The following is a 121,896-nucleotide window of genomic DNA, read 5'->3' as shown; positions in this document are numbered from 1 at the left end:
GAGACAGGACGGACAGCTGATTGCCCTCGCAGTGGCAGACCACGTGTAACAACACCTGCACAGGATCGGTAAATCCGAACATCACACCTGACAAGTACAGGATGACAACAACTACCCGAGTTACACCAGGACCGCACAATCCCTCCATCAGTGCTCAGTGCTTAGTCTGAGGTTGGACCGAGGGTGAGAGGAAGAGGGTAAGTAATAATTTGGGGATGAGGTAGTGTGTGTTATGTACAGGTACAGTGATCAGTAAGCTGTTCAGGCAGCTGACGCTTAAAGTTAGAGAGGGAGATATGACTCCAGCTTCAGAGATTTTTGCAATTCATTCCAGTCATTGGCAACAGAGAACTGGAAGGAAAGGCAGCCAAAGTAAGTGTTGGCTTTGGGGATGACCAATGCAATATACCTGCTGGAGCGCGTGCTACAGATGGGTGTTGCTATGGTGACGAGTCGCGTTTTTGTCACACCAGGGGTGATGGTCGGATTCGCATTTATCGCCAAAGTAATGGGCGTTATACCGAGGCCTGTACTCTGGAGCGGTATTGATTTGGAGGTGGAGGGTCCGTCATCTTCTAGGGCAGTGTGTCACAGCATCATCGGACTGAGTTTGTTGTCATTGCAGGAAATCTCAACGTTGTGTGTTACAGGGAAGACATCCTCCTCCCTTATGTGGTACCCTTCCTGTAAGCTCATCCTGACATGACCCTCCAGCATGATAATGCCACCAGCCATACTGCTCGTTCTGTGTGATTTCCTGCAAGACAGGAATGTCAGTGTTCTGCCATGGCCAGCAAAGAGCCCAGATCTCAACCACATTGAGAGCGTCTGGGACCTGTTGGATTGGAGGGTGATGGCTAGGGCCATTCCCCCCGGGAACTTGCAGGTGCATTGGTGGAAGAGTGGGGTAACATCTCACAGCATGAACTGGAAAATCTGGTGCAGTCCATGGGGAGGAGATGCACTGCAGTATTTAATGCAGCTGGTGGCCACACCAGACACTGACTGTAACTTTTGATTTTGACCCCCCCCCCCCCTTTGTTCAGGGATTTATTTAGGGACACATTATTCAATTTCTGTTAGTCACATGTCTGTGGAACTTGTTCAGTTTTTGTCTCAATTGTTGAATCTTATGTTCATACAAATAGTTAAGTTTGCTGAAAATAAACACATTTGACAGTGGGGACATTTCTTTTTTTGCTACGTTTATATAATACATGCATTTACCAGATGCTTTTATACAAAGTGACTTTGTCGCACTTGCACACATTTTACATATGGGTGGTCCAGGGAATCAAACCCACTCTCCTAGCAAGTGCCATGATCTACCAACTGAGCTACAGAAGACTACAGATCAGTCTTGATATGAGTGGGTGTTAGGAGAGAATTGCAGATTTTTTTTTGAAAACTGAGTCACTTCGGTGCCCATTATAAATCACTGTTTGCTCATTCTGTGCTTCTAACATGATTAGAGTACTGCATGATTATCACATTTGGTATTGTTTGGGGTTCATTCAAGTCCAGTCAGGGAGGGACATGCAGGTGAGGCTTGTGGTCCAGACAATTCCCAGGTGTCACAGCAGCAGAAGCATCCCAGCTGGGTCAGGTTCATCACTGCCAACCAGGCAAAACACACAGACACACCCAACATGCAAAACAGAAAGATCACAGATACATTTGTAAACTTGACATTAAAGTAAGCCTACACAGGCCCCAATGAAGCTGAAAAGGTGTTGGCTAAAATGTTTTATTTCAAGCAGGCGCACACTGACAGAAAACTCCCACTCAACATGTCACCTGGAGAACAGCAGCTTCCCAAATGCATACAGTACTCATGAAGTCAAAAAGGCACTGCATTTCTTCAGAAATGCCATTATTATGATATGAATGTAAAGACGATCTGGATTTCTGGGAGGAGATCTTTGTCCTGGTCACAGAAGATGTCACTGATGGATGGTTTGCACACCATTAGGGTAAACGATCCCACCATCCTGCTTATTCTCAAATCATCAATACTTTTGAAAAAGTTATAATGAAAATAAACTTAATAATTGTATTTTTATAAATGTCATTCCTGTATTTTATATACATTCATCCAAAAGGATGCAAAACCTGTTCTGTTCCATCTGACAATATGATAACAAATGATTGCCTGTTCTCAGAGCTTGAAAAGCGTGGGCTTTCTCTGTAAAATCAACCCCGTGATCATGAACAATGCTACCTAATATAATGTTTACATACCCTACATTATTCATCTCATATGTATACGTATATACTGGACTCTATATCATCTACTGCATCCTTATGTAATACATGTGTCACTAGCCACTTTAACTATGCCACTTTGTTTACATACTCATCTCACATGTATATACTGTACTCGATACCATCTACTGTATCTTGCCTATGCTGCTCTGCACCATCACTCATTCATATCTTTATGTACATATTCTTTATCCCATTACACTGTATATAAGAAATTAGTTTTGGAATTGTTAGTTAGATTACTTGTTGGTTATTACTGCATTGTCGGAACTGGAAGCACAAGCATTTCGCTACACTCGCATTAACATCTGCTAACCATGTGTATGTGACAAATAAAATTTGATTTGATTTGACTGTATAGTAACATAGACCTAGCCATTGGCCTTGTACCCTTGTATATTGAGTGAGCTAATTAATTTGTTAGCATCACCGACGCTGCAAATCGTCATTAAGAGTTCAGTTTGTATACCTTCTGTCCTTGTTCTTCTCCATGAAAGGGGCAGAGGTGTCTGGAGAATCAATGATTTCCATTTCGGCGAATGGGTCTTCTTCTTCTTGGCAGTCCAGACCTCATTTGAAAGTCGCTAGCAAATGGTTACGCAGGTTAACACTGAATGTTGATACTTTTAAACAGAACCTATGAGGTTGAATGTCAACGGAGTCCAGCAGCCTAGAGATGTTCGTTTGTATTAATTAAAGGTTTTCACTTTTATCAGTGGATACGAAATCACTTTTAGCACCTTAAATTATATACTACATTTCATGTAACAAAGGGGTGGTGACCTTGCGAGTAGACTTATCTGGTTTAGTTGAAAATAGGTTATTCTGAGGACAAAAAAAACCCTCTGAGGGGAACAGTACCGTCAGGATTTCAGTGATGATTTAAAGTGGTGCTGAGGGACATCATATCAAAAGTAGAGTCAATTAGAGTTGCTTGTATTAGTACCCCATCTATCACAGATAGACTGGTCCTGACCTTTGCTCCGTCCGCTTCTTCGCAGCCATTTTGAAGGGCAGGTGAGGGCCCACATCAACCTTTAAGCTCTCCTGGATCACGCAGAACACAGGCTCCCCCTCCGACAGAAAGTCAGCCATCCTCCAGGCCACTTCGTAACAAAAACAACTGACAGAGACAACACATTTCAAACGCAGCAGAGAAATACACACATATACATATATACACACACACACACACACACACACACACACACACACACACACACACACACACACACACACACACACACACACACACACACACACACACACACACACACACACACTTGATCTACACCATATATACAAAAGTACTTGGACACCCCTTCAAAATGGGTGGATTCGGCCATTTCAGCCACACCTGTTGCTGACAGGTGTCTAAAATCGAACACGCAGCCATGCAATCTCCATAGACAAACATAGTAGAATGGCCTCACTGAAGAGCTCAGTGACTTTCAAAAAGGCACAGTCATAGGATGCCACCTTTCCAACAAGTCAAATCAAATTTCTGCCCTACTAGAGCTGCCCCGGTCAGCTGTAAATGCTGTTATTGTGAGGTGGAAACGTCTAGGAGCAACACCGGCTCAGCCGCAAAGTGGTAGGCCGCACAAGCTCACAGAATGGAACCCCCGAGTGATGAAGCATGTAGCGTGTAAAAATCTGTTCCCGGTTGCAACACTCACTACCGAGTTCCAAACTGCCTTTGCAAGCAACGTCATCGCAAGCACTGTTTGTCTGGAGCTTCATGAAATGGGTTTCCATTCCATCTAGAGGAAAGCCTTCCCAGCAAATTTGTTTTATTTAACTAGCCAAGTCCGTAAAGAATAAATTCTCATTTACAATGACGGCCTACACCGGCCAATTTCTTGAAATGCCATTTAATTCGAATTAAGTCTGTACAATATAAATACACAAAGTCATTACAAAAGGACTATTCATGTATAATCTTGATTTTGACATCTAAAATTGTGTACAAGTGATTTTTTCCTTCTCTCCAGCTATCTAAATGGCAGGTGAACCTACCAAAGGGCTGTGCCTCTAATGGGAGATTTCAAACTATCAAACCAGGGATATTACATCCAGAGGGACAAATGTTACTGGAGGTTCTTTGCAGGTTGGAGTGAATTTCAGTTTCACACAAAAAGGATTGTGCTTATTGGCTGAGTTAGATGTGTGTGAGACTTGTGTATGTGGTTTGTGAAGGCCTCACCTCCTCTGGGTCTGTATTCTGGACTAGCTGGTCTCTGGGGGCTTCCTGTGCTGCTGGCAGTACTCACAGGTAATAGAGTCCAGCTCACTTTCCAGGAGCTCCCATGACGAGTCCGAGCTGGATGCCCTTGTGCTCTAAAAGGAAACAAGCATTCAGCTCTAAGCCTGTCCTTTTTAGCCATGTCCGTACAGCCAGTCGCCTGTAGTGGCCTACATACCAGCAATATTGTTTTCACACCCCCCAAAACATTATACAAGAAAATATTGTATGCGTAATACAATTGGTGTATTACTGTACCGTGACAGTGTTCAGTTGAATCAGCTAAGCTATAATGTACTAAGCCATAAAGTTTTCTGAAACAATCCAACAGTGATAACAAACATTACCATGTCAAAATGTGTTGGTGACTGTTTAGTTTCTACTTGGCAAGCTGTGGGAGTTTGGAGATCCTTGCTGAGTGAGCCAACACTTCATTATCTAGGGATGGATCTGTCTCCGGGTCCTCGTTTTTAGGAAGATTCTAAAGAGAGACAACAAAGGCAGTTCATCATTTATTCAACAGAAGTGCCCACATTGCTCATCATTAATAAGTGGAAATGGAGAAACTTCAGATTTCAGGATTCTGTATCTACGGTAACGCTAACATTTCACGCTGTCTGATGTCTGTTAGACTGGTAACAATAAAAATACCCTTAGATGAAGATGTAGACTTTTCCCCTCAACACAAATCGCGCTCTTGGAGCACTTCAGGGACTTCTCAGAGACAGGAAATAGACATTTATTGGAATTGATTTGAAGTGATTTACTATATTTTTTCATAGTGAGGAAGTATTTCTAAAACATTGGTGTTTCGCCTAGCTTCCTCGGAGTCAAGACGTGTCTCCACACATTCCAAGGGAATCCCTGATTCCTCTACAGGTTTTATAGTCCCTTCTTCTGACTGAATGTTGACTGCAAAGGAAACATTTGTCAGGAGAAAGGGAAGTAGTTGGGCTAAGTAAACAACATGCTATGCTTTGAGGATCAGCATAATTCTGAAGTCTGACCTATAACAATCACCACTCATCTATCTCATAGTAATTACTTTTCTCCTCTGACCTTGGCTACTGTCCTCATGTCTCCTCTGATCCACCCAGTCGGTCTGTGTCCTGGTGCTCATTCTGGAGACGACCTCCACACATTCCCATAGCTGTGGTCCAGGCATTCAGATAAGTCAACATTATGCCACTGACATGAAAACTCATTGCAATGTATTTTTATGCCAACTCTTAAATTAACTCACAAGATTTATTTTTACTTCAATTATGTAAATGCCGTGGGCATAACATCGCAGATACAGCTCCTCTGAAGAGACTGTTCAGAAACGTCATGGTCAATCAGTTGACCTTCAGGCTGCTGCACAGATGAGTAAATAAGGTTCTGTCTACCGTGGCCTATTCCTATTGAAGATTCTGAGTTAGCTATGATACCTGCACCGAGTCAGTATAAAACTAGTTAGTCAAAACATTATTATCCCGTTTGTAGATTTCCTGCATTACTGCATTACTACACATCCTTCAAGTTGCCTGGCTGCTGTACAGCCGACCAGCGCCATTAAACGGCTGCTGTAACCTATGTTGGGTTGGTGGGTTCAAGGGTTGTTGGGACCTCAACTGAATCTTCTAGGCCTACTTGTGATTGAAGAGTGAGGTGCCTCATTTGTCATTTTCCTTAGACTGCTGACTAATTTCTTAATTTGCACAATGGGCCAACCATTAAATCTATTCAAAATGTATCTGACAAGAAACATGACCAGTCTCTTCTAATATTTTAGCATAGCTACACATGGCTACTGTATTTATTTCTAATTAGAATAAATGCTAAATGCCTTGGTTTCATAGCAACAATATGAATTCTAGAACACCACAGGCTTTGAGTTGTTTGTTGTTATAAGTCCTTAGAGGCCATGAGAGCTTTGGTCTTTTTGGGTGAGCTCTGTTTTTCCATCTGTCTCTTGAGTCTCTGCATCTGGGCAACGAGGCTGTACTGGGGCTTAATGTTGTGGGGATTGGCCGAGTGCTGGTAGGCCATGCAGGTCTGCATCCGGTCCAGCAGAGTGTAAATCTCCAGGCTTTTCATTTGGAGATGTTGTTGCAGGATGTCTGGCCCCGGCATCACTAGGCCTTCCGGATGGGTTAGCTAGGAGAGAAAAACAACAGAAAACAGTCAGAACACATGGGAGGGAGTGTGTCCATCAGATTAGCAGCTTATCAGCTATGTATGTTTCATGTGCATTACTGTAATTATCCTTGAAAATCCATCAATGTTAAATGACGGAGAAGTTCATCAATATGTGCTCCCTTGAGACAGTCCTGTGACGACTCACCTTGAGTTTGGAGCCCACGTTGAAACGTACTCTGCTTTGGTGAGAGGAGAATGTGAGGTAGATGCGTTCCTGGGACTGGATGCGGAGGCTGACGTGGCTACCCAGGACCAGACAGATGGGCTGGAAGGGAGGGGCTTGGATGTGAGGCTCAAGGTCCAGCCAGGTCCAGCGTCGTCTCAGAGCCCCGGTCTCACTGCAGCAGGAGCCTCCCAGCTGGGTCAGGTTCACCCTTCACACACACACACCCCAAAGCTTAGGTCCAGTTTCCAAACACAAGTAGGCCACAGTTACAGTATAGACATGCAGTAACAGCAGAGCACTGCCACAGTTTATCTGTGTATGTGATTTTCAGGGCAAGTATTAATGGTACACACCATATAAGTCCATTGGGGTGGTAGCACGTAGACTGGCCTCTGGTTGTAAACATGGCCTCAAAGTTTGGCTCTAAAGCCTTGTCCTCCATGATTATATAGGTGAAGTCAGCAGCCTCCACAGAGGAGATGATGATAGCAACATTCCCAGATGGATAGCTTTGTTTTCACTAAGGAACTTCTTGCTAAGCTGTTGTAAAATTGCCTGGTGCCCGAGTCTCTTAAATAAAAAGATACAACACATTACCTGTTCCGTCTGGATATAACGTGATGAAGGGTTTGCCATTTGGATAGAACCTCAGAAGCAAATGTATTCTCTAAAAAACAAACATATAGATCACTCATTAATGGTAGTCCATGGACCTGAACAGTAAGGGAATAGCACGGACCTGAACAGTAGGGGAATAGCAGGGACCTGAACAGTAAGGGAATAGCACGGACCTGAACAGTAATAGATTAGCAGGGACCTGAACAGTAATAGATTAGCAGGGACCTGAACAGTAAGGGAATAGCAGGGAACTGAACAGTAAGGGAATAGCAGGGACCTGAACAGTAAGGGAATAGCAGGGAACTGAACAGTAAGGGAATAGCAGGGACCTGAACAGTAAGGGAATAGCAGGGACCTGAACAGTAAGGGAATAGCAGGGACCTGAACAGTAAGGGAATAGCAGGGACCTGAACAGTAGGGGAATAGCAGGGACCTGAACAGTAAGGGAATAGGTGTAGAGAGCACTCAGATGAGATAAGCTGGTGCCAATGCCAGTACAGGGATGGTGTTAATACAGAAACCGACCCTCTCTCTGTGCTGCCTGTCCGTCTCCCCCTGGAGGGTGAAGATATCTGAGGAGTTCATGATGTCCATCTTAGGGAAGTGAGACTCTTCTCGGAAAGTCCAAACCTCATTGGACAGTCTGTAGGAGATGGTTTTGATCTGACCTTAAAAACACAAGAAAGAAAAAAAACAGTATTGCCATTTTTGTCTTATTAGTTAAGATCATAACAGGCGTAACTATTTAATGTATCAAGGTGTTTTAGTGAGAACATGAACATTTGACTCTTACCTGAAAAAAATCGGTTCTGATTTCCTTTCTTCAGGACCTTCTGAAGTTCCCATTCCAACAACCTTTAAGTTAAAATAGAGTTTGGCCTTCCTCAGAGTGCATCATCAGAACAGCTTGGAGTGATGGACACTACTTTGGGAGGTTAAGTGGAAATCTCTCAGAAGATCGAGAGCCCAAGACATCCTCCTCTTCTTTCCAAAACGTAAGACTTTGACAGAAATGTGTCTCTTTGACCACGTTTAGCTTTTAAGTCTAAAAAGGGCCCATAGAGCCCCACAGTGGAGGTGTCATAATACCCATAAAACCTAGCGGTCAAACAGGGAAATGGTTCCAATCATTTTAGCATTTCATTTTTAGGGGGTAAATACAGGCGAATATATTGATAAAGGTCACCTTATCCTAGAGAGATCAAAACATCAAGCCATGGTAAGCCTACACAAAACTCGACCCTTATTTTAAGTATTTTTAAAATCCCCTATTGGAGAAATTAAGGGTGCAAAAACGATTGGAACCATTTCCCTGTTTAACCGCTAGGTTTTATGGCTATTTTGACTCATACAGTGGTACTCTATTACACATGTATGTTGAGAGGTGTGAGGTACACCATGGGATTAGAGGCTAATTCTTATTTATTTACACACACATGTATATGTATGTATATACGCATACATGCATACATGCATACATGCATACATGCATACACACACACACACACACATACATACATACATACATACATACATACATACATACATACATACATACATACATACATACATACATACATACATACATACATACATACATACATACATACATACATACATACATACATACATACATACATACATACATACAGTGCCTTGCGAAAGTATTCGCCCCCCTTGAACTTTGCGACCTTTTGCCACATTTCAGGCTTCAAACATAAAGATATAAAACTGTATTTTTTTGTGAAGAATCAACAACAAGTGGGACACAATCATGAAGTGGAACGACATTTATTGGATATTTCGAACTTTTTTAACAAAAACTGAAAAATTGGGTGTGCAAAATTATTCATACTTTGTAGCGCCACCTTTTGCTGCGATTACAGCTGTAAGTCGCTTGGGGTATGTCTCTATCAGTTTTGCACATCGAGAGACTGAAATTTTTTCCCATTCCTCCTTGCAAAATAGCTCGAGCTCAGTGAGGTTGGATGGAGAGCATTTGTGAACAGCAGTTTTCAGTTCTTTCCACAGATTCTCGATTGGATTCAGGTCTGGACTTTGACAGGGCCATTCTAACACCTGGATATGTTTATTTTTGAACCATTCCATTGTAGATTTTGCTTTATGTTTTGGATCATTGTCTTGTTGGAAGACAAATCTCCGTCCCAGTCTCAGGTCTTTTGCAGACTCCATCAGGTTTTCTTCCAGAATGGTCCTGTATTTGGCTCCATCCATCTTCCCATCAATTTTAACCATCTTCCCTGTCCCTGCTGAAGAAAAGCAGGCCCAAACCATGATGCTGCCACCACCATGTTTGACAGTGGGTATGGTGTGTTCAGGGTGATGAGCTGTGTTGCTTTTACGCCAAACATAATGTTTTGCATTGTTGCCAAAAAGTTCAATTTTGGTTTCATCTGACCAGAGCACCTTCTTCCACATGTTTGGTGTGTCTCCCAGGTGGCTTGTGGCAAACTTTAAACAACACTTTTTATGGATATCTTTAAGAAATGGCTTTCTTCTTGCCACTCTTCCATAAAGGCCAGATTTGTGCAATATACGACTGATTGTTGTCCTATGGACAGAGTCTCCCACCTCAGCTGTAGATCTCTGCAGTTCATCCAGAGTGATCATGGGCCTCTTGGCTGCATCTCTGATCAGTCTTCTCCTTGTATGAGCTGAAAGTTTAGAGGGACGGCTAGGTCTTTGTAGAATTGCAGTGGTCTGATACTCCTTCCATTTCAATATTATCGCTTGCACAGTGCTCCTTGGGATGTTTAAAGCTTGGGAAGTCTTTTTGTATCCAAATCCGGCTTTAGACTTCTTCAAAACAGTATCTCGGACCTGCCTGGTGTGTTCCTTGTTCTTCATGATGCTCTCTGTGCTTTTAACGGACCTCTGAGACTATCACAGTGCAGGTGCATTTATACGGAGACTTGATTACACACAGGTGGATTGTATTTCTCATCATTAGTCATTTAGATCAACATTGGATCATTCAGAGATCCTCACTGAACTTCTGGAGAGAGTTTGCTGCACTGAAAGTAAAGGGGCTGAATAATTTTACACGCCCAATTTTTCAGTTTTTGATTTGTTAAAAAAGTTTGAATATCCAATAAATGTCGTTCCACTTCATGATTGTGTCCCACTTGTTGTTGATTCTTCACAAAAAAATACAGTTTTATATCTTTATGTTTGAAGCCTGAAATGTGGCAAAAGGTCGCAAAGTTCAAGGGGGCCGAATACTTTCGCAAGGCACTGTACATACATACATACATATACACACACATATATTTTGGGGGGGGGGTACTTTATACCCCTTTTTCTCTCCAATTACATGATGTCCAATTGTTAGTTACATTCTTGTCCCATCGCTGCAACTCCCGTATGGACTCGGGAGAGGCGAAGGTCGAGAGCCATGCTTCCTCCGAAACACGACACCGCTTCTTGACACACTGCTCGCTTAACCCGGAAGCCAGACACAGTAATGTGTTGGAGGAAACAATGTGCAGGAGACACGAGAGCGCGATGGGACAAGGACGTCCCACCCAGCCAAACCATCCCCTAACCCAGATGACGCTGGGCGCAATTGTGCGCTGCCTCATGGGTCTCCCTGTCACGGCCCGCTGCGACACAGTCCGGGATCGAACACGTATCTGTAGTGACGACTCTAGCACTGCGATGCAGTACTTTAGACCGCAGCGCCGTTCGGGAGCCCAGATTAGAGACAACTTATGTTTGATCAGAAAATGTGGTCGGGGACTCCGTATGGTGGGTGTGACGCAATTGCAGAGCCTCTGGAAGCACACAGAGTTCAAATTGAGCTCCATACCCCATTGCTATGTGCCTCCTAAATTTTGTAACAATGCAGAGGGCTCTGTATAGCTCCACATTCAAATGATTGTTTTATGGTAGGTGGGGGCGGGAGGTCCTGTATAAACACAAACTCACTTCCTTGACAACTTCCTTTACAACAGCTCGACGCTGCTCCGCAAAACTCAATAAGTATTGTATGAATGACGACTGCAGAGGGTTTCAAACAGCTGACACCAAAATGGACAGGGTATTACCTAAATTAGATCCTCTCACCTCTGCTCTGCCCGCTCCTTTGCAGCTCTCTTCTCGTGTTTGTTCATGAAGGGTGGGTGAGGGCCCACATCAATCTTCCTGTTCATCTCCATGGCAGCTAAGGCCCGCTCCTCTTCCAGGAGAAACGCTCGCATTTTCTGAGCCCGTTCACAGCAAAAGAGCTGAGTAGAAACATAACAAAAACAACTGTTCAATGGGAGTAGGAGACAACTTCATTCTAACTTAATTCTAACCCATATCTACAATCTTAGCAGCATGTGATCCACACCAGGAACGATAAAGGAACATTAGAATGCAATCATTCCAGTCCCTCTCTGAAACAGGTATTTAAAGATTGGCCCATTGTTACTTGCATTGATTTGCTTTGAATTGATGAAGAACAACTTCACTGTCAGCAGGACTCACCAATTCCAGGTCACGATTATTTTCCAATTGTTCCCGGCGTATGAATGGGTTACAGGGTTGCTGGCAGTAGTCACATAGAACAAACTCTATTTTCAGTTTGGACTGAGCTTCAGAGGATCCAGAGATGGGCAACACTGGGATCTAGAGTAAGGCAAGTTTCACCATCACTCCTCTCATGCAAAATGTTGTACTGTACCACAGTATGTATTTACAGTATGTATGTACAGTTGAAGTTGGAAGTTGAAATACACCTTAGCCAAATACAGTTAAACTCAGTTTCACAATTCACAATTCCATTTAATCCTAGTAAACGTTGCCTGTCTTAGGTCAGTTAGGATCACCACTTTATTTAAAGAATGTGAAATGTCAGAAAAAGTAGTATAATGATTTATTTCAGCTTTTATTTATTTCATCACATTCCCAGTGGGTCTGAAGTTTACATACACTCAATTAGTATTTGGTAGCGTCGTCTTTAAATTGTTGTGTGAATTTTGGCCCGTTCCTCCTGACAGAGCTGGTGTAACTGAGTCAGGTTTGTAGGCCTCCTTGCTCACACACGCTTTTTCAATTCTGCCCACAAATTTTCTATAGGATTGAGGTCAGGGCTTTGTGACGGCCACTCCAATACCTTGACTTTGTTGTCCTTAAGTCATTTTGCCACAACTTTGGGGAAGTATGCTTGGGTTCATTGTCCATTTGGAAGACCCATTTGCGACCAAGCTTTAACGTTTAACTGATATCTTGAGATGTTGCTTCAATAAAATGTTCCTGCCTCATGCCATCTATTTTGTGAAGTGCACCAGTCCCTCCTGCAACAATGCACCTCCACAACATGGTTCTGCCACCCCTGTGCTTCACGGTTGGGATGGTGTTCTTTGGCTTGCAAGCATCCCTTTTTCCTCCAAACATAACGATGGTCATTATGGCCAAACAGTTCTATTTTTGTTTCATCAGACCAGAGGACATATCTCCAAAAAGAGGCCTTTCAGGTTATGTCGATATAGGACTAATTTTACTGTGGATATAGATACCTTTGTACCTGTTTCCTCCAGCATCTCCACAAGATCCTTTGTTGTTGTTCTGGGATTAACTTGCACTTTTCGCACCAAAGTATATTAATCTCTAGGAGACAGAACATGTCTCCTTCCTGAGCGGTATGACGACTGCGAGGTCCCATGGTGTTTACACTTGCGTACTATTGTTTGTACAGATGAACGTGGTACCTTCAGCCGTTTAGAAATTGCTCCCAAGGATGAACCAGACTTGTGGAGGTCTACAATTTTTTTCTGAGGTCTTGGCTGATTTCCAAATGTTGTCAAGGAAAGAGGCACTGAGTTTGAAGGTAGGCCTTGAAATACATCCACAGGTACATCTCCAATTGACTCAAATGATGTCAATTAGCATATCAGAAGCTTCTAAAGCCATGACATCATTTTCTGGAATTTTCCAAGCTGTTTAAATGCACAGTCAACTTAGCGTATGTAAACTTCTGACCCACTGGAATTGTGATACAGTGAATTATAAGTGAAATAGTCTGTCTGTAAACAATTGTTGGAAAAATGACTTGTGTCATACACAAAGTAGATGTCCTAACCGACTTGCCAAAACTATAGTTTGTTAACAAGAGATTTATGGAGTGGTTGAAAAACAAGTTTTAATGACTCCAACCTAAGTGTATGTAAACTATGCATGCACAGTACTATATTATGCACAGTATTATATTATGCATGTACAGTACTATAGTATGCATGTACAGTACTATAGTATGTATGTATGCATGTACAGTACTATATTATGCATGTACTGTACCATAGTATGCATGTACAGTAATATAGTATGCATCTACAGTAACATAGTATGTATGTACAGTACTGTATTATGCATGTACAGTACCATAGTATGTATGTACAGTACTATATTATGCATGTATAGTACCATAGTATGTATGTACAGTACTATATTATGCACGTACAGTACTATATTATGTATGCATGTACAGTACTATAGTATGCATGTACAATACTATAGAATGTATGTACAGTACTATATTGTGTATGCATGTTCAGTACCCATCAGAAGAACTTCTACATTGTTGAATAATAGTGAAGACATCAAACTTATGAAATATCACATATGGAAACAAGTAGTAACCAAAAAAGTATTAAACAAATCAAAATATATTTTGTATTTGAGACTCTTCAAAGTAGCCACCCTTTGCCTTGATGACAGCTTTACACACTCTTGGTATTCTCTCAGCCCATCTGTAAATAGCCTATCCAACTACCTCATCCCCATATTGTTATTTTAATTTTTTGCTCCTTTGCACCCCACAGTATCTACTTGCACATCTATCACTCCAGTGTTAAATTGCTAAATTGTAAATACTTCGCCACTACAGCCTATTTATTGCCTTACCTCCCTAATCTTACCTCATTTGCACACACTGTATATAGACTTTTCTATTGTGTTATTGACTGTACGTTTGTTTATTCCTTGTGTAACTCTGTGTTGTTGTCTGTGTCGCACTGCTTTGCTTTATCTTGGCCAGGTCGCAGTTGTAAACGAGAACTTGTTCAACTGGCCTACCTGGTTAAATAAATGTGAAATAAAAAATATAAAATAATTCACCTGGAATGCTTTTCCAACAGTCTTGAAGGAGTTCCCACATATGCTGAGCACTTGTTGGCTGATTTTCCCTCACTCTGTGGTCCAACTCATCCCAAAACATCTCAATTGGGTTGAGGTTGGGTTATTGTGGAGGCCAGGTCATCTGATGCAGCACTCCATATTATTTTTATTTAACCTTAATTTAACCAGAAAGTGCTCATTGAGATTATAATCTCTTTTTCAAGAGCGCCCTGGCCAAGATAGGCAGCACCAAGTCATTACATAAAAAATTACAGACAGACAACATGAAAAACTACAAGTAATCTAGTAAAAAACATTGAATTCACAAGAGTATAAAACAGCAAATTAAAAACATTGATAGGTCAGGGAATCAGCCTCAAAATCCTTCATCAGTGATTTAAAAACACCAATCAGGACAAGTTCTTCCAGTTTAAAAGTATTTTATAAGGTGTTCCAAGACGATGACGCAGAGTACATGAAAGCCCTTTTACCAAATTCAGTTCGGACATTTGGAACAGTTAGCAGGATAAAGTCCAGCGAACGAAGAGAGTTCCCACCACATGTCTGAACAATAAAAATGCACAAATAAAAAGGTAGTAAACCCAAAATGGCTTTGTAAACCAGTGACTTTGTTTACCAGTGACTGAGCCTACGAGTGACTAGAGAAGGCCAGCCAACCCTGGTATACAACGTGCAGTGGTGCGTAAGGGTTTTGCAGTTTAAAATAAATCTCAAAGTGCCATGGTAAAGAGTGTCAATAGATCTCAAACACTGAGCGGAAGCATTCATATATAAAATATCCCCATAGTCTAGTAAAGACATGAATGTAGCTGATACTAGACTCCTCCTGGCTTCAAAAGAAAAACAGGCCTTATTCCTAAAATAAAATCCCAATTTCAGCTTCAATGTTTTTGTAAATTGTTGAATATGCAATTTAAGGGAGACTGTCATTAATTACAATTCCAATATATTTATATGAGGTTACAACCTCAATCTCCTTGCCCTGACAGGTAGTAATAGGTGAAGGTTCAGAGGTCTATTTCTTGCATTAGAAAACACCATTAGTTTAGTTTTGTCAGTATTGAGGATAAGCTTCAATTGACACAAGGTATGTTGAACAGTATAAAAAGCAGTTGGCATGTTCTGGAAAGCTTTTGTAAGAGACGAGACACAACAGTAAATAACAGTATCATCAGCATAAAAATGAAGTTGTGCATTTTGGACATTTTTGTCTAAATCATTTATATAAATAGTGAATAAGAGAGGACCAAGTACAGAGCCTTGGGGCACACCATTCAAGGCAGACAATTTAACAGACATAAGCCCATCAAATTGAGCACACTGAGTTCTATCAGACAGATAGTTAGCAAACCATGCAATTGCATGCTCCAAAAGACCTACACTCGACAATCTCTGCCTTAGTATAGCATGATCAACTGTATCAAAAGCCTTAAGAGAGATTAATAAAAAGTGAGACACAGTGCTGTTTTTTGTCAATGGCTTCAGTGATATCATTTAAAACCTTCATGGCTGCTGTAATTGTGCTATGCTTCTTACTGAAGCCCGATTGGTACATTGATAAAATAGAGTTAGTAAATAAAAACTCTTTTAGCTGTTCACTTACAAGGGTTTCAAGTATTTTCACCAGGGGTGACAGCTTTGAGATTGGACTATAATTATTTCAAAGAGTTGGATCTCCCCCTTTTAAAAGTGGTAGGACAAATGCTGATTTCCAGATTTTCAGGATTTCATTACATTCCAGGGTTAGATTGAACAGATATGTAAGTGGTTCAGCTATGAAATCAGCTGCCAGATTTAAAAATCAGGGAACAAAAACATCAGGACCTGCAGGCTTTCTCTGATCTAAGGATTTCAGGGCTTTAAGTACCACCTGCACTGAGAATGGCAAAAAGCTAAAAGTTTGACCAGCTCTCACTGGTTCATCCACACTGGGTTGTACAGAGACAGAGGACACTGAATCAAACAGACTAACAGATGATACAAAGTGCTCATTGAAAAGATTCAGTCCTTCAAAACACATGACGGTAATTCATTAACCTTACTGTTACCAGACATAGACTTAATAGCCTTCCAAAACTTTCTAGGGTCATTCAGGGTCATCAGTGGTAACAGACATAAAATATTCAGACTTGGCCTTCCTGAGAAGAAACAAACACTTGTTTCGTAACTGGCTAAAAATAAGCCAATCAGCATCAGAACATGATTTCCTTGCTTTAGCCCAGGCTAGATTACGGTCGTGAATAATACAAGACAGCTCAGAAGAAAACCATGGATTATCGCGCTCTTTAACCCTGAACCTGCGGAATGGGGCATGTTTGTTTACTATTTGGGAAAAACCATCATGAAAGAATTTCCAGGCAGTTTCCACACCAGGGATAAGCTCAATCTTGTTCCAGTCAAAATAAAACAAATCATGAAAGAAAGCCTGCTTATTAAAACATTTCAAAATTTTCTTACGAATAAAACATAACTCTCATTCTTGATCAAATAGCCCTTACATAGTTTGGAGTTGTGTTGGGTCATTGTCCTGTTGAAAAACAAATGATAGTGGGACCAAGCCCAAACCAGATGGGATGGCGTATCGCTGCAGAATGCTGTGGTAGCTATGCAGGTTAAGTATGCCTTGAACTCTAAATGAATCACAAACAGTGTCACCAGCAAAGCACCCCCACACCATCACACCTCCTCCACCATGCTTTACGGTGGGAAATACACATAGAGATCATCCATTCACCCACACAGCGTCTCACAAAGACTGGGACCAAAAATCTCCAATTTGGACCCCAGACCAAATTTTCACTGGTCTAATATCCATTGCTCTTATTTCTTGGCCCAAGCAAGTCTGGTCTTCTTATTGGTGCCCTTTAGTAGTGGTTTCTTTGCAGCAAATCAACCATGAAGGCCTGATTCACACAGTCTCCTCTGAACAGTTGATGTTGAGATGTGTCTGTTACTTGAACTCTAAAGCATTTATTTGGGCTGCAATTTCTGAGGCTGGTAACTCTAATGAACGTATCCTCTACAGCAGAGGTACCTCTGGGTTTCCCTTTCCTGTGGCTGTCCTCATGGGAGCCAGTTTCATCATAGCGCTTGATGAAACTTTCAAAGTTCGGTGTTGACTGACCTTCATGTCTTAAAGTAATGATAGACTGTTGTTTCTCTTTGCTTATTTGAGCTGTTCTTGCCATAATATGGACTTGGTCTTCTACCAAATAGGGCTATCTTCTGTATACCCCGCTACTTTGTCACAACACAACCGATTGGCTCAAATGCATTAAGAAGGAAAGAAATTCCACAAATGTACTTTTAAGAAGGCACACCTGTTAATTGAAATGCATTCCAGGTGAAAACCTCATGAAGCTGGTTGAGAGAATATTAAGAGTGTGCAAAGCTGTCATCAAGGCAAAGGGTGGCTATAAAATATATTTTGATTTAACACTTTTTTGGTTACTACATGATTCCATGTGTGTTATTTCATAGTTTTGATGTCTTCACTATTATTCTACAATGAAGAAACCACTAAAAATAAAGACAAACCCTTGAATGAGTAGGTGTTCTAAAACTTTTGACTGTTAGTGTATGCATGTGCAGTACACTATTATGAATGTAACATGAAATATGTCATCATGAAAACAAGAAGCACTGTGGGAATTAAAAAGATACAGTAAGCTCCCAAAGTGTTGGGACAGTGACACTCATTTGTTGTCGTTTTGGCTCCGTACACCAGCACTTTGGATGTACAAAAATATACAATGACTATGAGGTTAAAGTGCAGACTGTCAGCTTTAATTTTAGGTTATTTTCATTCATATCGGGGGGGAACCGTTTAGAAATTACTGCACTTTGTGTATATACAGGGGATAAAAAGTATGGAAATAAATTCACTTGTATGTGTATTAAAGTAGTAAAAAGTTAGGTATTTGGTCCCACATTCATAGCTCTTAATGTCTAAATCAAGCTTGTTGTGACTCCACAAAATTGTTGGATGCACTTGCTGTTAGTTTTGGTTGTGTTTCAGATTATTTTTGTGCGCAATATAAATGAACGGTAAATGATGTATTGTGTTATTTTTGAGAACATGGTTATCAAAACGTCACGCCAGGGTAAGCCTAGTCAAAACACAGCCCTTATCGTAAGTCAATGCATGCTAGAAATATGGGACCAAAAAAAATGTCCTTATTACTACTTTAATACAAAACGGTTCATCTGATATAGATGACAATACTCTCAAATTAAAGCTGACAGTCCTCACTTTAACTTTGTAGTCATTGTATCATTTCTCATCCAAAGTGCTTGAGGTTGCTTACCTTTTCAAAATGAACAGGCGGTTGTTTCGACTCTGGTTTGTAGGCCAACATGGAAGGTGGCCCCACATTAGGTATACCATACCACTCATTTTCCTTCTCCATATCTGTCTCTTCAATCTTCCAAAGAGGACACAAAAGATAAACCCTGTTATACCATTTCAATTCTTCAGTTTGTTGTGATCTATTTTCAGTTTGTTGGGTTTGGTAGTAAATTGGTTGATTGAATAGCCTACTGTGATTGAACTGTTTTCTATTAACTAATCATATACCATAGACTATATACATTACCTTACCTCTGAATCTGGCCCAATAACTATACTCTGGGTAACTGTCTGTGATGAGGCTTTTGGCTCAAACCTCTCCACTTTACTTTGAACTACGAGAGAGGAAATAATTGTAGGAAGGTGCTGACAGATGTTTTGAGTCGTCAGAGGGGGAGAGCAGCAAAAAAAAAAAAGGTGTGACGCATTCGAACCCAAAACCCATCGGACATTCTGACTACCTTGACAGCTGTCTGTGAGTGCCTGCTCCGCCCACTCCCAGTCTGTCTGGGTGCCGGCGCTGACTATGGTTATGGATGTGCCGTCCAGCACGTGGACCTCTATGAACTCTGCTGTGGTGGAATCGCTCCTTGGCAGCGTGCTGGACGGTGTGGGGAAAAAGAGGGCCTGTTCTTCAAGCACGTTCAGACTATGGTCAAAATAGTTTAGTTATGAAATGCAATAGTGGTTAGTAATTGTATGACAATGATGTGAATACTTATAGGCTACTGGGGTGAAGGTAACAACGCTGCTACCTCACTCTCCAAAGGCGCATGAATTGAGGAGCAAACTGAAGTGAAGAAGAAACTGAGGAACTGTCAGAGGGCAGTGGAAGTGTATAACAATTGATTCACTGCTCAAAGTAAAATGAACGCATTTCCACCCTTCATCAGGGCCAGGATTTGGCCTATTTCACTGATTTAGAAAATAAAATAGAGGATTTTATACATTACATTTTATACTATCACAACGGGAATACAACAAAAAAAATGATGAAGTACAAATTCTGACCAATATATTGTGTGTGAAACTCATTTGCCAATCAGGGGTTTGCATGCCGATTGTAACTGCTACCTGGGCCACGAAAATAATATCTAAAATCCTCCTTCATTTTATCATCAGCATATGAACTTAATGAAGGCGAATGGCTGAAGCGTGGTTGGTTTCAATCACTTGTATCCAGTTCCACTGTCCTCCAACAGGCTACCTGGGCCAAACCCTACCAGCATATTGGCTACATATCTCTCTAAAAATCTCTCATTGAACCTGAAATAATACTAAAAGTCTTACATTATATCTTTTTCATCTGTGCTCAAAGTAGTCCTGGCATGGCTCTTTGTTTTCTCACCTAGCGAAGCACAGCGAAGGAAACGTTAAGCAGGCTATCCGCTTCTAAATGTAACGGTATTCAATTACAATACAACGAGAAGGGAGTGAACATGCTATCTCATCAGTGAGCTTGTCGACTCACCCAATTCACAGACTTTCCAAATGTCATCCGACGCCATACGTGGGCAAATGTAAATGTTGTCAGACAAAACTTAAACTTAAAAATTAACCTGTCCGTCACAAGAGTTGCAACGGGGTCTTTCTGATTGTCACAGGTCAACTGGCCCACTGGGTTTTGAACGTTTTCCGCTAAGAACCGAGGGGCGGAAAGGTCAGTCGTGATGTCCAGAATCTTGAATTATTGCGCAACACCAGCATCTGTGGGCGGCACCCCACTCATACTGACATGGTTTTATGGGGTAAGTGGCACTCACACGAAAAGAAATAGCCCCTGATCAATAACAAATAATAATGAAATCATGTATAAATATTCGAGGCATCAATTGAATGACGTGTTATTGTTTTTCCTATTTCATGATGTCAATGAGATATATTCATTTTTTGATAAAATACATGGCAACAGCTTCGTGTGCATTTTATTATTACGTCATATGAAATGTAGAACTCGGTGATGCCCTTTAGATCTAAGCATAGACATCCTGTTAAATTATTAGAGGGGCTATGTCATAAACCCTAACAGTTCCAGAATGGGGTCAAAATGTTAGTAGAGGCTTACTCCCGATTTTACTTATGCAGGAAAATAAAAGTAAGGCGTGTGATATTCGGGAAATTGTGTAATAGCATTATTGTCAACCCAAAATATTGTCATATAATTATAAATTAATAAATAGTCTCTAAAATATATGTACAAAGACCATAAATGTCAAAAATGTTGTAGTGTTTGGCTGTGGATTGACTGCATTATTTGAATGGAATGTTGGCAGTTAATTTGAACAATTAATGGAATCATCCCGCTAAAACAGGCTGGCTAGCGAGATAAAAGACAGCGCAGATAAATTCTCCTAATAAATGATTTTGCACAATATTTTATCACAGCACTGGGAAACCATGGTTGGCAACTCCCTGACCATAATGGCGGACTTTTCTCCTATCATAAGAAAGTTCAGGTCCATATTATGTCTAGTATTCAAATTCTATAAGTCCCTATCCTCTCAAGATAGACACTTGTTTCAATGTCAAAGATCATAACAGGATTCACATTTGTCACAGATACAATTACTGGGTCGGTGTGTCCCTAAAAGTCTTTTAATCATTGCTGTTTTTGTATTTATACGTACAATGGTAAGACAACCATTGGATTGAGAACAGAGCTCTAACTTGTATAGTCATCTGCTGAGGACAAGACTTCAGTGAAGCCCTGTCATCCAGAATGATGCACCAAGAGCAGTAATGTGGTGACAGATATATGACTAACCATGCCAATAAAATCTCAGTCTATAAAAACCTTAATCTGCCTTAGCTAAGCCACAGACTGTATGTGTAGACTACAATTGCAACTGCATTGTGGAGGAAAAAGTTGATGCTGGATCGTTTGGCGTGTACAGTAGGTAAACTGACATTTTTCAACGTTATCTATAATTTCACAGACAATCATCAATGCTTCTTGTAATCAATAGACTTTATTCCACCTTGATTCATTTTTTGGTATCATTCCAGGCTGTAATGTGTCCAGTAATGATTTCCATTCTCATTTGCAGACTACTTCCCAGGGGTAGATTGCAGTGCCTTTTGAGGAAATCATCTTCAATGGAAATTGTAGCTCTTGTTCTCTCTCTGCTGCTTACCAATGGAATGGTTTTAATCAGTGCAGCGACCAATGATCAGAATCCACAACCAGCTCCTACTATTCAACTCTTTGCCACTGCCTCTTCAGATGCTGTAGAGCTTACAGAGGACCACAAATCGAATGGTTCTGTTCCCTTATTCAAAACAGCAGGACGAAGCCCCCGACCCCATCCCATGTGCTTAGTGTCGACTGGAATCAGAGACACTTTCAAATACATCAGTACTGTGGTGTCTACTCTTGTATTCATTGTTGGAATAGTTGGAAATTCAGTACTCTTGAGAATCATATATGAAAACAAATGTATGAGAAGTGGACCTAACATTCTCATTGCCAACCTTGCTTTGGGAGACCTGCTGCATATCGTGATAGATATTCCAGTCAATGCTTACAGGGTGAGTTGTCAGCAATGTGGGGTGCAGTGATCTGTCTATACTGATCTATCAAATCGGATTTGTATTATTGAGTTCAAATTGATTTGTAATATAATATTGACTTGTTGTTTTTGCAGCTCATGGCTGAGGACTGGCCGTTTGGTTTGGCGCTCTGTAAACTAATCCCTTTCATCCAGAAAACCTCTGTTGGAATCACAGTGTTGAGTTTATGTGCCTTGAGCATTGACAGGTGAGAGGTATGACAGGTATGACAGGTGACAGGTATGACAGGTATGACAGGTGACAGGTATGACAGATATGACAGGTGACAGGTATGACAGATATGACAGGTGACAGGTATGACAGGTGAGAGGTATGACAGATGAGAGGTATGACAGATGAGAGGTATGACAGGTGAGAGGTATGACAGGTGAGAGGTATGACAGGTGAGAGGTATGACAGGTGAGAGGTATGACAGGTGACAGGTATGACAGGTGAGAGGTATGACAGGCGAAAGGTATGACAGGTGAGAGGTATGACAGGTGACAGGTATGACAGGTGAGAGGTATGACAGGTGAGAGGATTACACCTTCAGTTAACATTTCTGTTTCAAGATAGTTGGACATGACTGTATTACTTTGAAGGCAAAACCCGAGAATAGAATACAAAAGGTTATAAGAAGAGTAACATGGTTAGAGTTGGCTGATGTCTACATTTCAACAAATATGTTTCTTTGGGCCCTGAAATTCCCTTTCATTGCAATATGATTTTTGTTTTATTGTTATGAACAAAACGCTGCTCAGCCACATAATTTCCCTGTTGATTTTCTAGGTATCGAGCTGTTGCATCCTGGAATCGAATCAAAGGCATTGGGGTTTCAACGTGGACAGTAGTGGAAATAACTGTGATATGGGTGATATCAACATTCCTGGCTGTGCCTGAAGTTGTCGGCTTTGATATGATAACGATGGAGTATAAAGGACAGCATCTGACAATATGTCTGCTTCACCCCATACAGGCCAATCAGTTCATGCAGGTAATGTCAGTCCTGACAACATGCAGTAATATGGAAAAATAAAAGGTCAATAATGTGTTTCATTTGGTTTTCTTAAGATAATAAATGAAAACGACAGATTGATGATATAATGCAGCCAGTGAGGTGTGCTTATCATCACATTCCAGTATGTATATAAAACCGGAAATCACAATACTAAAACACTAGATTTTTCCATAAGTTTTATAAATCAGCAAAACACTGGTGGCTCTTCGGTTTCTACTTCTGCGTACCGCTGGCTTGCACGGCTGTCTTCTACACCCTGATGGCCCGGAAAATGTTGAGGAAGAATGAGAATACCCTGGGGAACTACACCATACAGGTGACTACAGCTCTGGTACTAGAGAGGTATTAGATGTACAGCCTTCTACTCCAGACCAGCAGTAAAACACGCTGATTCAACTAATCATGCTCCAGCCCGAAGACAATGATATGTTGATTATTTTAAACAAATGTGTTAGTGCTGGGGTGGAATAAAAGCCTCCACATCCCAGTAGCTTTCCTGGACCGGACATGGAGGCCCGTGGTGCAGTATAGACACTGTAGTTCTAGCGCTGTAATGCCGTTATTTTTTATGCTGTCATTAAAATGTCTAAGATAAATCTCCTTATCTGTTTTCACCCAGAGACGAGAAGTGGCCAAGACGGTGTTTTGCTTAGTGCTTGTGTTTGCTCTCTGTTGGTTACCACTGTACCTGAGCAGAATCTTAAAACTCACCATTTATGATGAGGATGATTCTAAAAGGTGTCAGCTACTGAGGTAAGAAAGGATACATTAAACTGTCACTGCTGTTCTCAATTGTGGTATGTGTTACTGACCTGATCCTCTCATCCTGTTCAGTGTGTTTCTTGTCCTGGACTATATTGGCATTAATATGGCATCGCTGAACTCCTGCATCAACCCCATCGCTCTGTACATGGTCAGCAAACGATTCAAAACATGTTTCAAAGTAAGAATTAATATAATCTTCCTCATTGTTTATTATATCAGTTCTTACACACACGAGACCGAGTTAGGTAAAGGAGGAAATCTGACGATATGACACGTGCTGTATGAACTATATGTTCAAGTCATTTCTGACTCGTTGACTTTTAACAGTTAAACTTTTAAGTGGAATGACTTGAGGTGGGTAAAAAATGCAGTCCTTTGAAAACAGTAGCCAGAGCTGAACTCAACACCAGACAGGTCATAGCTGAATCAGCAACAATCATAGCTAAGGTTTAATCTAAGGGCATTCACAGTGCTGCTACTTTGCATTTTAATCTAAGAGCATTTACGGTGCTAGAATGCAACGTAAAACTTGGATATCTGAGCATATTGATAGTAATCTGACACCCCAGAACCAAAATCTCTGGCCAACTATGTTACGCTTGTCCACAACATATTCATTGATAGTTTTGTGTTTGACTGTATTTGAAAATGATGTATTGTCCTTTGGACTTCTCTAACTCATTGTCTTTTTGTCTGTCCCTTAGAAACGCCTATGTTGTTGGTGCATACCTCCTGAACTATTGATGCTTGAAGAGGTACAGTCTATCTTGAAGTCAAATAAGCAGGACCAGGCCTCTATGCACAGTGACATTAGAGCTAATAAGCCCACCTCCACTTGAGTAAGAGGACACTTGACTGTTTAAACAATATATTACTATGACATAGGCATAGATTTATTTCTTTTTTGCTCAGTTTTAGTGTGTCAATGGATGTTTCTCTGTAATAATTTCAAAGATGGCTTATTTAATGTTATGAATATTTAATTAATGGAATTTCAGTGTGAGGGTCTATACATAACCTATAGTCTTAGGCTTTTCCTCAATGTCTTTATTGGTTCTGTAGACTCAGACAATGTAATGTACCGTCATTAGTGGTATAGAGTTGCTTAGCAACAAATCCTGTGGCATTGTCTGTTGTGAGCTTGTTATCAGTAGAACATCTGCTTATGATATGACACACTCAGACAAAGAGAGTCAGACAGTTCTGACTCCGTTCCCTCGGGCCTTGACTCACTCCCATCTACGTACGTCATGTTTCACCTATATCATACACACTGTAAGTTTATGTGCCCTGGCCGGTAACATGTTTACCTGGAAAACTTTGCCTCAAGGCACTTAGTCTTGACACATATCCAGCATTACACGCTCTTACCACCTGTAAAGAGATTACCCAATTACATAGAAATACGGCTTAGTTGTTGTTGTTTTTTAAGAAGAAATTTAATGAGAATTTTGAAAAAGCTTATAACCAAATTAGTTATCCTATTCATTTTCAAAACTGTGTCAGAGAGGGCATGACAAATTATTAGGACACAAATGTATATTTCCGTCTCTCTGAGAGAAAGCCGTCCTCTCACATCTTGCACCTTTAGTTCCTAAACCTATCGCTTCGGGGACACCAGTGGATTCTGCCTTCACCATTGAACGACTGATTGATGGTGGCCTATTTGTAATGCATTGTTAGATGTGTAATGAACGGAGACACTTTATCAAAGACCTGTGAATGGAAAATAAGGAAACTGAGATGACAGAATGGGGTCAGAAGGAGGGGTGAGGGAAGAGCTGAGCACCTGATGGGTCCTGTCACAGGACAAGGCAAGCACAGATAGGAAGTATTTCTTCCATCCAATACCTTATCAATCTAGTGAACTATTTTAGGGCGGAATTACATTCCACCCCGTAACGTATAGAAGGAAGCCTTCTAGAGAGAGAAGCTGACTTTCAACCTGTTATGAAAATATCGTAATTCTTTGTCAGGGCCAGATCATTTTAATGGAATATAATGATGCTCTGTACGATAGTTTCTGTACTGTAACTCTACCTGACTGTATGTACAGTATGGGAATTATTTATAAGGATGTCAATTAATTGCATTTTCCTTTATGTTTTTGGCGATATGATGATTTAAACCCAGACATATTAAACAGCATCCATGAATCAAATAATGGATAATGCATTTGATTTATGTAAGATATTGCTAGAAGTCACTCTTATGGTCCCATACAGTTTCTTGTTTTTTTTGTTCTTTAGATCTTTAATGAATGTAAACGTCAAATACATTCCTATTTATACATTACGTGTGGTTGTAATCACCATTTTTTTCTTCTTAATGAGTGTCAGAACACAACATAGTTTCCTCTTTTGCCTCTCGACTCTGCCCATTTTCCACACATCAACCACTGACGGACTGAACTGAATCAATCTCAACGCAGGGACTTACAAAATCCCCGTTGAAATGGAAAACGGATCAATTCTCACCAAACATCAGTGTGAAACTCTTATTCATAATCTCCTAAATGATATCATCATTATGCAATTACAGGCTCATTTGAACATCCTATTCAATCTGTGCATTACATTCATGATTAGCATACTGTATGTTCCTAGTCGTGAATAAAGGGAAGAGGGGGGAAGTGTACCTTCCCAACCACACTGCTTTGATATCTGCTGTGTTAGACTCCTGCACGGCATCTTCTGTTGTCACGTTGGAGCTGCTGTAGTGCTTTGCCAGCCTGGAACACATGGTGATGCGGGTACCCAGACACCGGGGTCATGGAAAACTCCTTTAGAACAGAACCAATGCGTGTTGTTTTGATCTCGGAGACGATCTGGAAAAGCAACTGATCTGATTTGAATATCACACAAAACATCTAAAATAACCAGCTATACTTAGACATTTAAAATAACTGGCTATACTTAGACATCTAAAATAACTGGCTATACTTAGACGTCTAAAATAACTGGCTATACTTGGACATCTAAAATAACCAGCTATACTTAGACATCTAAAATAACTGGCTATACTTAGACATCTAAAATAACCAGCTATACTTAGACATCTAAAATAACCAGCTATACTTAGATATTTAAAATAACTGGCTATACTTAGACATCTAAAATACCTGGCTATACTTAGACATCTAAAATAAACAGCTATATTTAGACATTTAAAATAACTGGCTATACTTGGACATCTAAAATAAACAGCTATATTTAGACATTTAAAATAACTGGCTATACTTGGACATCTAAAATAACCAGCTATACTTAGATATTTAAAATAACTGGCTATACTTAGACATCTAAAATACCTGGCTATACTTGGACATCTAAAATAACTGGCTATACTTAGACATCTAAAATAACCAGCTATACTTAGATATTTAAAATAACTGGCTATACTTAGACATCTAAAATACCTGGCTATACTTAGACATCTAAAATAAACAGCTATATTTAGACATTTAAAATAACTGGCTATACTTGGACATCTAAAATAAACAGCTATATTTAGACATTTAAAATAACTGGCTATACTTGGACATCTAAAATAACCAGCTATACTTAGATATTTAAAATAACTGGCTATACTTAGACATCTAAAATACCTGGCTATACTTGGACATCTAAAATAACTGGCTATACTTGGACATCTAAAATAACCAGCTATACTTAGATATTTAAAATAACTGGCTATACTTAGACATCTAAAATACCTGGCTATACTTGGACATCTAAAATAACTGGCTATACTTAGACATCTAAAATAACTGGCTATACTTGGACATTTAAAATAACTGGCTATACTTAGACATTTAAAATAACTGGCTATACTTAGACATCTAAAATAACTGGCTATACTTGGACATTTAAAATAACTGGCTATACTTAGACATTTAAAATAACTGGCTATACTTGGACATTTAAAATAACTGGCTATACTTAGACATCTAAAATAACTGGCTATACTTGGACATTTAAAATAACTGGCTATACTTGGACATCTAAAATAAACAGCTATACTTAGACATTTAAAATAACTGGCTATACTTGGACATCTAAAATAAACAGCTATACTTAGACATTTAAAATAACTGGCTATACTTGGACATCTAAAATAACTGGCTATACTTAGACATTTAAAATAACTGGCTATACTTGGACATCTAAAATAACTGGCTATACTTGGACAATGCACGGTGTGAAAGGGTTTTTCTTTCTATATACGGTATGTTTTATAATCATCTAGGGGTTATTTTGAAAATAAATTGGTGAACTTTGTATTTTGTATCAGATTCCCACTTTTTTCTCATATTCTCTTGTTGTCAATTATTGTTGAACCTTGTCCTGTCACAGTAAAATGGTGTGGTCCTGTTCCCTGCAGTGTGTTGCCATGACTGGCAGATGACATTGAGACACATCATGGTCTTTCGTCCTCAGAGACGGTGACGTCAGTGTCAACTTCTGAGAGAGACAGAGAGAGCAGTTGCCTCAGACCTTCCCTAAGTAATATCTGTGCACACAAGACCCAGATATGGTTTCCCAGGGTGGCGCCGAGACTCCCCAGACTGTGGATTTAATTAACAGTGTGAAATTAATTAATCAGTTGGGTGGCAGGTAAAGGGGACATCTCCATGGAACTGCTTTCACAACCCAGACAAGCATTCTATGTGTGCTGACAGCTATTCATTTGCAGCATGTTTTATAATAGTGTTTGATTATATATAGAGATACTGTGAAACGCCGAGGAGATTAAAAGCATCAAAATAACAGCTCCCCCCCCAAAAAATCAAAGTATGAACCTGTGTTTGATCTGTTCTATAAATTAATTACAAATTTCACTTCTGTATAATAATTTGGTGCAAATTAGATGGAAATTAGATAAAATATTCATTTTGTTATCTAGGGAATCTGCCTGGAGGGCTTTTTAGTCTTCAGTCTGGCTCAAAATGCTGTCCATATGGTAATTATGTACAGTAGTGTTGCAGGAGTATTGGTCTGATGCCTACTGGCAGGCAGAGAGAAGTCTGTCTGTGACAAACTGCTGCTAGGACCTGATGTGAGTGGAAGGCGATAATGAGGCTGTTGTAAGACTTAAGTATAGCACCTGCCCCAGGGGTGGCATATCTAAGCACTCAGCCTCTCATTGTTGCACGTGCCGCACAGGATTAAAAACACATTCACTTTCTTCTTCATAAACTTTGTCAGTACTCCCAGCAACGCTTTGGACAACTTGCGCTTTCATGTTGTAAGCCTCTTGATATTTGTGTGAATGAACTTCCTTCTAGCTTCACAGTTTGACATGTGAAGTCTTGATTTGTACCTTGAGATATCTATTGCTCTGCTAAAGTGCGTTTAGAAAATGAGTACAAAACCAATGGAAAGGTTCCTGCAAGCAGATTGGGAAAGCTTGAGAAACACCATTATATCCACTGAGTGTACAAGACATTAGACTGGCATAGACTGACCATGGCAGACTGACCAGGTGAATCCAGGAGAAAGCTATGATCCGTTATTGATGTCACTTGTTAAAGTCACTTCAATTTGTGTAAATGAAGGGGATGAGACCTGGTTAAATAAGGATGTTTAAGCCCTGAGACAATTGAGACATGGATTGTGTATGTGTGCCATTCAGAGGGTGAATGGACAAGACAAAATATTTATTAAGTGTCTTTGAACAGGGTATGGTAGTAGATGCCAGGCGCACCGGTTTGTGTCAAGAACTGCAACGCTGCAGGATTTTTCACGTTCAACAGTTTCGCGTGTGTGTTTCCCATGGCCAACCACCCAAGGGACATCCAGCCAACTTGACACAACTGCGGAAAGAATTGGAGTCAACATGGGCCGGGGGTGGGGGGGGGTGTTCCTAATGTTTTTTGTACTAACAAGGTACAAGTCCAGTAGGGGGACAGGAAGCAGGAAGTCCATTAGGGGGACAGGAAGCAGGAAGTGTCCATCCTTAGGGGTGGTAAACCTTTCTCAAATCAAGTCTATACAATCCCTCTGTCACACCCTGATCTGCTTCACATTTACATTACATTTACATTTAAGTCATTTAGCAGACGCTCTTATCCAGAGCGACTTACAAATTGGTGAATTCACCTTCTGACATCCAGTGGAACAGCCACTTTACAATAGTGCATCTAAATCATTAAGGGGGGGGTGGTGAGAAGGATTACTTATCTTATCCTAGGTATTCCTTGAAGAGGTGGGGTTTCAGGTGTCTCCGGAAGGTGTCTTGTGATTGTCTCCACATCCTCCAGGTGTCGCCCATCTTCTCCATTATCCCCTGTGTATTTATACCTGTGTTCTCTGTTTTGTCTGTTGCCAGTTTGTTTTGTTTCATCAAGCCTACCAGTGGTTTTCCCTCTGTTCTTGTCTCTCTATTGTTCCTGTTCTCTAGTTTTCCCGGTTTTGACCTTTTCGGCCTGCCCTGACCCTGAGCCTCCCTGCCGTCCGGTACCGTTGCCCCACCTGTCTGGATTATTGACCCCTGCCTGTCCTTGACCTGTCTTTTGCCTGTCACTGTTGGATGACTAAACTGTGGTTAATTCAACGTTGTCTGGATCTGGGTCTTACCTCAAACGTGATACCCTCACTCTCTGTATAATAAAGAAAACACACCTCTGTCATTGTGGCTTTCTCTGTAATCCGATCTAATATGGAAACTCTCACCAGACTTAACATCTCTCTTGTTGTCCCCAACAAAAAACAATCATACAGTCCTCTATAATAGTTTGATTACACCTACACTCCACCTACACACAGGTGTAGACATTTAAGAAAAACAAGTACACTATAGATGCAACCTCATTCAATAAACAGAGAGGTTGTTTATTATCTACGCAGAGTCACTTTGCCCCTACCTACATGTACATATTACCTCAATTACCTTGACTAACCTGTACCTCCGCACATAGACTCGGTACTGATACCCCCTGTATATAGCCTCAATTATTAACTTTTTTACTTCAGATTATTTAGATTTAAATATTTTCTTAACTCTATTTCTTGAACTGCATTGTTGGTTAAAGGCTTGTAAAGTAAGCATTTTACGGCAAGGTCGACACCTGTTGTATTCGGCGCATGTGACATACAATTTGATTTGATTAGATTAGACAGAGAGAGGCTGGCACCCAGGAGCACGGCAACATTTCATTAAATTGTGTTTTTTTTTTTGTTGGATGCGAGCAGATCTTGATAAGAAATATACAGTTTGAATGGACTGGAATTAACAAGGCAAGACTTCTTGTACAGAACCAGCAGGCATTTAATTAATAGGCATTTGGGCCTTGCATGCTAAAGCAGTGAGAGGGAAGGCTGCCACTACAGCCTAATGCAGGAAAACTTCAGAGAAACCTGCAAACAGCAGGGAGAGCCAGATCACTAGGCAGAGCTGCTAGTGGTCACTCAACCGTGGGATTAAAAAGCTTTTAATCCATGTACCAAAACCAGGCTCATTCTCACCATACCAGACAAAATAAAAGTAACGTCTAGATGCTGATGTTGCCATGGCAAAAAAATTAAGTCGTGTTAGGGCTCTTTTCTGAAAATACCACTAACAATGAAAGCATTTCAGTGCTCTCTCGTGGGTAAACATAATGAGCAGATGTAAAAGGTTTTCTGTGTACTGGGTTAGGTGCAAAACGGACTGTCACTACCATTTATTCTGTTCACGTCTGGATGTAATGGCAAGCATGCAATCAAATGCAGTGAATGCCTGCCAGAGTGGCTTGCGCTACTAATGTGTTAGACGCGACCACAACCCACTGGGCACAGACGTCAGTTCAACGTCTATTTCACGTTGGTTCAACGTAATTTCATCGAAAGGTAGAAAGCCATGTCCAACAGATAAACCAAAATATATTCACTGCTAATTCCCCGAAAGTGGAGAAGATTGATAATTAAGACCACATGTATCAAATAAAATTGTTACTCGGCTAAAGTGTCTACATTATACTACATTGCGGTATATAGGTGTCTGTGAATACCTGTGAATGAAAAACAGAGACATTTTGAGTTTGCGGTCTGGTGGTTTCACGTGGCTGCAGTCAAAACCCTGTCAGCCTGTCCTTGTTTTGATGGGCGATAAACAAAGTGCAGGCTGATGCAAGAAAAGCCTGGCACCCTCCGTCCCTGGGCTGCGGTGGACTCTGTGTCTAAGGTTTCCATTAACATGGGAGGGGAGGTTTGCTGTCTGGCTGCTGGGCACAGTGGGTCAGTGTTCACAGAGGCCTGTTTGTTCCCTGGCCTGAAGGGCTCCCTGGGTAAGCATGACTCCAGAGGGGAGACAACAACCAAAAAGGCCCCACTGTCTCAAACTGGGGCTGCTGCTCCTCCAACACATTCATCTCTTTCTCCGCTACAGCAGTACATTTCTCTTCTAAGGGGGTGAAAGAAAACTAGTTTCTTAGAACGCGGCCCGAGGATACCATAACTTCTGTTGTTCTGGGCAATGGATTTCTCTCAGGATAAATGCTTTTTTTTCCTTCTTTATTTTCTTGTGGTAGTATTTCCTGTCTTCTTCTCTGGCCGTCTATGGAGTCAGAATGTTTTCCCTCGTGTCGTTTCATTAACAGTGATATATCCACACTGTGCAAGGTTGACAGTAGCGGCCTTCAGTGTACAGGATCTGCTTCTCGGGTTGGTAGGGTAGCCTAGTGGTTAGAGCGTTGGACTAGTAACCAGAAGGTTGCAAGTTCAAACCCCTGAGCTGACAAGGTATAAATCTGTTGTTCTGCCCCTGAACAGGCAGTTAACCCATTGTTCCCAGGCCATCATTGAAAATAAGAATGTGTTCTTAACTGACTTGCCTGGTTAAATAAAGGTAAAATTTTAAAAACAAATTGACCTTCAATGACGTAAGTTCCGTATAGAGTAGATCTTTTACTAAAGTTCATATCATTCTGACATCCAATAGTGTCAAAATTATCAATGTATTATTTTATGGTAACCTCATATTCATACGCACTTTTCTGGCTGTGATTTCCATGAGATGAAATAGCCCAGGCTAATCTTGCTCCTTGGTGCTGTCAGGTCAGAGATTCAATAGTGTTCTGCAATCTGCAGTACGAGTATAGCTCCATTATTGAGGAGACTTTAAAATGGGAGCTATGTGACACACGGCGGGTTGATTTAGTTTAATGACCTTGGCAGTGACAGCACAGTGATGGAAATTGGACTCCCTCTGCAAATTTACATCACTTCAGGGTACTTGGGGCCTCTCTTAGAGGTTGCACTCCAGAACACGAGCCATCAGGAGGTCCTGGATATGTCATGCATGGCACCTTCCTTTAAGTGCATCTGCAGACGTGGGAGGGGGATTAATATTGTATAGCCTACGGAGGCGCAGGGGCACTGCAGATGTGATAAGCACCTCGGCCCCCCCACCCCTGAATAAAGAAGGAAAAAAAAAACAGGAAAGACCTCTGCACCAAGACAAGCATCTCTTTGTTTTCGTATTTACACTGCTACATGCTTTCAATGGGTGCTTTACAGACAAATCTGATGGAATTTCACTTCTGTTGCAATTTGACAGGCAGCGATCGTCCCGTGTGACATCGACTCGATCTCAGTGTGTTCCTTTTCAATTATATAAGAAGGTGACATATGGGTTTTAGATAGGCTGATCTGATTTCCTTTAATTTCCAGATGGGGAAACATTTAAGATGTATTCCAATCTTGGTTGCGGCGGGGAATTATTCTGGACGTTGTGATCACGTTATGTGGTTGCTTAACCTCCCTCCATGCCTTTCTCCTGTTGTTTCTACTGAAATGTCATTTTTACTCAAATGTCCTCGTGGTTGCCCTGACACCCATTTCACATTAGTTCACATCAACGAAGATGTCAACGTGCACAAATTACATTGCCTTCAACCTGGTGCTGAATTGTGATGGGAATTGTGGTAACCATTGCTGTCACATCAGTTTTAACTGCAGGGCCCCGTACTGCTGAGGAAACAGAACAGACATTGAATGGATAGATCGACATGAAAATCACTATGTACTGTACTAAGTACCAGGGGTAACATTACATCATAACCCTATCAGTCATAGAAACTGTACATTATCTTCATTTAGAATTTATACAGATCACTGTATTCATTGCCATGCATTCCATAAAATACAGCGCTGTGCAAAAAAAAAAAAAAGTATTGGTAGGCTTTGTTTACTGAAAAGATATGTTGAAAGGGGAAGAAAGAAACAAGCTATGTTTATTGTTTTTTTTTCAAGTATTGCCTGCTGAGAAGTACAGTATTGCCCGCAGAGAAGTATTGCCGCAGAGAAGTATTGCCGCAGAGAAGTATTGCCTCAGAGAAGTATTGCCTCAGAGAAGTATTGCCTCAGAGAAGTATTGCCCGCAGAGAAGTATTGCCTGCTGAGAAGTACAGTATTGCCTGCAGAGAAGTATTGCCTGCTGAGAAGTACAGTATTGCCGCAGAGAAGTATTGCCTCAGAGAAGTATTGCCTCAGAGAAGTATTGCCTCAGAGAAGTATTGCCTGCTGAGAAGTACAATATTGCCTGCTGAGAAGTACAGTATTGCCTGCTGAGAAGTACAGTATTGCCGCAGAGAAGTATTGCCGCAGAGAAGTATTGCCTCAGAGAAGTATTGCCTCAGAGAAGTATTGCCTCAGAGAAGTATTGCGCGCAGAGAAGTATTGCCTGCTGAGAAGTACAATATTGCCTGCAGAGAAGTATTGCCTGCAGAGAAGTATTGCCTGCTGAGAAGTATTGCCTCAGAGAAGTATTGCCAGCAGAGAAGTATTGCCTGCAGAGAAGTACAGTATTGCCAGCAGAGAAGTATTGCCTGCTGAGAAGGTATACGTGCTGTATATGTTAAACATCGCCTCAAGGGTCCAGGTGGAAATTTGTCTTAACTGGTGTTTTTCTTATTAAATCATGAGCTGTAGTCCCTGTTTCATCCTAACAAACATAACTCACCTGCCTCTATCTGGTATTCGCAACCAAATACAAAGTTATACAATATATATCTGCATATAAATGACATTGTTGCTTACAGAACATGACCTTTAAGACCTTTGGTGAATTAGGCTTGAGAAAGTGGGCGCGTAGTACTGACACAACCCCTAATATGCACGCCACCCACCAGCGACAAGGCAGAATATATCGGTAAGATACCTGGCAGGCTCTGTAGTTGTAGCCCAAGGGTTCGCATATCCTCTGGCAGTGGATGTAGCTGTGTCGACACTCTGAGCAGATAATCCCCTGGTGGTCTAGCATGGGGTCAAAGGTCACGGCACCCTCCTCTCCCCCCTGATCACGCTGTGGAGTGAGAGGGGAAATTGTTTATGTTTCTGCTCAATGTTTTCACGTGAACTTGATATACAGCACCTCGTTTCTTTTCAGTTTTCCAACAATCCTCTTTTAGGCATAGCCCACAGTTTCTAACGAGTTGAATCATCGCCCACGGTTTCTAACGAGTTGAATCATAGCCCACGGTTCTAATGAGTTGAATCATAGCCCACAGTTTCTAATGAGCTGAATCATAGCCCACAGTTTCTAACGAGTTGAATCATAGCACAAGGTTTCTAACGAGTTGAATCATAGCCCACGGTTTCTAACGAGTTGAATCATAGCCCACAGTTTCTAACGAGTTGAATCATAGCCCACAGATTCTAACGAGTTGAATCATCGCCCACGGTTTCTAATGAGCTGAATCATAGCCCACGGTTTCTAATGAGTTGAATCATAGCCCACAGTTCTAATGAGTTGAATCATAGCCCAAGGTTTCTAACGAGTTGAATCATAGCCCAAGGTACTAACGAGTTGAATCATAGCCCAAGGTTTCTAATGAGCTGAATCATAGCCCAAGGTTTCTAACAAGCTGAATCATAGCCCACGGTTCTAATGAGTTGAATCATAGCCCAAGGTGTCCAACGATTTCAATCATACCCCACGGTTCTAACGAGTTGAATCATAGCCCACAGTTCTAACAAGCTGAATCATAGCCCAAGGTTTCTAACGAGTTGAATCATAGCCCACGGTTCTAATGAGTTGAATCGTAGCCCACAGTTCTAACGAGCTGAATTATAGCCCAAGGTTCTAACAAGCTGAATCATAGCCCAAGTTTCTAACAAGCTGAATCATAGCCCAAGTTTCTAACAAGCTGAATCATAGCCCAAGTTTCTAACAAGCTGAATCATAGCCCACAGTTCTAACAAGCTGAATCATAGCCCACAGTTCTAACAAGCTGAATCATAGCCCACGGTTTCTAACAAGTTGAATCATAGCCCAAGGTTCTAATGAGTTGAATCATAGCCCAAGGTTTCTAACGAGTTGAATCATAGCCCAAGATACTAACGAGTTGAATCATAGTCCAAGGTTTCTAATGAGTTGAATCATAGCCCACGGTTTCTAACAAGTTGAATCATAGCCCAAGGTTCTAATGAGTTGAATCATAGCCCAAGGTTTCTAACGAGTTGAATCATAGCCCACGGTTCTAATGAGTTGAATCATAGCCCACGGTTTCTAATGAGCTGAATCATAGCCCACGGTTCTAACAAGCTGAATCATAGCCCACGGTTCTAATGAGTTGAATCATAGCCCACAGTTCTAACGAGCTGAATCATAGCCCAGGGTTCTAACGAGCTGTATCATAGCCCAAGGTACTAACGAGTTGAATCATAGCCCAAGGTTTCTAATGAGCTGAATCATAGCCCAAGGTTTCTAACAAGCTGAATCATAGCCCACAGTTCTAACAAGCTGAATCATAGCCCACAGTTCTAACAAGCTGAATCATAGCCCACAGCCGTAACGAGTTGAATCATAGCCCACAGTTCTAACGAGTTGAATCATAGCCCACAGTTCTAATGAGTTGAATCATAGCCCACAGTTCTAACAAGCTGAATCATAGCCCACAGTTCTAACAAGCTGAACCATAGCCCATAGCTCTAACGAGCTGAATCATAGCCCACAGATCTAACGAGTTGAATCATAGCCCACAGTTCTAACAAGCTGAATCATAGCCCACAGCTCTAACAAGCTGAATCATAGCCCACAGTTCTAACAAGCTGAATCATAGCCCACAGTTCTAACAAGCTGAATCATAGCCCACAGTTCTAACGAGCTGAATCATAGCCCACAGCTCTAACGAACTGAATCATAGCCCACAGCTCTAACGAGTTGAATCATAGCCCACAGTTCTAACGAGCTGAATCATAGCCCACAGCTCTAACGAGCTGAATCATAGCCCACAGCTCTAACGAGTTGAATCATAGCCCACAGCTTTAACGAGCTGAATCATAGCCCACGGTTCTAATGTGCCTTATTCAACGTGCAGTGGCTAAGGGGGTAATGAATTTTCACTTCAGTTTGTGAAACACATGGCCATGAACATGGGGTGTCTGTTATTACCTACTGCTAGTGACTTACTGCTGTCAATCTAACACCCACACACCCAATTACAACAAATTGTGTGATCATTGAATGTGGGTTTGCACAGATCACTTACTGTAGCACACAGACATCCAAACTCACCATTCAGTGAAGTACTATGTCTTACAAAGAAAACCAAGGGGGGCTAAAATCAAATCCAATCTTGAAGAAAACAACTCCTCTTTAAAGTATACAATATTCCCACTATTACATGGTAGGGTTTTCTGGGTTGTAGGTGGAGCCGGTGGTTTATGAGCCCACAGACTCCTCCTCCCCCCCCTCCTCCTCCTCCTCCTCCTCCCCCTTCTCCTCCTCCTCTTCCTCCTCCACCTCCCCCCCTCCTCCTCCTCCTCCTCCTCCAACCCCTTCTCCTCCTCCTCCTCCTCCTCTTCACCCTCCTCCTCCCCTCCTTCTCCTCCTCCTCCTCCCCCTCCTCCCCCTCCTCCTCCCACTCCTCCTCCTCCTCCTCCCCCATCTCCTCCCCCTCCTCCTCCCCCTCCCCCTCCTTCTCCCCCTCCTCCTCACTCCCTCCTCCTCCTCCTCCCCCTCCTCCTCCGTGGAGGTGCTATTCTCTGCATGACTTACTGTGTTCTTCTCCTCAGCAGCTGCCTCAAACTCCTTCATATCAAACTGACGCTTGGCTCTCTGTGTGTCTCTCGTTCTCCTCTCTCCATCTGTTCCAGGCAGCCACAGGAGGCATGGGTATTGGGTCAACAACCACTAGAACCCACACATGTCCTCCGAGCACAATTCTACATACACTCGGTCTCGCTCAGTCGTGCTGAATAATTGAATTAATTACAATGATATCAAGGATTCCTTGCATATTTCAAGATCATTATTATTTTTTGAATGTAAGACAGTAGGGGGCTTTTGTTTCAGTCTCCAAATACCTTGAGTGTGTTCAGGGTGTCTCACTAACTTTTGAAACACACATTGGAATGGTTAAAGCATTTAAATAATGCTTACAGCTCACTGACTGGTCTGTGTTTACTATTAGGTGGATGATCAGGACAGTTCTACTGTAAATGAGGATTCCCTGTTCTACAACACTCCCGTCACATCTCTATCACATCTCATTCTATAACAACTACAGGAAACTACTTTACATTCTATCACATCTCATTCTATAACAACTACAGGAAACTAGTTTACATTCTATCACATCTCATTCTATAATAACTATAGATAACTGCCAAAATAAAGGAAACACCAACATAACGTTTCTTAATAGGGCGTTGGGCCACCAGAACAGCTTCAATGCACCCTGCCATAGATTCTACAAGTGTCTAGAACTCTATTGGAGGGATGCGACATCACTTGTTGATAAGAAATTACATAATTTGGTGTTTTGTTGATGGTGGTGTAAAACGCAGTTTCAGTCGCCGCTCCAGAATCTCTATAATCTCAGTTACATGGATATCTCCATCACAATCTATAATCTCAGTTACATGGATATCTCCATCACAATCTATAATCTCAGTTACATGGATATCTCCATCACAATCTATAATCTCAGTTACATGGATATCTCCATCACAATCTATAATCTCAGTAACATGGATATCTATATCACAATCTATAATCTCAGTTATCTGAATACCTCTGTCACAATCTATAATCTCAGTTACCTGAATGTCTATATCAAAATCTATAATCTCAGTTACCTGAACATCTATATCACAATCTTTAATCTCAGTTACATGGATATCTCCATCACAATCTATAATCTCAGTTACATGGATATCTCCATCACAATCTATAATCTCAGTTACATGGATATCTATATCACAATCTATAATCTCAGTTACATGGATATCTCCATCACAATCTATAATCTCAGTTACATGGATATCTCCATCACAATCTATAATCTCAGTTACATGGATATCTCCATCACAATCTATAATCTCAGTTACATGGATATCATCACAATCTATAATCTCAGTTACATGGATATCTATATCACAATCTATAATCTCCATCACAATCTATAATCTCAGTTACATGGATATCTCCATCACAATCTATAATCTCAGTTACATGGATATCTCCATCACAATCTATAATCTCAGTTACATGGATATCTCCATCACAATCTATAATCTCAGTTACATGGATATCTATATCACAATCTATAATCTCAGTTATATCTCCAATCTATAATCTCAGTTAATCTATATCACAATCTATAATCTCAGTTACATGGATATCTCCATCACAATCTATAATCTCAGTTACATGGATATCTCCATCACAATCTATAATCTCAGTTACATGGATATCTCCATCACAATCTATAATCTCAGTTACATCTCCATCACAATCTATAATCTCTATAATCTCAGTTACATGGATATCTCCATCACAATCTATAATCTCAGTTCACTATAATCTCAGTTACCTGGATATCTCCATCACAATCTATAATCTCAGTTACATGGATAATCTCAGTTATCATCACAATCTATAATCTCAGTTACATGGATATCTCCATCACAATCTATAATCTCAGTTACATGGATATCTCCATCACAATCTATAATCTCAGTTACATGGATATCTCCATCACAATCTATAATCTCAGTTACATGGATATCTCCATCACAATCTATAATCTCAGTTACATAATCTCAGTTACATGGATATCTCCATCACAATCTATAATCTCAGTTACATGGATATCTCCATCACAATCTATAATCTCAGTTACATGGATATCTCCATCACAATCTATAATCTCAGTTATCTGAATACCTCTGTCACAATCTATAATCTCAGTTACCGGAATGTCTATATCAAAATCTATAATCTCAGTTACCTGAACATCTATATCACAATCTTTAATCTCAGTTACATTAATATTTATATCACAATCTATAATCTCAGTTAGCTGAATATCTCTATCACAATCTATAATCTTGTTATATAACAACTATATCTCTATCACATTCAAGAACAACAAACTCCTGTTCTACAGTACATCTCCTAACTTTGTGCTGGTTCTTATTCTATCACTGAGCCATGTGAATAGCAGTAGCCATGAGAGAGGGACCTTAGGATATGTGGGTTGGAGCCAGAAGACAGGCAGGTCTCCACAGAGGTCCAGGATCTTGGTGCTGAGGAAGCTGCTGTGCTTCAGGGGCCGGTCAGCAGCTACCCAGGTCAGAGACTTCTCGTCAAACTTCACTGGCATTATTTAGTCTTCCTGACTGGGCGAAATACACCTCATCAGGCCTTTACTCCTACATTATGTCCACAGGCTCATCAATTGGCATTAAAATGTCATTCCATTTCAAAATGAATTAGTTTCTGTAAAGCCCAATCGACTACTGGATTGGATTATTGACATGTCCTTGAGTATCTAGAACATAAGGGGGGGGGGGGTCTATTCTTTTGCATAAAGTTAGTCATATGTTCAGGTATAACATTATGTGTTAGTTATGTTTCGTAAAGCTCAAGGTACCAGGTCAAGCATCAATGACTCCTTGTTGAGTGTCTTGACCTCTTGCAATGCTTTGATTTGAGATTCAATATAATGCTTCTCCCCTCCAGACAACTGAATTCCTGTAATTCCCTGAAACAGGAGTCACACACTCACAACTTTGCTACACATGCCAACTCTCAGTTGAACTACTTCAAAGAGAAAATAAGGACAACTTCACAGTATGAATGTCATGAATCTCCAACGCCTCGTCATTTCTACTCACTCCCAGTTCGGAAGCTTCCCAGATTATAATTGTAATCGATTTCCATGGACCCCTCCTCCACCTTTCCATTGACACACAATTATCTTTTATTTTTTTTACAGTCACAAGGATATTCAAAGTAATTCATAATACATACAGTAAACACATCTAACTTGCCAGCTATCAACTACACATGGTCAAAACCCCTAGTTGTAGAACCCAAACTTTTACAATTACAATAGCTGGAGATAGGGCAGGAGACTTTCTAGCTCTAATATTCACTTCAAGGTCCTGCCATGACACAATACTTCAAACTGCCTCCCTCCTTGTGTTCTCCTGTGCAGCACTTAAAAGACCGTATGATGTGTAGTCCAATCACATAGCTGATTTGAATAGAATGTCTCAGAGGGAGGGCAGCAGGGCCTTGACATGGATCTATCCTGAGATGTTTTGCCCTACAGGTAAGCCCATTATTACATAAATAAATATTCAAGTATCTCTAATGAGACAGTCACCACCACCAGGCCTGAGTTACATGCCCAAAATATTCACATCAAAGCTATGTGATTCTAATGTGAAATTCAATAGGCTGGTATAGAAATAATGTCATTATTTAACAAATGTTTAATAAGATTCCGACCAGCAAATCCAAATGTAATTTCCAATGTCCAACACACCATCCACTGCCAGGCTAAATTAGATAGTTATTTTATGATGAATGATGGACATTATGCAGAGATTTGTTAACTAATATGTCATATTTTTAGATTTTCTACTGTGCTTGACACTGAAAACGGTGCAGAGACTGCAGCACACCACTTGGTCCCAGGGTACAGGTAGACCATCGAAAATCTCCCACCTGACGTTAAGGTAGATTTACCCGTCTAGTCTGCATTTTAAATGGTAAATGACATAATAAAATGACCCATATTGAGGCACATGAAGGATAAATAAAGTTTTACATTTTTGTCACTGACTTTCCAAAGGTTAAAAGCTCCAATGGATCCGCAAAGCATCAACACTGCCCCGACGACAAGAGCCGCAACCCCAAATCTCAAGAGACGACCAACAGCAACAGGAGGCTTTGCAGCCGACGAACTGTATGTCACGCCCTGATCTGTTTCACATGTTCTTGTGATTGTCTCCACACCCTCCAGGTGTCGCTTGTTTTCCACAGTGTATTTATCCCTGTGTTTCCTGTCTCTCTGTACCAGTTCATCTTGTATGTTTAGTCAACCAGCATGCTTTTCCTGTTCTCCTTTTCTATTCTCTTTTTATAGTCTTCCTGGTTCTGACCCCTGCCTGACTCTGGACTACGTTCCTGCCTGCCTGATCATCCTGCCTGCCCTGACCTTGACTCTGCCTGCCCTGACCTTGATTCTGCCTGCCCTTCGGTACCTATAGGACAAAATCTGGTTTTGACCGTTTTGCCTGTCCACGACCATTCTCTTGCTTACCCCTTTGGATTAATAAACTTGGTAAAACTCCAACCATCTGCCTCCTGGGTCTGCATCTGGGTCCTGCCTTGTGCCTTGATACTGTATGCCTTTAGAAAGGTCAGAATGCTAAGTGAGCAGCAATGCACACAGTCAATATCAAAGCGAAGCCCCAAGAGAAAATCAAACTCAAAATAATATAGTAGACTACAGCGCTCAGGAAAATGTATTGGAATTATTACATTTAGGCTACTTACAGGTGTCACAAACTGACTCAAAGCCCGTAACAAAAAGGGAGACAACATGGAGATAAGGAATAACAAAAATATATTTCATTACTGAAGTAACCTATATACAATAAACAATGGTGTATGTAGTCAGTAGTGTAAATGAGTGGTTGCATGCATAGATGTGATAATGAGAGGTGTTGAAAGGTGCCAAAGCAAACAAACAAAACGGCCACAAAAATGCCACAACCAACATCCAACCGTGTGTCTACATGGAGAGATGGCCGCCTCGCTTCGCCTTCCTAGGAAACTCCAGGTAATCGTAGGTTATTACATACAGTCGGGAGGAACTACTGAATATAAGAGCAACGTCAAATCACCATCATTACGACCAGGAATACGACTTTCCCGAAGCGGATCCTGTGTTTTGCCCACCACCCAGGACAATGGATCGGATCCCAGCCAGCGAACCAAAACAACGTCGCCGTAAAAGGGGCAAACGAAGTGGTCTTCTGGTTAGGCTCCGGAGACGGGCACCTCACACACCGCTCCCGAGCATACTACTCGCCAATGTCCAGTCTCTTGACAACAAGGTTGATGAAATCCGAGCAAGGGTAGCATTCCAGAGAGACATAAGAGACTGTAACATTCGATGTTGACCGCATTATCTACCAAGAGAATTCTCTTCGATTATAATCACAGCCGCATATATTCCCCCCCAAGCAGACACATTGACAGCCCTGAACAAACTTTATTTGACTCTATGTAAACTGGAAACCACATATCCTGAGGCTGCATTCGTTGTAGCTGGGGATTTTGACAAGGCTAATCTGAAAACAAGACTCCCTAAATTCTATCAGCATATTGATTGTGCTAATAGGGCTGGTAAAACCCTGGATCATTGCTATTCTAACTTCCGTGACGCATATAAGGCCCTCGCCCACCCTCCTTTCGGAAAATCTGACCACGACTCCATTTTGTTGCTTCCAGCCTATAGACAGAAACTAAAACAGGAAGCTCCCGTGCTCAGGTCTGTTCAATGCTGGTCTGACCAATCTAATTCCACGCTTCAAGATTGCTTCGATCACGTGGATTGGGATATGTTCCGCATTGCGTTAAACAATAACATTGACGAATACGCTGATTCGGTGAGCGAGTTAATTCGCAAGTGCATCAGCGATGTCGTACCCACAGCAACAATTAAAACATTCCCAAACCAGAAACCGTGGATTGATGGCAGCATTCGCGAAACTGAAAGTGCGAACCATTGCTTTTGACCAGGGCAAGGTAACGGGAAACATGACCGAATACAAACAGTGTAGCTATTCCTTCCGCAAGGCAATCAAAAAGTAGTGTCACAATTCAACGGCTCGGACACAAGAGGTATGTGGCAGGGTCTACAGTCAATCACGGATTACAAAAAGAAAACCAGCCCCGTCGCGGACCAGGATGTCTTGCTCCCAGACAGAATTAACAACTTCTTTGCTCGCTTTGAGGACAATACAGTGCCACTGACACGGCCCGCTACCAAAACCTGCGGACTCTCCTTCACTGCAGCCGACGTGAGTAAAATATTAAAACGTGTTATCCCTCGCATGGCTGCAGGGCCAGACGGCATTCCCAGCCGCATCCTCAGAGCATGGGCAGACCAGCTGGCTGGTGTGTTTACGGACATATTCAATCAATCCCTATCCCAGTCTGCTGTTCCCACACCATTGTTCCTGTTCCCAAGAAAGCTAAGGTAACTGAGCTAAACAACTACCGCCCCGTAGCACTCACTTCCATCATCATGAAGTGCTTTGAGAGACTAGTCAAGGACCATATCACCTCCACCCTAACACCCTACACCCACTCCTATTTGCTTACCGCCCCAATAGGTCCACAGACGATGCAATCACAACCACACTGCACACTGCCCTAACCCATCTGGACAAGTGGAATACCTATATGAGAATGCTGTTCATTGACGACAGCTCAGCGTTTAACACCATAGTACCCTCCAAACTCGTCATCAAGCTTGAGACCCTGGGTCTTGACCCCGCCCTGTGCAACTGGGTACTGGACTTCCTGACGGGCCGCCCCCAGGTGGTGAGGGTAGGTAGCAACATCTTGACCCACTGATCTTCAACACTGGGTTCCCACAAGGGTGCGTTCTGAGCCCTTTCCTGTACTCCCTGTTTACCCACGACTGCTTGGCCACGCACGCCTCCAACTCAATCATCAAGTTTGCAGACGACACTAGAGTGGTAGGCTTGATTACCAACAATGACGAGACGGCCTACAGGGAGGAGGTGAGGGCCCTCAGAGTGTGGTGTCAGGAAAATAACCTCACACTCAACGTCAACAAAAAAGGAGATGATCGTGGACTTCAGGAAACAGCAGAGGGAGCACCCCCCTATCCACATCGACGGGACAGTAGTGGAGAGGGTTTTAAGTTCCATCACATACACATCACGGACAAACTGAATTGGTCCACACACACAGACAGCATGGTGAAGAAGCGCAACAGCGCCTCTTCAACCTCAGAAGGCTAAAGAAATTTGGCTCGTCACCAAAAGCACTCACAAACTTTTACAAATGGACAATCGAGAGCATCCTGTCGGTGTGTATCGCCGCCTGGTACGGCAACTGCTCCGCCCACAACCGTAAGGCTCTCCAGAGGGTAGTGAGGTCTGCACAATGCATCACCGGGGGCAAACTACCTGCCCTCCAGGACACCTACACGAATGTCACAGGAAGGCCATAAAGATCATCATGCCTGTTCCCCCCGCTATCATCCAGAAGGCGAGGTCAGTACAGGTGCATCAAAGCAGGGACCGAGAGACTGAAAAATAGCTTCTATCTCAAGGTCATCAGACTGTTAAACAGCCACCATTAACATTGAGTGGCTGCTGCCAACATACTGGCTCAACTCCAGCCACTATAATAATGGAAAAATTATCACTAGCCACTTTAAACAATGCCACTTTCTATAATGTTTCCGTACCCTACATTACTCATCTCATATGTATATACTGTACCCTATACCATCTACTGCATCTTGCCATCTTTATGTAATAGATGTATCACTAGCCACTTTAAACAATGCCACTTTCTATAATGTTTACGTACCCTACATTACTCATCTCATATGTATATACTGTACTCTATACCATCTACTGCATCTTGCCATCTGTATGTAATAGATGTATCACTAGCCACTTTAAACAATGACACTTTTATATGTTTACATACCCTACATTACTCATCTTATATGTATATACTGTACTCAATACCATCTGCTGCATCTTGCCTATGCCGTTCTGTACCATCACTCATTCATATATCTGTATGTACATATTCGTTATCCCTTTACACTTGTATGTATAAGGTAGTTGTGAAATTGTTAGGTTAGATTACTTGTTGGTTATTACTGCATTGTCAGAACTAGAAGCACAAGCATTTCGCTACACTCACATTAACATCTGCTAACCATGTGTATGTGACAAATAAAATGTGATTTGATTTTGATTTGCCTTTGAGACAAGGATCAACACCGTACAGCCAACGTGTAGTGTTGGTCATTTAGCTTTTCTACGTTGCAACCTCTGTCGAAATCATGCCTTATTTAATTGGGATGAAGTTAAGCAACGTAATGTAACTTTAATGTAACTTAACGTTGCTATCAGGCATTATATTGCCTGTCGTAACCTACTGCATGAGCTGATTTCTCACTCAATGAAACTAAATGAATGTATGGAAGCACACTGTAGATTTAAGCGGCCTTTTTTTACATACAGAACAATCATTTGGTTTCAAATATTTATTTGTGCGACTTAGTGACAAAATTTACTACAAACATGTTCATATGTTGATATTGATTGTTTCCCACTTGACAAAGGGTCCTTTCAGCCTAAAGGTCCAATGGCCATGCTTTTAAACAGTAAAAGTTCAAACATGCTCTTCCAAATTTATAATACAATTGTAATTTACATTGAATCATTCTGAAAAAATATATTCTTCATTTATAAAATCTTGCATATGACACATTATACAATAAACAGTATACAGTATATGGGAACAAGCACACAAAACACTTACCGTAACACTAACATTGAAACAATAGGCTATACAGTATATAAAGATGCATATTACTCATTACATTAGCTTTGATTATTGTCCATTTCATTTAAGAGTGTCCATACTCCGGGAGGGATATCTCACCAGTCTCTAGTATCCTGGCTGGTGTTGGTGGACAAACCAGAATATAATCAAATTCTTGGTGCTGGACTTTTTCATAGACGCTTTGCAGACCGTTGGTCTTGGGTAGGTGAGCCTGTTGGTAGTAGGTGTCTCTTTGCAGGGTGTTCCGTGGCAACGAGGCTGTCTTGGAGAAGGTTGAGAGGTGTGGTCCGTGGGAGAGGCTGGTGTTGGGTCTAGAGGATGAGGGGCTCCAGCATCGGTCTGAGTGGCCTAGGATTTTACACTCACTGGTGCAGGCCCAGAGACCTGTGGAAACAACACAACAACCAAAACTGTTAGCCCTTGGTGAACCGTGCTGCATATGTTGGGGTATAATAGCCTGGATTTTATGAGACACCATTATCATTTACTATCTGACCATAAAGAGCTTGAGAACATCACAGAGGGTGATGCCTTTTATGGATTTTTTTAAATAATGTGTCATTAATGTGTCTAAAATCACATGAACATCCTGTGATTGATTAGTAGTGCTTACTGTTTATCGGTGGGGAGTCTTTTTTGTGTCCATCCCCACTGATGTCAGAGTCACTGTCATTAAAGTCACTGTCTCCTTTCCCACTGTCCTTCCCACTGAACTGAGGATCTCTGGCTGAGATGGTTGTGAATGAGTTGCCCTTCCATATGGTTATGGGTCGGAGGGTTTCTTTCCTATAGCCGGGCAGTGTTGAATAACCCTGTGAAGAGGCATACACAATACTCACACATAAAAGTTTTGATGGGGAAAAATACAACAAAACAGCCAATCCATACAGTGAGTCACAACGACTTACCTCTAATTTACTCTCCATTATCCTGTTGTCAAAGTCACACTCTTGTTCTTGTCTGCCATCACCTGGGGCTGTTTTTATTGTGTTGCTGGAGGCCAACAGTGCTTTCTCAGGAAAAGGGTGTACGTCAAACGCATTGCTTTTGCGGTTGGTGATCAATGAATCAATATGGCTGCTCTCCCCCTTCTCCACATGTTGTATGTCTACTTTGTCATTGCATCCCGCCTCTCTCTTCTCCTGTTTGTGTCGACTGCAGGTGGTAGTGATCAGGACGATGCCTAGCAAGAGGAGGGAGCAGCTCCCTGCTAAGGCAATGATAATGGCAATGGACATGTCCCATTCAAAGACTTCCTCGCTGTCATTTTGGACCATAGCAGGAACACTGGGAGGGGTGCCGTCGATGAGAGTGAGGTGTATAGTGGCTGTGGAGGTCAGAGAAGGTGTTCCATTGTCGTTGACAGCCACGAGGACTCTCAGTGTTTCAGACAGGTCGTCATTCAGCTCACAACTCACACGTAACTTCCCAGTAACCTTGTTAATTGAGAAACCCAAGTGTCCCCCCTCTGTGATATTGTAAGACAGCTGCGCGTTTATGCCTTCATCTGCATCCTTGGCCTTTATCTGGGTGACAACATAACCTGCAGGTGCATGTTTGGGCAGGAAAACCTCAGCAGATCCCTTATTAAGGACGGGCTCCATGATGGACGGAGAGTTGTCATTCTGATCAACTATTTTTAGATTGACGATGGCACTGCTCTGAAGCTGGGGTGAGCCCCCATCACTTGCCTGGACGTGTACCTCCAGATGTTTCATGACTTCATAGTTGAAGCTTCTCAGTGCATATATTGAACCAGAGATTGCATTTAGAGATACAAACGTGTTGACAGGTGATCCCATTATAACACTGTCTAATAGTCTGTATGTAATTTTGCCATTAGTTCCCAAGTCTGCATCTCTGGCCTCAACAGTTGTAATATATGCCCCTGGTGCATTATTTTCTACGACAGAAACTTCATAGACATGTTTAGTAAAGTGTGGGGCGTTGTCATTCTCGTCGCTTAGCCTTATGGTGTATTGTGTGATCTTTCTCAAGGGAGGTGACCCGAAATCTTCAGCCATCACAGTTAAATTGTACTCGCTTATCCTCTCCCTGTCCAGGGCTGCTGCGGTGACAATCATGTAGCTGTCCTCATATGCCTGTTTAAGTTTGAAATGGTCGTGCCCATATAAGATGCAATGGACCTGGCTGTTAACGCCCGAGTCCCTGTCCGCGGTGCTGATCAGCGCCACTAGGCTGTCCTTGTCTGCGGTCTCGCTGATATATGCGATGCCTGTTGAGATGGAGGTCATTGGCGTGATACTTATTTCTGGGACATTGTCATTAACGTCTTTGACATGAATTATTATTTTACAGATAGCGGGGATCGGGTTGGCTCCAAGATCAGTCGCCTGCACGTCTAACTCATATGTTTTTTTGGTCTCAAAATCCACTGGGTTCTTGAGCGTTAGGCGCCCGGATTTACTGTACACTTCGAAAAGTGCTCGGATCTCCGCAGAAACCTGTTTTCCGAATCCATAGACCACCTCTCCGTTTAAACCCTCATCTGGATCAACTGCATTTAAGTCCAATAAAACGAATCCAACCGGTGCGTCCTCGGGCAAAGTGACCGAGAAATTATTCTGGTCAAAAACAGGACGGTTGTCATTGAAGTCTGTCACTGTTATTGTTATTTTCGTTGAACCCGAGTTAAATGGGTTTCCTCCGTCGGTGGCAATAAGCTCCACCGCATAAGATGACTGAATCTCCCTGTCTAACTCTTTCATTAGCACCAACTCCGCATATTTAACCCCATCTGCTCTCAAAAGCACATCAATGGAAAAATGACTGTTGACAGAAATTTGATAGCTTTGGATGTAGTTTGATCCGACGTCTGCGTCCTCGGCTGGGTCCAAAGGAATACGGAATCCCACATCAGAATTTTCAGAGATCTCCACTGTAGATTCCTTGTTTGGAAACTCCGGAGAGTTATCATTAATGTCTTTTACCTCCACCTCGACATGAATCAAATTGTACCTCTCTTTTGAAAAACTGACAACATCAAAAGTGATGAGACACTGTAAAGTGTGCCTGCAGATTCTCTCTCTGTCAATCCTCTCCCCGACAGTAAGCTCCCCGTCGCTTTCTCTCACACTGATAAAAGAATTGTTGAATTGTTTCATCATTCTAAAATTATTCTTGGAGCTAAAAGAGCGACTCAAGGACATGTCCTTGGCCAGGTTTCCGATCACTGTTCCTGGACTTCCCTCCTCGTTGGTCTGGTATTTCAGAGTATTTCCCTCAGACTCAGTCAGGGAGACAAATAACATTTCTAGTGTTATGAATCCAAAAATCCAACGATGCCAACCTGTTAAAATGCCACGCATCATTTTCAAAGCCCGGAGGTTAGTTGGTTCGTTTAACAGAGCCAAGCCGCTTCACTTTTACAGATTAGATCACCTCAAAATGGTGAAAAAGCAACAACATCAGCTTCTCTGAACTGTGCTGAAAGTCAAGCAGGCGCGCTTGTTGCCTCCCGCTTTCCTTCCACACAGCTCCACATCCTGCCGTGGCGGAAGAGTTATAACCCACAGCTTCCATGCTAATGAGACGAAGTGTGACCAATCACACCGCTTTAGAATTAAAAATAGGCAGGCAGTATGAAAGACCTCTAAGCCTGTTTTCAATGTGCATAGAGCTCAAGCAGCAAAATAAAAAGATTTGGATTGCTTGGCGTCAAGTTTTGCACTGGCTTTGTATGCACAGGCATAGCTGGGAGAAGTAGGGTGCTGGTAGAAACTGGTAAAAAAAATGTCATACATTTCCAGTCAAACGTTTGGACACACATACTCATTATAGGGTTTTCTTTCTTTTTACTATTTTCTACATTGTACTATATGGAATCATGTAGTAACCAAAAAAAGTGTTAAACAACTCAAAATATATTTTATATTTAAGATTCTTCAAAGTAGCCACCCTATGCCTGGATGACAGCTTTACACACTCTTGGCATTCTATCAACCTGCTTCATGAGGAACGTTTTTCCAACAGTCTTGAAGGCGTTCCCACATATACTGAACACTTGTTGGCAGGTTTTCCTTCACTCTGCAGTCCAACTCATCCCAAAACATCTTAATTGGGTTGAGGTCGGGTGATTGTGGAGACCAGGTCATTTGATGCAGCAGTCCATCACTCTCCTTCTTGGTCAAATAGTCGTTACACAGCCTGGAGGTGTGTTGGGTTATTGTCCTGTTGAAAAACAAATGATAGTCCCACTAAGCGCAAACCAGATGGAATGGAATATCGCTGCAGAATGCTGTGGTAGCCATGCTGGTTATGTGTGCTTTGAATTCTAAATAAATCACTGACAGTGTCACCAGCAAGGCACCCCCACACCATCACACCTCCTCCTCCATGCGTCACGGTGGAAATCACACATGCAGAGATCATTCGTTCACCTACTCTGCGTCTCACAGAGACACGACGGTTGAAACCAAAAATGTTGAATTTGGACTACAGACCAAAGGACAGATTTCCACCGGTCTAATGTCCATTGCTCGTGTTTCTTTGCCCAAGCAAGTCTCTTCATCCTATTGGTGTCCTTTTGTAGTGGTTTATTTGCAGCAATTTGACCATGAAGGCCTTATTCATACAGTGTCTGAGGCGAGAAAACGCTAATGAACTTATCATCTGCAGCAGAGGTAACTCTTTGTCTTCCTTTCCTGTGGCAGTCCTCATGAGAGCCAGTTCCATCATAGCGCCAAATGGTTTTTGCAACTGTACTTGAAGAAACGTTTCCGGATTGACTGACCTTCATGTCTTAAAGTAATGATGGACTGTCATTTCTTTTTGCTTATTGGAGCTGTTCTTTCCATAATATGTACTTGGTATTTTACCAAATAGGGCTATCTTCTGTTCCCCTACCTTGTCTACCTTGTCACAACATAACTGATTAGCTCAAACGCATTAAGAAGGAAAGAAATTCCACAAATTAACTTTAATGAAGGCACACCTGTTAATTGAAATGCATTCCAGGTGACAACCTAGTCCTGTGTGGCTCAGTCGGTAGAGCATGGCGCTTGCAACGCCAAGCGTCGTGGGTTCGATTCCCACTGGGGCCACCCATATGTAAAAGTAGTGGCCCCAGCCGACTTGTAAGTCGCTTTGGACAAAAGCGTCTGCTAAATGGGATATATAAGCTGGTTGAGAGAATGCCAAGAGTGTGCAAAGCTGTCATTAAGGCAAAGGGTGTCTACTTTGAAATAATCTAAAATGTGAAATATATTTATATACACGTTTTTGGTTACTACATGATTCCTTATGTGCTATTTCATAGATTTGATGTATTCACTATTATTCTACAATGTAGAAAATAGTAAAAAGAAAGAAAAACCCTTGAATGAGTATGTGTGTCCAAACGTTTGACTGGTACTGTATAACATTTGTTTTACCAGTTTCTACCAGCACCCTACTTCTCCCAGCTGTTTCTGTACATACAAAGCCAGTGCAACACTTGACTCCAAGCAATCCACATCTTTTTATTTTGCTGCTTGAGCTCTATGTACAGTTGAAGTCGGAAGTTTACATACACCTTAGCCAAATACATTTAAACTCAGTGTTTCACAATTTCTGACATTTAATCTTAGTAAAACATCCCTGTCTTAGGTCAGTTAGGATCATCACTTTATTTTAAGAATGTGAAATCTCAGAATAATAGTAGAGAGAATGATTTATTTCAGCTTCTATTTCTTTCATCACATTCCCAGAAGTTTACATACACTCAATTAGTATTTGGTAGCACTGCCTTTAAATTGTTTAATTTATGTCTAATATTTGGGGTAGCCTTCCACAAGCTTCCCACAACAAGTTGGGAGAATTTAGGCCCCTTCCTCCTGACAGAGCTGGTGTAACTGAGTCAGGTTTGTAGTCCTCCTTGTTTGTACACACTTTTTCAGTTCTGCCCACAAATTGTCTATAGGAATGAGGTCAGGGCTTTGTGATGGCCACTCCAATACCTTGACTTTGTTGTCCTTAAGCCATTTTGCAACAACTTTGGAAGTATGCTTGGGGTCATTGTCCATTGTCCATTTGGAAGACCCGTTTGCAACCAAGCTATAAATTACTGACTGATGTCTTGAGATGTTGCTTAAATATGATGCCATCTATTTTGTGAAGTGCACCAGTCCCTCCTGCAGCAAAGCACCCCCACACCATGATGCTACCACCCCCGGGCTTCACTGCAAGCATCCCCCTTTTTCCTCCAAATATAACAATGGTCATCATGGCCAAAAAGTACGATCTTTGTCCCCATGTGCAGTTGCAATCAGTAGTCTGGCTTTTTTTATGGCGGTTTTGGAGTATTGGCTTCTCCTTGCTGAGCGGCCTTTCAGGTTATGTCGATATGGTACTCGTTTTACTGTGGATATAGATACTTTTGTACCCGTAGTACGTTCATCTCTAGGAGAAGGAACGTGTCTCCTTCCTGAGTGGTATGTCAGCTGCGTGGTCCCATGGTGTTGATACTTGCGTACTATTGTTTGTACAGATGAATGCGGTACCTTCAAGCGTTTGGAAATTTCTCCTAAGGATGAACCAGGACTTGTGGAGGTTTACAATTTATTTTCTGAGGTCTTGGATTTATTCAGATTTTTCCATGATATCAAGCAAAGAGACACTGAGTTTGAAGGTAGGCCTTGAAATACATCCACAGGTACACCTCAAATTGACTCAAATGATGTTAATTAGCCTATCAGAAGCTTCTAAAGCCATGACATAATTTTCTGGAATTTTCCAAGCTGTTTAAAGGCACAGTCAACTTAGTGTATGTAAACTTCTGACCCACTGGAATTGTGATACACTGAATTATAAGTGAAATGATCTGTCTGTAAACAATTGCTGGAAAAATTACTTGTGTCATTAACAAAGTAAATGTCCTAACCGACTTGCCAAAACCATAGATTGTTAACAAGAAATGTGTGGAGTGGTTGAAAAACTAGTTTTAATGACTCCAACCTAAGTGTATGTAAACTTCTGACTTCAACTGTACATATACAAGTAAAACCACATTTTCCACAAAATTTGTGAACTAGGCCTTTTTTACTCCTTTATGAACAGAGAAAACTACCCCTCAGCACCCGAGAGGGTAGGCTACCGGGGAGGGTGTAGGCCTAGCGGCAGGTTGGTTACAGGGGAGTGGTGTAGGCCTATTGGAGGGTTGGTTACCGGTAGCGGTGTAGGCCTAGCGGAGGGTCATTTACCGGCAGCGGGGTAGGCCTAGCGGAGGGTCGGTTACCGGCAGCGGTGTAGGCCTAGTGGAGGGTCGGTTACCGGCAGCGGTGTAGGCCTAGTGGAGGGTCGGTTACCGGCAGTGGTGTAGGCCTAGTGGAGGGTCGGATACCGGGGAGTGGTGTAGGCCTAGTGAAGGGTCGGTTACCGGGGAGTGGTGTAGGCCTAGTGGTGGATCGGTTACCGGGGAGTGGTGTAGGCCTAGTGGAGGGTCGGTTACCGGGGAGTGGTGTAGGCCTAGTGGTGGATCGGTTACCGGGGAGTGGTGTAGGCCTAGTGGTGGATCGGTTACCGGGGAGTGGTGTAGGCCTAGCGGAGGGTCGTTTACCGGCAGCGGTGTAGGCCTAGCGGAGGGTCGGTTACCGGCAGCGGTGTAGGCCTAGCGGAGGGTCGGTTACCGGCAGCGGTGTAGGCCTAGCGGAGGGTCGGTTACCGGCAGCGGTGTAGGCCTAGTGGAGGGTCGGTTACCGGGGAGTGGTGTAGGCCTAGTGGTCGGTAAACGCAAGTAAACACAGTTCAACCACCTTTTTCAGAAAAATGAATTTAAAGTATAGGGAGCAGCATTTTCTCGACCGCGACCGGCAATCAGAGTTTAACCACCTATTTTACATCTTTGGCTACAGGTAGGCCTGTTTGAAGAGCATAGTAACACACATTGTATCCAAGTCTGGTAAATGAACCATGTGGGTTAGAGTGACCATGTCGTTTTTCCCTGGACAGTTCCAGACTCATTTCAAGTGTCCCAACTTTTCAGGCAAAACAAAAGCTCAATTTATAAGCGAGACGCATCAATTAATGTAGGCCTAATCAATATAGACCTAATTAATATAGACCTAATCAATATAGGACTAATTAATGTAGACCTAATCAATATAGGCCTAATCAATATGGGCCTAATCAATATAGGCCTAATCAATATAGGCCTAATCAATATAGACCTAATCAATATAGACCTAATCAATATAGACCTAATCAATATAGACCTAATTAATATAGACCTAATCAATGGCAATCGGCAAATGTCATTTTGCATAATTCTTGGTGTTTTGTAAACAGATGTCTATTTCCATTCGTCAAATGTAGTGAGTGTACATGAACTGTTTGAATGCTGCAATTATTTTGGAGTGGAAGAGTGTTCACAGGTAGACTACTTCTTGAAGTGATTTATTTGACAAATTGCGAGCACGTGCTCCCAGAGACTGCCCTGAATGTGACGGTGTCATTTACACTCTGATTACATGGCAACAGAAACTAAATTGTTAGCACAGGACTACGGGCCAGAGGTTGTGGGTTTTCAGACCACTGTGGACAGCAGTAGGGGTGCAAAGATTGCTTGAATATATCATTATGTTTGCAGAATCTTTTTTAATACCACACAAATTACCAAAATGACAGGCTAACAACCGACAGAGAGACAGGCCTATCTGTTCTTCATATCATATTTCTCCAATGCTAAATCAGTGTGTCTTCTCTGCAACGAAACTGTCCCTTTTTGCAAATAATTACATCTGAGACGTCATTAGGAATCTGAGCATGGTACTTTCAAAAGTTAGGTCTACTTGTCCACTACAGACACAGAAGGCCTACTGACACAGAAAAATGTGAGCTTTAACTGCTGGCTGCTCTTGGTCCGTGGCTTAACCCAACGAGAGAAGGTCAAAAGTCATAGGGACATCTACTTTAAGTGCTGCCTGACTTCCCAGGGTCCTAATTGGTGTCTAGTTGGTTGTTAGCCTGTCATTTTGGTACTTTGTGTGGTATTAAAACATATTCTGCAAACATGATGATAGATTCAAGCAATGTTTTTACTATGAAGGAAATCTTTGCACACCTGCTGTTGTTCCCAGTGTCCAACTTGCTGACTGCTCATAATTTGGAGATGATTGTTGACACATCAACCAGGATTAAGGGGCAGGGCAATCTGTGACTGTTGTTTTTTTCATAATCAGTAGCTGTACTGGGGGGAGTGGTTTCTTCTCTCCTAGGCAATCAGCAAGTTGTGGTGAAGGCAGTGGTGTGAAGTACTTACAGTGGCTTGCAAAGTTTTCATCCCCTTGGCATTGTTCCTATTTTGTTGCCTTACAACCTGGAATTAAAATATATTTTTCCTTTTGGGGGGGGGGGTGTATCATTTAATTTACACAACATTCCTACCACTTTGAAGATGCAAAATATGATTTATTGTGAAACAAACAAGAAATATTATTCACCCCCCCACCCCCACCCCACCCCCAAAGGCAATACTTTGTAGAGCCACCTTTTGCAGCAATTAAAGCTGAAAGTTGGGGTATGTCTCTATAAGCTTGGCACATCAAGCCACTGGGATTTTTGTCCATTCTTCAAGGCAGAACTGCTCCAGCTCCTTCAAGTTGGATGGATTCCGCTGGTGTACAGCAATCTTTAAGTCATACCACAGATTCTCAATTGGATTGAGGTTCTGGGCTTTGACCATTCCAAGACATTTAAATGTTTCCCCTTAAACCACTCAAGTGTTGCTTTAGCAGTATGCTTAGGGTCATTGTCCTGCTGGAAGGTGAACCTCCGTCCCAGTCTCAAATCTCTGGAGGACTGAAACAGGTTTCCCTCAAGAAATTCCCTGTATTTAGTGCCATCCATCATTCCTTCAATTCTGACCAGTTTCCCAGTCCCTGCCAATGAAAAACATCCCCACAGCATGATGCTGCTACCACCATGCTTCAATGTGGTGATGAGAGGTGTTGGGTTTGCGCCAGACAGAACATTTTTCTTGATGGCCAAAAAGCTAAATTTTAGTCTCATCTGACCAGAGTACCTACTTGCATAGGTTTGGGGAGTCTCCCACATGCCTTTTGGTGAACACCAAACATGTTTGCTTATTTTTTTCTGGCCACTCTTCAGTAAAGCCCAGCTCTGTGGGGTGTATGGCTTAAAGTGGTCCTATGGACAGATACTCCAATCTCCGCTGTAGAGCTTTGCAGCTCCTTCAGGGTTATCTTTGGTCTCTTTGTTGCCTCTCTGCGAGACTCAGTCTCATGACGCGCGCTCCTGACAGAGTTTGCTCTCATTCCAATGCTTTTCTTCAGACAATGAAATTCTCCGGTTGGAACCTTATGGATGATTTATGATAAAAACATCCTAAATATTGATTGCATACATCATTTGACTTGTTTCTACGGACTGTAACTGAACTTTTCGAGTTTTAGTCTGAAGGAAGTGCTCGCACCTCATGAAGATGGATTAATGGGCTGAACACGCTAACAACAAGTGGCTAAATGATGGGCTTTATGGAACTTTATGGAGCAAATCAGTCATTTATTGTCGAACTGGGATTCCTGAGAGTGGCTTCTGATGAAGATCATCAAAGATACGTGAATATTTATAGTGTTTTTTCTCGTTTCTGTTGACGCCAAAATGGCGGATATTCCTCTGCTTTTTCCATAAAGTTTTTTTGAAATCTGACACAGCGGTTGCATAGAGGATAAGTCTATCTTTAATTCTGTGAATAACACTTGCATCTTTTATCAATGTTTATTATGAGTGTTTCTGCAAAATCAACGGATGTTTGGAATCGAAACATTACTGCAAGTAAAGCGACAATGTAAACTGAGATTTTTGGATATAAATATGCACATTATCGAATAAAACATACATGTATTGTGAAACATGATTGTCCTATGAGTGTCATCTGATGAAGATCATCAAAGGTTAGTGATTCATTTTATCTATATTTCTGCTTTTTGTGACTCCTATCTTTGGCTGGAAAATGGCTGTGTGTGTTTTTGTGACTTGACTCTGACCTTACATAATCATAAGTTTTGCTTTCTCTGTAAAGCATTTTTTAAATCGGAAATTATGTGCAGATTAACAAGATGTTTCTCTTTCATTTTCTGTATTGGACTTGTTAATGTGTGAAAGTTACATATTTCTAAAAAATATTTTTGAATTTCACGCGCAGCCGTTTCAGAGGAATGTTGTCGAGGTGTTCCGCTAGCGGAATCCCTGCCCTAGAAAGGTTAAAGTACTACTTCAGTTATTTTTTGTCGTATCTCTACTTTACTATCTATTTTTTTGACAACTTTTACTTTAACTCCACTACATTCCTAAAGAAGAAAATGTACCTTTTACTCCATACATTTTACCTGACACCTAAATGTACTTTAAAATGCTCAGCCAGGACAGAATTATGGCACCTATCAATATAACACTTTGTCATCCCTACTGACTCTGATCTGGCGGACTCACGAAACACAAATACTGTGTTTGTAAATGATGTTTGTAAATGATGTCTGAGTGTTGGAGTGTGCCCCTGTCTGTCGGTAATTAAAAATAATAAGAAAACCATGCCATCTGGTTTGCTTAATATAAGGAATTTGATGTATAGCATTTACTTTTACTCAGGTATGACGATTGAGTACTTTTTCTACCACTGTATGTAAGTACATTTAAAACCAGATACTTTTAGAATTTTACTCAAGTAGTATTATACTGGGTAACTTTCAATTTTACTTGAGTCATTTTTACTAAAGAATGACATTTGAGTACTTTTTCCACCACTGCCGGGAGGTGTGCTCTTCACCTTTGCAAGGCAATTAGCAATCAATCTCCCCTATTTTGTCATCAGCAGCTGTAATCTGCGGTCGTGTCAGTGGGGGTCTTGTCGCAAAACTATGACTGTCGCCGAAAACAAAGACGGTTCTTTTGAGGTTTTCTGCCGAGTTGTTCAAGGAAGGAAGGAGAGGAAGATTAGACTCTGTCACTTGATTATCTTACCTAGTTTTTTTCATATGATCTCATTTTGCTCTTTGTAGCTTTGGCAACTATGTGTGTGTTTTCTACACCTGTTTGCTTCTCTCCCTGTAGGCTTTACAAACACTCCCCACCCTTGCCTGCAACCCTTCTAATTTAGTGTACCTGCACACACAACCCATGTGGACCTCCTGGTCTCTGGCATGGTTTGGATCTACAGATCTGCGGTCAAGAACTCATCTCATCTCAGCCTATGCTGCCCTTCAGTCCCTTGACTTTAAGGCTCTGTCGGAGACATGGATCAACCCAGAGAACACTGCTACTCCAGCTGCTCTCTCTTCATCTGACTGCATTTTAGCTCATAATCTGAGAGCATTTGGCCGTCTCGGGGGGGTGGCACAGGCCTACTAATTTCTCCGATGTGGAGATTGTCTCCTTTCTCCTGGTCTCACCTGTCCATCTCCTCATTTGAATTCCATGCTGTCACTGTCACTTGTCCACTCAAACTTAACATCGTTGTCACCTATTGCCCACCAGAGCGGAAATGGAGGAAAACTAAACTTCCAGAGGACCTATCATCCTTTCACTCCCTCCTCTCTACCTTCTCATCCTCTGTATCCACTGCTAAAGCCACTTTCTATCTTGAGCTAACAAAGGTCAGGCGTGGGATTTTTGCGATTTTCTTTAATAAAAAGTAGGTCTCATACCCCCTCAATTCGAGGTCTTGGCTTTAACTTAACATCCCCTTACTGACACGGAGGGAGGCTATTTAAAGAGTGCATGGGGGGGGTGGAAGAATTGATCAACAAATCTATGGATATAGCAGCCTATAGATTAATTTATTCTGTCAAACATGTAGGCCCACCTCTTTTTTTCTTAAATAGGAAGACATAGGCTCCAACACAAAGCCCTCTTGTTGTCAGTAAAGTCTAATTAAAATGAAAACGGATTAAAATGAATTATGACGAATCCAATTGACCTTCTTTCACCACAATGAGCTGTCCATTTCTGATTGACTTTGCCGCAGCTGCCGCTTTCAGGACCACAATGTAAGTTAATAAAATCTGACTTATTGTGAGGTCAATAACTCTCAAAAATACATTATGGGCAAGACAAATATTGTTTTTAATAAAAATCAATTAATTAGTAGCAAACTATCAAAGTTGTCCTCCAGTCCTCTAAGACTAGGGGTGTCACTACAGACACCCTGGTTTGAATCCAGGCTGTATCACAACCATCCATGATTGGGAGTCCCATAGGGCAGCGCACAATTGACCCAGCTTCATCCGGGTTTGGCTGGTGTAGGCCGTCATTGTAAATAATAATTTGTTTTTCACTGGCTAGTTAAGGAAAATAAAATGATCATCTTCTCAAACTGAGCTGAACAGAACATAGGCTATAGGCTAGGCTGCGCACAAGATTGTACATATTTTGTATTAGACCTAATCAAAAATTATTTTCGGAAGAAGCCTTTGACTCTCCTCCTGAACTGCCAACATACAGTAGTCCTACACAGCACAGCCACTGGTTAGGCAGCACACAATGTTTTTGATCAGCAAGAGCAGAGCAGAGCCGGCGCTCAGGGTTGGAATATCCATTGCAGTGTGTAATGCAGCCTAGTTTTATTCACACCATCCCAGCAGCCATCTTGGAAATATAACTTTGCTCTGTGCTTCTCCAAGCATGCGCTTCGTAGCTTGTAGGCTATGGATCATTTGTTGAGACCGCACTAAATAGCCAATAGTCATTCTTGATATTATGCGCCCAGCAGAGATGAGGGACACATAAATATATCATCTGGCACACATCAATATATACCCTAATAAGCAACTAAAACACAGAAATACTGACATTTCATCAATTACTAATTACATGACTAGATTAAAAAATAATAATACTAATCCCTCCCCTTGAACGAAATTAAAAAGCATGACCCTCCCCCATTTCCCTCCAGGTACCAATTCAGTACATTTCTATCCATCCCTTATAGGTCAATCAGATTATATGGGTCAGGTTGGATTAATTGATTTTAATCTGACAGTAAAAAAACAACATATAAAAACAAACATATATATGTATATATATATATATATATACACAGAATTAGGAAAAAAATCCAGAAAATCACATTGTAGGATTTTTTATGAATTTATTTGCAAATTATAGTGGAAAATAAGTATTGGTCACCTACAAACAAGCAATATTTCTGGCTCTCACAGACCTGTAACTTCGTCTTCAAGAGCCTCCTCAGTCCTCCACTCATTACCTGTATTAATGGCACCTGTTTGAACTTGTTATCAGTATAAAAGACACCTGTCCACAACCTCAAACAGTCACACGCCAAACTCCACTATGGCCAAGACCAAAGAGCTGTGAAAGGACACCAGAAACAAAATTGTAGACCTGCACCAGGCTGGGAAGACTGAATCTGCAATAGGTAAGCAGCTTGGTTTGAAGAAATCAACTGTGGGAGCAATTATTAGGAAATGGAAGACATACAAGACCACTGATAATCTCCCTCGATCTGGGGCTCCACGCAAGATCTCACCCCTTGGGGTCAAAATGATCACAAGAACGGTGAGCAAAAATCCCAGAACCACACGGGGGGACGTAGTGAATGACCTGCAGAGAGCTGGGACCAAAGTAACAAAGCCTACCATCAGTAACAAACTACGCTGCCAGGGACTCAAATCCTGTAGTGCCAGACGTGTCCCCCTGCTTAAGCCAGTACATGTCCAGGTCTGTCTGAAGTTTGCTAGAGAGCATTTGGATGATCCAGAAGAAGATTGGGAGAATGTCATATGGTCAGATGAAACCAAAATAGAACTTTTTGGTAAAAACTCAACTCGTCGTGTTTGGAGGACAAAGAATGCTGAGTTGCATCCAAAGAACACCATGCCTACTGTGAAGCATGGGAGTGGAAACATCATGCTTTGGGGCTGTTTTTCTGCGAAGGGACCAGGATGACTGATCCATGTAAAGGAAAGAATGAATGGGGCCATGCATCGTGAGATTTTGAGTGAAAACCTTCTTCCATCAGCAAGGGCATTGAAGATGAAACCTGGCTGGGTCTTTCAGCATGACATTGATCCCAAACACACTGCCTGGGCAACGAAGGAGTGGCTTCGTAAGAAGCATTTCAAGGTCCTGGAGTGGCCTAGCCAGTCTCCAGATCTCAACCCCATAGAACATTTTTGGAGGGAGTTGAAAGTCCGTGTTGCCCAGCAACAGCCCCAAAACATCACTGCTCTAGAGGAGATCTGCATGGAGGAATGGGCCAAAATACCAGCAACAGTGTGTGAAAACCTTGTCAAGACTTACAGAAAACATTTGACCTCTGTCATTGTCAAAAAAGGGTATTTAACAAAGTATTGAGATAAACTTTTGTTATTGACCAAATACTTATTTTCCACCATAATTTGCTAATAAATTCATTACAAATCCTACAATGTGATTTTCTGGATTTTATTTTCTAATTTTGTCTGTCATTTTAAACATGACAGGAATATCACAAAAATGTCAGATTTACTTTTGTTGTGGTCCCTAATATCCACGGTGCAAAAACTTTACAACATCAGGCTACGCTACACTGTAAAATACAAAATCCTGTTGTTTTTACAGTAATTTACTGGCAGCCAGTTACCTGTAGGTTACCGTAAAAAAAGTACAGTATGTTACCGTAAATTCCATTAAACCAAAGTTTCTTTGGAATTTACGGTTACATACTGGAAAGTTTCCTTGGAGTTGCTGTGGTAGTTTGTTCCACTCAACACTCAACACTCAACACTCATATAAGTCTAATATTTGAATAGGTACCTGGGGGCCTAGTCAGTATTAAGTAATAGGCTCTGTTATGTGTGTGTGTGTGTGTGTGTGTGTGTGTGTGTGTGTGTGTGTGTGTGTGTGTGTGTGTGTGTGTGTGTGTGTGTGTGTGTGTGTGTGTGTGTGTGTGTGTGTGTGTGTGTGTGTGTGTGTGTGTGTGTGTGTGTGTGTGTGTGTGTGTGTGTGTGTGTGTGTATTTCTCCGTGGGTGTTTAGATCTTTTCTAAGCGAAACAGTAACAGATTCTTGTTTTTGTGGTGAATGGAAACTTGGTGAATTCCATCCCTCTTATGACCGGAATTGTCCTGTTCACATGCAACTTTTATCTCTAGCGAATGATAAACAGAGAGAACAGGGGGTGAAAACAAAGAATGTATAAAGACTATGAGAAAAATTCAACTTTTATTCAAAATATAGTTTTTTTGTTTGTTATCATAATATTTTGTATCATCTTGGAAGCTGTGTTACTTATCCAACTTCACTTCTCAGTCAGCTTAAGATTCTAAATTTGTAACTCTCTGCCGTCCACTGCATGACGTTTACCATAAATGTACGGACCAGATTTTCTGAATTCTGATACAACGGCATGGCTCCATCAGCCCATAATAACATTTTATGCTGTGATTTATATGTACGAAAGTGTTATTTCTGTGAAAGTTTGCGGGCAAATCTTTCATGGCTTTGAATGGATGGAACAAGACAGAGAAAAGAGACCAGGCAGAAGAGGAAAATGCATGAGAACTGTTTCAGGGAAGATAGGGATTTCACATTTACCATTGGCCCACAGACACAATTCCATTTTTTAATGGGATTGTAAATGCATTGAGTTTCAGGGGATGCCTTTCCATTTTAAATTCTCTAATCACTTCGGTCCATAACATGCCTGAAGAAATTCCATGATAGTCTGCATTTTGTGGAGCGCACTTAGCTTCTCATTCTTTTAAAAAGATTAGAAATCACACGGTTTTGGAGCTCAACTGGACTGATTCAGTCTTCAATGGGAGATCACTTCTTTCTTTTAAGAATTCAGAATAAATCATTTCTTTAGACATTTTAAAGCAAGAATTTCGACACAATGACTCCTTAACCGTGTTGTATTTTGTTCAGTGCCTCTGCACCCACCATGTCAGAGCCTCATCCCATGCCCTGCCATGTGACTGCCCTGCCTCTGCACCCACCATCTCAGAGCCTCATCCCATGCCCTGCCATGTGACTGCCCTGCCTCTGCACCCACCATCTCAGAGCCTCATCCCATGCCCTGCCATGTGACTGCCCTGCCTCTGCACCCACCATCTCAGAGCCTCATCCCATGCCCTGCCATGTGACTGCCCTGCCTCTGCACCCACCATCTCAGAGCCTCATCCCATGCCCTGCCATGTGACTGCCCTGCCTCTGCACCCACCATCTCAGAGCCTCATCCCATGCCCTGCCATGTGACTGCCCTGCCTCTGCACCCACCATCTCAGAGCCTCATCCCATGCCCTGCCATGTGACTGCCCTGCCTCTGCACCCACCATCTCAGAGCCTCATCCCATGCCCTGCCATGTGACTGCCCTGCCTCTGCACCCACCATCTCAGAGCCTCATCCCATGCCCTGCCATGTGACTGCCCTGCCTCTGCACCCACCATCTCAGAGCCTCATCCCATGCCCTGCCATGTGACTGCCCTGCCTCTGCACCCACCATCTCAGAGCCTCATCCCATGCCCTGCCATGTGACTGCCCTGCCTCTGCCTTTACTAGCATAGCCATCTGGGTGCTCTGTTAGCCTTTCACTGACACCAACGATTAATCTTTCATTTTCCAGATGTTCTGTATTTGCATTGATGTAAATATATGTCAAAGCTGTCCGTGTAGCCATACTTGTTCTTCAGAATATTGCAGCAATTACTCTTATGTTGCTCTTTTGGCAACACACCTTAGATAGATGATAGCCGTCTACTTTATATTAACAACATTATAGTAATATATAATATAAAATATCCCATTTAGCTGACGCTTTTGTCCAAAGCGACTTACAAGTCAGCTGGGGCCACTACTTTTACATATGGGTGGCCCCAGCGGGAATCGAACCCACGACGCTTGGCGTTGCAAGCGCCATGCTCTACCGACTGAGCCACACAGGAGGGAAGGTAGGGAAGGTAGGGATGGATGGAATCCCCGAGCTGACAAGGTAAAAATCTTCTGCGCCTGAGCAAGGCAGTTAACCCACTGTTCCCAGGGGCGCCAAACACATGGATGTTGATTAAGGCAGCCCCCCAGCACCTCTCTGATTCCGAGACATTTCAGTTGATTACATTCAGGTGGACAACTGACTAGGTATCCCCCTTTTCCTTGGCTGAATAGCATTAGGCCGTTTCATCTCAGATGAAGTAGGGCCCATTGGGGATCTTTATGCTCTTTTTGAAACATCGTGACGATGGGGGCACTCTAGCCTTCCTCTCAGCTGTGTCCTTAGTTTTCCCCAAGTAACCATCAACATTTGTCGATCCGTCTGCATAATTGCCTTGTCATCATCATTCTGGTAGCGTTCAGATACATTTCTAAGAGGGGTTTTAACCATTGGGTTTATTGTTATGGTTTTAAACCGTGTGTACTTTTATTTATTTTTTATTTTATTTTATTTTTTACCTTTATTTAACCAGGCAAGTCAGTTAAGAACAAATACTTATTTTCAATGACGGCCCCTGAACAGTAGGTTAACTGCCTGTTCAGGGGCAGAATGACAGATTTGTACCTTGTCAGCTCGGGATTTGAACTTGCAACCTTTCAGTTACTGGTAATGTTAATTTTGTAGTGTTTTAGTTTTTCTCTCTCACTTTTTGAAGAGAGGGTTATATTCTCTACTGCAGTGGTTCCCAACCTTTTTTTGTACCGTGGCACTGCTTGATGGGATATTTAATTCCGCGGCACACCTATAATGTCCCTATTAATTTACGACGTGAGAATGACCTACGTCTCATCTGATCCATACTGCAGACCATCTATTTTCCCTCAACAATTTTTTTTTTAATAGATGAAATATGGTTTGTTTTAAATATTTTCATAGTTTTGATAGTTTCTTACTCATGATGGTTAATTTGTGTATACTCCTTTAATAGCGTCTCGGGAATCTGTGCCCCAAATGTAACAACAGCCTGAGCACACTGGACTTGAAACAACCATACAGTATGTAGCCGTTTGCCTCTTAATGTGTTATCTGACGCCCACTAATGCTCACAAATCAAAATTCCATGTACATTCCACAGATCACAGTTATAAGTGAGTGTTTAACAAAACAAATCTAGATTAGGAAAGGTTTGCAGGACACCTGAGAGTTCCACAGAACACACGGGTGTGAAGCAGGACACCTGAGAGTTCCACAGAACACACGGGTGTGAAGCAGGACACCTGAGAGTTCCTCAGAACACACGGGTGTGAAGCAGGACACCTGAGAGTTCCACAGAACACACGGGTGTGAAGCAGGACACCTGAGAGTTCCACAGAACACACGGGTGTGAAGCAGGACACCTGAGAGTTCCTCAGAACACACGGGTGTGAAGCAGGACACCTGAGAGTTCCACAGAACACACGGGTGTGAAGCAGGACACCTGAGAGTTCCACAGAACACACGGGTGTGAAGCAGGACACCTGAGAGTTCCTCAGAACACACGGGTGTGAAGCAGCACACCTGAGAGTTCCTCAGGGCACACGGGTGTGAAGCAGGACACCTGAGAGTTCCTCAGGGCACACGGGTGTGAAGCAGGACACCTGAGAGTTCCTCAGAACACACGGGTGTGAAGCAGGACACCTGAGAGTTCCACAGCTCACACGGGTGTGAAAGCACACCTGAGAGTTCCTCAGGGCACACGGGTGTGAAGCAGGACACCTGAAAAAGTTAATTCAGGGCACACAGGTGGAAAGCAGGACACCTGAGAGTTCCACAGAACACACGGGTGTCAGGACGCCTGAGAGTTCCTCAAATGTATTTTTCGGGTGTGAAGCAGGACACCTCAGAGTTAGCCATGTCAGAACACACGGGTGGTAAATTAGGACACATGAGAGTTCCACAGAACACACGGGTGTGAAGCAGCACACCTGAGAGTTCCTCAGGGCACACGGGTGTGAAGCACACTCAATCAGACACCTGGCAGCACATGAGAGTTCCACAGAAAAAATGGCACACGGGTGTGAAGCAGCACACCTCCAACAGTTCCTCAGGGCACACGGGTGTGAAGCAGGAAACACCTAAGTTCCTCAAAATGTCACACGGGTGTGAAGCAGGACACCTGAAAGGTTTTCCTCAGAACACACGGGTGTGTATGGAGGACACCTGAGAGTTCTCAGAGCCACTGCTGGTCCTCAAGCAGAGACACCTTAGAGTGCCCAGAACCCGGGTGTGAAGCAGGACACCTGATGTTCCACAGAACATGTGGTGGAACAGGACACCTGCGATTCCTGAGAACACACGGGTGTGAAGCAGGACACCTGAGATTGTTTCAGAACACATGGTGTGAAGCAGGACACCTGAGAGTTCATCAAACACACTGGTGTGAAGCAGGACACCTGTAAGTTCCTCGTAGGGCACACGGGTGTGAAGCAGGACACATGGGAGTTCCTCAGAACAAGGTGTCAAGCAGGACACCTGAGAGTTCAACAGAAACTCGGGTGTGAAGCAGGACACCTTTGAGTTCCACAGAACACACGGGTGTGAAGCAGGACACCTGAGAGTTCCTCAGAAATCGGGTGTGATGAGGACACCTTAGAGTTCCTCAGAACAATGAAGTGTGAAGCAGGACACCTGAGAGTTTTTCACACACTGGTGTGAAGCAGGACACCTGAGAGTTCTTTCAATGTTCAAGGTGTCTGTTAGAGGCGTCCCTCAGCCGAGATAAACAACGTGATTATTATAGATGAGAAACACGATACCAGAGGGAAATCCAGTGCGTTCAGGGATGGGAGCTGTGATCCAAAAACTGAAAAAATGATTATAGTACTGTTCCAGAGGTTGGAATAGTAGAATACCCTAAGGTGCTATTTAGACATTTCATTGTGCATCAAATGCGGGCCCCTTGTCCGTCACTCACTGGTCCCATGCCATGTCAGCAGACCTGGTAAATTAGTCTGCCAGCTATCTTAACCTGTACTTTTCAACTGGCATTATTAACATAACAATGGCTAACTGTGATTTTTAACACTCTCAATCAGATATCTTGCATGATGCAGAGGTTATTTTCTCCCGCCACAAAGTATTTGTGTCAAATTCCAGCAAACTTACTATAAAACTCCAGACTATTTGAACATAAAACACAATAACACTAGATGGTATATGAACATAAAACACAATAACACTAGATCTATATGAACATAAAACACAATGGCTAGATGGTATTGAACATAAAACACAATAACACTAGATGGTATATGAACATAAAACACACAACACTAGATGGTATATGAACTAAAACACAATAACACTAGATGGTATATGAACATTAAGTGGCAACATCACTGGTGTAGGGGTAAGTCTCTAATGAAAAGTATCTCCTGGACCTGGAGCACATTCTGTGCGATTAACTGTCTTTATCACTCATTAGGCTGTCTGGCTCCTTGGAGAATGTTTGCTTGTTTTTGTACTGGGTATGTTACTTTGGAGAATACAGTAGATCAGGCCTACTACTGCTTTGAGTTCAGCAAATTGATGATGGAGTTATCCAATGAGAAACATGTGGAACACTTTGCGCAGCTGGGTGGATGCAACTGTTTATTACAAAGATCAGGATGAAACTCTGGTGGTGGGCCTCTATGAGCTTTTATGGCTGTTGGAAATAGCATTTCAAAAACATGCACCACTGAGGGCAATGGCAAACCTCCTCAGAATTCGGAGGCAACAGTTGTATAGGGATGTTTTTTGACTGGCCTCTCAAAGCACTTCATGAGACAATGAGTGCTTGAATATTTAGTCTTTCAGTTCAATTTTTCCCTTTCTTGCTTGGATGATGGTGGACATCTTGAAACAGGTGTTAGGAGTGCCTGAGTAATAGAGGATTGGTAATGCCAGAGAACACAACAGCCAGCTGCTCTGCACATACTCTGAGCATAATTAGCTGAAATGTTGATTCTTCTCTTAGAGCAACATACCCATGATTTGACTAATATTGATCCACAATTATTTTTTAGGTATTTTTCCCTCTTAGTAAAGATAGGGGATCTTTCTGTTTACAGATGGGAGAAATGCTCACATCCGTGATAAACTCTTTTTTTGCCACATGGTTAAAGATGTGGCTATTTCTCTCACTTGGAGTCACTGGAAGCAACACTGTACTTTTGAGAGGCAGTATTATCAGAAGGCAGGAAGAGGTATAATTATTCAAATATGTCCCCAAAAATATTCAGTAATAGCTCATGTGGAATGAAGATGTCAACAGAGTGTTCACAATCACTGGCAGAATTGGTTAATTACACATGACACCATTTCTTCCCCAACACAAGTATACAGTCTCACACTGAGATGAACATACAGGAGATGGATATTTACATTAACAGACTCCAGAATTGGAAGATAATCTGCTCTGAAAATAAAAGCTTCACACTAACACTAGATGTAAGTTAAAGGTCAGTTTTGATTTACATTTCACTCTGTCATTGGACTTAGCTGAAAATCAAAGAAATAAAAAATGATGAAATAAAACACAATAACACTTAGATGGTATATGAACATCCAAACACAATCAACACTAGATGGAATATGAATATAAAACACAATAACACTAGATGGTATATGAACATGGGTTGGTAACACTACTGTATTGCAGTTACTGTATTAAGGAAGAGAAACGGACCTTCAGTTCTCTTGAGGTTCTTTCAACCATAAAGATAACTATAAATATAACTGTTATGTCCTACTCCAGGAGAATATAACTGTTGTTATGTCCTACTCCAGGAGAATATAACTGTTATGTCCTACTCCAGGAGAATATAGCTGGTATGTCATACTCCAGGAGAATATAACTGTTGTTATGTCCTACTCAGGAGACTGTTGAACTCCAGGAGAATATTGTTGTTTTGTACTTCAAATGTTACTTTGGAGAATACAGTCGACAGGCCTATACTGTTGTATGTCAGCAAACTTGATGATGGAGTTGGAAATGTGCGTCACCTGCAGTTATGGGTATGCAGGGAATAACATGGGGGACTGAGGATGCTCTCTTGTGGGGCCCCTGTGTTGAGGATCAGTGTGGATGACGTAATGTTGCCTATGTCTTCACACCAGGAGAATATAACTGTTGTTATGTCCTAGGACCAAGTTGAATATAATAGGGAAGAGTTTTTGACTGGCCTCTCAAAGCACTTCATAACTGACGGAATGTGTGCTACTGGTCTTTATGTCTTTCAGGAGTTAATTAGTTTCCCTTCTCAGGAGGGATGATGGTGGACATCCAGGAGAATATAGCTGTTGTTAGGTGTCCTGAGCTCCAGGAGAATATAGCTGTTGTAATGTCCAGAGAGACACATAGCCAGCTGCTCTGCACATACTCTGAACCAGAATTAGCTGAAATGTTGATAAGAACTAAAGCAACATACCCATGATTTGACTAATATGTGATCCACAATTACTTTTAGGCATTCTTCCCTCTTAGTAAAGACTCCAGGAGAAAAAATGTTACAGATGGGAGAAATATAACTGAATATGTCTTTTTTTGCCACAGGAGGTTAAAGATGTTGTATGTGTCCTTTTCTCCACTGGAAGCAACACTGTATGTTATGGCAGTAGCATCAGAAGGCAGGAAGAGGTATAATTATTCAAATATGTCCCCAAAAATATTCAGTAATAGCTCATGTGGAATGAAGATGTCAACAGAGTGTTACAATCACTGGCAGGATTGGTTAATTAACTGACACCATTTTATGTCCTACTCCAGGAGAATGTAACTGTTGTTATGTCCTACTCCAGGAGAATATAACTGTTACAGTCTCACACTGAGATGAACATACAGGAGAGGATATTTACATTAACAGACTCCAGAATTGGAAGATAATCTGCTCTGAAAATAAAAGCTTCCCCAGGCACAGATGTAAGTTAAAGGTCTAGTTTTGATTTACATTTAACTGTTGTGGACTTAGCTGAAAAGTCAGGAGAAATGTAACTGATGAAATTCCCTTAACCTTAAGTTGATTACTGTTTTGTAAATCCAATCAGTTTTCAGAATCAGTTTTCATTTAATTGACATGGAATTCCAGGGAAATAGCTGTTGATTCAATCGGTTTTAGCCCAGTGGGTTGGTAGTGCTACTGTATTGCAGTTACTGTTATGTCCTAAGGAAGAATATAACTGTTATGTCCTTCAGTTCTCTTGAGGTTCTTTCAGGACCATATAACTGTTGATAACTATAAATATAACTGTTGTTATGTCCTACTCCAGGAGAATGTAACTGTTGTTATGTCCTACTCCAGGAGAATATAACTGTTATGTCCTACTCCAGGAGAATATAGCTGGTATGTCATACTCCAGGAGAATATAACTGTTGTTATGTCCTACTCCAGGAGAATATAACTGTTGTTATGTCCTACTCCAGGAGAATGTAGCTGTTGTTATGTAAGATTCCAGGAGAATATAACTGTTATGTCCTACTCCAGGAGAATATAACTGTTATGTCCTACTCCAGGAAAATATAACTGTTGTTATGTCCTACTCCAGGAGAATATAACTGTTGTTTGTCCTACTCCAGGAGAATATAACTGTTGTTATGTCCTTCTCCAGGAGAATATAGCTGTTGTTATGTCCTACTCCAGGAGAATATAACTGTTATGTCCTACTCCAGGAGAATATAACTGTTATGTCCTACTCCAGGAGAATATAGCTGTTGTTATGTCCTACTCCAGGAGAATATAGCTGTTGTTTGTCCTACTCAGGAGAATATAACTGTTGTTTGTCCTACTCCAGGAGAATATAACTGTTGTTATGTCCTACTCCAGGAGAATATAACTGTTTATGTCCTACTCCAGGAGAATATAACTGTTGTTATGTCCTACTCCAGGAGAATATAACTGTTGTTATGTCCTACTCCAGGAGAATATAACTGTTGTTACGTCCTACTCCAGGAGAATATAACTGTTGTTATGTCCTACTCCAGGGAGAATATTGGTTACATGGGTTATTCATGTTGTCCTACATTCCTGAATAATTAGCAATGGTTAAAGGTTTGAATAAACTGTTAGAGAGCCATATATAAGAATGTTTACCAGATTATTTACCAATCTACCAGACAATAGAAATGGTATATTTCCAGTTGTGTGATACTCACAGGGGAGAAGTGGTTAAAGGCCAGTGACCAAAAGAATGCTGGTTTGAATCCCCGAGCTGACTTGGTGACAACTCTGTTAATGTGCCCTTTGAGAAAGGTACTTAATCCAAATTTCTCCTGTAAACAACTCTTGATAAATAACTCAAATGTAAACGGCTAAAACTGCAAAAAGGGTCTGTATTCAGTTATAGAAAATAAATTGTGTTGTAGCCATGGTGGACATACTTGTGACCATGGAGAACATACTTCCCAGCTAGCAATGAGGAATTGGCCCAGATGTGTTCCTAATCAGGTGGGGGGGGTGCTGGAACTGATTGAATCAGCCCGGAATCAGGTGTTGGACTTGACCCGGAATCAAAATGAATGACTGCCCAGAATCGGCCCAAGTACATCGGGCTGTTTCCGTCTACCTAAATTCAGCAGACTTTGCTGGCATCTTACCAGAAGCGGACCGATACTAATTTGAATAAAGGTATACAAAATTACCCAATTTAGTCATTTTTAATATTACTATTATACATTTTCTGCTTGCAAATTATAGCCATCCACCACAAAAAAAAAATGGTTGGAGGAAACATCGTTCACCTGTTGACTGTGTCAGCGTGCATGCGCCTGGCCCGCCACAGGAGTCGCTACAGTGCGATGGGACAAGTACATCCAGTCCGGCCAAACCCTCCCCTAACTCGGACGATGCTGGGCCAATTGTGCGTCGTCTCCCGTTCACGGCCGGCACAGGTATCGAACTAGCATCGGAGTTTGACTTGCAAAGTGTCAAAATACTAAAATACTACTTAAACAAGACTCTCAAACAATTTAATTTAAATGTTAATTGTATTTTTTGATCACAGAGACAACGACAAAATATGGAAAAATAAATAAATAATGAAATGTTAATTATGTAAAGCCCGTGTAGTCATCTGCCAGAGAGCAGCCTCAATCGGCCCGAGACCCAAGTAATACATTTGGGCCAGATAACTCTCATTGGAATTGGCCCGAGTAATACATTAATTTTTTTTTTACCTTTATTTTACTAGGCAAGTCAGTTAAGAACCCTTATACCGGCCCTTATTTTCAATAACAGCTTAGGCACAGTGGGTTAACTGCCTGTTCAGGTGCAGAACAACATATTTGGTACCTTGTCAGCTCGGGGATTTGAACTTGCAACCTTTCAGTTAATAGTCCAATGCTTTAACCACTAGGCTACACCGCCGCCAGGTAAGACTCATTGGAATCGGCCCGAGACCCGAGTAATACATTTGGGCCAGATAACTCTCATTGTAATCGGCCCGAGACCCATTACATTTGGGCCAGATAACTCCCATTGGAATCGGCCCGAGACCCGAGTAATACATTTGGGCCAGATAACTCTCATTGGAATCGGCCCGAGACCCGAGTAATACATTTGGGCCAGATAACTCCCATTGGAATCGGCCCGAGACCCGAGTAATACATTTGGGCCAGATAACTCCCATTGGAATCGGCCCGAGACCCGAGTAATACATTTGGGCCAGATAACTCTCAACGGAATCAGCCCGAGACCCGAGTAATACATTTGGGCCAGATAACTCTCAACGGAATCAGCCCGAGACCCGAGTAATACATTTGGGCCAGATAACTCTCAACGGAATCAGCCCCAGCTCAATCCCTGCATCCGAGCCATAAGTAATACTGCCTAAGGCGGCCCAGACTCGGGCCATATGCCGTCTGCCGAGTCTGCCTGACTGTATTAGACTGTATTTGGTTGTATTAGACTGCCTGTGTCCCGACTCTCAGCAGGAATCGGCCCAGTTCCACTGTGCTAGCTGAGTAATGGCCATGGAGAACATACAGGAGAACAAGTGTTTTGGTTTGGGGTCTCTACTAGTAATAGCCAGTGCATGTGAAACAGGCCTGACTACTAAGACAATTAATGGGCGTGAGACAAAGTGCTTGGAGAGCTTGTGAGCGACACATGAACTTTAGCGAAATGGGGGGGGGGGGGGGTCCATACATTTTTTCCTCTTCTTGCATTTGCCTCAGATGAATGGGCTTTTCAGACTTAAGAAAGTACATGGCTGAAATACAAAGAGAGGCTCATCTATCAGAGCTGAATAGTGAGAGAAAATGGCTGTGTGGAGGTGAGGGGGGGGGGGGGGCGGGGGGCTGTTGGTCTCTGATTAGACCCAGGGCCAGTTACGCTCAGGGTTTGCAGCGCAAACATCAATCCTCTATTCTCCCCCTCCAAAGCTTTCAAACACAGGAGACACTTTCTTCATGGCAAAGCTCAGTTTTAATAAAGATTCTCTCAGAAACAGGCAAACACATGTTATTGAACATTTAATGCAACTCGGTTGTTTTTTTTTCCTTCATGGCGGATGTGATCAGATGAAAAACAAACGTTCAACATCACCAATGTCAGTTTGACAACATTAAGGCAGGCTGCAGATCCATCGCTCAAGCATGAGCTGTCAACAGGACTGTCAGATAGTGAGTGACGATGCGGATTGGGCTGAGAGGGGGGAAAAACACATTGAAAACGGTCCTCTTTATAGAGAAAATCACTCTCAACATGGAGTGTAGAAAATAGTGATGAATTTTCAGATTAAGTTTGGGTCTGCTAAACACATAGTTGAAAAGAACGTAATCAATTAAACACTGAGAGAGAGAGACATGGAAAGCTTTTATAATGGTTTTGAAGGCACCAGGAGCTTCTTAATTCTTTATGCTGTTTTTATGTGCATCCAAAGTATAAATTGGCCTCCAGTTTTCTGTGGTGACAAGAGGTAAACACCAAATTCCAATAACTGTCAGTCGAACATTAAATCAAACTGACATCTCTCTAAAAAGCCTGGGCCATGAAAAATTAACAGGCAGATTTTGAGGAGCCTTGGAAGTGAGTTATTTTCTTCTCACCTCTATGTGAAGCTGGTGGGATTCACATGCAGTGCATTATTTTGGCTTGTATTAGACTACTGGGGTTTGGTTGTATTAGACTACTGGGTTTTGGTTTGTATTAGACTACTGGGTTTTGGTTTGTATTAGACTACTGGGTTTTGGTTTGTATTAGACTACTGGGTTTTGGTTTGTATTAGACTACTGGGTTTTGGTTTGTATTAGACTACTGGGTTTTGGTTTGTATTAGACTACTGGGTTGTGGTTGTATTAGACAACTGGGTTGTGGTTGTATTATACTACTGGGTTTTGGTATATATTAGACTACTGTGTTTTGGTTGTATTAGACTACTGGGTTTGGTTTGTATTAGACTACTGGGTTTTGGTTGTATTTGACTACTGGGTTTTGGTTTGTATTAGACTACTGGGTTTTGGTTGTATTAGACTACTGGGTTTTGGTTGTATTAGACTACTGGGGTTTGGTTTGTATTAGACTACTGGGTTGTGGTTGTATTAGACTACTGGGTTTTGGTATATATTAGACTACTGGGTTTTGGTTGTATTAGACTACTGGGTTTTGGTTGTATTAGACTACTGGGTTTTGGTTGTATTAGACTACTGGGTTTTGGGTTGTATTAGACTACTGGGTTTTGGTTGTATTAGACTACTGGGTTTGGTTTGTATTAGACTACTGGGTTTTGGTTGTATTAGACTACTGGGTTTTGGTTTGTATTAGACTACTGGGTTTTGGTTTGTATTAGACTACTGGGGTTTGGTTTGTATTAGACTACTGGGTTTTGGTTTGTATTAGACTACTGGGGTTTGGTTTGTATTATACTACTGGGTTTTGGTTGTATTATTCTACTGGGTTTTGGTTGTATTAGACTACTGGGTTTGGTTTGTATTAGACTACTGGGTTTTGGTTTGTATTAGACTACTGGGTTTGGTTTGCATTAGACTACTGGGTTTTGGTTTGTATTAGACTACTGGGTTTTGGTTGTATTATTCTACTGGGTTTTGGTTGTATTAGACTACTGGGTTTGGTTTGTATTAGACTACTGGGTTTTGGTTTGTATTAGACTACTGGGTTTTGGTTGTATTAGACTACTGGGTTTTGGTTGTATTAGACTACTGGGTTTTGGTTTGTATTACACTACTGGGTTTTGGTTGTATTAGACTACTGGGGTTTGGTTTGTATTAGACTACTGGGTTTTGGTTGTTAGACTCCTGGGTTTTGGTTGTATTAGACTACTGGGTTTTGGTTTGTATTAGACTACTGGGTTTTGGTTTGTATTAGACTACTTGGGTTTGGTTGTATTAGACTACTGGGTTTTGCTTTGTATTAGACTACTGGGTTTTGGTTTGTATTAGACTACTGGGTTTTGGTTTGTATTAGACTACTGGGTTTTGGTTTGTATTAGACTACTGGGGTTTGGTTTGTATTAGACTACTGGGTTTTGGTTGTATTAGACTACAGGGTTTTGGTTTGTATTCGACTACTGGGTTTTGGTTGTATTAGACTACTGGGTTTTGGTTTGTATTAGACTACTGGGTTTTGGGTTGTATTAGACTACTGGGTTTTGGTTGTATTAGACTACTGGGGTTTGGGTTGTATTAGACTACTGGGTTTGGTTTGTATTAGACTACTGGGTTTTGGTTTGTATTAGACTACTGGGTTTTGGTTTGTATTAGACTACTGGGTTTTGGTTGTATAAGACTACTGGGTTTTGGTTGTATTAGACTACTGGGTTTTGGTTGTATTAGACTACTGGGGTCTGGGTTGTATTAGACTACTGGGTTTTGGTTTGCATTAGACTACTGGGTTTTGGTTGTATTAGACTACTGGGTTTGGGTTGTATTAGACTACTGGGTTTTGGTTGTATTAGACTACTGGGGTTTGGGTTGCATTAGACTACTGGGTTTTGGTTTATACTGGACTACTGGGTTTTGGTTGTATTAGACTACTGGGTTTTGGTTGTACTGTGTTTTGGTTGTATTAGACAACTGGGTTTTGGTTGTATTAGACTACTGGGTTTTGGTCTATTAGACTACTGGGGTTTGGTTTGTATTAGACTACTGGGTTTTGGTTGTATTAGACTACTGGGTTTTGGTTTGTATTAGACTACTGGGTTTTGGTTTGTATTAGACTACTGGGTTTTGGTTGTATTAGACTACTGGGTTTTGGTTTGTATTAGACTACTGGGTTTTGGTTTGTATTAGACTACTGGGTTTTGGTTTGTATTAGACTACTGGGTTTTGGTTGTATTAGACTACTGGGTTTTGGTTGTATTAGACTACTGGGTTTTGGTTTGTATTAGACTACTGGGTTTTGGTTGTATTAGACTACTGGGTTTTGGTTTGTATTAGACTACTGGGTTTGGTTTGTATTAGACTACTGGGTTTTGGTTTGTATTAGACTACTGGGTTTTGGTTTGTATTAGACTACTGGGTTTTGGTTTGTATTAGACTACTGGGTTTTGGTTGTATTAGACTACTGGGTTTTGGTTGTATTATACTACTGGGGTTTGGTTTGTATTAGACTACTGGGTTTTGGTTGTATTATACTACTGGGTTTTGGTTGTATTATTCTTGGGTTTTGGTTGTATTAGACAACTGGGTTTTGGTTTGTATGAGACTACTGGGTTTTGGTTGTATTAGACTACTGGGTTTTGGTTTGTATTAGACTACTGGGTTTTGGTTGTATTAGACTACTGGGTTTTGGTTTGTATTAGACTACTGGGTTTTGGTTGTATTAGACTACTGGGTTTTGGTTTGTATTAGACTACTGGGTTTTGGTTTGTATTAGACTACTGGGTTTTGGTTTGTATTAGACTACTGGGGTTTGGTTTGTATTAGACTACTGGGTTTTGGTTTGCATTAGACTACTGGGTTTTGGTTGTATTAGACTACTGGGGTTTGGGTTGCATTAGACTACTGGGTTTTGGTTTATACTGGACTACTGGGTTTTGGTTGTATTAGACTACTGGGTTTTGGCTTGTATTAGACTACTGGGTTTTGGGTTGTATTAGACTACTGGGTTTTGGTTTGTATTAGACTACTGGGTTTTGGTTGTATTAGACTACTGGGTTTTGGTTGTATTAGACTACTGGGTTTTGGTTTTTATTAGACTACTGGGTTTTGGTTGTATTAGACTACTGGGTTTTGGTTTGTATTAGACTACTGGGTTTTGGTTGTATTAGACTACTGGGGTTTGGTTGTATTAGACTACTGGGTTTGGTTTGTATTAGACTACTGGGTTTTGGTTGTATTAGACTACTGGGTTTTGGTTGTATTAGACTACTGGGTTTTGGTTTGTATTAGACTACTGTTTTGGTTTTGGTTTTGGTTGTATTAGACTACTGGGTTTTGGTTGTATTAGACTACTGGGTTTTGGTTTGTATTAGACTACTGGGTTTTGGTTTGTATTAGACTACTGGGTTTTGGTTTGTATTAGACTACTGGGTTTTGGTTTGTATTAGACTACTGGGGTTTGGTTTGTATTAGACTACTGGTTTTTTTTTTTGTATTTGACTACTGGGTTTTGGTTTGTATTAGACTACTGGGTTTTGGTTTGTATTAGACTACTGGGGTTTGGTTTGTATTAGACTACTGGGTTTTGGTTTGTATTAGACTACTGGGGTTTGGTTTGTATTAGACTACTGGGGTTTGGTTTGTATTAGACTACTGGGGTTTGGTTTGTATTAGACTACTGGGTTTTGGTTGTATTAGACTACTGGGTTTTGGTTGTATTAGACTACTGGGTTTTGGGTTGTATTAGACTACTGGGTTTTGGGTTGTATTAGACTACTGGGTTTTGGTTGTATTAGACTACTGGGTTTTGGTTTGTATTAGACTACTGGGTTTTGGTTTGTATTAGACTACTGGGTTTTGGTTGTATTATTACTACTGGGTTTTGGTTGTATTAGACTACTGGGTTTGGTTTGTATTAGACTACTGGGTTTTGGTTGTATTAGACTACTGGGTTTTGGTTGTATTAGACTACTGGGTTTTGGTTGTATTAGACTACTGGGTTTTGGTTGTATTAGACTACTGGGTTTTGGTTTGTATTAGACTACTGGGTTTTGGTTTGTATTAGACTACTGGGGTTTGGTTTGTATTAGACTACTGGGTTTTGGTTTGTATTAGACTACTGGGTTTTGGTTTGTATTAGACTACTGGGGTTTGGTTTGTATTAGACTACTGGGTTTTGGTTGTATTAGACTACTGGGTTTTGGTTGTATTAGACTACTGGGTTTTGGTTTGTATTAGACTACTGGGTTTTGGTTGTATTAGACTACTGGGTTTTGGTTGTATTAGACTACTGGGGTTTTGGGTTTGTTTATTAGACTACTGGGTTTTGGTTTGTATTAGACTACTGGGTTTTGGTTTGTATTAGACTACTGGGTTTGGTTTGTATTAGACTACTGGGTTTTGGTTGTATTAGACTACTGGGTATTTTGGTTTTGGTTGTATTAGACTACTGGGTTTTGGTTTGTATTAGACTACTGGGTTTTGGTTTGTATTAGACTACTGGGTTTTGGTTGTATTAGACTACTGGGTTTTGGTTGTATTATTCTACCGGGGTTTGGTTTGTATTAGACTACTGGGTTTTGGTTGTATTATACTACTGGGTTTTGGGTTGTATTAGACTACTGGGTTTTGGTTGTATTAGACTACTGGGTTTTGGTTGTATTAGACTACTGGGTTTTGGTTGTATTAGACTACTGGGGTTTGGGTTGTATTAGACTACTGGGTTTTGGTTTGTATTAGACTACTGGGTTTTGGTTGTATTAGACTACTGGGGTTTGGGTTGTATTAGACTACTGGGTTTTGGTTTGTATTAGACTACTGGGGTTTGGTTTGTATTAGACTACTGGGTTTTGGTTTATTTTGGGTTTTGGTTGTATTATACTACTGGGTTTTGGTTGTATTATTCTACTGGGTTTTGGTTGTATTAGACTACTGGGTTTTGGTTTGTATTAGACTACTGGGTTTTGGTTTGTATTAGACTACTGGGTTTTGGTTTGTATTAGACTACTGGGTTTTGGTTTGTATTAGACTACTGGGTTTTGGTTTGTATTAGACTACTGGGTTTTGGTTTGTATTAGACTACTGGGTTTTGGTTGTATTAGACTACTGGGTTTTGGTTTGTATTAGACTACTGGGTTTTGGTTTGTATTAGACTACTGGGTTTTGGTTTGTATTAGACTACTGGGTTTTGGTTGTATTAGACTACTGGGGTTGTATTAGACTACTGGGTTTTGGTTTGTATTAGACTACTGGGTTTTGGTTGTATTAGACTACTGGGTTTTGGCTTGTATTTTGGGTTGTATTAGACTACTGGGGTCTGGGTTGTATTAGACTACTGGGTTTTGGTTGTATTAGACTACTGGGTTTTGGTTGTATTAGACTACTGGGTTTTGGTTGTATTAGACTACTGGGTTTTGGGTTGTATTAGACTACTGGGTTTTGGTTTGTATTAGACTACTGGGGTTTGGTTTGTATTAGACTACTGGGGTTTGGTTGTATTAGACTACTGGGTTTTGGTTTGTATTAGACTACTGGGGTTTGGTTTGCATTAGACAACTGGGTTTTGGTTTATACTGGACTACTGGGTTTTGGTTGTATTATACTACTGGGTTTTGGTTGTATTATTCTACTGGGTTTTGGTTGTATTAGACAACTGGGTTTTGGTTGTATGAGACTACTGGGTTTTGGTTGTATTAGACTACTGGGTTTTGGTTGTATTAGACTACTGGGTTTTGGTTGTATTAGACTACTGGGTTTTGGTTTGTATTAGACTACTGGGTTTTGGTTGTATTAGACTACTGGGTTTTGGTTTGTATTAGACTACTGGGTTTTGGTTTGTATTAGACTACTGGGTTTTGGTTTGTATTAGACTACTGGGGTTTGGTTTGTATTAGACTACTGGGTTTTGGTTTGTATTAGACTACTGGGTTTTGGTTTGTATTAGACTACTGGGTTTTGGTTTGTATTAGACTACTGGGTTTTGGTTTGTATTAGACTACTGGGTTTTGGTTGTATTAGACTACTGGGTTTTGGTTGTATTATACTACTGGGTTTTGGTTGTATTAGACTACTGGGTTTTGGTTTGTATTAGACTACTGGGTTTTGGTTGTATTAGACTACTGGGTTTTGGTTTGTATTAGACTACTGGGTTTTGGTTTGTATTAGACTACTGGGTTTTGGTTGTATTAGACTACTGGGTTTTGGTTTGTATTAGACTACTGGGTTTTGGTTGTATTAGACTACTGGGGTTTGGTTGTATTAGACTACTGGGGTTTGGTTTGTATTAGACTACTGGGTTTTGGTTGTATTAGACTACTGGGTTTTGGTTGTATTAGACTACTGGGTTTTGGTTTGTATTAGACTACTGGGTTTTGGTTGTATTAGACTACTGGGTTTTGGTTGTATTAGACTACTGGGTTTTGGTTTGTATTAGACTACTGGGTTTTGGTTTGTATTAGACTACTGGGTTTTGGTTTGTATTAGACTACTGGGTTTTGGTTTGTATTAGACTACTGGGTTTTGGTTTGTATTAGACTACTGGGTTTTGGTTGTATTAGACTACTGGGTTTTGGTTTGTATTAGACTACTGGGTTTTGGTTTGTATTAGACTACTGGGTTTTGGTTTGTATTAGACTACTGGGTTTTGGTTTGTATTAGACTACCGGGTTTTGGTTTGTATTAGACTACTGGGTTTTGGTTTGTATTAGACTACTGGGTTTGGTTTGTATTAGACTACTGGGTTTTGCTTTGTATTAGACTACTGGGTTTTGGTTGTATTAGACTACTGGGTTTTGGTTGTATTAGACTACTGGGTTTTGGTTTGTATTAGACTACTGGGTTTTGGGTTGTATTAGACTACTGGGTTTTGGTTGTATTTTGGGTTTTGGTTTGTATTAGACTACTGGGTTTTGGTTTGTATTAGACTACTGGGTTTTGGTTGTATTAGACTACTGGGTTTTGGTTGTATTAGACTACTGGGTTTGGTTTGTATTAGACTACTGGGTTTTGGTTGTATTAGACTACTGGGTTTTGGTTTGTATTAGACTACTGGGTTTTGGTTGTATTAGACTACTGGGTTTTGGTTTGTATTAGACTACTGGGTTTTGGTTTGTATTAGACTACTGGGGTTTGGTTTGTATTAGACTACTGGGGTTTGGTTTGTATTAGACTACTGGGTTTTGGTTTGTATTAGACTACTGGGGTTTGGTTGTATTAGACTACTGCGTTTTGGTTTGTATTAGACTACTGGGTTTTGGTTTGTATTAGACTACTGGGGTTTGGTTTGTATTAGACTACCGGGTTTTGGTTGTATTAGACTACCGGGTTTTGGTTGTATTAGACTACTGGGTTTTGGTTTGTATTAGACTACTCCGGTTTGGGTTTTGGTTTTGTTTATTAGACTACTGGGTTTTGGTTGTATTAGACTACTGGGTTTTGGTTGTATTATTCTACTGGGTTTTTTGTATTAGACTACTGGGTTTTGGTTTGTATTAGACTACTGGGTTTTGGTTGTATTAGACTACTGGGTTTTGGTTGTATTAGACTGGGTTTTGGTTGTATTACTGGGTTTTGGTTGTATTAGACTACTGGGTTTTGGTTTGTATTAGACTACTGGGTTTTGGTTGTATTAGACTACTGGGTTTTGGTTTGTATTAGACTACTGGGTTTTGGTTTGTATTAGACTACTGGGTTTTGGTTTGTATTAGACTACTGGGTTTTGGTTTGTATTAGACTACTGGGTTTTGGTTTGTATTAGACTACTGGGGTTTGGTTTGTATTAGACTACTGGGTTTTGGTTTGCATTAGACTACTGGGTTTTGGTTGTATTAGACTACTGGGTTTGGGTTGCATTAGACTACTGGGTTTTGGTTTATACTGGACTACTGGGTTTTGGTTGTATTATACTACTGGGTTTTGGTTGTATTACTACTGGGTTTTGGTTGTATTAGACTACTGGGTTTTGGTTTGTATTTGACTACTGGGTTGTGTTTGTATTAGACTACTGGGTTTTGGTTTGTATTAGACTACTGGGTTTTGGTTTGTATTAGACTACTGGGTTTTGGTTGTATTAGACTACTGGGTTTTGGGTTGTATTAGACTACTGGGTTTTGGGTATTAGACTTGGGTTTTGTTATTAGACTACTGGGTTTTGGTTGTATTAGACTACTGGGTTTTGGTTTGTATTAGACTACTGGGTTTTGGTTGTATTAGACTACTGGGTTTTGGTTTGTATTAGACTACTGGGTTTTGGTTGTATTAGACTACTGGGTTTTGGTTTGTATTAGACTACTGGGTTTTGGTTGTATTAGACTACTGGGTTTTGGTTTGTATTAGACTACTGGGTTTTGGTTTGTATTAGACTACTGGGTTTTGGTTTGTATTAGACTACTGGGTTTTGGTTGTATTAGACTACTGGGTTTTGGTTTGTATTAGACTACTGGGTTTTGGTTTGTATTAGACTACTGGGTTTTGGTTTGTATTAGACTACTGGGTTTTGGTTGTATTAGACTACTGGGTTTTGGTTTGTATTAGACTACTGGGTTTTGGTTTGTATTAGACTACTGGGGTTTGGTTGTATTAGACTACTGGGTTTTGGTTGTATTAGACTACTGGGTTTTGGTTGTATTAGACTACTGGGTTTTGGTTTGTATTAGACTACTGGGGTTTGGTTGTATTAGACTACTGGGTTTTGGTTGTATTAGACTACTGGGTTTTGGTTGTATTAGACTACTGGGTTTTGGTTTGTATTAGACTACTGGGTTTTGGTTTGTATTAGACTACTGGGTTTTGGTTTGTATTAGACTACTGGGGTTTGTTTGTATTAGACTACTGGGTTTTGGTTGTATTAGACTACTGGGTTTTGGTTTGTATTAGACTACTGGGTTTTGGTTTGTATTAGACTACTGGGTTTTGGTTTGTATTAGACTACTGGGTTTTGGTTTGTATTAGACTACTGGGTTTGGTTTGTATTAGACTACTGGGTTTTGGTTTGTATTAGACTACTGGGTTTTGGTTGTATTAGACTACTGGGTTTTGGTTGTATTAGACTACTGGGTTTTGGTTTTTTGTATTAGACTACTGGGTTTTTGGTTTGTATTAGACTACTGGGTTTTGGTTTGTATTAGACTACTGGGTTTTGGTTTGTATTAGACTACTGGGTTTTGGTTTGTATTAGACTACTGGGTTTTGGTTTGTATTAGACTACTGGGTTTTGGTTTGTATTAGACTACTGGGTTTTGGTTGTATTAGACTACTGGGTTTTGGTTTGTATTAGACTACTGGGTTTTGGTTTGTATTAGACTACTGGGGTTTGGTTTGTATTAGACTACTGGGTTTTGGTTTGTATTAGACTACCGGGTTTTGGTTTGTATTAGACTACTGGGTTTTGGCTTGTATTAGACTACTGGGGTTTGGTTTTTTGTATTAGACTACTGGGTTTTGGTTTGTATTAGACTACTGGGTTTTGGTTTGTATTTACTGGGTTTTGGTTGTATTAGACTACTGGGTTTTGGTTTGTATTAGACTACTGGGTTTTGGGTTGTATTAGACTACTGGGTTGTATTTTGGGTTTTGGGTTGTATTAGACTACTGGGTTTTGGTTGTATTAGACTACTGGGTTTTGGTTTGTATTAGACTACTGGGTTTTGGTTTGTATTAGACTACTGGGTTTTGGTTTGTATTAGACTACTGGGTTTTGGTTTGTATTAGACTACTGGGGGTTTATTAGACTTGGGTTTTGGTTGTATTAGACTACTGGGTTTTGGTTTGTATTAGACTACTGGGTTTTGGTTTGTATTAGACTACTGGGTTTTGGTTTGTATTAGACTACTGGGTTTTGGTTTGTATTAGACTACTGGGTTTTGGTTTGTATTAGACTACTGGGTTTTGGTTTGCATTAGACTACTGGGTTTTGGTTTATACTGGACTACTGGGTTTTGGTTGTATTATACTACTGGGTTTTGGTTGTATTAGACTACTGGGTTTTGGTTGTATTAGACTACTGGGTTTTGGTTTGTATTAGACTACTGGGTTTTGGTTTGTATTAGACTACTGGGTTTTGGTTTGTATTAGACTACTGGGTTTTGGTTTGTATTAGACTACTGGGTTTTGGTTTGTATTAGACTACTGGGTTTTGGTTTGTATTAGACTACTGGGTTTTGGTTGTATTAGACTACTGGGTTTTGGGGTTGGGTTTTGGTTGTATTAGACTACTGGGTTTTGGTTTGTATTAGACTACTGGGTTTTGGTTGTATTAGACTACTGGGTTTTGGTTTGTATTAGACTACTGGGTTTTGGTTTGTATTAGACTACTGGGGTTTGGTTTGTATTAGACTACTGGGGTTTGGTTGTATTAGACTACTGGGTTTTGGTTTGTATTAGACTACTGGGTTTTGTTTGTATTTTGTATTAGACTACTGGGTTTTGGTTTGTATTAGACTACTGGGTTTTGGTTTGTATTAGACTACTGGGTTTTGGTTTGTATTAGACTACTGGGTTTTGGGTTTTGGTTTTTTGTATTAGACTACTGGGTTTTGGTTTGTATTAGACTACTGGGTTTTGGTTTGTATTAGACTACTGGGTTTTGGTTTGTATTAGACTACTGGGTTTTGGTTTGTATTAGACTACTGGGTTTTGGTTTGTATTAGACTACTGGGTTTTGGTTGTATTAGACTACTGGGTTTTGGTTTGTATTAGACTACTGGGTTTTGGTTGTATTAGACTACTGGGTTTTGGTTTGTATTAGACTACTGGGTTTTGGTTGTATTAGACTAGACTACTGGGTTTTGGTTGTATTAGACTACTGGGTTTTGGTTTGTATTAGACTACTGGGTTTTGGTTTGTATTAGACTACTGGGTTTTGGTTTGTATTAGACTACTGGGTTTTGGTTTGTATTAGACTACTGGGTTTTGGTTTGTATTAGACTACTGGGTTTTGGTTTGTATTAGACTACTGGGTTTTGGTTTGTATTAGACTACTGGGTTTTGGTTGTATTAAACTACTGGGGTTTGGTTGTATTAGACTACTGGGTTTTGGTTGTATTAAACTACTGGGGTTTGGTTTGCATTAGACTACTAGGTTTTGGTTTATACTGGACTACTGGGTTTTGGTTGTATTATACTACTGGGTTTTGGTTGTATTATTCTACTGGGTTTTGGTTGTATTAGACTACTGGGTTTTGGTTGTATTAGACTACTGGGTTTTGGTTGTATTAGACTACTGGGTTTTGGTTGTATTAGACTACTGGGTTTTGTTTGTATTAGACTACTGGGTTTTGGTTGTATTAGACTACTGGGTTTTGGTTTGTATTAGACTACTGGGTTTTGGTTTGTATTAGACTACTGGGGTTTGGTTTGTATTAGACTACTGGGTTTTGGTTTGTATTAGACTACTGGGTTTTGGTTTGTATTAGACTACTGGGTTTTGGTTTGTATTAGACTACTGGGTTTTGGTTTGTATTAGACTACTGGGTTTTGGTTGTATTAGACTACTGGGTTTTGGTTGTATTAGACTACTGGGTTTTGGTTGTATTAGACTACTGGGTTTTGGTTTTGTATTAGACTACTGGGTTTTGGTTGTATTAGACTACTGGGTTTTGGTTGTATTAGACTACTGGGTTTTGGTTTGTATTAGACTACTGGGGTTTTGGTTTGTATTAGACTACTGGGGACTACTTTTGGTTGTATTAGACTACTGGGTTTTGGTTTGTATTAGACTACTGGGTTTTGGTTTGTATTAGACTACTGGGTTTTGGTTTGTATTAGACTACTGGGTTTTGGTTGTATTAGACTACTGGGTTTTGGTTTGTATTAGACTACTGGGTTTTGGTTTGTATTAGACTACTGGGTTTTGGTTTGTATTAGACTACTGGGTTTTGGTTTGTATTAGACTACTGGGTTTTGGTTTGTATTAGACTACTGGGTTTTGGTTTGTATTAGACTACTGTGTTTTGGTTGTATTAGACTAATGGGTTTTGGCTTGTATTAGACTACTGGGTTTTGGTTGTATTAGACTACTGGGTTTTGGTTGTATTAGACTACTGGGTTTTGGTTTGTATTAGACTACTGGGTTTTGGTTTGTATTAGACTACTGGGTTTTGGTTTGTATTAGACTACTGGGTTTTGGTTTGTATTAGACTACTGGGTTTTGGTTTGTATTAGACTACTGGGGTTTGGTTGTATTAGACTACTGGGTTTTGGTTTGTATTAGACTACTGGGTTTTGGTTTGTATTAGACTACTGGGTTTTGGTTTGTATTAGACTACTGGGTTTTGGTTTGTATTAGACTACTGGGTTTTGGTTGTATTAGACTACTGGGTTTTTTGGTTTTTTGTATTAGACTACTGGGTTTTGGTTGTATTAGACTACTGGGGTTTTGGTTTGTATTAGACTACTGGGTTTTGGTTTGTATTAGACTACTGGGTTTTGGTTGTATTAGACTACTACTGGGTTTTGGTTGTATTAGACTACTGGGTTTTGGTTGTATTAGACTACTGGGTTTTGGTTTGTATTAGACTACTGGGTTTTGGTTTGTATTTTGGTTTGTATTAGACTGCTGGGGTTTGGTTTGTATTAGACTACTGGGTTTTGGTTTGTATTAGACTACTGGGTTTTGGTTTGTATTAGACTACTGGGTTTTGGTTTGTATTAGACTACTGGGTTTTGGTTGTATTAGACTACTGGGTTTTGGTTTGTATTAGACTACTGGGTTTTGGTTTGTATTAGACTACTGGGGTTTGGTTTGTATTAGACTACTGGGTTTTGGTTTGTATTAGACTACTGGGTTTTGGTTTGTATTAGACTACTGGGTTTTGGTTGTATTAGACTACTGGGTTTTGGTTGTATTAGACTACTGGGTTTTGGTTTGTATTAGACTACTGGGTTTTGGTTTGTATTAGACTACTGGGTTTTGGTTTGTATTAGACTACTGGGTTTTGGTTGTATTAGACTACTGGGTTTTGGTTTGTATTAGACTACTGGGTTTTGGTTTGTATTAGACTACTGGGTTTTGGTTTGTATTAGACTACTGGGTTTTGGTTTGTATTAGACTACTGGGTTTTGGGTATTAGACTACTGGGTTTTGGTTTGTATTAGACTACTGGGTTTTGGTTTGTATTAGACTACTGGGTTTTGGTTTGTATTAGACTACTGGGTTTTGGTTTGTATTAGACTACTGGGGTTTTGGTTGTATTAGACTACTGGGTTTTGGTTTGTATTAGACTACTGGGTTTTGGTTGTATTAGACTACTGGGTTTTGGTTTGTATTAGACTACTGGGTTTTGGTTGTATTAGACTACTGGGTTTTTTGTATTAGACTACTGGGTTTTGGTTTGTATTAGACTACTGGGTTTTGGTTGTATTAGACTACTGGGTTTTGGTTGTATTAGACTTGGGGTTTGGTTTGTATTAGACTACTGGGTTTTGTTTGTATTAGACTACTGGGTTTTGGTTGTATTAGACTACTGGGTTTTGGGTTGTATTAGACTACTGGGTTTTGGTTTGTATTAGACTACTGGGTTTTGGTTTGTATTAGACTACTGGGTTTTGGTTTGTATTAGACTACTGGGTTTTGGTTTGTATTAGACTACTGGGTTTTGGTTTGTATTAGACTACTGGGTTTTGGTTTGTATTAGACTACTGGGTTTTGGTTTGTATTAGACTACTGGGTTTTGGTTGTATTAGACTACTGGGGTTTGGGTTGTATTAGACTACTGGGTTTTGGTTTGTATTAGACTACTGGGTTTTGGTTTGTATTAGACTACTGGGTTTTGGTTTGTATTAGACTACTGGGTTTTGGTTTGTATTAGACTACTGGGTTTTGGTTTGTATTAGACTACTGGGTTTTGGTTGTATTAGACTACTGGGTTTTGGTTTGTATTAGACTACTGGGTTTTGGTTTGTATTAGACTACTGGGTTTTGGTTTGTATTAGACTACTGGGTTTTGGTTGTATAAGAGTACTGGGTTTTGGTTGTATTAGACTACTGGGTTTTGGGGTTTTTGTATTAGACTACTGGGTTTTGGTTGTATTAGACTACTGGGTATTTTGGTTTGTATTAGACTACTGGGTTTTGGTTTGTATTAGACTACTGGGTTTTGGTTTGTATTGTATTAGACTACTGGGTTTTGGTTGTATTAGACTACTGGGTTTTGGTTGTATTAGACTACTGGGTTTTGGTTTGTATTAGACTACTGGGTTTTGGTTTGTATTAGACTACTGGGTTTTGGTTGTATTAGACTACTGGGTTTTGGTTGTATTAGACTACTGGGTTTTGGTTTGTATTAGACTACTGGGTTTTGGTTTGTATTAGACTACTGGGTTTTGGTTTGTATTAGACTACTGGGTTTTGGTTGTATTAGACTACTGGGGTTTGGTTGTATTAGACTACTGGGTTTTGGTTGTATTAGACTACTGGGTATTTTGGTTGTATTAGACTACTGGGTTTTGGTTGTATTAGACTACTGGGTTTTGGTTGTATTAGACTACTGGGTTTTGGTTGTATTAGACTACTGGGTTTTGGTTTGTATTAGACTACTGGTTTTGGTTTGTATTAGACTACTGGGTTTTGGTTTGTATTAGACTACTGGGTTTTGGGTTGTATTAGACTACTGGGTTTTGGTTTGTATTAGACTACTGGGTTTTGGTTGTATTAGACTACTGGGTTTTGGTTGTATTAGACTACTGGGTTTTGGTTGTATTAGACTACTGGGTTTTGGGTTTGGTTTGTATTAGACTACTGGGTTTTGGTTTGTATTAGACTACTGGGTTTTGGTTTGTATTAGACTACTGGGTTTTGGTTTGTATTAGACTACTGGGTTTTGGTTGTATTAGACTACTGGGTTTTGGTTGTATTAGACTACTGGGTTTTGGTTTGTATTAGACTACTGGGGACTACTGGGTTTGGTTGTATTAGACTACTGGGGTTTGGGGACTACTTTTGGTTTGTATTAGACTACTGGGTTTTGGTTGTATTAGACTACTGGGTTTTGGTTGTATTAGACTACTGGGTTTTGGTTGTATTAGACTACTGGGTTTTGGTTGTATTAGACTACTGGGTTTTGGTTTGTATTAGACTACTGGGTTTTGGTTTGTATTAGACTACTGGGTTTTGGTTTGTATTAGACTACTGGGTTTTGGTTTGTATTAGACTACTGGGTTTTGGTTTGTATTAGACTACTGGGTTTTGGTTTGTATTAGACTACTGGGTTTTGGTTGTATTAGACTACTGGGTTTTGGTTGTATTAGACTACTGGGGTTTGGTTTGTATTAGACTACTGGGGTTTGGTTTGTATTAGACTACTGGGGTTTTGGTTTGTATTAGACTACTGGGTTTTGGTTGTATTAGACTACTGGGTTTTGGGTTGTATTAGACTACTGGGTTTTGGGTTGTATTAGACTACTGGGTTTTGGTTTGTATTAGACTACTGGGTTTTGGGTTGTATTAGACTACTGGGTTTTGGTTTGTATTAGACTACTGGGTTTTGGTTTGTATTAGACTACTGGGGGTTTTGGTTTGTATTAGACTACTGGGTTTTGGTTTGTATTAGACTACTGGGTTTTGGTTTGTATTAGACTACTGGGTTTTGGTTTGTATTAGACTACTGGGTTTTGGTTTGTATTAGACTACTGGGTTTTGGTTGTATTAGACTACTGGGTTTTGGTTGTATTAGACTACTGGGTTTTGGTTGTATTAGACTACTGGGTTTTGGTTTGTATTAGACTACTGGGTTTTGGTTTGTATTAGACTACTGGGTTTTGGTTTGTATTAGACTACTGGGTTTGGTTTGTATTAGACTACTGGGTTTTGGGTTTTGGGGTTGTATTAGACTACTGGGTTTTGGTTGTATTAGACTACTGGGTTTTGGTTGTATTAGACTACTGGGTTTTGGTTGTATTAGACTACTGGGTTTTGGTTTGTATTAGACTACTGGGTTTTGGGTATTTTGGTTTGTATTAGACTACTGGGTTTTGGTTTGTATTAGACTACTGGGTTTTGGTTGTATTAGACTACTGGGTTTTGGTTGTATTAGACTACTGGGTTTTGGTTTGTATTAGACTACTGGGGGTTTTGGGTTTTTGTATTAGACTACTGGGTTTTGGTTTGTATTAGACTACTGGGTTTTGGTTTGTATTTTGGGTTTTGGTTGTATTAGACTACTGGGTTTTGGTTTGTATTAGACTACTGGGTTTTGGTTTGTATTAGACTACTGGGTTTTGGTTGTATTAGACTACTGGGTTTTGGTTTGTATTAGACTACTGGGTTTTGGTTTGTATTAGACTACTGGGTTTTGGTTGTATTAGACTACTGTTTTTTTTTTTTTGTATTAGACAACTGGGTTTTGGTTTGTATTAGACTACTGGGTTTTGGTTGTATTAGACTACTGGGTTTTGGTTGTATTAGACTACTGGGTTTTGGTTTGTATTAGACTACTGGGTTTTGGTTTGTATTAGACTACTGGGTTTTGGTTTGTATTAGACTACTGGGTTTTGGTTGTATTAGACTACTGGGGTTTGGTTTGTATTAGACTACTGGGTTTTGGTTGTATTAGACTACTGGGTTTTGGTTGTATTAGACTACTGGGTTTTGGGTTGTATTAGACTACTGGGTTTTGGTTTGTATTAGACTACTGGGTTTTGGTTGTATTAGACTACTGGGTTTTGGTTTGTATTAGACTACTGGGTTTTGGTTTGTATTAGACTACTGGGGTTTGGTTGTATTAGACTACTGCGTTTTGGTTTGTATTAGACTACTGCGTTTTGGTTTGTATTAGACTACTGGGTTTTGGTTGTATTAAACTACTGGGGTTTGGTTGTATTAGACTACTGGGTTTTGGTTGTATTAGACTACTGGGTTTTGGTTTGTATTAGACTACTGGGTTTTGGTTGTATTAGACTACTGGGTTTTGGTTGTATTAGACTACTGGGTTTTGGTTGTATTAGACTACTGGGTTTTGGTTTGTATTAGACTACTGGGTTTTGGTTTGTATTAGACTACTGGGTTTTGGGTTTTTTGTATTAGACTACTGGGTTTTGGTTGTATTAGACTACTGTATTAGGGTTTTGGTTGTATTAGACTACTGGGTTTTGGTTTGTATTAGACTACTGGGTTTTGGTTTGTATTAGACTACTGGGATTTGGTTGTATTCGACTACTGGGTTTTGGTTGTATTAGACTACTGGGTTTTGGTTTGTATTAGACTACTGGGTTTTGGTTGTATTAGACTACTGTTTTTTTTTTTTTGTATTAGACAACTGGGTTTTGGTTTGTATTAGACTACTGGGTTTTGGTTGTATTAGACTACTGGGTTTTGGTTGTATTAGACTACTGGGTTTTGGTTTGTATTAGACTACTGGGTTTTGGTTTGTATTAGACTACTGGGTTTTGGTTTGTATTAGACTACTGGGTTTTGGTTGTATTAGACTACTGGGTTTTGGTTGTATTAGACTACTGGGGTTTGGTTTGTATTAGACTACTGGGTTTTGGTTGTATTAGACTACTGGGTTTTGGTTGTATTAGACTACTGGGTTTTGGGTTGTATTAGACTACTGGGTTTTGGTTGTATTCGACTACTGGGTTTTGGTTTGTATTCGACTACTGGGTTTTGGTTTGTATTAGACTATTAGACTACTGGGTTTTGGTTTGTATTAGACTACTGGGTTTTGTTTGTATTAGACTACTGGGTTTTTTGTATTAGACTACTGGGTTTTGGTTTGTATTAGACTACTGGGGTTTTGGTTTGTATTAGACTACTGGGTTTTGGTTTGTATTAGACTACTAGACTACTGGGTTTGGTTTGTATTAGACTACTGGGTTTTGGTTTGTATTAGACTACTGGGTTTTGGTTTGTATTAGACTACTGGGTTTTGGGTTTTGGGTTTTGGTTGTATTAGACTACTGGGGTTTGGTTGTATTAGACTACTGGGTATTTTGGTTTGTATTAGACTACTGGGTTTTGGTTTTTGTATTAGACTACTGGGTTTTGGTTTGTATTAGACTACTGGGTTTTGGTTGTATTAGACTACTGGGTTTTGGTTGTATTAGACTACTGGGTTTTGGTTTGTATTAGACTACTGGGTTTTGGTGTATTAGACTATTAGACTACTGGGTTTTGGTTGTATTAGACTACTGGGTTTTGGTTTGTATTAGACTACTGGGTTTTGGTTTTTGTATTAGACTACTGGGTTTTGGTTGTATTAGACTACTGGGTTTTGGTTTGTATTAGACTACTGGGTTTTGGTTTGTATTAGACTCCTGGGTTTTGGTTTGTATTAGACTACTGGGTTTTGGTTTGTATTAGACTACTGGGTTTTGGTTTGTATTAGACTACTGGGTTTTGGTTTGCATTAGACTACTGGGTTTTGGTTTTTACTGGACTACTGGGTTTTGGTTGTATTAGACTACTGGGGTTTGGTTTGTATTAGACTACTGGGTTTTGGTTGTATTAGACTACTGGGTTTTGGTTGTATTATTCTACTGGGTTTTGGGTTGTATTAGACTACTGGGTTTTGGTTGTATTATTCTACCGGGGTTTGGTTTGTATTAGACTACTGGGTTTTGGTTGTATTACACTACTGGGGTTTGGTTTGTATTTGACTACTGGGTTTTGGTTTGTATTTGACTACTGGGTTTTGGTTTGTATTAGACTACTGGGTTTTGGTTTGTATTAGACTACTGGGTTTTGGTTTGTATTAGACTACTGGGTTTTGGTTTGTATTAGACTACTGGGTTTTGGTTGTATTATTCTACTGGGTTTTGGTTGTATTAGACTACTGGGTTTTGGTTTGTATTAGACTACTGGGTTTTGGTTTTTATTAGACTACTGGGTTTTGGTTTGTATTAGACTACTGGGTTTTGGTTTGTATTAGACTACTGGGTTTTGGTTTGTATTAGACTACTGGGTTTTGGTTTGTATTAGACTACTGGGTTTTGGTTTGTATTAGACTACTGGGTTTTGGTTGTATTAGACTACTGGGTTTTGGTTGTATTAGACTACTGGGTTTTGGTTGTATTAGACTACTGGGTTTTGGTTGTATTAGACTACTGGGTTTTGGTTGTATTAGACTACTGGGTTTTGGTTTGTATTAGACTACTGGGTTTTGGTTGTATTAGACTACTGTGTTTTGGTTGTATTAGACTACTGGGTTTTGGTTTGTTCCAAGAATGATTTACTTTTTTTCCGTCGTGGACTTAATCAATCCACCCTGAGATGCTGTCCTTGACGTTCACCCTCGTCTCTGGGGGAGACTACACATTGTCTATTCTGTGATCCACAAAAGAGGGTTATAGTGTTTCTGTGGGCTCAGTGTGTCACAAAAAAAGTATTGGGCTCATATAAAAAGCAGGGGTCAGAGGGAGCAGAGTAGAAAGGTGGAGAAGAGGAGAAAACGAGAAGAGAAGCAGAGATAATATCTTACAATTAAAGTCTTAAGTATCCTTGTGGTTCTGTTGTGGGTCTGTCTATACATCTACACTCTTAGAAGTAAAGGAGCCTGGGAGAACCTTTTGGTGTTCTAAACATTGTCACATACCTTTTCAGTTCAAAAAAGGCTTTCCCTCTGAAAAGGGTATTCGGGGAACCCCTGTGTAAACATTCAAACCGTAGAATGGTTTTGATAGAGGGGTTCGACTTTTAGTATTGTTTTTATAATATATTGTGGAGGTATCAGCCTATCAGATGGCTTATTGGAGGCATGGCTTATTGGAGTGAATGTCAAACCTGTTCATCATGTTAAGTTTGTGCACTACAAATACAACTATTCTTTAATATTTCTGCATATTACATATTCTAATATAATACTAAAGAATGACTGCCCCTAAAAAGCAACTTCTTGTTTTAAAAATGGCCTGTGGCTTCGATATGAACCCAAACATTTATTATAGTGTCAAAATTGACTACAAAGTGTAAATAGGAGATTTGCAAGACGTTAGGAAAAAATGGTATGTCACGGAAAAGGGTACCATAACAGTTTTCTGTTGGTTGGGTTTATTTTAATCCTACCCACGCACCCACAGCTGGCAGCACCCAATTAATCATTAATTTGTTGGTAATACTTATGGTAAATTTGGTTTGACATGTGATATCCTTACGGGGCTAGTACATGGGACAATAGGTCAATAGCTACAAATTTCAATTACTTAAAAACCTCAAACCAATATAAACGTTTTGAAAACATTTAATGAGAGAACTAAAAGATGTGCAACATGAAAATATTGTCCCATTTACATTGTGTAATTAATTGACGGTCCCTAACTATCCCCAGAGATGGGCTATCCAAAGTCAAACCAATTTTGTCATGGTTGCTCACCAGCCAGGTGAAGCTAATTGGCTAAATAACTCTTCCCACCTTGCGAAAACACACAAGAGACACCTACATCTAACTACACCCTGAAACCAACTCACGTTTGAATTAATTCAAGGACGCTTGCATTTTATAATAAACCAAATCCAAAAAGAGTCTAAATCAGGATTACATACAGTGCCTGTAGAAAGTATTCATACCCTTGACTTTTCTACACATTGTTGTGTCACAGGCTGAATTTTTTAAATGATCTACACACCATACACACAAAGTGAAAACATGTTTTTAGAAATGTTAGCAAATCTATTGAAAATTAAATACAGAAATATCTCATTTACATAAGTCTTCACAACCATGAGTCAATACTTTGTAGAGGCATCTTTGGCAGTGATTGCAGCTGTGAGTCTTTCTGGGTACGTCTCTAAGAGCTTTCCACAACTGGATTGTGCATATTTGACCTTTATGATTTTTAAAATTCTTCAAGCTCTGTCTAATTAGTTGTTGATTATTGCTGGACACCCATTTTTAGGTCTTGCCATAGATTTTCAAGTAGACCAAAACTGTACCTCGGCCATTGAGGAACATTCACTATCTTCTTGGTAAGCAAATCCAGTGTAGATTTGGCCTTGTGTTTTAGGTTATTGTCCCGCTGAAAGGTGAATTAATCTTCCAGTGTCTGGTGGAAAGCAGACTGATGCAGGTTTTCCTCCAGGATTTTGACCGTGCTAAGCTCCATTTCATTTATTTTTTATCCTGAAAAACTCCCCAGTCCTTAATGATTACATTTATACCCATAACATGATGCAGCCACCACTATGCTTGAAAATATTGGAGAGTAGTACTCAATAATGTGATGTATTGGATTTGCCCCAAACATAACACTTTGTATTCAGGACATGAAGTTCATTTCTTTGCCACATATTTAGCAGTATTATTTTAGTGCCTTGTTGCAAACAGGATGCATGTTTTGGAATATTTGTATTCTGTATAGGCTTCCTTCTTTTCACTCTGTCAATTAGGATATGCAACTGATCGGCATCAGACCGTAAGGTGCTACAAAGAGTAGTGCATACAGCCCAGTACATCACTGGGGCCAAGCTTCCTGCCATCCAGGACCTATATACCAGGTGGTGTCAGAGGAAGGTCCAAAAAATGGTCAAAGTATCCAGTCACCCAAGTCATAGACTGTTCTCTCTTCTAGCGCTTGGCAAGCGGTACCGGAGCACCAAGTCTAGGTCCAAAAGGCTCCTTAACAAGGCATTGGCATTGGAAAACCACTCTGGTCTTTGTGGTTGAATCTGCGTTTGAAATTCACTCTCCTTTAATTTTTCAAGTGTTCTCCTCCGCTGGCCAGCACCTCGACTAAATAGGTGTGCATTTCTTTCGCCTCTAAACACGTGTATTGCGAACAGAGTGAGTCCATGCAACTTATTATGTGACTTTTCTTTACTCCTGAACTTATTTAGGCTTGCCATAACAAATGAGTTGAATAGTTTTAAATTTGAATTCATTTGTAAAAAATAAACATAATTCCACTTTGACATTGTGGGGTATTGTGTGTAGGTCAGTGACCAAAAATGGAAATGTAATCCATTTTAATTTCAGGCTGTAACACAACAACATGTGGAAAAAGTCAAGGGGTGTGAACTGTATAGAAATAATGTGGTAAAGCTTTCAACTTGGGGATTTGCATAGGATCTTGATGACCTCATACACCTCTGTAAGCCTCAATGAGACTACCAAACTGTCAGTGTTCAACCTTAACATTTGATGACAATACAACAGAACACAAATTACATTTACTCGAACTGGTGGCCTAAAAATATCTATCTGAAAGACACGTCCCTACCAAGACATGCCTCCAGTCCAGGGTTCGTCCAGGAATCCTTTACTACAGTACATTGAAACTTTAAAGGTTCCTCCAAGAATCTCTCATCTAAAAAAAGGTGCAATAATGAACCATCCATTGAGTCATAATGGTTCTTTGAGGAACTCCAGGGGTACCAAGAGAATCTCCAGGGGTTCCAAGAGAATCTCCAGGGGTTCCAAGAGAATCTCCAGGGGTTCCAAGAGAATCTCCAGGGGTTCATTGAGGGTATCCAAGTTTCTTTGAGGAACTGCAGGCGTTCCTCAAGAAATCTACATGGTTCCTTGAGAATCTCCACGGTTCCTTGAGGGTCTCCAGGGTTCCTCAAGGATCTCCAAGGTTCCTTGCGTCACTACTAATTCTTAGACTGTACATGCTGGTAGAGAGGAGTGCAACCAATAGGAGAGCAGCATCAGACATCTCAAAAGAATGTTTTAGAATTGTCTGATCAACTCATCACAATATTAACACTTCAAAGTTAAAACGTTGGTGCTTCAATCATTGGTCTTTTGCTTAAACCAATGTCCATAACATAATCGTTGCCAGGGAAAAATAATGCCAGGGTATGGTGAATCTTAACATGTCATGCAGTTTTAGACATGTGAAGCAGCATAGTGCATCAACAGTGCTGGCGGCCCATGGCTCCGGGCCTTTGGCTGTCTGAAGGAGGAATTCACAGTTCAGAGAACTCTCCCGGAGATGGAGCTGGAGAAATCCTTGATGCCCCGCACAATGAGGCCATTTCAGAGTGGATCACGGCAGAGTCTTACCGGGATATGGGAGAGGGAAGGCATTATGACAGGCCGATGAAGAATTTATTTGAAATGTCTCTGGGTGTTGAGAAGATTTATGAGCTCCCTGAGAAGCTACGAGGAGAACGTGAGAGTGCAGCGCACAAAGAACAGATGACTTTCATACAATACCCTCCCCCAAATAGAACAAAGTGACTATGAAATTAAATGTATAGATAAGTTTATGTAGTGATCTATTATGCGCTAGTGGTGGGTGTCTATTACAAGGACTGTTCTACATAAATTGACTTTAAAAGGTAATCGTACTAAATCAAGTGTGTCTGATGTCTATTTTATATAACGATGCCTAATCACAGTGTTTGATCAGATTAGCAAGATTAGCAATGTCCTCAGCAGTTTGGAGTGCATGTCTGGAGATATTGAAAAAAAAAGGATGGGAGAGTGAGAAAAATGAGGAGAATGAGAGAGGGGGTGTAGGACAAAGGAGTAATGTGGCCTGACAGAAAAGCCCGTACTAAGTTTGCTGTTGACAGCCTGAACTATGGTGACACCAGCTCCCAGCGACGACAGACTGAGAGAGGAACCACAGTCTCTTTCTACAACAAAAAAAATCCCTATTTGTGGGCTCTCTAGAAACAGCTCTCAGCTAGTCTCTAAAGCTCATGAGAACAAATGAAGTAACATTGCTCTAAATTAGTAAGTGTTTGGCTTCACTGCTTTAAAATGGGCTGGAGATATGCATAATAGCTCGGGAAAAAAAGCCCTGCCTGCTTTGGGTAGACTAAATGACTCTGGATTGTAACCGTAGAAACAGAGAAAGAGTTGTAGACGTCCCAGACCTTTATTTAGTGTTGATACACGCCGTTGTCTGTACATCAGAGACGTAATCCTTCTTATGTACTGGAAGGATAACCCTTTAATAATTGAAAGGGAATGCTTGAATGTAATATGTGAACCAATCAATATCCTTCTCCCGCCTCCTCTATGTCCACCCAATTAATTATCTGATTTAGACCGGGAACAGATCCACCCTACAGGGGACCATTGCCCTGTTGGTTGAGATAAGAAGAAAAGTATCTCAAACTGACACACTCATACTGGGCAGTGGATTTGCAGAGTGCGGGTTTATATAATAAACTACATTTCGTTCAGTGCTCCAAACATAAAACAGATGTCCCACTGTTGCCCGTCTCAGTGTGTTGTTAAATATATTCACACAGCCAGGCTGACTGATAGGGAGTGCATACGCTTATAGCAGGTGCATAAACAATCCAGAGTTTATAAATGATAGATTGGGGTAGGGGGAATTGTTCGGGTTCCCCATAGCCCGAGATGAATAGAGTCAGGTCTTACACTGATAACGCTTCTCGTCTTCATATAGATATTGTTAGGACTGCATCTACGGTCAAGGACGACGCATTCAGGGACAGTCTATTCTTCAACTTGAATTAAATATTCATTGTCTTTGCGAGAAGGGTCATTTCAATTCTATTCCTCCAGGCTTTCACAGTCATCACATAACTCACAATGGAAAGGCCAGCAACAGTTCATTCATTGTTCCGCTCCTCAAGCACCAAAATGTACTCTGTCGTTGGTTGGGTTTGAAAATTAAGGTTTTCATTGACCCCTACCTTCTGCATCAGGGTATGATGTTCACAAGTGCATTTCACATCGGTATTTGACAAATAGTCAGTTCACTTTCACAAGTGCATCATTTCTTCATGCAGAATGTATTCAGTCTTTCTCTTCACTGCAGAATGTAATCACTGCAGAATGTATGGCATCACGCTCGTTCTCTTTCTGGGCTCTTCACTGCAGAATGTATGGCATCACGCTCTTTCTCTTCATTCTCTTCACTGCAGAATGTATGGCATCACGCTCGTTCTCTTCACTGCAGAATGTATGGTATCACGCTCGTTCTCTTCACTGCAGAATGTATGGCATCACGCTCTTTCTCTTCACTGCAGAATGTATGGCATCACGCTCGTTCTCTTCACTGCAGAATGTATGGTATCACGCTCGTTCTCTTCACTGCAGAATGTATGGCATCACGCTCAGAATGTTGGCATCTTTCTCTTCACTGCAGAATGTATGGCATCACGCTCTTTCTCTTCACTGCAGAATGTATGGCATCACGCTCTTTCTCTTCACTGCAGAATGTATGGCATCACGCTCGTTCTCTTCACTGCAGAATGTATGGCATCACGCTCGTTCTCTTCACTGCAGAATGTATGGCATCACGCTCTTTCTCTTCACTGCAGAATGTATGGCATCACAGAATGTATGGCATCTTTCTCTTCACTGCAGAATGTATGGCATCACGCTCGTTCTCTTCACTGCAGAATGTATGGCATCACGCTCTTTCTCTTCACTGCAGAATGTATGGCATCACGCTCGTTCTCTTCACTGCAGAATGTATGGCATCACGCTCGTTCTCTTCACTGCAGAATGTATGGCATCATCATTTCTCTTCACTGCAGAATATTTACTACCCATTGTTTCCTGTGAGAAAAGCTCTAAACAAACTCTTTTATATATAATTACATAAAACATAATCTGAATAATGGTATACTTTTGTTAGACAGTGTAGTTTGAAGTGTTGTTAGACAGTGTATTTTTGCTCCACAGTGAAGATGTAAATTAGTCCCTAGGAGAGAAGTTTGCAATTTTGTTGCAGCTTTCTAATTTCTCTTTCTAACACAGAAGCACGTTCACACAGCCATACACAGAAAAACACTCAAAACCTCTGTTTGCATAATTTGTTGACTGTCTGTTCCTATGAGACTAAGAAACGCGTGTGCGTGTGTATGTGTGTGTTTCAGATGAAGAAATTCTAATATTTTCCATGTCTGCTTTGTTTACTGTCAAAGGGCAGCCGAACTTAATAGAGTTTTTAAGTAAGGAATTAATTTCACATGGAGGTTTAATGAAATGGTTCACAACACTAACCCTGTTTCCTCAGTCACACTCTGTGTGTGTGTCTATGTTTGTGTGTGTGTGGCGTGTGTGTGTGTGTGTGTGTCTATGTTTGTGTGTGTGTGGCGTGTGTGTGTGTGTGTGTGTGTGTGTGTCTATGTTTGTGTGTGTGTGGCGTGTGTGTGTGTGTGTGTGTGTGTGTGTGTGTGTGTATGTGGGTATGTGTACGTGTGTGTGTGTGTGTGTGTGTGTGTGTGTGTGTGTGTGTGTGTGTGTGTGTGTGTGTGTGTGTGTGTGTGTGTGTGTGTGTGTGTGTGTGTGTGTGTGTGTGTGTGTGCGTGTGTGTGTGTGTGTGTGTGTGTGTGTGTGTGTGTGTGTGTGTGTGTGTGTGTGTGTGTGTGTGTGTGTGTGTGTGTGTGTGTGTGTGTGTGTGTGTGTGTGTGCGTGTGCGTGTGTGTGTGTGTGTGTGTGTCTACTCCTGGGTAGGGGTTGGTAGTTGCTGCCGTCAGTGTGGCATGACCATGATCGCTCTGACAATTGAACAGGAGAAGAAAAAAAAACACCTTCTGCCCGACTGTTTTCCTCATCCTGTTATGGAAATGAGATTTTCCATCTCACTTCATCTTCAGTGGTTAAATACCTCTCATCAGTGAGGGGGAATGTCTGTTAACAAATATCCTCCCTTGTAAGCATCCTGTTGTTTTCCGAGCTTAAGCAAATTTCAGCTTCTGCTACCTTGGAAAAACAGATTATCGGAATACAGTGCAAATTGCAATGTGCTGTGCAAGGAATGTCACTTTACCATCTGAATCAGATTTACCTAAATGTGGCTGAAAATTACTGCTTAAACCAAATGAAGCCAGACTCTTGAATTTAGCTCAACAGCAGCATGAATTATCTCCCACACTTTAATTTCTTATTGCTGTGCACAGACTTGGATTGGAACTCATTATGGCAATCTCAACTGTCAGAGAGAAAATATACAGTCTGTACAAATTCCAACCTTTTGGAGGAGTGTGACGGAGAAAATAATGTTAGTACTGTGACCAGTTTGAAAAATCCCATTTCATTAAACCTCTATGTGAAATTAATTCCATATTTTAAATATCAATTAAGTTTGGCTGTCCTTGACAGCAAACAAAGCAGACATGGAAAATAGTAACAGCAGAGGTTTTTTGAAGCAAATTTCTTAATCTGAGAGAATTAATAAGCGAGGTTCCATGAATCACTGGCTGGGCTTGTGTTCTGGAGGACTGGCTGGGTTGTGTTCTGGAGGACTGGCTGGGTTGTGTTCTGGAGGACTGGCTGGGTTGTGTTCCGGAGTACTGGTTGGGATGTGTTCTGGAGGACTGGCTGGGTTGTGTTCTGGAGGACTGGCTGGGTTGTGTTCTGGAGGACTGGCTGAGTTGTGTTCCGGAGTACTGGTTGGGATGTGTTCTGGAGGACTGGCTGGGTTGTGTTCTGGAGGACTGGCTGGGTTGTGTTCTGGAGGACTGGCTGGGTTGTGTTCTGAAGGACTGGCTGGGTTGTGTTCTGGAGGACTGGTTGGGATGTGTTCTGGAGGACTGGCTGGGTTGTGTTCTGGAGGACTGACTGGGTTGTGTTCTGGAGGACTGGCTGGGTTGTGTTCTGGAAGACTGGCTGGGTTGTGTTCTGGAGGATTGACTGGGTTGTGTTCTGGAGGACTGGCTGGGTTGTGTTCTGGAGGACTGACTGGGTTGTGTTTCTGGGTTGTGTTCTGGAAGACTGGCTGGGTTGTGTTCTGGAGGATTGACTGGGTTGTGTTCTGGAGTACTGGCTGGGTTGTGTTCTGGAGGACTGGCTGGGTTGTGTTCTGGAGGACTGGCTAGGTTGTGTTCTCTGCTTAGACTTTCTGATTAGCCTCTCTGCTTAGCCTTTCTGATTAGCCTCTCTGCTTAGCCTTTCTGATTAGCCTCTCTGCTTAGCCTCTCTGATTAACCTCTCTGATTAGACTCTCTGCATAGCCTCTCTGCTTAGCCTCTCTGCTTAGCCTCTCTGCTTACCGGCACAATGGCAGGCTAGCCAGAGACTCAGCCCCTTAATGGAGTCCGCTATCACCAAGCACACTCCAAACATTCCCCGCACCGCAGGCCTCGTTCAGATTGGAATCCCTTAACTCCTCTCTGCACGGTGTGCTCCGTAGGGAGACTGCTGATGGGAGCTGCTGATGCCCCTCAAAATATAATCTATTATTTCTGCTCTACGTAGACCAGCTCTCTCTTTTTTAATTTTCACTTCCTGTCATCCCTTCCTGTTGAACACGGAATGAGGGAGAGCTCAGTGTTTTGTTTTGAAAAAGTTTGGTTACCTTTTGAGTTTGAATCCTGCGACGCTGTTGGCATCAGTTGCTGGGTCTTCTACTCTCTGTCCAGTGATCCTGTCCACCAAGGCTGGGTCTGAGGAGCTGTTTGGCGTTGGAGCTAGCCTAGCTGCTAGCTAGCTGCCCATCAAGCTAGCAGGGTTTTTGAAAGGGCTTGAACAAAACCCGCAACGTGGTTAGCCATTGTGGCTGGGACCACGGATTGTCCCGGGCTTGTGGCTGTCTAGATCCCTGCTGTTTGTTGTAGTTGTTTTCAATCTTCCCTGTGACCTGCCCTGTCTGGAACAGCGAGGAGTAACAGCGTAACCTAGTGTTGTTACCATGACAAAGGTAACAGGAGTGTTATTGAGGACAGTGTTGTCTCTCTATCACAGGTGAATGATCTTTTAAACAAACAAAAATAGTTCTACAAGCAGTTGTTACAACAAGAGAATAGCTTCAAGTGTTTTGTCAAATTACTGGTGGAGTCAACTAATTAAAGAATGGACGACCTGACCAGAGAGGTCCAGGATCTGAAGAACAGTTTGCAGTTCTTCCCAGGGTCAGCTCGATTAGTCCAACAGGAGAACGGCAAGATGACAGCAATCTGACATTGAGAAAGGACATCAGTTCTGTATGTGAATCCATTAAAACGATGATGGAGAAATCAGATTATCTTGATGGACAATCAAGGTGGAACAACCTGGTTGTGGACGGAATTTCAGAATCTCCATGAGACCAGGACGAAGTCTGAAGACAAAGTAAGGGAAATGTTCTCAGAGAAACTGAAGATGTACCACAGGAAGATTGAGGTGGAGCGTGCCCAAAGGACTGGAAAACCCACCACCGCCCAGGTGACAGGTCCAGCCAGTTAGTGGTCAATTTCCTGAGGTTCAAGGACAAGGTAGCTGTTCTGGAAAGAGCCAAGAACTTGAGAGGAACATATATCTTCATCAACAAGGTCTATCCTAAAGCTGTGCACCACAAGAGGAAATAATCTATCTCAGCCATGGCAGCTGCCATAGAGCATGGGGACATTGCTTACATCCGCTATGACAGGTTCATTGTCCATCCTCCCTCACAAAAGCCTGGAAGGGATGAGAGAGCCAAGCCTATGGGTTCGTAGCTTCAACCCCGAGGTACACACACACACTTACACACAGCAATTCATTAATGGATTGCTGAATGTAAAAAAATAGCTCTTGCTTTGTTTGCTCTTTTCCATATCTCTGATAAGCTACACAGGAAAGGGCTGAAAATAGCCCATATTAATATATGTAGTGTCACGCCCTGGCCTTAGTTATCTTTGTTTTCTTTATTATTTTGGTTAGGTCAGGGTGTGACATGGGGGATTTATGTGTTTTGTCTGGTCTAGGGTTTTTTGTATGTTTATGGGGCTGTTTCCTTTCTAGGTAGTTTGTATGTCTATGGTTGCCTAGATTGGTTCTCAATTAGAGGCAGCTGTCTATTGGGAACCATATTTAGGCAGCCATATTCTGTGGGTACATTGTGGGTGGTTGTCTTCTGTATTTGTGTCATTGCACAAGATAGTACTGTTTCGGTTTTCACATTTGTTGTTTTGTATTTTGTAGTGTTCTCGTTTATCGTCTATATTAAACATGTTGAACACTTAACCACGCTGCATTTTGGTCCTCCTCTCCTTCACCGGAAGAAAACAGTTACAGAACCACCCACCAACCAAGGACCAAGCGGCGTGTTAACAGGCAGCAGCAGGAGAGGAAGCACTATTTAGAGACATGGACTTGGGAGGAGATCCTAGACGGGAAAGGATCCTGGGCACAGCCAGGAGAATATCGCCGCCCCAAAGAAGAGCTGGAGGCAGCAAAGGTGGAGAGGCGCTGGTATGAGGAGGCAGCACGGTGGCGCGGATGGAAGCCCGAGAGTCAGCCCCAAAAATGTATTGGGGGGGGCACACAGGGAGTGTGGCAAAGCCAGGTAGGAGACCTGCGCCAACTTCCTGTCCTTACCGGAGGACGAGAGAGAACGGTCATGCACCGTGTTATGCTGTGGAGCGCACGGTGTCCCCAGTACGGGTGCATAGCCCGGTGCGGTACATACCAGCTTCTCGTATCGGCCGGGCTAGAGTGGGCATCGAGCCAGGTACCATGAAGCCGGCTCTATGCATCTGGTCTCCAGTGTGTCTCCTTGGGCCGGCGTACATTTCACCAGCCTTACGCATGGTGTCCCCGGTTCGCCTGCACAGCCCAGTGCGGGCTATTCCACCTCGCCGCACTGGCAGGGCAACCAGGAGCATTAAACCAGGTAAGGTTGGGCAGGCTCGGTGCTCAAGGTCTCCAGTGCGCCTGCACGGTCCAGTCTATCCAGTGCTACCTCCATGCTCCAGCCCTCCGGTGGCAACCCCCCGCACCAGGTTGTCTCTCCGTGATTTTCGGTTCAGTGTTGTTAAGAAAAGGCTAAGCTTCGGATTATTTTCATTTTATTTGCAAATGCTAATGAGCCTCAGCCCTGTCCAGAGCTGCTTGAGTCTCCTGCCTGTCCAGAGCTGCTAGTCTCCCGCCTGTCCAGAGCTGCTAGTCTCCCGCCTGTCCAGAGCTGCTAGAGTCTCCCGCCTGTCCAGAGCTGCTAGAGTCTCCCGCCTGTCCAGAGCTGCTAGAGTCTCCCGCCTGTCCAGAGCTGCTAGAGTCTCCCGCCTGTCTGCAGCTCCCCTCGGTCCGGAGCTGCCCCTCGGTCCGGAGCTGCCCCTCGGTCCGGAGCTGCCCCTCGGTCCGGAGCTGCCCCTCGGTCCGGAGCTGCCCCTCTGTCTGGAACTGCCCCTCGGTCCGGAGCTGCCCCTCGGTCCGGAGGAGTTTGTTTAGTCCAGTAGGACCCTTTAGTAGGGTTGCCAATCCTAGGTCGGCGGCGAGGGTCGCCGTTCCTAGGAAGAGACTAAAGCGGACAAAGACTATGGTGGAGTGGGGTCCACGTCCCTCGCCAGAGCCGCCACCTTGGACAGACGCCCACCCAGACCCTCCCATATGGATTTAGGTGGGGGGGGGGGGTACTGTCACGCCCTGGCCTTAGTTATCTTTGTTTCTTTATTATTTTGGTTAGGTCAGGGTGTGGCATGGGGGATTTATTTGTTTTGCCTGGTCTAGGGTTTTTTGTATGTTTATGGGGCTGTTACCTTTCTAGGTAGTTTGTATGTCTATGGTTGCCTAGATTGGTTCTCAATTAGAGGCAGCTGTCTATCGTTGTCTCTGATTGGGAACCATATTTAGGCAGCCATATTCTGTGGGTACTTTGTGGGTGGTTGTCTTCTGTCTTCTGTTTCAGTTTTCACATTTGTTCTTTTGTATTTTGTAGTGTTCTCGTTTATCGTCTATATTAAACATGTTGAACACTAACCACGCTGTATTTTGGTCCTCTTCTCCTTCAACGGAAGAAAACCGTTACATGTAGCCTCAGAAATAAGGTTCAGTAAATCAATAACTTGCTAACATCAGATAATATTCATGTATTAGCCATTTCTGAGACTCACTTAGATAATTAATTTGATGATACAAGGATATAACATCCATAGAAGAGACAGGAATGCTTATGGGGGAGGGGTTGCTGTATATATTCAGAGCCATATCCCTGTAATGCTTAGAGAATATTTTATGTCAAGCGTTATTGAAGTGTTGTGGTTGCAGGTTCACCTGGCACATCTGAAGCCTTTTCTTTTGGGTTGTTGCTATAGGCTAACAAGTGGTAACAGTCAGTAACTAAATAATGTGTGTGAAATGCTTGATAGGATATGTGATGTCAACAAAGTGGTCTACTTTCTTGGGGACCTTCTTATTGACTGGTTTTTATCAAGCTGTCCGCTCAAGAGGAAGCTTCTTGTTGTAGCCAGTGCCTGTAATCTGGTTCAGGTTATTAATCAACCTACCAGGGTGTTTACAAACACTACAGGAACAGGATTATACATGTATTGATCATATTTTTGTTAATAGTGTATAGCTTGGTTCTAAAGCTGTATCTGTGCCCACTGGCTGCAGTGACCACGATACAGTGGCTATATCCAGGAAAGCCAAAGTTCAAAATGCTGGGCCTAAAATAGTGTATTAGAGATCATACACAACATTTTGTTATGACTCTTATGTGGATGATGTTAAACATATTTGTTGGTCTGATGTGATTAATAAGGAGCATCCAGACGCTGCACTTGAGGAATTTATGAAATTGCTTCAATTTTTAATAAACATGCACCTGTTAAGAAACAGACTGTTACAACTGTTGAGGCTCCATGGATTGATAAGGAATGGAAAAACTGTAAGGCTGAAAGAGGGGGGGTGGAAACGAGTGGCTAATAGGGCTGGCTGCACATCTGACTGGCTGACATTACAAATTGAGAAAGTATGTGACTAACCTCAACAAAAAAGATGAAGAAAGGGTATTATGAAGCCAATATCAATGATACAAAGAATGATGGAACTTTAAAGTACTTAAATGAAATGATAGGCAGAAAGACAAATTCAACTCCATCTTTCATTGAATCAAATGGCTTATTCATCACAAAACCATTTGATGTTGACAATTATTTTAATAATTACTTAATTGGCAAAGTGGGCAAACGTAGGCAGGAAATGCCAACAACAAACAGTGAGCCATCATACTCATGTATTAAAAAAAATGAATAATGAAAGAAAAACATAGCAAGTTAGAATTTTGTAAAGTTAGTGTGGGAGAGGTGGAAAAAGGATTGTTATCGTTCAATAATGACAAACCTCCTGGCATTGACAACTTGGATTAAATAAAATAAAATACAATTATATTGGTCACATACAAATTTAGCAGATGTTATTGTGGGTGTAGCGAAATGCTTGTGTTCCTAGCTCCAACAGTGCAATAGTATCTAAACATTCACAACAATACACACACATTTAAAAGTAAAAGAATGGAATTCAGAAAAATCTAAATATTAAGACGAGCAATGTAGGAGTGGCATTGACTGAAATGCAGTAGAATAGAATACAGTATATACATATGAAATGAGTAAAGCAGTATGTAAACACTATTGAAGTGACCAGTGATTCCATGTCTATATACACAGGGCAGCAGCCTCGCAGGTGCAGGGTTGAGTAACTGGGTGGGAGCCGGCTAGTGATGGCTATTTAACAGTCCGATGGCCTTGAAATAGATGCTGTTTTTCAGTCTCTGTCCATAATAAAGATATGCTCTGTTTTTTGTTTTGTTTTTTTGACACCACACTCCACAAAGCAAGTCCTGCAGGCTCTAGTTTTATTTTATCTTGATTGTTAGTCAGTTATATGGTCAAGTGCTGCCAAGAAATACAAGAAATCTGTAGCTGGTCCAGAACAGAGTGACACATCTTGCTCTTCAGTGTAATCAGAGGGCTAATATTATTATGCATGCCTGTCTCTCTTGGCTAAGAGTTGAGGAGAGACTGAATGCGTCACTTCTTGTTTTTATACTCCAAATTGATTGCATAGTCAACTTACACACAGCACTGACACACACACTTACCCCACCAGACATGCCACCAGGGGTCTTTTCACAGTCCCCAGGTCCAGAACACACTTACCCCAGCAGACATGCCACCAGGGGTCTTTTCACAGTCCCCAGGTCCAGAACACACTTACCCCACCAGACATGCCACCAGGGGTCTTTTCACAGTCCCCAGGTCCAGAACACACTTACCCCAGCAGACATGCCACCAGGGGTCTTTTCACAGTCCCCAGGTCCAGAACACACTTACCCCACCAGACATGCCACCAGGGGTCTTTTCACAGTGTCCAGGCCCAGAAGAAATTCAAGAAACGTCCAGTATTATACAGAGCCACGAGTGCATGGAACTCCCTTCTTATATAGTCCAAGTGAAGAGCAAACCTGATTTAACAAATTAAGCAACACCTCACGGCACAACACCTCTCCCCCATGTGACCTACTTGTGTGTATTTATTGACATGTATGTTTAACTGATAGATACACACACACACTACATGTTAATGTTAATGTTGTCTGTAATGTCGTTTTCGTTATGTGTCGGACCCCAGTAAGACGAGACGCCACCGTTGGTGTCGGCTAATGGGGATCCTAATAAATCAACAACAACAAAAATGTATCTCTCTCTCTTCATAGCCTTCGTTGAAAATGTCCTATCTAATATAAGTGTGTGTGTGTGTGTGTGTGTGTGTGTGTGTGTGTGTGTGTGTGTGTGTGTGTGTGTGTGTGTGTGTGTGTGTGTGTGTGTGTGTGTGTGTGTGTGTGTGTGTGTGTGTGTGTATGTATGTATGTATGTACATATGCAGTAAATCTATTAGAGACGATTTGTTAGGGAGGATTTAAGTGTATGCGCAGTACTTAAACAAATTGCCAAGGACACATCTTTAGGGGCCTTATTTTGTCAGTAAAATAAATACTTTCCAGACAATAAACATTGTCATTATCAAGAATGATTCTACAATATACCCTGCAATATGGTTTCTGAGAAGGGTCTATTTCTTGTGTTATATCTCCATTGTTATTAAACCTGAGCTCAACCTCTCCTTTCTCACACCAAACCAGCAACAAAATTAACATTTTCCAACAATCCAGCATACATTTTTCCAATGTGGAAGCCCCATCTCAATGTTGCCATCTCCTGGTGTAACGAGAGGTTGTTTCTACAAAGGGATCAGCCTTCTGTATCGTCAAGCCTTGTGCCATATATGTTGAAGGGACTGATTACAGCCCTCAATGGACGGTTGGCCCAGGAGTCCACCCCCTGTGGCCAGTCCAATGGTGGCTGTCAGGCCCAGGTAGACTATGGATTGGCAAGGAGCCAGGGAAGGTGTTCACAGCCACGTCTTACCCAGTCAGAGTGACATGTGGCCCTGCCAATGAGAGGCTATTCACCAGCATCAGATAACATTGAGCAGGAAATTGCTTCAAGGAGAAGCAACATTTTTAGGATATAAATATCTAGCTACATAATATATTCAGTGGGAAGGTGAAAAAATCCTGGTCCTTGAAAATATACAAATTAGCATACATGCACAGACGCACGCATGTACACACGCACACACAAACACACACACACACACACACACAAACACATACATATCTCTCCTGCTTTTTAATAAATAACAAGCATCCCACAGAGAATAACATATATTCACCACCTGGCCAGCCAAACAAACAGTGATTTACCCTGCCTGATAGTCACTGACAGAAAGCTTCAAGGAATATACAGTGAATAGTGAGCACATTGCAGCTTCAGATAAAGAACATTGCGATATGGAAATATGTAATTAAACTAGGATTTATACAAGCTGAACATGCCAGTTTGTAAAATGTGTAAAATCCCAATTAAAATGGAATAAGAATAGTAATGTGTCGTGTAGAATATGTAATAGGTATCAGTAATCAAAACATATTCCATGGAATATCTTTGAAAGTAAACAGGTACAAATATGTGCTGTATACCTCTGATTTTCCAAGGTTCTCAGCTGTGTACCTTGAGGTGGTGAAATTCAATATAAACCATGAAATGTAAAGTCAACCTAATTGGATTGCAACATCCATCACAGAGGTCTACCAACACAGAGTGAAGGGCCCCGCGCTTCACACCCATAACGTTAGAACTGATTTCAAATAGACTCTTGACGGCATATAAAACACTCTTTTTTTCAGTTCAGGAGCTCAAGTCCTATCTCTCTCATTTTAATTAGCTTGTGTTCTGTTGCTATGATCTGCCAGGAGAAGATGTACTTTGAGACAGGTGCTTTACACACTTGTTAATGATTCATTAGTTGGGGTAGGTATTGATCAGAGACTGTATGAAATGTATATGTTGGAAAGGGAAAAGGGTTAGTAGGAGGATTGGCTCTCGCTCTAACCACGCCATTGGATGTCACCAGCCATGATGGCTCTGCAACAGCAGGGAGGCCTGTGTCCTGGAGATGGCGTTCTCTCCCCTGGTTTTAAACACATTGATTCTGACGGCACTGGCACCATTGATCGTCTTGTAATTTCTCACAATTGTAAAAAAAAAAAAAAAATTGTGTATATTATTTGTGCTACAAGCGTGTCTGGAAATATTCTTTAGTGATGCATAGTGTAATGTTATTGTACTCTTTGACACTGAATACCTGCTTGTTGCTTGCCCCCAAGTGGCACAGTGCTCTAAGGCACTGCATCTCAGTGCCAGAGGGGTCACTACAGTCCCTGGTTCAGAATCCAGGCTGCATCACATCCGGCCATGATTGGCAGTCCCATATGGTGGTGCACAATTGGCCCAGCGTCGTCCGGGGTAGGCTGTCATTGTAAATAGTATTTTGTTCTGAACTGACTTGCCTAGTTAAATAAAGGTTCAATTGAACAGCTATTTTTTGAGGATGTGTCTGAGTTGATGGTAGTGTCTGTGTCATAGAAACAATGCTCTTTCAACAGATGAACAAAGAAGATTCACATTTCACTCCTCGGAAAAGAACATGACTTCACAAAGCTACAAAATACTAATTGTGACTAGAATCATTCTTTGAAGAAGAGGGAACTAGTTTTACAATGGGATTGGAGTAGAGGAGGGTTTGGGATGTTTACAGTGCGATTTGTTCTAGAATAGAAACGTCTCTTCTCACCTGTATTTTTAGAGGATTCACAACAACACAGTGTTTCTCTCTAAAGGTCTTTATAGATGGAGCCTTCTATGGCCAACATAAAGAAATCCTAGAAACATGTTGGCATCCTCATCCATGCATTTGTTTCTATCCATTCAATTGAGCCAAAATAGACAAATACATTTTTCACAGAAATAATTAATTAACACCATACTTGTGTTAAGCATTTCATTACAATAATTGATCTTTGTTTTTACATTTTCCTTGATGTATAAACATTGCATGCAACACACATTTTTTGGAATAGCAAATTAGATTCTTCCATTGTAGCTAACTTGCATGTTTACAACAAGACACAAGCTAGCCACAGACAAAGAGAATTAGCTAAACCATATGAGGACTAAGGGAAGAACTATAAAATGTGACATGATGCGTGGTGTTACTCTGAATAATATACACAGCATTTGGCCAGTTGTATTGGAGGCTGGCAGGGATGATCTGTGTTTTGGAGCTATGTGGACCCTGTGCCACACTACAGGACTCAGGAGACCACAGAGACCACGAGTCAGGCTACAGAGACCACTAGCCAGGCTACAGAGACCACTAGTCAGGCTACAGAGACCACTAGACAGGCTACAGAGACCACTAGTCAGGCTACAGAGACCACTAGCCAGGCTACAGAGACCACTAGCCAGGCTACAGAGACCACTAGCCAAGCTACAGAGACCACTAGCCAGGCTACAGAGATGACTAGCCAGGCTACAGAGACCACTAGTCAGGCTACAGAGACCACTAGCCAGGCTACAGAGACCACTAGTCAGGCTACAGAGACCACTAGCCAGGCTACAGAGACCACTAGCCAGGCTACAGAGACCACTAGCCAGGCTACAGAGACCACTAGCCAAGCTACAGAGACCACTAGCCAGGCTACAGAGACTACTAGTCAGGCTACAGAGACCACTAGCCAGGCTACAGAGACCACTAGCCAAGCTACAGAGACCACTAGCCAAGCTACAGAGACCACTAGCCAGGCTACAGAGACTACTAGTCAGGCTACAGAGACCACTAGCCAGGCTACAGAGACCACTAGCCAGGCTACAGAGACCACTAGCCAGGCTACAGAGACCACTAGCCAGGCTACAGAGACCACTAGCCAAGCTACAGAGACCACTAGCCAGGCTACAGAGATGACTAGCCAGGCTACAGAGACCACTAGTCAGGCTACAGAGACCACTAGCCAGGCTACAGAGACCACTAGTCAGGCTACAGAGACCACTAGCCAGGCTACAGAGATGACTAGCCAGGCTACAGAGACCACTAGCCAGGCTACAGAGACCACTAGCCAGGCTACAGAGATGACTAGCCAGGCTACAGAGACCACTAGCCAGGCTACAGAGACCACTAGTCAGCGGGGTGGTGGCACCGGGATCCTCATCTCTCCCAAGTGGTCATTCTCTCTTTCTCCCCTTACCCATCTGTCTATCGCCTCCTTTGAATTCCATGCTGTCACAGTTACCAGCCCTTTCAAGCTTAACATCCTTATCATTTATCGCCCTCCAGGTTCCCTCGGAGAGTTCATCAATGAGCTTGATGCCTTGATAAGCTCCTTTCCTGAGGACGGCTCACCTCTCACAGTCCTGGGCGACTTTAACCTCCCCACGTCTACCTTTGACTCATTCCTCTCTGCCTCCTTCTTTCCACTCCTCTCCTCTTTTGACCTCACCCTCTCACCTTCCCCCCCTACTCACAAGGCAGGCAATACGCTTGACCTCATCTTTACTAGATGCTGTTCTTCCACTAACCTCATTGCAACTCCCCTCCAAGTCTCCGACCACTACCTTGTATCCTTTTCCCTCTCGCTCTCATCCAACACTTCCCACACTGCCCCTACTCGGATGGTATCGCGCCGTCCCAACCTTCGCTCTCTCTCCCCCGCTACTCTCTCCTCTTCCATCCTATCATCTCTTCCCTCTGCTCAAACCTTCTCCAACCTATCTCCTGATTCTGCCTCCTCAACCCTCCTCTCTTCCCTTTCTGCATCCTTTGACTCTCTATGTCCCCTATCCTCCAGGCCGGCTCGGTCCTCCCCTCCCGCTCCGTGGCTCGACGACTCATTGCGAGCTCACAGAACAGGGCTCCGGGCAGCCGAGCGGAAATGGAGGAAAACTTGCCTCCCTGCGGACCTGGCATCCTTTCACTCCCTCCTCTCTACATTTTCCTCCTCTGTCTCTGCTGCTAAAGCCACTTTCTACCACTCTAAATTCCAAGCATCTGCCTCTAACCCTAGGAAGCTCTTTGCCACCTTCTCCTCCCTCCTGAATCCTCCTCCCCCCCCCCCCCTCCTCCCTCTCTGCAGATGACTTCGTCAACCATTTTGAAAAGAAGGTCGACGACATCCGATCCTCGTTTGCTAAGTCAAACGACACCGCTGGTTCTGCTCACACTGCCCTACCCTGTGCTCTGACCTCTTTCTCCCCTCTCTCTCCAGATGAAATCTCGCTTCTTGTGACGGCCGGCCGCCCAACAACCTGCCCGCTTGACCCTATCCCCTCCTCTCTTCTCCAGACCATTTCCGGAGACCTTCTCCCTTACCTCACCTCGCTCATCAACTCATCCCTGACCGCTGGCTACGTCCCTTCCGTCTTCAAGAGAGCGAGAGTTGCACCCCTTCTGAAAAAACCTACACTCGATCCCTCCGATGTCAACAACTACAGACCAGTATCCCTTCTTTCTTTTCTCTCCAAAACTCTTGAACGTGCCGTCCTTGGCCAGCTCTCCCGCTATCTCTCTCAGAATGACCTTCTTGATCCAAATCAGTCAGGTTTCAAGACTAGTCATTCAACTGAGACTGCTCTTCTCTGTATCACGGAGGCGCTCCGCACTGCTAAAGCTAACTCTCTCTCCTCTGCTCTCATCCTTCTAGACCTATCGGCTGCCTTCGATACTGTGAACCATCAGATCCTCCTCTCCACCCTCTCCGAGTTGGGCATCTCCGGCGCGGCCCACGCTTGGATTGCGTCCTACCTGACAGGTCGCTCCTACCAGGTGGCGCGGCGAGAATCTGTCTCCTCGCCACGCGCTCTCACCACTGGTGTCCCCCAGGGCTCTGTTCTAGGCCCTCTCCTATTCTCGCTATACACCAAGTCACTTGGCTCTGTCATAACCTCACATGGTCTCTCCTATCATTGCTATGCAGACGACACACAATTAATCTTCTCCTTTCCCCCTTCTGATGACCAGGTGGCGAATCGCATCTCTGCATGTCTGGCAGACATATCAGTGTGGATGACGGATCACCACCTCAAGCTGAACCTCGGCAAGACGGAACTGCTCTTCCTCCCGGGGAAGGACTGCCCGTTCCATGATCTCGCCATCACGGTTGACAACTCCATTGTGTCCTCCTCCCAGAGCGCTAAGGACCTTGGCGTGATCCTGGACAACACCCTGTCGTTCTCAACTATCATCAAGGCGGTGGCCCGTTCCTGTAGGTTCATGCTCTACAACATCCGCAGAGTACGACCCTGCCTCACACAGGAAGCGGCGCAGGTCCTAATCCAGGCACTTGTCATCTCCCGTCTGGATTACTGCAACTCGCTGTTGGCTGGGCTCCCTGCCTGTGCCATTAAACCCCTACAACTCATCCAGAACGCCGCAGCCCGTCTGGTGTTCAACCTTCCCAAGTTCTCTCACGTCACCCCGCTCCTCCGCTCTCTCCACTGGCTTCCAGTTGAAGCTCGCATCCGCTACAAGACCATGGTGCTTGCCTACGGAGCTGTGAGGGGAACGGCACCCCAGTACCTCCAGGCTCTGATCAGGCCCTACACCCAAACAAGGGCACTGCGTTCATCCACCTCTGGCCTGCTCGCCTCCCTACCACTGAGGAAGTACAGTTCCCGCTCAGCCCAGTCAAAACTGTTCGCTGCTCTGGCCCCCCAATGGTGGAACAAACTCCCTCACGACGCCAGGACAGCAGAGTCAATCACCACCTTCCGGAGACACCTGAAACCCCACCTCTTTAAGGAATACCTAGGATAGGATAAAGTAATCCTTCTCACCCCCCCCTTAAATGATTTAGATGCACTATTGTAAGTGGCTGTTCCACTGGATGTCATAAGGTGAATTCACCAATTTGTAAGTCGCTCTGGATAAGAGCGTCTGCCAAATGACTTAAATGTAATGTAAATGTAGTCAGGCTACAGAGACCACTAGCCAGGCTACAGAGATGACTATCCAGGCTACAGAGACCACTAGCCAGGCTACAGAGATGACTAGCCAGGCTACAGAGACTACTAGTCAGGCTACAGAGACAACTAGTCAGGCTACAGAGACCACTAGCCAGGCTACAGAGATGACTAGCCAGGCTACAGAGACCACTAGCCAGGCTACAGAGACCACTAGTCAGGCTACAGAGACCACTAGTCAGGCTACAGAGACCACTAGCCAGGCTACAGAGACCACTAGCCAGGCTACAGAGATGACTAGCCAGGCTACAGAGATGACTAGCCAGGCTACAGAGACTACTAGTCAGGCTACAGAGACCACTAGTCAGGCTAAAGTAATGACTAGCCAGGCTACAGAGACTACTAGTCAGGCTACAGAGACCACTATTCAGGCTACAGAGACTACAGGTCAGGCTACAGAGACCACTAGTCAGGCTACAGAGACCAATAGTCAGGCTACAGAGACCACTAGCCAGGCTACAGAGATGACTAGCCAGGCTACAGAGACTAACAGTCAGGCTACAGAGACCACTAGCCAGGCTACAGAGATGACTAGCCAGGCTACAGAGACCACTAGCCAGGCTACAGAGATGACTAGCCAGGCTACAGAGATTACTAGTCAGGCTACAGAGACCACTAGTCAGGCTACAGAGATGACTAGCCAGGCCACAGAGACCAATAGTCAGGCTACAGAGACCACTAGCCAGGCTACAGAGACGACTAGTCAGGCTACAGAGACCACTAGCCAGGCTACAGAGACCACTAGTCAGGCTACAGAGACCACTAGCCAGGCTACAGAGATGACTAGCCAGGCTACAGAGACCACTAGCCAGGCTACAGAGACCACTAGTCAGGCTACAGAGACCACTAGTCAGGCTACAGAGACCACTATCCAGGCTACAGAGATGACTTGCCAGGCTACAGAGACCACTAGCCAGGCCAAAGAGACCACCAGCCAGGCCACAGAGACCAATAGTCAGGCTGCAGAGATCACTAGTCAGGCTACAGAGACCTATAGCCAGGCTACAGAGATGACTAGCCAGGCTGCAGAGACCACTAGCCAGGCCAAAGAGACCACTAGCCAGGCCACACAGACCACTAGCCAGGCTACAGAGACCACTAGCCAGGCTACAGAGACCACTAGTCAGGCTACAGAGACCACTAGCCAGGCTACAGAGACCACTAGCCAGGCTACAGAGACCACTAGTCAGGCTACAGAGACCACTAACCAGGCTACAGAGACCACTAGCCAGGCTACATAGACCACTAGCCAGGCTACAGAGACCACTAGTCAGGCTACAGAGACCACTAGTCAGGCTACAGAGACCACTAGCCAGGCTACAGAGACCACTAGCCAGGCTACAGAGACTACTAGCCAGGCTACAGAGACCACTAGCCAGGCTACAAAGACTACTAGCCAGGCTACAGAGACCACTAGCCAGGCCAAAGAGTCCACTAGTCAGGCCAAAGAGTCCACTAGTCAGGCTGATCTTCTGACACCTCCACATCTGTTGCTCTCTCACTCCCACCCATTTGTCCCACTGACCGGGGGGCTACAACACACGGTTGAGGGATAAGCTTTAGCTTTATCTGGCTTTCAGACAGCCCAAATGGCTTACATTAAACATGGCCATCGCATATAACACATGGCCTCCCGTGGCCCGAAGAGTGACATGTATACCCCCCACTTAATAGACCATTTGAGGTGACAAGTAAAATGAGGAAACTCATGAGGAGATTTCTTAGCCTGTTTTCAGCCATTGGAATAATTTAAGATGAAGTAACTGACTGATTCAGTACATTTAGAATTATCAATCATGTTTTGCATATTCCTTTTTCAAATCGTTCAAATATAGATTTTTTTGTTTTTGTGGAATTTGTATTTATTTAAATAAACAGTCCCCACGGAATCATATTTTATACATGTCAGCATACTGTCAACAACCTGTCATTTGTAGGGCTGTCATGTCAGTAAACTATACAGGGTATCAAATACAGACAAACTTAACAAACACTGCTTTATTCATTTTAAACCAAACCAAACCAGCACAGCATGAGCAGGAATACCTGAAAATGTTAAGTGTCTCATTGTATATGATGAAGTGGTAGCCTTACATCACCTGGCCTTGGCAAGGACACCGGGATAGAGCAGTATGAAACGTAGCTAACAGGAGTGCTTATCCAAAAGGTTGTTATTTATATTCTGTTCAGGGACATTTTCTCCCAGTGACATATGCTAAAGGATTAATGCCTACGGTGTCACCAAAAGCCTGGTCCTGTGCCACGTCATCTTGGCTCTTCGGGCATTGTAAAAAAAAAACATTACAAGGTGGAGGAAGAGAGCAGGTTTGCTGTTTGGAGCCAAAACTGTCGTCAAATGGCCCACATTGGTATCAGTACCTGTTATTAGAGAGACATAGTTCCTAAAAATTGCTACTATGATTATTGTGTTATGGCCTGCCAAGAAGAAGATTAACATTATTCTTAACTTTAATTAAAATCCCTTCAGTCCACAGCAGATGGTCTTACCCATTAATCTACTCTAATGCTCTTACTGCCACCACACAGGTCCTAATCAAGCTGTGATCTGCCTTAATCACCAATCTTAAGTGGCAAACAAGTATCACTCCGAGGCTACTTTAAGAAAGAAAAAAAGGTGCTACGTAGAACCAAAAAGGGGTCTTCAGCTGTCCCCATAGGAGAACACTTTGAATAACCCTTTTAGGTTCCAGGTAGAACCCTTTTGGGTTCCATGTAAAAACCCTTTCCACAGAAGGTTCTACCTGGAACCCAAAAGGGTTCTTCTATGGGAACAGCCAAAGAACACTTTTGGAACCCTATTTTCTAACAGTGTAGTAATAGAGATCAGTGTGATGTGTTTTTAATCTGCATTATCTGGGTTACTGTGATCCAATGTAGCGTGCCACCAGAACCTGCTACTGTGATCCAATGTAGCACGCCACCAGAACCTGTTACTGTGACCCAATGTAGCACGCCACCAGAACCTGCTACTGTGATCCAATGTAGCACGCCACCAGAACCTGCTACTGTGACCCAATGTAGCACGCCACCAGAACCTGCTACTGTGACCCAATGTAGCACGACACCAGAACCTGTTACTGTGACCCAATGTAGCACGCCACCAGGACCCGCTACTGTGACCCAATGTAGCACGCCACCAGAACCTGTTACTGTGACCCAATGTAGCACGCCACCAGAACCTGCTACTGTGACCCAATGTAGCACGCCACCAGGACCCGCTACTGTGACCCAATGTAGCATGCCACCAGAACCTTCTACTCTGACCCAATGTAGCACACCACCAGAACCCGCTACTGTGACCCAATGTAGCACGCCACCAGAACCTGCTACTGTGACCCAATGTAGCGCGCCACCAGAACCTGTTACTGTGACCCAATGTAGCACGCCACCAGAACATGTTACTGTGACCCAATGTAGCACGCCACCAGAACCCGCTACTGTGACCCAATGTAGCACGCCACCAGAACCTGCTACTGTGACCCAATGTAGCACGCCACCAGAACCTGTTACTGTGACCCAATGTAGCACACCACCAGAACCTGCTACTGTGACCCAATGTAGCACGCCACCAGAACCTGCTACTGTGACCCAATGTAGCGCGCCACCAGAACCTGCTACTGTGACCCAATGTAGCACGCCACCAGAACCTGTTACTGTGACCCAATGTAGCACGCCACCAGGACCCGCTACTGTGACCCAATGTAGCATGCCACCAGAACCTTCTACTCTGACCCAATGTAGCACACCACCAGAACCTGCTACTGTGACCCAATGTAGCACGCCACCAGAACCTGCTACTGTGACCCAATGTAGCACATCACCAGAACCCGCTACTGTGACCCAATGTAGCACGCCACCAGAACCTGCTACTGTGACCCAATGTAGCGCGCCACCAGAACCTGCTACTGTGACCCAATGTAGCAGGCCACCAGAACCTGCTACTGTGACCCAATGTAGCACGCCACCAGAACCTGCTACTGTGACCCAATGTAGCGCGCCACCAGAACCTGCTACTGTGACCCAATGTAGCACGCCACCAGAACCTGCTACTCTGACCCAATGTAGCACGTCACCAGAACCTGCTACTGTGACCCAATGTAGCACGCCACCAGAACCTGCTACTGTGACCCAATGTAGCACGCCACCAGAACCTTCTACTCTGACCCAATGTAGCACGCCACCAGAACCTGCTACTGTGACCCAATGTAGCACGCCACCAGAACCTGCTACTGTGACCCAATGTAGCGCGCCACCAGAACCTGCTACTGTGACCCAATGTAGCACGCCACCAGAACCTGCTACTGTGACCCAATGTAGCACGTCACCAGAACCTGCTACTGTGACCCAATGTAGCACGCCACCAGAACCTGCTACTGTGACCCAATGTAGCACGCCACCAGAACCTTCTACTCTGACCCAATGTAGCACGCCACCAGAACCTGCTACTGTGATCCAATGTAGCACGCCACCAGAACCTGTTACAGTGACCCAATGTAGCACGCCACCAGAACCTGTTACTGTGACCCAATTTAGCACGCCACCAGAACCTGCAACTGTGACCCAATGTAGCACGCCACCAGAACCTGCTACTGTGACCCAATGTAGCACGCCACCAGAACCTGCTACTGTGATCCAATGTAGCACGCCACCAGAACCTGCTACTGTGACCCAATGTAGCACGCCACCAGAACCTGCTACTGTGACCCAATGTAGCACGCCACCAGAACCTGCTACTGTGATCCAATGTAGCACGCCACCAGAACCTGCTACTGTGACCCAATGTAGCACGCCACCAGAACCTGCTACTGTGACCCAATGTAGCACGCCACCAGAACCTGTTACTGTGACCCAATGTAGCACGCCACCAGAACCTGCTACTGTGACCCAATGTAGCACGCCACCAGAACCTGTTACTGTGACCCAATGTAGCACGCCACCAGAACCTGCTACTGTGACCCAATGTAGCACTCCACCAGAACCTGCTACTGTGACCCAATGTAGCACTCCACCAGAACCTGCTACTGTGACCCAATGTTGCACGCCACCAGAGTAGACTGTGAAGGAAATAGTCTCATCACTAATGATGCATGGCTACACTCTTAGAAAATAGGGTTTCTAAAGTGTTCCAAAGTGGTTCTATGTGGAGGGATAGGGTTCCGCCAAGAACCGTTTTGATCAGAAGAACCTTTGAAGGAAGACAAAGGTTCTTTGGAAGGCAAAGGGTTCATCCAAAGAACTGTTTTTAGGAGAAAGTCTGCTTTGATGATTCTTTGGAAGGCAAGAAGAGTTCTGCATTGAACCATATATAATATTTCCCAGCATGCTCCATTGCAGTGAGATTTTCAGAATTGTTTGTTTTAATGCATTATCTGTGTTTTTGCATTTACATTGATTAGTTCATGTATTTTATGCTACACAAAAATAAATAACCTATATGTATCTAAACTAATCCAATTTGTTGGATTTATTGCACCAGCTACTGAGATGGTTGTTCCAGTTTAGAGTGATTGAGGTAGTCTCTGTATTTAATCTACCCTACCTTGGCAGTCATTCTGAAAGCATGTTTAGGTTGATTACAGTTCCACCTGTTGGATATCCTAACTCTGGTTGGATTCCAATAGGAATTATACTTCACTTTGCCAGCCAGTATAATGTGACTTTCAGACTTGATGTGGCCTGTAAACCAGGAGATTCATAACACCACTGTGTTATGGTATAACTATGACAAAAAAAAGGCTTTATGATATATGTTAGGTATTGTAATAAATCATAACATTTTTAAAGCTGGTTGGACTGTTCATAGAGGGTTCTAGGAA

General features: G+C 41.9%; 2 protein-coding genes and 1 pseudogene across 2 annotated transcripts; 1 reads left to right on the top strand and 2 right to left on the bottom strand.

Annotated features, from left to right (window-relative positions):
- Positions 1-22,014: 22,014 nt before the first annotated feature.
- Positions 22,015-26,509, top strand: LOC135521104 (endothelin receptor type B-like). The gene is made up of 7 exons (XM_064947044.1): positions 22,015-22,491; positions 22,608-22,720; positions 23,302-23,506; positions 23,706-23,846; positions 24,150-24,283; positions 24,365-24,473; positions 25,000-26,509. The coding sequence occupies exons 1-7, from the start codon at positions 22,060-22,062 to the stop codon at positions 25,132-25,134; spliced, it is 1,269 nt and encodes a 422-aa protein (XP_064803116.1). The 5' UTR covers positions 22,015-22,059; the 3' UTR covers positions 25,135-26,509.
- A 7,703-nt stretch (positions 26,510-34,212) lies between these two features.
- On the bottom strand, positions 34,213-42,598 carry LOC135518889 (leukocyte cell-derived chemotaxin 1-like; annotated as a pseudogene).
- A 4,241-nt stretch (positions 42,599-46,839) lies between these two features.
- On the bottom strand, positions 46,840-50,633 carry LOC135521103 (protocadherin-8-like). The gene is made up of 3 exons (XM_064947043.1): positions 48,055-50,633; positions 47,760-47,958; positions 46,840-47,530 (listed from the first exon to the last, which is right to left on the bottom strand). Exons 1-3 carry the CDS (start codon positions 50,476-50,478, stop codon positions 47,211-47,213), a joined length of 2,943 nt encoding a protein of 980 aa, XP_064803115.1. The 5' UTR covers positions 50,479-50,633; the 3' UTR covers positions 46,840-47,210.
- Positions 50,634-121,896: the final 71,263 nt, after the last annotated feature.

Source organism: Oncorhynchus masou, chromosome 29 (assembly GCF_036934945.1).
Source record: "Oncorhynchus masou masou isolate Uvic2021 chromosome 29, UVic_Omas_1.1, whole genome shotgun sequence".
Lineage (NCBI taxonomy): Eukaryota > Metazoa > Chordata > Actinopteri > Salmoniformes > Salmonidae > Oncorhynchus > Oncorhynchus masou.
The sequence above is the reverse complement of the archived record's forward strand: the minus strand, read 5'-3'. Positions and strand labels throughout refer to the sequence as shown.

What these genes read in the sequence shown, in the direction of transcription:
- LOC135521104 (XM_064947044.1), top strand. Translation starts at nt 22,060, where the DNA reads ATGGAAATTGTAGCTCTTGTTCTCTCTCTGCTGCTTACCAATGGAATG. An exon ending in AGGCCAATCAGTTCATGCAG is followed by an intron (nt 23,507 to 23,705) that starts GTAATGTCAGTC and finishes TTTTTCCATAAG; the next exon opens with TTTTATAAATCAGCAAAACA. An exon ending in TGGGGAACTACACCATACAG is followed by an intron (nt 23,847 to 24,149) that starts GTGACTACAGCT and finishes GTTTTCACCCAG; the next exon opens with AGACGAGAAGTGGCCAAGAC.
- LOC135521103 (XM_064947043.1), bottom strand. Translation starts at nt 50,478, where the DNA reads ATGATGCGTGGCATTTTAACAGGTTGGCATCGTTGGATTTTTGGATTC. An exon ending in TAATGGAGAGTAAATTAGAG is followed by an intron (nt 47,959 to 48,054) that starts GTAAGTCGTTGT and finishes GCCTCTTCACAG; the next exon opens with GGTTATTCAACACTGCCCGG. An exon ending in AGACTCCCCACCGATAAACA is followed by an intron (nt 47,531 to 47,759) that starts GTAAGCACTACT and finishes TTGTTTCCACAG; the next exon opens with GTCTCTGGGCCTGCACCAGT.